Genomic DNA, 136,665 nt, shown 5'->3' on the forward strand with positions numbered 1-136,665 from the left:
TGGAATTATTTTTTTAATGGGAAACAATTTGTGGTATTGTTGTTATTATGGAATTTATAAATAGTGTATAAAAAAAATATTGACTCTCTATGTACTTACTCGATAAAAAAAAATATTTATCGAGTATTTTGCGGAAATAAGAATAAAATGTAATGAATTAAACCAACAGTTCTTGATTTCACGACGTCGTGTATGTGATCCGAGTAACCGGGTCGATCGATGTTCCGTTGTGATGACAAGTGTGTGTAACTATGTTGTGTATTTATATATGTGCGTCCTACGTGGTAGGTATATGAGGAGCAAAATGAGGAAACTCAAATAAAAATGAAAGAAAGAACGTACCATGCTCAAGAACGTTTATGTAAGAAAAAAAAATCAATTTTTTTATGTTTTGTTTTCATGTAAAACATAAATATGTAAGTCAGAGCTTAAGTATAAGTATTTTATTGGCTAAATAATAATTTATCAACATTATGTATGAAGATGTAATTTTTTTTCAATCCTAATTCGTAAAAAATGGAAGAGGATGCCAGTGTATCAATTATTAGAAGTACTCGGTACTGAGTCACTCTGAAGAGTATTTAAACGAATTTAAAATAAAAATAAAAAAAGGACCGAGTACGAGATCGTCGAATGCAAAAGGTCATTTGATTTATTGCATAGTAAAGACGATAAAAACCAGCCTATATATAGGGAATGTATATAGGTAACAAGTTGAAGTAAAAGACAGAAGGTAGAAGGTAGATCTATGTAATGAGAAAGTATCTTAACGGGGTTCGATTAAACGTCGTCTCGGGTAACCATTATGTGAAAATCATCTCGTGTATATATATATATATATATATATATATATATATATATATATATATATATATATATATATATATATATATATATATATATATATATTATACGTGATTGAGGAATAAAGGAGGAAAACACTAAGAGCTTGAAGTTTATGTCGTGAATTAGCAAGTCGACGAGAACTCATGTCGTTAAACTAGTTTTCAATTTGATCCTTAACGTTATTACTGTTGGGAGTAGTAAAAGGTTATAAAAATTAACCTAGGTTATAACTATGAAAGCTCAAAAAACCACGTCGATCTTCTCCAAAAACTTCAAAATCAACTCCAAAATTTTTGGTCTTATCAATTTGTGTTTAAAAGTAAGCTATGGGATTTCAAAACCTGCGTCGAATGCTGCAAACCGCGTAAAAATCGATTTATTTATTAAAAAGTAATTGCAATTTGAATATTTTAAGAATAGTTTTATATTAAACTTCTATCAGACTTTTGAGCTCAAAGAACTCAAAATAACACATAAGTTGAGTATTTGAGCTCGAAGGATTGACAAACGTCATAACTGTAATTTTTAACGCCTAGGTATGGAATAATCGGGAAGTTGCAGGAATAGCCTTCAGGGTCATCCGTTTTCTAATTTTTTTTTTAATTTTATATTTTTAGTTTAAGAAAAAATTTCTCCATACAAAAGAACTCCTAAAAAATTGGGAAAATTAAAGAATTATTTATTTCAACTCACTCTGAAATGTAATTGAAACTTACTTTCGATAGAAGATGAAAAAAATTTGAATATTTTTGGTATTTTCAAAGAAATTTTTGAGAAAAGAAAAAACTCAAAATTGATTTTAAGGAGAACTGAATATTTTAAAACAAGAGTAAAATTTTAAGTAATTTTTTTCTAGTCAATATTCTATAATTTTTATTCTCATCATTAACGAGTTTTCAAAGCATCAATATTTTAGTTTTATGAAACTTTTCAATATTTGACTAAACAAATTTACATTTTGATTTAAAAAAATAAAAAAAAAAAACTTCTTTTCTTAATGCTTGAAATTTCATCACTAAATAAATAAAAATGCGTCAAAGGACAATACTAGCAACAGTAGATACAATACTTTTTTCAGAACAAGCCATTTAATTTCCGTAACATTGAGATTTCTTTGTCTCGAACGGAAGCGTTTTAAGGAAAAAAAATAAATAAAATTATGCCTTTTTTAAACTTTATTTTTTGCAGAAGTTCTTTTTAAATGGAATAAAACAGCTGGCTTTTTCTCAAATTAATCCGACGGAAAGTGCATATTTTAGACCTCGAGTTAATTTATGTTTTATAATATATAATATTTATCTTCCGAGATTTTTTGTTCAAACTAGAGTTTCCTTTTTATAATTTCAAGCCAAGGTTTCCATTACCGATAAATCTCTAATTATTCTTAAGTTGAAATATTAATTTAATTCGACAATTGACAGGGGTAAGATCGAAGCTTTCAGCGAAAACCTTTAGAATGAAAATTTTCTCAAGACACAAAGTACCTCTATTTTCGAGGTTATCATCGGAACGTTCCGTAAGCCGTATCTTGATATGGCTATCAATCAACCTTGATCTTGTCTATTCGCCAGATATGAGCTATACATCCTGCACCGCATCCTGCATAAAAAAAGGACTTTTACCGCCAACACATACATGTCCATACAAACTATGTATTTCAGTGAAGACAGCTGAAAACCCGCTGGAAGGAATAAACAAAACATTGCCGCGATTTTCTTCCAAATCGTTTTGTACCGCAGTACATCTGCCGAAATGTGAAAAGTTTGGAAAAACGCGTGAGTATAAAAAATTGGTTGTTATTTTTATTCCTTGTTCTGGTTCAATGAAAATCTTTCTTATTGGCTTGATTTTTCATTTAAAAACGTTAAAAAATTGTAATCAAAGTATTTACTTTTGATTTGAGTTTTCACAAATTAAAAATGAATGTTCCAAAAATGTTATAGTTTAAATACTTTTATAATTTTAGTTTCAAAAAATTATGAAATAAACTTTGGCCTAAAAAGTTAAAGTATTTTATAAAAATTGGATAAAATTTTTATAAAACAGGACAAACTTCAAATATTCAAATTTTAAGTTTTCACAAAGTAAAAAAAAATTTCTTAAAATTGTCAAGTATTACTCTCATTTTACTTGTTTATAATGGGCATATTTTTACAAGGTTGAGTAGAAGGTAGCTGTCGCTAGCAGCGTCTGTGCCGCCATCTTGTGTGTATACTCTACTTATTGGACCCCAGTACATCCATTTCACTCCTTATTCTCCACTTTTTATTATCAACACATTCTCTTGTAACTCTTTTTATTATCAACATATTCTTAAAATCACATCCTTATTTTTCAAATTTTGCACATTCTATTCTCAATGCAACTGTGAGCTGACTTGTGGTTCCTGTACTGCATTCATCCTATTCCTCACCTCTTTCTAATCGTGTTGGAATAGTGACATTGGAAAAACCACAGAGAAAACCCATGCTATATAGTTCAGCTACTGGAGTGACTCCCGGCAGTTAGTGTTGAAGCTATTCAATAATCGTCGGGGCTCGAACCCTCGCCTCACGATATGATGTACGAACGAACTAATGACTAAGTCCGCTCGGCCATCATGCTGCTTAGAAATTAAAAGTATAAAAAATTGGTTTTGGTTTGAATTTTCAAAAATAATAGGGTTCAAAAATTTACTTGAAATGTGAATTTTCAAAAATCAACAAAAAATTACTCTTAAAAATTTTTAAATTCGATAACAGACTTTTGAATTAAGTTTAATTCAAATTCTATAAAAAAAAAATTCGGAAACGGTTGTTCCTGAAAAACATCCTTGCAACTTCCCGCTAATTCCATACCTAGACGCTTAAAATTGCACTTATAACGTTTTTAACCTTTTCGAGCTCAAAAATACAATTTATGTGTTATTTTGAACGTTCCGAGCTCAAAGAGATACCTTTTCTCTGTTTTTAAGATCTTCGAACTCAAAATTCTGATAGAAGTTTCATAGAACACTATTTTTTGAATTTTCAAACCGCAATAATTTTTGAAAGAATCAAACGATTTTCACGCGGTTGACGGCATTTGACGCAGTTTTCTAAGCTTTATAAAGAATTTTTAAGTTTAGATTAATCGAACACACACACACACACACACACACACACACACACACACACACACACACACACACACACACACACACACACACACACACACATAGTGACAACATCGCGGAAGCAGTCAGGGAAGCTTCCTGTGCCCTTAAAATGTCGAGATCTGAAGAAAACTCTATTTCTGCAAAACGAGATGAAACTAATAACTTTCCGATTTTGGAAAATCTTTAATTCTTTTAGCGGGAAGTTAAAAACTTCGATGAAAAAAAAAATAAGTCCTTTGATACACCGAAGTATTTACAGTATCAATCGCATGATACTTCTTTACCTTCTGCCCTATGCAAAGAGTAGCCGTGTCAACATCAACGGTTAATTCAATTTGTTTGTTCGAGTTACATATTTGAGCATCTGAACAAAATTCGATAAAAATCCATTCAGAAGAACTAAACGAATAAATTTACTAGCCAACACCTTAAACTATAATCACACAATAAATTTAATCTTATTTCACTGATTCAACTTTGGCTAGCACCAACACTCTGATTTACTTAAACTTTTTCTCATCATCGAAGTAAAAGTTGTTAATAAGATTTGACTAATGTGCCGAGTGACCTCGTCCTCCAGGATTACCAGAGAAACCTTTCGAAAAGATAAACTATAGTATTATTACCGTGTTAAAGACACTATTTCATTTATTGTTACCCCAGAAAATGAGGAAAATCTAATTTTTTTCCTAAAACAATTTCCCATTCCTTCCTTTTATTTTTATACTATTCTCGAAAAAAATTCCATGATCCGGCCTGATGTATCCATTTGTTGCGATATATCACAAACTTTTTTGTCCATAATTGGCTACGGCATAAAATTTTGTGTCTATATATAATACAGTAGGCTGGGCCAAAAAAATCAACTATTTTTTTTTTTTCAAACTATATCGATGTATAGATTTTTCGTAAAGGATTGAATTCCCTTCACGAAGCTCTATTAAATTTATTTCCTGATACTGATTCTTAAGTGAATTACAAAATTCCAAATTTAAAAAATCAAAGTGTGAAATCATACTAATTTTCAAGGCATGGTTATGAGAAAACGGTTCATCTGACAAAATATTTTAATCAGTTTTTTTTGTAGAACATTAAATTCTCTTAAAAGACTGTTTTTTCGTCAATTTAATTTACCTCGATGGCTTAGAAGTTATGAGACGAAATCCCACTATTGAAAAAAAAATCAAAAATTTTGATGATAAACCTCTTAATATTAATATTCAAGGCTCAAACTCGTACAACATTTTGTTTTTGTTATCCCAAATAATATTTTTGATATAGTTTAAAAAAACACACGGTTAGCGGCATTCAAGCCAGTTCTTTCAGTCTCATAACGGATTTCTGAGCTTGAATTAATCAATTAAGGAATTTCAGAGTAACTCCGAAAAAAACGATTTTTTTGGTTTTATTTTGTTCACGATATCTCTCGTATAAATCGACCGGTTTTGACCGGCTTGGTGGCAATCGACGTAGTTTTTTCAAATTAAAGCTGATAAGTTTTTGAAATTGATCGGTAGAGCTGTTCGAAAGATATTCCAAAAAATGTCGGAGTTATGTTAAAAAAATTAGAAAAAGGGTTGACCTTGAAGGCTATCCTTGCAACTTCCCGCTACTTTCGTAATTAAGCGCTCAAAATTGCGCTTATTAAGTTTTTAAACACGAAGAGCTCAAAAATATAATTTTGATGTAGTTTTGAGCTTTCCAAGCTCAAAAGTCTGATAGAAGTTTAAGAAAACACAATTTTTTGAATTTTTAAACCGCAATAATTTTTGAATGAATGAACCGATTTTCACGCGGTTGACGGCATTCGAGGCAGTTTTTCAAGCCTCATGGGAAATCTTTAAGGGGCACACCTAGTGTGAAATTTCGAAAAAGTCGATTTTTTTTCATATTTCGGTAGATTACACCTTTAAAAATAACATATTAAAATTTCAAATCGATATCTCAAATAGTTTTTGAGTTATAACATTTTAAAGAGCAGCCGCTTGGTAGCTAGAGTGTCATTAGCTGCGAAACGTACCTGAAGTATTGTTCAGAGTCTACTGTCTCTTCCAGCCCCTATAACACGATTCCAGTTTCTATTGTTGGCTCTCAGGTATACAAAAATATATCATTATAATAATTTCTAGAAATTTCTAGAAATTTTTCGTTTACTGCCACGTAAATTATTTTCGGAGCCAGACACATTTAGTCTCATTGTGATCGTTGTATCGAGCGCATCATAATTTTACACGTGCTATTTTCTTGAAAATGAGTGATCAATCTTCATATTCAAATAAAAAAGGAACTCACAATGTTCCTAAGCATCGATCAATTGCGAAAAAACGCAAGTTTACCGGAAATAGATTTACATTTGAGCAATCTACTGCGAATACCAGTACGTCCGCAGAAAAGTTATTACAAAATAATGACAATAATGTTGTGATTGACCCATCTCATGGATATTGTATTTTGCAATTTTTATCAGTTTTTAGTGCAATTAGTAATTTAGTGGTGTGTAAAACCTGTCAAAAAAAAGTTACTTTCAATCAAGCAAGTTCAAGAGGTCTAGGGTTCAAAATTGCTATTATTTGTGAATGTGGCAATTCGTATATTAATTCTGGACCAATGATTAATAACGCATTTGAAATAAATAAACGTATTGTTGCTGTGATGCGTCTATTGGGCATCGGAATAAATGGGATAAATTTTTTCTGTGGATTAATGGATTTAGCATGCAAATTTTACGACCAAACTTTTGCGGGATGTTTTACGAATTTACAGATTGCAGCCGAAACTGTTTGTAAGCTCAGTATGCAGCAAGCTATAAATGAAGAAAAAGAGCTTACATTAAAGAAAGAAAATTCGGAGACAAATTTGACTGTTAGCGGCGATGGTACCTGGAAAAAACGTGGCCATACTTCCCGTTTTGGAGTAGTTACGCTGGCAGGAAAATACAGCAAGAAAATTCTTGATTCATGCGTAAAATCTACATATTGTCAGAGTTGTGTTTTTGGAAGAAAAAAAAAGATAGCGAACCTGAAGATTATGAGGAATGGCTATCATTACACGATGAAGAATGTGAAGCCAATCATAAAGGATCTGCCTCAAAAATGGAAGTGGATAGTGTAAAAGACATGTTTGGTCGTTCCATTAGTAAATATGGTGTAAAATATACCCGCTATATTGGTGATGGTGATAGCGCTACCCACAAAGGACTTATAGATTTGAATCCTTATGATATTCCTGTTGCTAAATTGGAATGCTATCTACATGTGAAAAAAGAATGGGAACACGTTGCCGAAGTGTAAAGAACATTAATAAGAAATTAGGAGGAAAAAGTAAAACATCACAAAAGTTAACTGTAAATTTTATAAATAAACTCCAAAAATATTATGGTTTAGCAATTATGAGGAATCAAGATAATGTAGATGAAATGTATAAAGCAATCTGGGCAACATTTTATCATTTCTGTTCAACTGACAAAAACCCAAATCATAAAAATTGTCCAGAAGGCGCTGAAAGTTGGTGCGCTTATCGCCGCGCGGAAGCTGAAGGAATCACTAGTACATTTAAACACGATTACCTCCCACTGGATCCAGAAGTACAAGAAGCTATAAAACCTATTTATGAAGACTTATCTCGATATGAATTGCTTGATAGATGTAAAGGTAACAATACTCAAAACAACAATGAAAGCTACAACGGTTTACTTTGGCACTTTTCACCCAAGCATCTTCATAATGGCTTCAAAACTATTGAATTGTCAAATAATTTTGCAACTGCAATATTTAATGACGGTTATTCGTCAATTTTGAAGATATTCAATGTAATGGGAGTGATAGTTGGACCTGCAGCAAGAGATTTTGCGGCTCTTAAGGACGACACGAGAATACGAATCGCTGATTATCGCCAAAGGGCTTCTTCAAAAGAAGGTCGATCATCTCGAAGAAAAGCTTCTTCAGCTGAACAAGCCCTTTTCGAAGAAGAGGAAGGTGTATTATATGGCCCTGGAATAGCAGATTAACTGTAAATATGATTTTAAACCACTTATAACAGTGGAAACGATCATTTTATCTTTAAACGCGTTTTTCTCGAAACAGCATTTTCCGAATTTGCTGCAGTGATTACTCAAAAACAAATGATCCGATCACTATCGAATTTTTTTTACATGTTCTATATATAGTTCTCCGTACAATGACCTATCGATTTTTTGATCTGATCAAAAATCGAATTTTCGCAGGCCACAAACGACCAAAATTTTAGGTAAAATTCGACTATTTTTTTAAAACGCCGCCATATTGTCAATTTTTGATTTTTTTTTATCGTAGGTCATTGTACAGACAATATTATCTAGTTAAACGAGATATTTTTTTTTAGATTTCATCCACGGAGAAGGCCGGAATCACTGCAGCAGTGAAGGACCTTTTTTTTTTCGCGCCGTTAGAGATCGACGATAACTTAAAAAATATTTAATTTTTTTCTTCAAAAATTTCATTATGTATTCTTAAAACATGTATAAATATATTCTTAAAATTTTAAAATAATTGATAAAGTATTTTTTTTAATAAAAATTCCCAAAAATCACGTTTTTTTTAGGCCGTTACACTAGGTGTGCCCCTTAAGTTCACATTGATCGAACTCAGCATTTCGAAGTTATTCCGAAAAAACACTTTTCTCAGTTTTCTTTCGACAACGATAACTCACAAACAAATTAACCGATTTTAACCGGGCTGGTGGCGATCGACGTGGATTTTTAATGTTAAGAGCTGATTAGTTTTTAGAATCGATCGGTGCAGCCGTTTGAAAGTAATTCCAAAAGAACTACATTTGAAAAAAATTTGTTTTGTAGTTTTTTTTTAGATTTCTCAAAATTTACTGGTCCGAATCGGTTCAAAGTGTATTCAAAATTTAAGTTTGGTCAAGCCCTTTCGATTGGCGTCAACCGCGATAGAATCGGTCAAGCCGTTCAAAAGTTATGAGAGGTTTACATCCACACACACACACACACACACACACACACACACACACACGCGCGCGCGCGCGGTGACAACATTGCGGGGGTCATCAGGGAAGCTTCCGATGGCCTTAAAATGTCGAGATCTGATGAAAACTCTATTTTTGCAAAACGGGGTGAAAACAATAACTTCCTGATTTTTGAAAATCTTTTATTTTCTTGGCGGGAAGTTAAAAAGTAGTCGATTTTTTGGCCCATTCTAATATATAGCCTCATATGGCCTGATATACCATATGATTTTTAATACGCCCTAGCATCTTCTTACATAATCTGTTATAAAAATTAACCATGTCGTAAATTAACGTGTAATAAATCCAACTCCAAGAATAGTTGCCCTTACCGCACGTTTTTTTTTCGAGTCTATTCTGACAAGACTTAATATGCCTATATGTAACCAGAGATGTTCATCTATGTATGTGTATAATTTTTTGACCAAAGATAGTGTTGAAAATTTTTGATAGATGGCGTATGATTGCTTAATTTTTTTGCTACAAACAAGTTAAGTTTTAGGTATTGTTGTCTCAAATCAAAACCATTTATTACCTCTCAGTAAGGGTTTATCTGAAATTGGTTTTTAGTTTAATCAACTCCTAGAAAAATTTTTATTCAATACAAAATGTTAATTGATGTACACACAGTCAATAAAATTTGAACTAAGAAATTATTCTTGGTTTATCTAAATTTTACTCGATTCAAGAATTTTTGGTCTTGTTTCATAACGATAAAAATTTTTCTCACGCATTGATAGCTTTTTTTTTTCCAGTGCACTTCCAGTGCAAAAATAAAATATTAAAAAATTTTAATTAATTTTTAAATAATTAATTAATTAATTATACGCTCGTATAAAATCAACTTCGAAATTTGAGTATCAATATATGGTCTATTTCCCAATAACTTTCGTCAAAATTATAACCATAAATTCCATGTGACAAATAAATTATTCTATTATGAATCTCCAGTCACCTTCTAAATTCTAAACCGAAGAACCTATAAAGCTCAAACAGCTAGAAAATATGTCAAAACGATAAACGATTTCATTTTATCCTGTCCGCCAATTCCATCCCGCGCAGCATAGTATTTTTTTATCTCCTATTGTACTCACATTATATAGGTACAATCCAAAATGTTACTCACACGGTATTTCTTAGTGCACCTCAATTCAATATAATAATAATAACAGTAGATACACTTTTATCTTTTATATTTCTTATTGTTGAGCGACCTCACTGACATGAATCGATCGGGTAATCGTTGTCTGGCCACGTTCCCACTGGGCCATCTCTTAGCTGTGTATCGGAAATGTACGTAAAACTTAGTTATCAACCCTTTTTCAAATGGACAAAGATCCATTAGTTCCATGATGGGCATAAATTTACTTTAAATTAACGTCTTTTTGTCTAAGTTCTTACTTTCTCGATCGAGCCCTGGCCAAAAACCTCCCCACCCTTCCACCTTTTTCCCAAGCAAAAAGCTCCGAGCTTCAACCTCCGATAAATCTATTTTTCAAACAATTAAAAAATATTACCCTGGAATAGAATTACCAGGTGACTTTTTCGGAGTACGAGAGGGTCAGGTGATAGTACAAAGTGGTATAGAAGCGCCCGCGCGGGTTTCCACCTAAATATGTCATACACATACACTTGGCTAAGGTAAAAAACGCATGCGCAAATTGTAAACCTAGGTTCTTTGTCTGTTCTATAGCACTTGTAGTGGTTTCTCTTTTCAACCCCCGCCCTCCAGCTGGTAATCCCAGAGCTTGGGGAGGAACTGGTGGATGGAAGTCCCTCGTTCGGTCAATTCCTCACCAGTATGGCGCTACGCGCTCGAACATAAACATTTGTCGCTATGTCGATATAGTAAACATACATTTGTTTAATGTGTACTCGTGATCGTGAATTGCGCGCGAATTTTCAATAAATTATTAACAACAATAACACTTGAAAAAAACTTTTGTTGATGATAATCATCAACAGTTTTTCGTTTTTTCGTTTTACTACAAAATATTGGAATTTCTTCGATTTTATTGTTTGCGTATGAAAGACATCGACAATCTAAGTCAAATGTGGACGTGGTTGTTACAAGCTCGTGCTCATTAGCCTAGAGAATAAGTGTGAAAAAAGTTTCTTATATTTACGATAATAATAACTACTACAATAATAATTTTTAGAAATTTATTATTATTATTATTATTATTATTATTATTATTATTATTATTATTATTATTATTTTAGTTTTGGTTTTGATTTTGATTACATTATTATCATCATTACTTCTACTTTGTAGTTTTTTATCCATGTTTTACGAAATATTAGAAAACAAATCTTGGATACGTAGACATTAGCCATAAGATGTTAAATTTTTAAAAATGCAACGTTTCCTTGGCTTTATTTCCGACTTCTTGTCAAGTATGTCTTATGTAATCATTTATAATTGTATTCTCACAGTATGCCTGAAGAAGTTGAAAATAAAGCCAACGAACGTTGCATTTTCTAAAAATTCAACATCTTATTGCTATTGTTCACGTTCCCAAGATTTGTTGTCTAATATCATTGTTATTATTATTGTTATTGTTATTTGGATAAATTTTTAGTTAAAAGACAACTATTGGAATTTGGGTGTTAAATTAAATTAATCTCGATTAATTAACTCAGGAGTTGATTTTAGCATAGTGAGAACTGGTAATTAACATAAATAAACAGAGATGCCTGGATAATTAATAGAAGATCGTAGAGCTAGTTACGAAGGTTGCTGTTTAGTTGTAGCATTGACCTCCCACAACGCTTAGTAGGACATAGTGCCGGTGGTGTGAACGGTAAGCAAGATGGCATGCCCATTCTCACGTGGATTCACCAGGACCAAATTGGAAAGTGATCGCGAGGGGTGTGATGACGGAGGCTCCAGTGGGAGGAAATTTAGCAATGATTCTATTGGGAAGCTCCCCTGTAGAAGTGAGAGGTTTAAAACTTGCAGACAATCCTCAATTCAAATCACCTCATCGCTACTAGGAGAGGAGATCGACGATCAAGAAGACACTCAGACTCTTAATCTCAAACATCTCAGAGCTGCTGTCCTCATTCTTACTAAGCCATCGGTAATTTTTGATTATTTTTACTATTTGTCAAATGCTTGAGTTGAAATTTGTTTTTGTTAATTAATTAAAATAATGTTACATTTACAATGATAAATAGTATAACTGTTATCGAAATTCTTTTTAAGTTGATCTTTAAAAACGAAAATGATTCTTAGCTTTGTATATTGGCATCTTTATAATTGTAATCAAGATTTTAATCAACTTAAAATAAATAAAATTAGTTTATCAATAATGTAATCATTACGATTTATTTAGTTAAATGAATCAGAAAAAGAATGATTCGTAATGAAAAATTATTATTTTCTCAACTAATAAAATAACGACAAAATATTATCAACTCAAAACATAAACTGAGGAACGATGTATTTTAAGAGATAAATTTAATTTCTTTTGCTTTAATAGTTTGTTTCGGTCAGGCACGTTTAAAAAAGGGTTTTTTCATTGATTTGTCGAAATATAGATTATTGAAAGTATATCTTTAATTTATTTTTATTCTAGCTTATCTAATAATTATAGTATTATTACGAATACTGATAGAAATGCTTACTCATTTTTGGCTTGATACTTAAAATGAACTTTTAAAATTATTATTCCTTTATTAAAAAGTTGATGTGACGTTTTCATTGATATCGCTTTTCGTTGCTATGGTGACCACTTTGGCAACGGTTACTATAGTATCGGTTACCATGGCAACGGTTAAATATAAATGAATAAAATTTGTAAAAATTAATTAAATTAAACAAATTGTCAATAATAACCATTTTGACCAAAGCGCGCTAGATTTTCTAGTTATTCAAATTCTATTTCATTTTTAAAAATTAAGGTTACAAATGAGAAATTAAGCATGTATTATGTACTAAAATTTTTTTCTAAAAACGCTGCATCTTTTGGTATAAATTTTATGTATAATTGCTTAGTAATTTTTCAGTTTGACATTTGTAAAAAACGTCTCTTTATTCATTAGTATAGATTAATAATTTATAAAGTAATTATTATACTTCACTAAAATTCCTTTAATTCAAACGAATGAAAAATCAATAGCTTTTATTTCATAAAAGTACATAAAATATGTAAATGATTTTATAATAAAGCAGTAATCTGAACTTCAAAAAAGTTTCAGAAACTTTAACATAAAATATCTTGAGAAGTTACGGATCAGAAAGAAAAAAAATTTCACTTCAAACTTGCGAAAGAATTTGAACTCAACGAAAAAAAGGTTTTTAAAATATAAATGCAAACTTTTTTTTTTAAATAAATATTTCAGATTATATTTCAAAAATGGATTATTAATAATTATGATTAATATGGAACTAATGAATTTTTAAGAGCTAAAAATTTACTCCTCAACAAAAATATGATTAAATAAATGAAACAATTACGGATTTTAATTAAAGTTTTGAAAGTTATGGCACATTTAAATCTTAAGATTACAAATAATTGAGTTTATCCCGGCTAATTAAATATCTTTGATGAAAGCTTTTAAAAGTTTATATGAGAGCAGAAATATTGAGACGTAGCTAGTTTCTAGTTTATTAAGAATCAGTCACGGTTATTAATCACTATCGTACGTAAATGTGACTGAGCTTCAGCTATTCACCGTATCAACAATTGCTTGCTATTTCATTCGGGTAGTCAATGAGCATAAAGAATTCTTGGTTATTCATCTTTTTACAAAAATAAGCTACTAATTAAAAAAACTTATGATTTATCCCGATTGAAAAAAAAATTTAACAACAAAATTAAATGTGAGAAGTTTCGAAAGAATTTTTAATTAAAATTTAAAAATGACTTTAATGGATGCTAACGACATGCTCTATTTATTTACTTGAAATACTATATGTTTATCTTTTACGTCTTTGTTTATTTTCGTACATATATATTTTCTGAGTAAAAATGAATACTCGGCAGACCGTAAATAAATCGTAAATTTTCTGTTAAATCGACTTTACAATCTCAATAGAACAATTACAAAACTATTACTTTGGTAAAACATGATTTTTATGTTTAATCAATTTTCAATAAAAATATTACAAGTAAAAATCTGGAAACGATTAAACCTACAGACCATCTGTGACGGTTTCCGCACTCATGAATTTATCTAATAGTAATTTATTTTTAGACTCTTGAGCTCAAAATTTGGAATTTATTTTAAAACAACCCATCTTTAAACTGTAATATTTTTCTAACGAGTTGAATGATTTTGATTATCTTGGATACGTTCGATGCAGATTGTCAAGCACAAATTTATATAAGACTTTAGATCGATCAGTTAATATATTTGAAATTGATTTCAGGAAAGTGTAAAAAAAAATTTTTATAATTTTACTTTTTTCATATTTTTAAAACGGCTTAACTGATTGATGCCAAAATCTGATCAGATTCAAGTGCCACGCATCTCGATGGACTAATTCGTTCTCAGGATTATGCATGATACGGATAAATAAATTCTAACTTAAAAAAGTAAATAACACAGTTTAATATTTCAATTTTTTCAAATATTCTATTTTTTAAAGCGGGAAGTTAAAAAAAGTCTCATGTTTTTGTATTCAAACATATTAATATTCACTTATGAAACAAAAAAACCAACTCGTAAAAACTTCCTCGACTTTAGAATCATATTTAAAGTAGGCATCACAAATAGTAGCGTGTAAATAAGCAAACTTTCAGATCGATCCAGGTCAAATTCTACCGAATAAATCTAAATCCGAAAAAGTTGCTGAAAAATGACATGAGTTATTACTGTTTTTACAATGACCACCTAGACTTCCAAATAATATTCGCCATAATTGTCTTAAACTCACAAGCACTATAATAGCTCTGGTTATTTTTAACTTCCCACTAAGAAAATTGAACATTTTCAAAAATTGGGAAGTTATTAGTTTCACCCCGTTTATCGAAAATTAAGTTTTCAGCAGATGTTGAACTTGCAAGATCCTAGGAAGCTTCCCTGAATGTTTCCGCGATAATGTCCATGTGTCTCTCTCTCTCTCTCTCTCTCTCTCTCTCTCTCTCTCTCTCTCTCTCTCTCTCTCTCTCTCTCTCTCTCTCTCTCTCTCTCTCTCTCTCTCTCTCTCTCTCTCTCTCTCTCTCTCTCTCTCTCTCTCTCTCTCTCTCTCTCTCTCTCTCTCTCTCTCTCTCTCTCTCTCTCTCTCTCTCTCTCTCTCTCTCTCTCTCTCTCTCTCTCTCTCTCTCTCTCTCTCTCTCTCTCTCTCTCTCTCTCTCTCTCTCTCTCTCTCTCTCTCTGTGTGTGTGTGTGTGTGTGTGTGTGTGTGTGTGTGTGTGTGTGTGTGTGTGTGTGTGTGTGTGTGTGTGTGTGTGTGTGTGTGTGTGTGTGTGTGTCGAAATCGGTCGATTCGATCGGGAGTTCTTAAAAACGAAAAGTTTTGAAAAAGTGTTTTTTTTTACACAACTTCGACATATCTTTTTTGATTGTTTTTCATAAAATGAAATGATTAGTACAACCTAAAAAACCAAGTTGATTGCCGCCGAGAACATAGAAAGTAATTTATTAGTTCGTGAGTTATCGTTGAAAAAATTAGGAAAAAGTGTTTTTTTTTTTAATTTTTCTGAAATTTTGGGTTTGATCAGTTTGTGTTCAAAATTATATGACAGAATTCAAAAAACTGCGTGGAATGCTACCAACCGCATGAAAATCGGTTTATTCATTCAGAAGTTAATGCGGTTGAAAATCCAAAAAACACAGTGTTATGAAACTTTAATCAAACTTTTGAGCTTGAAGAGCGCACAAGCTTAGGACACCTAATTTTTAAGCTTGGAGAGCTCGGAATAACATATAAATTATATTTTTTGGCTCGAAGAGCTCATAAACGTCATACAAGTGCAATTTTCAGGGTTAGATATGGAATTAGCGGGAAGTTGCAGGGATGACCTATGAGGTCAACCGTTTTCCAAAGTTTTTTATTCACTTACAAAGAGTTGAATTGAAAGAAAATTTTTAATATAACCGCAGATAGTTGAATTCATAATGTAATTCAGAGATAATTAGCGGAACGGAAATCCGTTGAAGATAATTAATAAGCAAATTTTAATAAATTAAACAGTTCTGAAGAAATTACTTTTAAATTTTTGCTTAATTGATTTTCGGGGTCTCATTTGATGGAATTTGTATTGTTATTTGTAAGTCACAAGAGTTTGAGTTTACATATGGTGCTGAATTCATCAAAAATAAGTTTACGATAGTGTATGGCACATTCGTCTTACTAAAGCTCCGATAACATCTCCGCGAACCTTGTAAGGGGAGGAGAAAATCTCGTTGGGTATGGGAGCGATTAAATTACTTGGAAGTGCTAGAGAGTTATTGGGTTTACCTAGATACCGCAATCGATATTTCTCAGCTTTTTTACATTTTTTATCTTTCAAATTAAATGTCATATTTTTTGTAAGATTGAAAGAATTCTTTTTTTTTTTTTGGTTCTAAGTATCTTAATCTTGGTATTTTTTCTTAATTTCTTATTTTTAATTTGTAATTAAGCTTTTTCGAAAAAGTATAAAAGTTTTAGCCTACACTGCAATTATTAAGACTTCTGGAATCGTAACAATGTTCAATATAGAACAAAAAATTAACGGTTTTGTCTAAAAAGTACTTTTAGCAGGATTGAAGTTTAAAAATTTAAACACTAATGTTACACTGCCGGGGAAATTTTTCCGGTTCAAATTGGCGTTATTTATGTACATAAAAAAAAAAAAAAATAAGTGATTCAATAAAAAATTTCCTTAAAAATTTCACTCTTGCTTTGAGATATTAAATCCAAATGAATTAAACAAGATGTAGTTTTAATTTACTCAACTATTGCATGCCTTAAGCGCGAAGAGCGCAGGTATGCTCTACTCTCGCCTAAAAATCATGATTTCGATTACTTGATTTTCATAATTTAAACGAAAAAAATTATGAATAAAAAGCATATTGAGATAGATAATAATAACTACAGAACACGTTAAAAAAAATGTTTTTATCGATAAAATAAGATTTCTCAGGAAAAACTCGTTTTTCTGACGAATTAAATGAATAAGAGCGTGGTATTCACAGGAGCAATGGGCTTGACAACACTACAACTTTGTTAAAAATCATTTTCACGATTTAATTTTTTTTTGTGTTATTCCTTAGGAAATTTGCCAAAACCCTTGTGAAAATTGCGTGTCAAAATAATTCCGTTTCAATACAGTTAATTTTTTTCGACTGTCAGTTCGGTGACTTTTTCTGCGATTTCGGCGGCCATATGTATTATTTTTCATAAAATAGGATTGAAGTAACTATAAAAAAGCAGAAACTATACATACATGATGATATAATTACAAACTGTTTAGTCATCTGTTGAGATTTTTTTTAGCTCGACCTACAAAGGAGATAACACCACTCGCGGGAAAATTGAAACAAAAAAAACGATTAAAAAAAAAAATATAGAAGTCTTTATGAAAAATTTAACAAATCGTAATGTAAACATTCAATTTAAATAATTTGTGTATGACATGAGCGCTTAAGGCATGCTCATTTGGATTTTCCAAACTTTTTTTCTTTCTCCGAAAGATCAAATTTTGATATTTTCCGTGTCACTATAAATAAATCTCAACTACATTTAAGAAGAGATTCAAATAACGATGTGGCTAAAAGTACGGCTCACTGAGACATACGAAGAGTGAAAAGTGTGAATTTATTACATGTATTAGAGATATTGAAAAAAAAAATTATGAAAAATGTCAAATTTGTCGAATTTTGAATTTTTTTAAATTGTTAAAAATGACGTTCAAAGTAAAAATTTTGGCTCAATTTTTTTGTTAAATACCTTGTACTGGTCTTGAAAGATTCTAAAATTTTTAGAAAAGTGTTTATTTTTTCAAAAATGTGCATTTTTGAATTTCCAAAAAAAAATTTTTTTCGTTTCTTGTTACTTGTAATTAAGGTAAAGTTATGCAGGTACATAATATTGTAATTTTGAGCATGAAAAAATTAAATGCATGACGTGAAAATATTAAATCAATTAACTTCAACTTTTTTTTTGTTTTTCATTTTTTGAACATAATCTTAAGGTCAGGCTTAACGCATAAAATAATTCGTTATTTATCTTTTTTTAACTTCATTTCAAGTTGTTGACATCATTTATTGTCCTATCAATATGGAAATAATTAAAAATTTGAAATTGAAAAACATTAATGTGCAGAAATTTGTATGTAAACGAGATATTCGAAAGAACGAAAAAAATTGATATTCTCATCTCATTATTTCTGCTTTTTATTGAAAATTAATATTTGATTAGTTTTTAGAGTTGATTGATAGAGAAATTTAAAAGTTATTCCAAAAAACTAAATTCTAAAAAAATTTGTTTTTTTGAGATTTCTCAAAATCTACCAGTTTGAATTGGTCCTAATAGTATACAAACTCTAAATTTAGTCAAGCTATTTCGATTGGCGTCAACCGCGATAGAATCGGTCAAGCCGTTCAAAAGTTATGAGAGGTTTACATCACACACACACACACACACACACACACACACACACACACACACACACACACACACACACACACACACACACACACACACACAGTGACAACATTGCGGGGGTCATCAGGGAAGCTTCCGGTGGCCTTAAAACGTCGAGATCGGATGAAAACTCTATTTTGCAGAGATGGCTCTTAGATTCAAACGTTTTTCTAATTTTTCTCTATCGTATTTCATTTTTAACATTCTAGTGTTTGATTTAACTCAGCTGTAAATGAAAAGAATTAAGTAGAGAAGCTTTTAAATTACATAGAAAAAAAAAGCTAGAATAGATTAGGATAAGTTGTCAACTTCAGCTGAAAATCATTCCGGCATTTTTTTAGTTTCAACGTCCTCTGTACTCCGTACTGGTAATAAAAAACAATATGAGAGACATATGGCTGTGACAATAAAGATAGATCGCGAAATAATTGCCAGATAATTCAATGTCGATCTTTTTGATACTGCAAACAATTTATGTGGCTTCATATACAATACAAATTCATCTATAGTAAATTGTAAGAAATCAAATTTAATGATTGGTGGAAATTAAATAGATGGTACTTTATTATCTAGTATTTTTAATGGTTCTCAGTCAACAGGTTTCTTGTTTGCAATGTATGTTCTTTTCGGTGAGACATCAAACGCGATGAGAGTCCTGGTGTGGAGAAAGCAAAGTGCACTTTACCCTAAAAAGCCGTTAACTCTCTTGTGAGTCATGATATTTAAGATCAACATATTCTCATTATTGTCGTTTTCAATTGCTATTTTTTTTTTGTTATTACGAAAAAAATCTTTTAAGAAAGCATTTAAGTTAAGAAAAAAATAAATCGGTGAAATTCAGAGAGATTTTAAGTGAACGATAAATCATCATTTTTTGATGGTTGTAAACGTAAAAATATAAGGGTAGTTGAAAAAAATGCCATTCGATAGCCAAAATAGAACTAGATTTCCTCTATTAAGAACCGGTCCCAGATATTGCAGCTGAGCATATTTCTCCTAAACAGAAGAAAATTTCTGAAAAAACTCTCTGCTTCCCGATAGACTAATCCCTACTCACAGCATTATAAATTATAGTTCAGAAATCTATAATTAGTCACGGAAGGTTTCAAAATTGTGTTTTGGAACTAGGGGTTTCACCTAATCTTGAAAATATAACATATGGTTCTTACTTCCCTCTGAGACTAATATTGATTTATTTATGTTTTATTCACATTTTTTATTTTTCTGTAACACTACTATATTATTGATAACACCGGCCGACAAAAGAGGACTTTTTGAAAGTTGTTTTGATATGAGTGATAAATATCACTAATTTATAGTGTTATAAACATAAAATTACCTACATAATTACTCTATCACATCAGATTTTTTTACAAACAAGAAAAATGGTTTTTTCTTAATTTAAAAAAAATAATCAATTATTATATTATAAATACATATATTTGAAAACTTCTACAGAAAATGTCATATAAAATAGTCGCTATGAATCTATTTTGAGTGAGATCTTTTGCGTTTATCTGTAAAATTACGTCTGGGAGTAATTTTTTTATGGGAATCGTCAATAATATCACGTTTTATCGACCAGCAGTAATCAGCCATCATATTCACATTCCATCGCCCTTGGTACCTTGTTTCCATAGTTTTGATGTCTTGGTGAAACCTTTCACCCTGTTCTTCACTATAATCACCAAGATTATCAGGGAAAAAATCCAAATGTGAATCTAAAAAATGGAGTTTTATGCTCATATTACACCCCAATTTTTGATACTTATTTAATAAATTTGCCACAATATTTTTATAGTCAGGATGCTTGTGATTTCCTAGAAAATTGTTGACAACATCTTTGAACGCCAGCCAAGCTTCTGATTCAGTTGTATTTAATGTCTTGTCAAATTTTTCATCGGTCATTAAAGATCTTATTTGTGGCCCATCGAATACTCCTTCTTTTATTTTTGCATCTGATAACCTTGAAAATTTTTACTTAAGTATTTAAAACTATCATTTTCTTTATCCAATGCCTTAACGAATTGTTTCATCATACCGAGTTTAATATGAAGCGGAGGTAATAAAATTTTCTTAGGATCAATTAAATTTTCTCGTATCACATTTTTGGTTCCCGGTTTCAGATTTGTACGAGGATTCCATTGTTTTTGAACGTAATGCTTTGCTCGTGCCATACTGTCCCACTCGCATAAAAAACAAGGATATTTCGTGTATCCTGACTGCTGACCTAAGAGCATAGTTATAATTTTTAGATCTCCACAAAGCTGCCAACCATGTTCTTCATATTTAATTATATCAAGTACTGTTTCTAAGTTTTCATAAGTTTCTTTTAAATGAACAGAATGATCGACTGGAACAGAAGCATACTGATTCGTGTTGTGTAATAGAACACCTTTTAAACTCCTTTTCGAGGAATCTATAAAAGTCTCCATTCTCTAGGAACATATTCGGCTCCTAACTTCCTAATGAGATCAGGAATATTATGACAATAAACTAATGATTCTTCTTGATTGAAAAACGGAAGAAATTCCTCTTCACGTTTCCTGTACCAAGCAAAATGTGTATTAGGAGCTAACAAATTTTTTGCATTAAGTCTAGATCCCAGAAGTTGAGCAGATTCTTTAGTAAGATTTAAATATCTAACTAAATCATTTAATTCACCCTGTGTGAATTTCTGAGGCTGATTTAAAATTGGTTCAAAAACTTCATTAGATTCTTGACGCAGCATATTTTGTTCTGATGATGTTGAGCTAAGATCAGATATTGAACTTGAAAGAGGTACTGGAATATCTGGGCCGTGCGGAAGAGGACGTGTTACTGAGGTTACATTTGCGTAGACTATTTTGTTTTTATTTTTAGCATTGAAACCTTTTACATTGGTACAGCAAAAATAACAGTCATCAAAATGATTGACTTGCTCTCTCCATATCATCGGTCTACCAAAAGGTAGAGATGCTTTTTTGCCGTATGTCCACTGCTTTAATAGTTCAACACAAATAGTACACACAAAGTTCGGAGTCCACGGTCTGAGTTGAATTTTAAAGCCAAAATAAGAATTATAAGTCTTTTCCACAAATTCAGTAATTTTCAATTTCTGTTTCAAAGTCATAAAATTTCCACAAATGTAACAAAATGTATCTGGACTATTACGACACTTTCTTGAAAACATTATATTTTTCCGACAGTTTTAAATCACAAAACAACAATTGAATATTTTAAACACCAATAATGAAATGTAAACAATTTTTTTAAATAAACAAACTGACTTTAGCAAACCGTTTGTAAACAAAGTAACTATAAAGGCTTCTTTCCATGTAACACGTTTCGAATGGTCGCGTCCAGGTTCTAACTAATATATTTTCTCACAAGATGTCACTTAATTCGATAAAAAAAGCGCCATGACTTATTAATTTAATTCATTTTTACTGAGCAATCAAAAATTGCGAATATATTCGTTTTATCAAAAATCTAATGTGATACGATAAAATAAGGTCTGATTTCGGTATCAGCACTATAAAATTAGTGAAAAAAATTTATTATATCTCAGAAAAAAAAAATCATGTCGGCCGGTGTAATTAAGGGGGATAGCCACTGTGACGCTGGAAAAAATAGGCAATTTTCGGGAATTTTTTTTACTAGGATAATAAAGGAATTTGGGGATCGGGTTTTTTTTGTTTTATAAAGTATATGTTGAGGATAATTCTCCTAAATTTTTATTCAAAAATATTTTGTTATCACAAAGTTATAAACATTTTTGTAGAGCACCAAAAAAATTTCCCCCTCCATTGCCGGTACTGTAACTCAAAAACGGATTATCTGAAACAAAAAAACCAAACGGCATTTTAATCTATAGGAATGTCGCTATCGTCGCACGTAGGGGATTTTGAAAATTTTGATTTGAGAAAAAATGGCGCCATATTGAAAATTTTTTCGTCTTTTTTCCTCATTTTTTTGGACTCAAACAGCCTTAAAAATCTTAAAAATTAAAATTTTCAAAATCCCCTACGTGCGACGATAGCCACTAAGTAGACGAATACGGGGAAACAAAAAAATTGAGAATCGGTTCATATTTACGAAAGTTACAGTACCGGAAAGTTTGAAAAAGTCGTTTTGAGAAAAACGCGAGTAAAGTTTTAAGAAGATTCTCGCAACTTTAAAATCTAGTCTTTCACAAAATATTCATACTCACATCAAACTATCAAGTCCTGGGCCATATGAGGGTTCTTCCTCCTTATCTTTAGTATTGACCTTGACTTTTTTTTTTTTTTACTGGCCGTTTCCATGCGGCTTTCAGCAGCTTTAACCCGAGTAGCGTCGCGCTCAGCGCAGTATGAGTAGAGTGTTGGTCCTACTTTAACATCGAGATTCTCTAATATCTTCAGAGTTGCTAGAGCCCCATCATTGAATGTAATTGTTGAAATATATAAAGCTATTTCAACAATAAGGGAATAAGAAGAATTTGTTTTTGGGGCGAGCTGCCACACTAATGCATTGAAGCTTTCATTATTATTTTGTGTAAACCCACCGACACATCGTTCCAATAACTCTGGATTCGATAGATCTTCATAAATCGGTATTAAAGCTTCCGCAATATCTGCAGGAAGTGGTGGTTTTTCAACTAATGAGTCCAAAGTATTTGTTGCCACAGCTTTTTGAAATTGACACCACGAATTTGCACCTTCAGGACAAAGAAAATGCTGCGGATCTTCGGGTGATGAAAACTTGTGATAAAATGTTTGCCAAATAGCATTATACATCTCATCAACATCATTAGAATGACGTCTGATTGCTAAACCATAATACTTTGTAAATTCATTAATTGCTTTGTCCGTTAATCGACCTTTCCCACCTAAACTTTTCTGTGTATTTTCTTCTTTTCCTGTTTTTGTCTTCTTGTTAGTTCGTTGCTTCTTCAAAGCCCTTAGTCGACTGCCCATTCGTTTTTGCACGTGATTAATACATTCTTTTTTTTTTATCTTCACCATGTCCCCATACGGTTTAGCATCACAAATATTTTTATACGTTTTAGTGTCACCATCACCTATATAGTTTACATACTTAACGTTATGTAATAACTCTGATCGCATAAACATCTCTTTTATTCCATCTACCTCCATTTGTCCAGAAGAATTTTCATGGTTTATTGGACAGTCTAGAGCATGGTCTTGCATAAATTGATCGTATTCAGCTGTTCCTTTTTTGAGCTCATTAGCGCACACATCTTACAATAACTGGATTTCATACTTACATCTACGATTTTGCCAGTGAAGTAACCAATTAGAGAAGATATACCAAATGAAGATTTAAACCCTCTTTTCTTCCAACTACCGTCACCGGAGACAGAAATTCCAGGAATGTCATTGGATTTTAAATGCTTGCAGGTTTCTTGGATTTCTTCTTTAGCAGCTTTTTCAACACTAAATCACAACAGTTTCTAGCTGCATTTCTGATTTGTGTGACCAGACGATCGTAAAAGCTATGGAACATTGGTCGTGGTAAATCCATGAAAGCACAAAATCTTTCAGCTCCAGATAACCCAATACCAATTATCCGCATTGCAAAGATGAAACGGCGATTAATTTCATACGCATTCTTGATGAGTGGACATGAATTTATCAAAACTGGATCACATTTTTGCAATTCACAACTAGTTTAAAACCTAATCCTCGAATACTTGTCTCAGTAAAGTTTACATCACCACCACACTTTTTACACGATACACAGCCACTTAGTAAATTAAATATCGAAAAAAATTTATAATTTTGTAGCTAATACTCGAATCAATTGTACAATCAGATTTTTGTGATAATTTCCTCTTGGAAGCACTATCACGTCGTTGAGAGCCAGTATTTTTTCAGTTTCATATCTGTTGAGCGGTCGATTAAATTTTTTCCTGTCGTTTGGCAGTTTTCTTTCGTTTTTAATAACTTTACTTTGTTTACGATCCATTATTTAACAAATTTTTTTGTTAAATAAACAAAAAAATCAGAAGATTTAAAAAAATAAGTAAGTAAACAATAACGAGTACACTAAGAAACTCAATAAATTAAAGAACGAGTGTGTATTCATACAAAACAACTAAACTATGAGGTACAGTATCTCAACAATAAGAAAAAATATACGTTAAAAGTCAAATAATTGTAACGGTTGACAATCGTGAGGGAAAACAATCGCCAACCCGTACGAATCAAAGACGGAGCGAGCAGGCGACGTTTTCGTCGAAGCGCCGCGCGTAAAACGGTCAATCGACGCGCTCTTATAAAAATGACTATAACTCGAAAACTATTCGGAATTTTTCTATAAAATTTGAAATACATAATTTTGAATATATAAACTTCAGTTTAATGAAAAAAAAAAAAAAATTTTTTTTCCGAAATTTTACAGTGGCTATCCCCCTTAAAGTTGATGATGATAAATCATCAGAAAAACACCTACGGTATTCATGCAATCTAAAATTTATCAATAACTCACTAGTAACAATTGTTAATTAAAAATCCGTACAATAATTTTATAAATTGATAACTTATGTTACGTCTGCGATAAAATTATTAAATTTATTTTATTAGTTATAAAATACGTCAAATGAATTAAATTTATTACAGAGCTTATTAAATTTTTCTATTTGATCCCTTTTGCACTCAAGTCAACCGATAAATACAGTGGAGGATTATATATTAATTTATTAATATTTTTCCATAGATAGAAGCAATAAACGAACCTTGTTAAATTTTATAATTTATATTATAACAATAATTCAGAGAAAAAAAAAGAGAAACAGGCTTAAACAAAAATCGGATAAGAGTGGTTAAATGATAATTTATAACAAAAGAATGAATTTATTCAGCCCTTAATGCGCTTACATAGCATACAGCAGCACGTGCGATAAAATATTGTTGTTTGCTGCAAGCGTTATATTTCTATATATAATACCATAACCTCCAACAACACCAGCAGCAACTAACGCTAAGTTAGCTTCAGGCACTTGACATTATGATTTATTTATGTTTGATGACATGAAATGTTTCAAGACTGGGTGTACTGTTCTATATATTATTTTAGACTCATTTATCATTAAAATATTAAATACATACACACATTAACGCTCTTCCATTATTTGCATTAGGAGTTTATGATGAATAATTATAAAGGGACCGTGCATCGAAGCTGTTACGCCCACTTATGATAAAAATTTACCAAATCTGGCCAAAAAGTTTAAACCATGACGTGTGATTTAAGGTTGATTGAATTTCTTTCATTATATTTAAAATACACAGCTTTCATTTTTTTTATCCTTCTAAATTGTTCTTACTTCACATACGACCGATTACTCCTAGCATATTTTATTAATTTTACAAGATTTATTGAATTATTCCATTGCTTGATTTAATATTTTTGCCTGTTTAACTCATAAATTCAACAACAGGGCGCGCTAGTTTTGGCAGAAGTGCTGTCTTTTTCTGATATTTCTACCTTCATAAGCGAAAACCATGAAAAATCATTCTAACGTTTCCCGAATTTCAGTTTCACGTTTTCAATGTCGATCTGGTTTACCGACGTTTTGGATTTTTTTTTTTTTAATACTATTTGTTATGCAATTCAATTATTGCTTCCTATTATGATGATTCTTATAGTTATTATCAAGAACTGGATCTTTTTTTAAAAAATAACCTAAAATTTGTTAAATTTTCAATTAATTATTAATAAAAATCCCTGACAAAGTTTTTCCAAAAAAAAAAAAAAAAAAAAACGATGTCGAGAAATAACGTCGACATAGAAATGTCAAAAGTTATATTATACACTGGCATATTTTTTATTTCGTCTCGTACTCGTCGAAACATGTAATATAAAAAAACCTAAATAAAAAGATAACCGTGGGATGGGAAGTAAAAAAATGTTAAAGATGAAAATGGATAAGATATAATAATAGAAAAAGTAAATATACTATATATTTACCATTTTACTTTTTTGTTCAATAAATCACGGAACTGTCAAACTTAGGTAAAAACTGTTCGGAACTCTTTTTTTTCTAGATAAAAAAAATATTATTGTGATTATTATTTTTTTTTTAATTTTTATTTACAGTCGGTTTTAACTGCTGTGATCATTTCGCCGACTTTAATTGTAAGGAGTGATACGTTTGGGTCATTTAGGTTGCGAAAATCTCACCCAAGCTGGTTTCTAAGACCAGCTTTAGATTCGAACCCACGCCTGGTCGATGAGTCAGTTCAGTAGTGCTCTCCAGGCCATGCGCCTTTGACCACTCGACTAACGTTGCCGGTTGATTTATTAACTTCCCGCTAAGAAAATCGAAAATTTTCAAAAATCGGAAAGTTATTGGTTTTACCCCGTTTTTCGAAAATCGAGTTTTCACCAGATCTCGACGTTTTGAGGTCCTAGGAAGCTTCCCTGACTATTCCCGCGAGGGTGTCACTATGTCTGTGTCTGTGTGTCTGTGTCTGTGTCTGTGTCTGTGTCTGTGTCTGTGTCTGTGTCTGTGTCTGTGTCTGTGTCTGTGTGTCTATGTGTCTGTGTCTGTGTCTGCGCGTCTCTCTCTCTCTCTCTCTCTCTCTCTCTCTCTCTCTCTCTCTCTCTCTCTCTCTCTCTCTCTCTCTCTCTCTGTAAGTACATAAACACGTCAAATTTTTCGCTCTGTCTTTAAAACATTTTTCTGCTGTAAATTGCCCCCGGGCATTTTTTGTTCCAGATTTATTGCAAGCAACAAATTGCGATCTACAAACTGACATATAAATTGTATTAAATTGCCTTTTGTGGATCACATAATAATTGTATATTTATTTTTCAACATTGAAGAGGTTAACTTGATAGTGGTTTTTGTGTGCAGTGGGCTGTTAGCCAAATTAGCATCAATTGATGTCAACCTCCACTTGAAGTTTACCAGTTCAAAATAGCTTAAATATCAGTTTAATATATCATAAAATAACTTAAACATCTGCAAACTGAACTATAAAATTCTCATAAATTGAACCTGTTAACAATTAAAGGACTTATTTCATAACTTTCTGTGTTAAAAGGGTTGGATTTCCCAGTGTTTTTGTGGTTTTGTGGACTGTAGATGGCATAAATTGATGTCAACACTAATTTGTTTTTGTGGGACATCATTATGATTACTGAGGCTAAGTTGACTTGACTTTTATCAAATTCTGGATGTCAATTTGTTCTGGCTTCAAATCTGGTATAGGACATTAAGTGTATAATACAAGGGATTATATTGGTGAAAATTACTCTGAATGGTAAATTGCTTGGTAAATTACTTTGTGGACTGCTACACACAATTTTTCTGATTGGAAATTTACCTTGTAAGTTGCTGCCTGAAATTGTTCCGAGTCGTAAATTGTTTGGTAAATTACTACTTACAATTTTCAAGATTGGTAAATTACCTTATAAGTTGCTACTTGCAACTTCTCTGAATGGTAAATTGTGTGGTAAATTACTACTTACAATTTTCCTGACTGAATATTTACCTATCAAGTGTATTAAATAAATTGGACTTTTCTAGACTGTGTGTGCTGGGAAGGAATGAGTGACACTATCGTGATTAGTTATTTTACCTTGTTTATAACCAGCAAACTGTAACTTGATGTTGAATTGTCTGGTCATTTCACGGATATTTCTCTTTTAAACTTCTGGTTATGCCATTGGTGTCTGATATATGTGCTAAATGCAAGCGACCTGTTAGATCGTCAGTAAATTGTAACACTTGTGAGCAACACTTTCATCCAGGTTGTGCGCGCGAGTATATAAAAACAGGCAAAAATCAGATTGCTGCAGAAATCAACTAAACCATCTTCTAGAAAATCTCGATACAAAATTAAAGAGACCAGTGTCGCTAAAATCTACTAGCTCCAACGCCTCCTCAGTTTCTAGCTTCAAGTCAGCAAGCTCTTCTCCTCTTGAACGCACATTCAAAGCTCGTGGATCAATCTCGTCCTTAAAGTCTCCGATAACACCAGCTTCTCCATTATCTCCAAGTGATAATTCAGTTTTTCTACCATCTATCATCTCACCGACAATGTCAAACTTACCCTTAAATTGGTCCGAAAAATCGGTTGATGAAAAACTGACACTTTTAATGGAGAAACTTTGTCACACAGAACTCTTAAGTAACCAAAAACTTGAGGATTTAAATACGAGATTATGTGAAGTTCAAGACTCGCAAAAAGCTGCTGCGGTTAATTTAGCAGATTTAGCAGTTAATGTTAAAACAAATGCCAAGTCCATTTCTCAAATTAGTTCAGACCTTAAAAATTTAACTAAAACTAGAAAAGCTGATATGGATTCTGTCCATAAAAGACTATGTACCCTTGAGAAGTCAGCTCCTGTTCCATCTACCTCTTCACAGACGTCAAGTAATACCACGGAATTAGTTATTTCAGGTATTCCTGATGCAGTGGCGGGATTTAACACCAGATGACATTACAGCTGCGGTTTTTAAGAATCTAGAGTTACCAAATCTACTTAATAGTGTCTTAAGTTCCCGTAAAGTTGAAATCAAAAATAAGCAGCTACGAAATCAAAATAAGCCTTTATTACACTCTTATATTGTCTCTATGATGTCGACTCCAGTGCGAAATTTCATTATTGATAAGAAACGAAAAACAGGTAATCGCTTAGTTAAAGAGGTTTTTCCTACTCGAGTCGATATGGCTTTTCAGGGATCTGTTTATGTTAACGAATTTTTGTCTCCTGAAACGCATAGATTGCTACTAAAAACTAAGGAACAAGCCAAAGTCAAGAGGTTTAAGTTTGTTTGGGCTAGATATGGGCAAGTCTTTGCAAAAAAGAATGAAGATTCGGTAAGACTTATGATAAATTGTGAAGCTGATCTCACCAAACTAGATTAACAGTCAACTGATTCAACTAATAGCTCAACTAAAAATATATCTTTATCACTAAATGTACTTAGTCTAAATATAAATAGCCTTGTTGGCCATACTGCTCAATTCTTAAATTTGATTAATGATACTCAACCAGACATTATTATCCTTGTTGAAACGTGGTTAAAACCCTTTCATGATAACAGTATTTTTTCACTGAATGGCTACAATATTGTTCGAAGAGATCGAACCCTAAAACATGCAGATACTGGCTGTTACATCCAGGGAGGTGGAGTGGCCTGTCTTGTCCGTGAGTCCTTAATAGTCAAGGTTTTACAAATTTCAACTTCTGATTATTTAAATCAACCAGAATATTTAATAGCCGATGTCACCTTATCCTCTGGATCTCATCTCTTATTATCCTGCATTTACAGAAGACCGAAAGGGCTATTTCTCAACGAATTCTTTGACATTTTTTCAAGATTCGCTCCAAATTTCAACAATATAATCATAGCTGGTGATTTAAATTGTAATTTGTTGGATGATAGTTACACTGCAAGGCACCTGAAAGATTTTATTCTTGAATCGTCACTGTTCTGCGTACCTTACGGAGCTACTTTTCATAAAAATAACTATGATTCTTGGTTAGATGTCATCCTGCTTGACAGTGATAGTAAATTAGTTTCTTTTGCTAAATCCGATTCTCCGTTCATTGATGGCCATGACTATTTATTTTGTAAATATAAATTAAATTGTTCAAAACCAGCATCAAAGAAAATTACCTTTAGAAACCTAAAGAATTGTGATCATCAAGCTCTTTCAAGAACTTTGATGAACACTTTAAAAATTGATAATGCTGTTCTAGAGAATACGGATCCAAATGAGTTGCTGATTTTCTTCAAAGCTGGTGTTCTATCTTCTCTGGATTTGTTTGCACCCGAAATCACTAAGAAGATAGTCCGTCATAGTAATCCCTGGTTTACAAAAGAATTAAAAGTGAAGTGCAAAGAACGTGATAAAATTTATAAAAAAGCCAGGAGAACTCAGGACCTAAATCTGCTTGCTCTTTTTAGAATTAAGAGAAAAACTTAAAAGCTGAGTTGAATCATGCTCGTGAAGAATACTTAAAAACTATTCTTTCAAATCTTTCATATGGTTCATCTATTTGGAGTAAGCTTAAACATCTTGGACTAATTAAGTCTAACCCTTCATCACCGCTAAACTTTTTGATGCTCTTGAATTGAATGAGTATTACGCAAACATAGTAAGAAAACATCCACCTTGCAATAAAAATTTTGTTGATCTGCTGCCGATGGACTATTCAAGACAAGTCAATTGTTTATTCAAGTGGACCATGATTGACATTGTAGATGTTACTAAGGCATTGCATATTACTCTTTCAAAGTCTAAAGGAAAAAGTCCTGATGGATTGGATTTAAGATGGCTACGGGATCACCTTCCACAAATTTCACTGTTTCTTACTGCATTATTTAATAGATCTCTTGATACTGGAATATTCCCTGACATTTGGAAAGTTATTTTTATTATACCTTTGAATAAAACTTCACCGCCTAGATCTCCATCAGATACCCGACCTGTTGCAAATCTATCCCATCTGGCCAAAGTGTTTGAAAGAATCATTGCTAATCAAGTGATAACCTATCTGGAGGATAATGAGTTACTCGACCCTTTTCAATCTAGATTTAGGAAACATCACAACACACAATCAGCATTACTGAGGCTCACTGATGATATTAGGCAGGCGATGGACAAGAATAAACTTACCATAATAGTCTTATTTGATTTGAGTAAGGCTTTTGACTATGTTGACCCCAAGATCATACTGATTGCGTTATTTGAGCTTGGTTTTTCAATGGAAACAATTATCTGGTTTTTCTCCTACTTATCAAATCGCTCTCAGTCAATACTGAATAATCTTGGGACTCCAATTCAGCTCCTTAGAACTTCATCTGGTGTTCCTCAAGGTTCTGTGCTTGGTCCAATCCTGCTTTTAATTGTCATGAATTCTGTTGTCAGATGGCTAGTGTATTGTAACCATGGTCTGTTTGCTGATGACAAATATATTTATCTACATTTCTTTATGTATCAACTACAAGAGGCAGTCAGACAGGTCAACATTGATGCACAATCAGTTGCGGATTGGGCAAGGAAGCATGGCTTGGAGATAAACTTGTCCAAGACCAAAGCAATGATCTTGGGTTCAAATAGCAAGCTGAAACAACTGAGTAACTTTGATCTGCCACCTATTATTATAGATGGTGTCATAATTCCATATGTTGATACTACCAAGTGCTTGGGATTATACATCAGCAGGAACCTAAGTTGGAATCATCATGTCAAGCTAGTGGTTAGCAAAGTTAATTCAGCCTTGCATTCTCTCAAGGTTCGGAAGAACATTTTCTCAACTGACGTCAGGAAATTGTTAGTATCATCCACCATCTTACCACTTCTTGATTACTGTTCCATCGTATTAGTAGATTCAACATCTGAAAATGACTTGAAACTTCAACGTGCAATAAATTGCTCAATTAGGTTCATTTTTAATCTTAGAAAAGATGAGCATATAACACCTTATCAACGAGAATTGGGATGGCTTACTGTGAAATATCGTAGAATGTACTTCATGAGTTGTTACTTCTTTAAGCTACTTCAAGTTGGTAAACCCAAGTACCTACGAGATGCTTTTGTTGAGGAGACCGAAGTCAGACGTTCAGATAGGTTAGCAGCCAAAAACACTCTCTTTTCACGTTTCCGCATTTTGCTACGACCTTCATGGAGCGGTCATTCCAAGTGAGTGTAATACGATTGTGGGAAGAACTGCCTGAAGAGATTGTAAACTCATCTAGTCTTGAAGTGTTCAAAAATAAAATTTTTGACCATTTGTTGAATTTGGATTATTAATTTTGTTATTGTAAAGTGATAAGTTCTCTGATAATTACTGTTAGATTCTAAGTGTTAAATTCTCCAACTTTGTTCTTTTATCAGCTGTTATTAATTGAATAATTTATTGAGTATGTTAGTTGAATCAGATAAAATAAATATAAATTTTTATATTAGATCTTTATTATAGTTTATGTACTTATATAATTTTTCTATTATTATTGTATTTGTAATTCATATTGTATTTAAAATTGCCATTTGGCTTGTGCCTTGGCATTAATAAACTATCAATCAATCAATCAATCAATCAATCAATCTCTCTCTCTCTCTCTCTCTCTCTCTCTCTCTCTCTCTCTCTCTGTGTGTGTGTGTGTGTGTGTGTGTGTGTGTGTGTGTGTGTGTGTGTGTGTGTGTGTGTGTGTGTGTGTGTGTGTGTGTGTGTGTCGACCGGGTATGATTAAATTCAATTTGTAAACCTAAAATTGTAAACCTTATATGTTTTATCAATATACGTTGTTTAAATTAAATTCTGAAATTCATAATTATGTATAAAAATTTCCACAAAAGATAACCACACCGTTTTCCTATGTTCTTTTGGGTGCCCAGTCTTGTGGTTGAAAAATACCAGGACCGAAATAAATTTTAATAATCTATGTCCAAAATTTGGACGTAACAAAAAACGGTTGACCCTAAAGGCCATCTCTGCAACTTCCTGCTAATTCCGTTAATACATGGCCGTTTTTTTTTTTGAGCTCTTCAAGCTCAAAGTGGGCCCCCTTCAAAAATCTTGTCATAAACATTCTTTTCGCACATTTTGAAAGTTTTGAGTTTTGTTTTTTTCCAGACAAATAAAACTTTCGCGCATGATCATGGCAATCCCGACTTGAGCCAAAATTGAGCAACCTAATTTTGGCCATTCAATGGGAAATCCAAACTTAATTAATCATTAAATAATAGAATTTGGAACAGTTAATATTTATTGCTTAATGTCTATTTGATAGCAAATGCTAACATTGAAAATTTGTCATTTAAATAAAACAATTGTACATTGTCAAAATTGATTCGGTCTTAAAAAAAATTAATATATAATAATTTACAGTTAAATTTTTAATACTGATAATTTTAAACATTAAAATTTATAATATGACATTCAAAAGATACAAAACAATTTACACAGTCTAAAGTAATATAAGAACTTGACTTTTCCTTATTTTTTTATTTAGTAAAGATTTGTAAAAAATAGATCATTTTCATCAAACACAATATTAAATGACATAAATTATAAAAATAATATACCATCACACTCAGTCACCATACAGATTTAGCTTATAAGAATGATGTGATGTGCATTACCTTATCCGTCGTACGGCGTAGGGATTAGTGATCGGTCTGGCAAGCGCGCGGTTCGGGATCGAATCTCGGTTAGGGCAAATGCGATTTTCACTTTATTTCTATAATTAGTGAAAGTTAGGTCTAAAATAAGAGTGAAGTCGTCTCAATTTGCGTTAGCTCTACATCAAAATTGAAATAAATTAATTACCGTCAAAAAATTATTTTTTTATCTTTTCAACTAACTACTCATTTTATACAAAATAATTTAACCGTTTCATAGAATTTTATTATTTTATATTAGAGAATTCAATTTATTTGAAAATGGATTCTTAATACCAATTTGGTTTAACATATAACAATTAAATTCTAAATAGATTTTATAATCTACTTCTTTCAGTAAATGCTATAGTGGTGAATAAGCCTGGGCTTGCTTTGGCTTAAAAACTTGGGCCAGTCTTGGTTAACAAACTTGAGCTAGTCCTGGCACCCTGTTATCTCTCCAGACTTTGACTAAGGCTAGGCCAAAACTAGTTTAAAAACCAGAGCCAGAGTTTTACAACATTGCTCTTCCATGCCAAGCCTAGCCTCGTCGTAATCTCCTGACTGGGATACTGAATATGATACACTTAGACAATGTAACATCAGAAAGAATTTTTTTGTGGGTTTATAAAATTGTAATTGTTGAAGATTTTTTTATTTCTTCAAATACATTTAAGATTTAAATTTTATACGATAGATTTTTCCCTGAAATAAAGAAAATAACCTTCATAAATAGCTTTTACATTCTACAATACTTTCTCTCTAAATTTTTTCTTGTATAGAAGAGTATTTAGTGATAATTAATAAAGATTTATGAGAACCTAAATTCGAGTCTGTATGTTCTTAACTAATTGTCATCTGAACATAAACAAATAAGCTCGTATGAATTTTTGAAAACTTTTGAGCATCAATCAAATATCGCGAAATACTTATAAATAAAAAGTCTTGGTTTGAGTAACTCAATGTTAAAAATAAAAATTACCAAGTAAGTTGTTACATTTTAGAAAGTAAAAAAAACAATAAACGTCAGTTTTAATAAATACCGAATTTTAAATACAAAGTATCCAACTAGAGAGCTGTGATTCAATAAATCGGAATTAAAAAACAATGAAAAGTAAATTTTAAATGAAAAATAATAGAAGTTCTGATATATATATATATATATATATATATATATATATATATATATATATATATATATATATATATATATATATATATATACAGGGTGATTCAGAATTAGTGTCCGACCAAGAAAACTTGGATAGAAGAGGCGATTTTAAGCACAATTGCAAGAATAAAATTTTTCGAAATTCTCAATATTTTGGGAGTTATTGAGGATTGAAATAGACCAATCAGAGAGCTCGTTACAGATTTAAAGAAAGAAAAAAAGTACAATAAAATTTACCAAGCGAACTTCATAACGAATGATATTATTGACTTATTTATTTTAAAAATAATATAAGATGTTATTTCTTTTGTTTCGAATAAATAAAAACTTTAATATTTTTATTAGAGAAAATAAAATTATTTCGCACATTTCCTCGGGCTTACTCGAGTAATACAATTATGGTCTTAAAATTAGTATTGCTGGTTCTCCTGCTTATTGTCATGCAAGTTGTCTTGATGATTGTCCTACGGAGTGTTATGTAGAAAATCTTACTAAGTGTTCTGACGTTCAACAAGTATCTTAATTTCATCTAGTAAATCGGTGGGATTTATGGGAAAAATTATTCTCTACAAAAAAGTGATAACATCATTTTACCGTATCGTTAGCCAAAAAAAAAGTTGGAGCTGCGTCTCGGTTGAAAATTGCTATTCACTCCAAAAATTAAGTTTCCATTTCTGAAGTTCCACAAGTATCTCACTTTTATTAAATAAATAGGTAGGAATTATAGGAAAAATTATTCTCTACAAAAAAGTATTAAGATCATTTCACTGTATCTTTAGCCCAAAAAAAGTTGGAGCTGCATCTCGGTCGAAAATTGCTATTTACTCCAAAAATTAAGTTTTCATTGATGAAATTCCACAAGTATCTCACTTTTATTAAATGAATAGATAGGAATTATAGGAAAAATTACTCTACAAAAAAGTATTAAAATCATTTCACTGTATCTTTAGCCCAAAAAAAGTTGGAGCTTATGAGATACTTGTGGAATTTCAGAAATGAAAACTTAATTTTTGGAGTGAATAGCAATTTTCAACCGAGACGCAGCTCCAACTTTTTTTTTGGCTAACGATACGGTAAAATGATGTTATCACTTTTTTGTAGAGAATAATTTTTCCCATAAATCCCACCGATTTACTAGATGAAATTAAGATACTTGTTGAACGTCAGAACACTTAGTAAGATTTTCTACATAACACTCCGTAGGACAATCATCAAGACAACTTGCATGACAATAAGCAGGAGAACCAGCAATACTAATTTTAAGACCATAATTGTATTACTCGAGTAAGCCCGAGGAAATGCGCGAAATAATTTTATTTTCTCTAATAAAAATATTAAAGTTTTTATTTATTCGAAACAAAAGAAATAACATCTTATATTATTTTTAAAATAAATAAGTCAATAATATCATTCGTTATGAAGTTCGCTTGGTAAATTTTATTGTACTTTTTTTCTTTCTTTAAATCTGTAACGAGCTCTCTGATTGGTCTATTTCAATCCTCAATAACTCCCGAAATATTGAGAATTTCGAAAAATTTTATTCTTGCAATTGTGCTTAAAATCGCCTCTTCTATCCAAGTTTTCTTGGTCGGACACTCATTCTGAATCACCCTGTATATATATATATATATATATATATATATATATATATATATATATATATATATATTTATAAAGTTTGCAGTATAAACAGTAAATGCTAATGAATACTCTTTAAATTGTAAAGTACACAAGTGAAATACAATGACTACATAATGAATGAGTGTAGCGAGTTGAGTAGTGCAACTTCGCCATAGAAGGACATATCTATTCATATTTGGTCTCTCGTTTTGATCTGCTGCTGTGCTTAGTTACTCGGTTCCACGGTACAGAGATCTGCAATTTTGCATCCCTTTAAACTTTAGTTGCTGTACCCAGTACCTAGATATCAAGACATTTGCACGATAGCTCTTATACATTAATGCTGACTCCCGAGAAACGAATTCTACGAATTCCTGACCCAGTTGTCAGGTGTGCGTTCTGTAAGTAATAGATTCAACGACATGCCACGATGACGCTCAATCTCGGACGAGTGAATTTATTAAACCAAAAAATCGATTGTCATTACCGTATTGTTGTTAGTAAATAATTCGAGTAATAATAATAGTAATAATTCCAAAACTAAAAAATTAAAAAAAAAAACATTGAATACAAATCCAAATAATTATTTTTATTAACTTCCTGCTAAGAAAATTGAAAATATTCAAAAATCGGGAAGTTGTTGGTTTCACCCCGTTTTTCAAAAATCTAGTTATCATAAGATCTCGATGTTTTGAGGTCTTAAAAAGCTTCCCTGAATGTTTTCGCAATGATTTCCGTATGTCTGCATGTCTGTATGTGCATCTCAAAAAAATCTACAAATAAAAATTTTGTCAAATATGGTTTTTTTGGAATAACTTTTAAATAGCTTTATCGATCAATTCTAAAAACTAATAAGCTCTTTACTTAAAAAAAAGCACGTCGATCGCTGCCAGCCTGGTCAAAATCGGTTCATTTATTCAAAAGTTATTGCGGTTTGAAAATTCTAAATATAGTTTTTTATCAAGCTTCGATTAGATTTTTGAGCTTGGAGAGCTCAAAATAACTCGAAAATTATATTTCAGAACTCGAAGAGCTCAAAAACGTAAGAAGTGAAATTTCAAAAGCTTAAGTATGGAATAAGCGGGAATTTGCAGGGATGGCCTTAAGAGTCAACCGTTTTCCTCCTTTTTTTTTTTGTTTATTTTTGATTTACATGATTGAAATTATATGTGTGGTCTCATAAATCTGACCTATAAAGCATGATACGGGCATATCGTCATAACAGAGAGTATATCAAACCAGATATTTCCTGACTTAGCTCGACATGACCAATTTTATACGATCTATCAGAACTTATAAAAAATTATTTATGTCCATGTCAATGATTTTTTTTTTTTCACGGGCATGCATTAATATATTTGGTGATCATTATAAACGATCAAGTATGAGTATAACAACAGTACTATTAATATATAACCAATGATAAAGTAATTCATACAATTAAACACACAGAACAACTAATAAATAGCGAATGATAGCCACAATAAATGGAATAAAATAAAATAAATAATAAATGGCTCAAGGATATTATGTAGGTATTTTTAAAATTTTAAAAATCCAATGGCGCCGTCTGAGACGAAACAGACATAAATATTGATTTCGATATTTATTATCCTCTCAAAAGTATATTTCGAATTATAAAACCTTATTCGGGAGAATAGAGTCAAAGAAGGTTAATAAATAAAATAAACTGTTAGATATAGCGCAATAATCTGCATTAGAGATAAAGATATAAGTTATACGAATTGGGATCAATAATAGAGTAAAGACAATTAAATGGTTAGATGATTACTATTTTTGATCACGAGTACGGATAATCTCGAAAATTTACGGTATTGTTTTTGTGGTGAAACCCTTTGGAAATTTATTTTTATTATTATATATCTTGTAAATTATAACTTTTTCGTCATAACTAAAACTATTACATTTTTTTTTGTGCTTACTTAATAGCCGTCTTTTTTTTTAGTAGCAAGGTGTAATTAGTTCGAGTCAGCAATATGCAATTTTTAGTACATGAAAGACATGTGTGGTAAAACGGTATTTATATTATGGCAATTAGGTTTTCCCCGATAGTTTTTTTTTTTTTTTTTTTTTTTTTTTACCGAACAAACTCACGAGCTATAAACTCATTTTGTGTTACGCATGTTGACATGAAAGCAAATTAACTTTCTGAATTTTGATTCAAATGAATTACGAGTTTTTGGTTCAACAAATTTTAAAGTTGAAAAAACATTAAAAAATTGTAATGAAGTTTTTCTAAATTAACAACTGAGCACAAAAGTATAAATCATAACATTCATAACAATGACCACTTATTTCATCGTAAATATTCGATTTATAATCATCAGATTGTTCTGGGAACGAAAGAAACTTAACGTTATAAAATAAAACTGAAAAATCAATGTCATTGCACGGGAATTTTTAGTAGCGTATTCAGCTGAACATTGAGTCATTAGTGAGTTGAAATAAAGATCGATAAAAAAAATCGGGATGAATAAAACCAACAAATAACGAGCACCAAAAAAATTTACTTTTCATTAAAATCTAACGATTTGTTCCAATCGGTGGATATTGATCTATTTCGTCTACTGCTGGTGTAATTTGGTATACAATTTAATCTTACGCTTTGTTTGCTGCATTTTTTTTTTTTTTTTTTTTTTTCAGAATGAAGTAATAGCTGTCGCCCTAAGTGCTCTTTTGAGTCAGAGTGAAGTTCCACTTTCAACTTCCACCTCGCTGTAAGTATCATCATTTTTTTATACTTCATTTCCATTATTGGGACATTATTAAAATCCTAATTAATTTCTTATTAAATTTCATAAAAATTTTATTCTTTATTTTTTGCACATTGACGCTCTAATTTGCAAATTATTTTATTCGAAATTTTGTAATATTTTTTTTGATATTTTTAATATCAATAATCCAAATACATATCATTTTGGTAACTTCCATAAATATATTTAATTACATCTGTGACAGATTTTGAATTAATTTTGAGATAAGGAAATTTTGAATTAATTGTCTTTCTGCATAAATAGACAATTTTCGGAAATTGAATAAAATAATGTGTTAATTATAGCGTCTACATATTCTTTTTATGCTTTTAAATAAAAAATCAGTTGGATTTCACAGTCATTTCGGTAAAAACCTCACTCACTGATTGAATCCGTAAACGAAATATCTATGCGCATGTGCGTGAGTATATACACTGGTTGAATCAGTATAATTCCACGGGTTAATTTTTAGGGAGTGTTCAGATCACTTTTGTTTTTTTATTTTGCATAATATCACAATAAAAACTCAAATTTTTACTTTCACAGTTTTTTAATAGCAAAAAAATTATAAAAATCGATAAATTTCTACTTTATTTAATGAGCTCGTATCTTAACTTGTATCTTAATCCTTAAAAAAGAATAAATAATGTGTATGGGGCGGTTATACGAAAAAATTATACAGGGTGTCTCTGAAGTGGCGGGAGTAATTGTTGGGGTCGATAGAGAAAAAAATACTGAATCGAAAGTTCCTGAGCCAAAAATTTTTTTGGGCCATAGAATTTGAGTTATGAATTAAAAACGATAGCCAATCAGAAGCGCGCTATTCGAGAAATGAAAATGAGCGGGGAAGTAGAGGAGACGCGAGAGTGAGATGCTGCAATAGCAGCTTACTCGCTCACACAAAGCCGAGCATGAGAGGGGATTGTGACGCTATGAGCCGAGTACGTAAGTGTGAATGAGTGGATGTATGAGGTCGCAAGCGGACGGCTTAATGTATGAGTGTGTGTCCGTGTATCGCAGCATTATTGGAGGCGTTGTAACGCTGAATTAAAGCTAACCGGGTACTCTAAGACAGAGGAAAAATTTTAATTTTTATTTTTATTCGAAAAAATTTAATAAAAAAATAAAAAGGCCCAAGATTTAACCAGACCCACAGAAACGGAGAGTAAATTTTTAATTCTCATTTATTTTGCTGGGGATTATTTTCAAATACAAAAAAAAAAAAAAGGCTAAGATTCAACTGGAATCCAAAAAGAGATGGATGAAAAAATTTTATTTTTTATTTTTAATCAGCAAAATTATTTTTCTTTAAAAAAGAGCCCAATCTCGACTGGAGCAAGAAAAATGATTGAAAAATTTTATTATTAATTTTCAATCAACAAAATTATTTAAAAAAAAATAGTCCGCAGACTCAACCGGACCCAAACAAACAGATAGATAGTTTTAATTACTTATTTATTTTGATGGGAATTATTTTAAAAACGAAGAAAATCGCCCAAGACTCGACCGGACCCAAAAAAAAAAAAAAAAATAAATTGAAAAATTTTGTTTTCATTTTCAATCAGCCAAATTAATTTCTTTTCGAAACAAGGCCCAATCTCAAACAGACTAAGAGAAACTAATTAAAAAATTTTATTTTTATTATTAATCAAATATTATTTAAAAAAGAAAATAAGCCACAGACTTAACCGGACTTAAACAAACGGATAGAAAATTTTTATTACTTACTTAATTTGCTGGAAATTATCTTTAAAAACGAAAAAAATGCCCAAGACTCCATCAGACCGAAAGGGAGATGAATAAAAAAATTTTACTATTCATTTTTAATCATCATAATTAACTTTTTTATAATAAAAGGCTCAATTTCGACCGGACCCAGAAAAAATGATCCAAAAATTTTATTTTTTATTGTTGATCATCAAAACTAATTAAAAAAACAAATGAGGCCCTAGACTCAACTGGACCCAAACAAACGGATAAATAATTTTTATTACTTATTTATTTTGCAGGAAATTATTTTTGAAAACGATAAAAATGCCCTAGACTCGACCAGACCCGAAATAAAATAAATTGAAAATCTTTGTTTTTCTATTTTTAATCAGCAAAATTATTTTCCTTTGAAAAAGGGCCTGATCTCGACTGGAGCAAGAAAAAATAATTGAAAAGTTTTATAATGAATTTTTAATCAACAAAATTTTTTAAAAAAGAAAATAGGCCCCAGACTTAACTGGACCCAAACAAACGGAAAGAAAACTTTTATTCCTGTTTTTTTGTTGGGAATTATTTTTCGAAACAAAAAAATTGCCCAAGACTCGACCGGACCCGAAAAAGATAAATCGAAAAATTTTATTTCTAAATATTAATTAACTAAATTATTAAGAAAAAAAAAAATAGACCCAAGACGCAGCAGGACCCAAATAAACGGATAGAAATTTTTATTACTTGATCACCAAGATTAATTTTCCTTGAAAAGAAAGGCCCAATCTCAAACAGACTTCGAATAACTGATTGAAAAATTTTATTATCAATTATTAATTAACAACATTATTCTTAAAAAAAAATTAATAGGCCCCAGACTCAATCGGACCCAAACAAACGGATCGAAAACTTTTATTTCCCATTCATTTTGCTAGGAATTATTTTTAAAAACGAAAAAATGCCCAAGACTCGACCAGAGCCAAGAATAGAAGAATGCAAAAAAATTTATTTTCTCTTTTCAATAACAAACAAAAATTTATTGAACAAAAATCAGCCTAATCTTGACAAGACGATAAAAAACTGATTGAAAAATTTATTATCAATTATTAATTGACAAAATTATTTCAAAAAGAAAATAGGCCCCAGACTCAACCGGACCAAAACGAACAGATAGAAAATTTTTATTACTTATTTCTTATGCTCGGAATAATTTTTGAAAACAGAAGGAATTGCCCAAGACTCAACCGGACCCAACCAAACGGATGGAAAACTTTCATTTCTCATTTATTTTGCTGGGAATTATTCTGTAAAATAATTTTTCAATTAATCGTCAGGTAAAATGTCAAAAATAAATTAAAACAAACATTGAACTCAAGTCCCAATAATTTTGATATTTTAATTAAAATTATTTTTTAATTAATTGACAGGTAAAATGTCAAATAAGGAATTGAAAAAAAATCGCTCTCGAGTCCTGATAATTTTGATATTTTTATTAAAATTATTTATCAGTTAATTAACAGGTAAAATGTCAACTAATAAATTAAAAAAAAAAATTGAACTCAAGTCCGAATAATTTTGATATTTTAATTGAAATTATTTATCAGTTAATTGACAGGTAAAATGTAAAAAAATATACTAAAAAAAAAATCGCTCTCGAGTCCTGATAATTTTGATATTATTATTAAAATTATTAATCACTTAATCAACAAGCGAAATGTCAAATGATAAATTAAAAAAAAAAATTGAACTCAAGTCCGAATAATTTTGATATTTTTAATAGAATTATCTATCAGTGAATTAACAGGTAGAATGTCAAATTATAAATTAAGAAAAAATTGAACTCAAGTCCGAATAATTTTGATATTTTTATTAGAATTATCTATCAGTGAATTAACAGGTAGAGTGTCAAATTATAAATTAAGAAAAAATTGAACTCAAGTCCGAATAATTTTGATATTTTTATTAGAATTATCTATCGGTGAATTAACAGGTAGAATGTCAAATTATAAATTAAGAAAAAATTGAACTCAAGTCCGAACAATTTTGATATTTTTATAAAAATTATTTTTTAATTAATTGACAGGTAAATAAATAATAAATTAAAAAAAAAAATTGAACTCAGGTCCTGATAATTTTGATATTTTAATTAAAGTTGTTTATCAATCAATTGACTGTTAAAATCCTGAATAATAAATTAAAAATAAATCGCACTCATGTTCTCATAATTTTGATCTTATAATTGAAATAAATTTCTAATGAATTGACGGGTAAAATCCCAAGTATCAAATTAAGTAGTAATCGCACCCAAGCCCTGATAATTTTGATATTTTAATTTAAATTATTTATCACTTAATTGATAGGTAAAATGTCAAATGATAAATTAACAAAACATTGAATTCAAGTCCTTATAATTTTGATATTTCAATTTAAATATTCTTTTTATTCACTGACAGGTAAAATGTCGAAGAAAATATGAAAAAGAAATGGCATTCACGTTTTAGTAATTTTGATATTTTAGTTTCCCTTTTTCTTAGCAAAGAAATCATTTCAAAAAAATCTACAGGTGTTTCGGCAGTTCAAGGATAACTTTACTTTAATGTTATTAGTTTGCATTCACATCATTACACTTTACTCCTTTTATTAAGCAATTAAGATTCCAGTTGAATCTTAGCCTTTTTTTTTTTTTTGTATTTGAAAATAATCCCCAGCAAAATAAATGAGAATTAAAAATTTACTCTCCGTTTCTGTGGGTCTGGTTAAATCTTGGGCCTTTTTATTTTTTTATTAAATTTTTTCGAATAAAAATAAAAATTAAAATTTTTTCCTCTGTCTTAGAGTACCCGGTTAGCTTTAATTCAGCGTTACAACGCCTCCAATAATGCTGCGATACACGGACACACACTCATACATTAAGCCGTCCGCTTGCGACCTCATACATCCACTCATTCACACTTACGTACTCGGCTCATAGCGTCACAATCCCCTCTCATGCTCGGCTTTGTGTGAGCGAGTAAGCTGCTATTGCAGCATCTCACTCTCGCGTCTCCTCTACTTCCCCGCTCATTTTCATTTCTCGAATAGCGCGCTTCTGATTGGCTATCGTTTTTAATTCATAACTCAAATTCTATGGCCCAAAAAAATTTTTGGCTCAGGAACTTTCGATTCAGTATTTTTTTCTCTATCGACCCCAACAATTACTCCCGCCACTTCAGAGACACCCTGTATATATATATATATATATATATATATATATATATATGTTTATCGAATATGGCTTTTGCGGACATTTTTTAAACAGATAATTTTTTTACATATAAAATCATTTTAATGCGTTATAAATTCATGTATGCGATACTTTTTCTGAAATTGCAAATCACTCTGATAGTAATAAATAAACAATCGCGTGGGGGTGTCGGGGCACCCCATCGTTGAGATTTACTTTATCACCTATACTTGATCGCATGTCTATTGCGTCAGATATCAACTCTTGACGCGTGGGGTACTATCAAAATTTAGTCTTTTGTAGAATGAAAAATAAATTACGGAAAAATTTATACATTTTGTCAATTCAACTAATGACATGAAAATCACTGAATGAAGTATGTATAATGTAAATTGTCTTACAATCACATGATGCATTAAAAAAAATTTTTTTTTGAATGCTTTAAGTAAACAAATATAGTCTGCATAAGCCATAGTGTATGAAGATAGATGTAATTGATACAGTAGATCTAACAGAAAGAATGAAGTCGATTAGAAATCATCGTTCTAGTAATTCCTAATCTTTCCATTACAATTCAACACAGTTTGCTCCTTTGAACGATATGGTTATACGCTTCATATGAAAAGCAAATTTGTACTGTGTATTTAAGAATTCTATATGTTCATTTTGTAACATCTTTTACAAAAATGTCTACAAATTCTAAATATATGTTTTCATAGAACATACATAGAATCTTAAAAATATATTACTTTCCGTACTAATTTTATGTATGGTACTTAATTCTATTATATGAGAATATTTTTATAGAACGTTTCGGCTGTTCGAAAGGAACAATAAATTTCAATAAAAAAATCGTCCTGTTGGAATCCAACCGTAACAAAAAGTTACTTATTCTCACGTCACTGTGCATTATATAATAAATTCCGGTAATTTGAAATTATCAAATTAATCGAATCTATTTTTCGCGATTGACGGTTGAAATAAACTAGTTTTTCTGGTCGTTAATAAATTTCAGTCACCTTTAGTTATTACGGTGACATATGAGTACACATTGTGTTATTAAGATTAAAAGAAAAAGATCATTTTTGCATCCATTATAAGCGATAAGTTAAAGTTATGTTCTTTTTTTGTTTTTCCAGCGAACACTTGAAAGCAATACGTTCTCTTTTATAGATTTAATAAGGAAATTGATTGTCTTGATCCACGATAAAATTGTCGTAGTTTAAATAAATTTTTAGTGAAACAAAAATAAATATTTCGGTTATACTACGTTTTTCTTTTAAGATTAAATTAGGAATCCGACTTTTTGCTGACGCTAAATCACGCCGTCAGTTGATAGAAAAAATAAAATATTAATCTGAGTTATTATTATACAGAATAAAGATATGTTGACATTTCCTATTTTAACAGTATTCTCAAGTAGAACTTAATTATAGAACAGGTACGAATTGATAAATAATATGTTATTTGTCTAAAAATCATGATTTATGAAAACGAAAATCGTAATTATTTTTAATAACTGAGTCGTTGCTCAATACTGATCTAAATAAATTGTTTCGGATTTTTTTTTTTCCTTTAGTTTATCAACTAGTAACGAAAATACATAACTTGTTTATAAATGAAACAAACGTACTATCACGTGGGGTGTTATACATATGATAAAAAAGTCTATAAAAACCATGCAAGATATATGGAAAAGTTTGTATGTACTATAAGTATATACATTTTAGAATGCTTCTCATATCATATGATCCATAACGATGTTTTATAAATAATATAAACGAGGTCCTGATATCATAAATTCTATTCCAGAAATACATTGTATATTGTACATAAAAATGTGGGATAAATATTAAAACAACCTTTTGCAGCTCAAACGTCCTTATCAGTTCCAACAATCATCTTACTGTTCAAGTTAATTCTAAATCCAAATTTTTCTACTTGAGTGTTACTATCCAATAAAATACAAATTTTTGGAATTTTACCTTGGGACAAAATCAATCAAATTTTACCCTCAGAGATATTAAAATTTTAATTGTCTACTCTTCGATGGAAAATTAGTTTTTTATTCACGAATTCGTATATAGTTTAACGAGCACTCATAATTCTGTATGAAAATTTGAGGAATATAAAAAAAAATCACACGGTATTTTTAACAAAATTCACTTTTCTAATGAATACTTAAAATTTGAGTTATTATTTTGGGACGAATCATAAGCTTAAATTTGTCTACAAGAGAAAGTAGAGCATGTAATTGCAAAAATTATTCCATATATTTATTTTTTAGCCCTCTAAATACTGATATTAACTATTTTTCTATAAAAAATGGCCAATTTTTACGTTTCATCCTCATACATATCGTTTTTATTTTTTCAACATGAGTACAAATTTTTTTATAACAAATATTAATATTTTAAGTTCTAATAATACTCTGAGCAAATAACAGAAAATTAAATAATCTTATTTTGGCAATCTTATAAAAGTTACATTAACTTTAAAAGCCGATAGAAAACATTATTATAACACTTAAATAGAAATCATAAATAAAAAGTTATCTCTTAATGCATCATTTTTTATCCCCAGCTTTAAGGATGATTATCATTGACAACACAATTCAACTATAAAATAGAAAAATTATGCTACTTGTGGTGCGTTATTATTATCTTTTTGGACAATTTTCGTAAGATTAAATTTCACAGGTTGGTTGTTGATTACTTTAAGTTTGGTCGTAGATTTTATCTGAGACTTAAATTGATTTGATACCCAGGTTTTAATTGATTGTCTTGAGCGATTTTGCAAACATGGATATTTTTCTTGAAGATCGTCAATTTCATTTAACGGAGGTAAAGTACCAGCATGCAAATATTGCCGAAACGCCGAAGATACAATGTTAAGTTCGTTAGAAGTCCATCGTTTGCGTTGAACTTTACCTGGAAATTGAACGATTTTTAAATTTACATTAAAAAAAAGAACAGTTTGAAACCTATCATGATAGCAAAATCTTAAACATTATAACTTGAATAGAAATCATATTATCTACTGTACCAGGAGTTAACTGCCCGTTCTTTTTTCCAACTTTGAAATCAGCTGTCATACGTACTACTGGAGAATTACTGAGCTCAGAATTTTCATCGAATTCCATATTTCTTATAGGTGACAGTTGTGAATCAATAATATTTTTATCGTCTCCAATTGCTTTTATTTCATGCAAGCAGCCAGGTTTTGGAGAATAAGCAGAAGATTCCCTAGGATTTTCATCTAAATCATCTTCATTTACTTTGTCTGAGATAACAATATAGTCACTAACGTCATCGATAAGATCATCATCTCCTTCTTCTTCATCATCATCAATAGGACCTTGAACTGCTTCCAGAACTTTTGCTACTTGAACAATTGTTTTAGACTTAGTCGGTTGTTGGTAAAAATCACGGTGGATTTTTTCGGAATGACCCATATGATTCATGACATCACCAAGGGCCTTATCATTCAACTCTAATTCCATACATTTAGTAGCAACATGCTTACGAAGACCAGTTCCTCGGAGTAATTCTGGTTTCTCAGCTCCACAAGCGACCGAATATAATCTCATTTCCTTGCAAATATTAACTACTCTGATACGATCATCAACATTATTTGGTAATCCGAATAAGTACTCATTTCTGGGAGGTACATTTGCACTTATTCGATGCCGAATCAATAAACCAATTTCTTTTATTATATCTCCACCAGCAATTACAGCAACAGTACGATTTTTTTTTCCTCTGATCGCAACTCTAAAAAATTTCTGAGCAATTTTTTTACCACTTTCATCTAACAAATTAAACTCTTCGAGATCTTTTTTTATCAATGCACTCGATACGACTAAAATCACTAATAAGAATATTTTGTATATCTCCAACTCTTCTACGATTAAATACTAAAAGAAAAGCGGAAACCAGCTTCAACCCATTCAGCCATTCTAGTAAATTAAATGATTTTTCTAAAATTTTAAAACATCTTTTACGTTCAGTTTTCAAATAATAAATCAGTCGTCCAATATCTTCAGTCATTGGTAGCATAACTATTTTTGTCTCTTAATTTTACTTTGACCCTCCATGGCAATTTTATTAATAGAATCTGGTACTTCATTTTTATAAACTTTCTTAAATCTTATAACTCTATCTAAGCCATCTTTATCATTTTTTTGCCAATTCACTCTCGTAAATTTTTCTTATATGTTTTAAATAAGTAACTAGATTTAAGGCTGAAGAAGGTGCGCCGCAATTATTCTCCATTCGGTTTATTCTTGCGACTATTTCAATTGCTTTCACTATAGTGTCAATATATTCTGGTGCAAGAAGTGAGGCAAGATCCTCTACTTGTGAATTTATTTGTTTAGCTGCAAATAATAAGCGACCCACCAATCGTAATCTGGCTCGTATCATGTTATGCTGGTAATGTGGTGTATATTTTATACACAATTTATTACCGTATAAAATGACAAGCCAATCATATCTGATTAACCGTACAATTACGTCTTCATGAAAAACCGGAAATATAACGAGACTCAGCGTATCACTTGCTGTAGCATGAATACGTCCTTCTACGTAGCGACCAAGAAATTTATACGATTGTGATCCATTTGTTTTTGCGTTTATACAAACTGCATAATGCTTGTACGAATTAGCTTTAGTTACAGTTTTAAGACACTTAGGACAAGTTGTATAGTCATTTGCAGGTTTGTTATCTAATTTTGGACGACGACTGACTAGAAGAAGTCCAGTATTATAATCAGGGTGGGTGTTATGCATCGCACGTCCGTTATCTCGATAAATTTCTATTAATTTCTTCCTTTCTTTTGTACCTGCAAAAATAATTAGAGTGTTTATGACTGCAGAACAATTTTTACGGGTTTCATTTAAAAATAACGGTATATATAGTTAATTTTGATTTAATATCATGGTAATAATCACAGTTAAGATAATCTTATGCATAATCATAAACACATCATGAGTAAAGATTTTAAAAAGCTGTAAGACTCAGACAATTGAAATCTGTTTTGAGTTAAATAGCCAATATATAAGAAATAAGATAAAAATATCTTCAAGAATTACTTTTCAACTATTATAAAAAGAATTTTAGGAGTTATGATAGAAAAAATAAATCTTGGTATTTAATAAAATTCTATTTATAATTACTACTAACCTTTTGGAGTATTCTTAAGTTGTTGTGCCTCTTCGAGATCTTTATGGACCGTTTCAATATGGCGAGGTAACTTGATTACTAATTTGTGACAGTAAATACAAAAATATTTTTTTTTCCACCGTGGCTTGTGCAGAACGTCACCAGTTTCTTTGTTAGTGATAAAAATACTTTCTGCATTTAATTTCGAGTTATCACAAGATCCTTTTGACGGAAGAGGTATCTTAATAGATGATGAATTACTTATTATTATATTTTGTGTACTTGAAGCACACGGCGATGAATTTGTCAGTTTATCTTCGAATCCAATACTTTTATTATTGAAAGTTGCTGGTAATCCAGTGATTTCAGTTGAATCATCTGCCATAGTCGAGGAATGCGTTATTTTTTTAGGGTCATAATCAACATCACTCGAGTTTTTATCAGTCACGTTATATCCCGATAAAACTGAATTGATATTATCTGAGTTATATTCATTAGGGTGGTGTTCTAACTGTGGAATCGATAAATTCTGATTATCATCAATAACGTTGATGCTAGAATCTCGTATAATTTCGACAGTTTCACTGTTCAATTGTGACGACAGAATACTCTCCAATTGATCAGAAATCTGTGATATATTAAAAAGTAACAAATATAATAAGTTATATCTTAGTAATTCATACATGCTAACCACTTAAAGTACACTACCTCATAATTGGAGTTATATTGAGACAAATCTGAATCGTCATAGTTTGCTTCATCAATAATGGGAATTATAACTGCATCTATTAATTCATCTTCCGGAGAAGTGAACTGTGCAGATAAATAATTGTTGTTAACTTCAAAATTAAATTCTTTTTGAAAAATACGATCAAAATTATTCTGTAAAAAAAGAAAAAGTAAACTTTATACGACAAATGATCGTGATATTGGTTTGCATAAGCTAATGAGCCGTTTTTTTGTTAAATATTATTGGAGTAAACATATGGAAAACATATCAAATCGGAATTATTGTAAATACTAAATTCTGAACTCAAGAGTCTTAAAATATTTTAAACAGCATAGAACACATTATTCATTAGTGATGAATACTTAATTATGATAACTTCAAGAATTATGGATTATCAGGCATTCGTGTCGATATTACAATAAAAAGATTTCGGGCAAAAATTAGACCAAGCTAATGCTAAAACTACGTGAATAAAAAAAAATTAAAGATGAAATTATACACTAAATATAAAAGTAGCAACAGAATATGAATAATTATAATAAACTCTTGAACTAGGCGTCCATAATATATTTGAGCTATCACAAACCTCATTCGGTTGTAGAACTTTATTTAAATTATCAACTTCTTTATCAGATTTATATTTAATTTTGATATCCTGATTTTCTACTTGAATATTTGGATTTATACTAGGATTGAATAATGCATCACATAATGACGAGTTATCTAAGACTTGATCAGTCTTAATATCATTCATATCAGTAGTACAGTCGATTGTTATCTGGCCATTTGATTGTAGATTATAATTGGTATTATTTACGATGTTATGGACTACTTCACTACTTTGCAAATTTTGATCATCTAGACCATCAACAAGCGCTGCCATCATCTATAAAGTATTGATACAATTTTTAGTGAAATAAAAGTTAGTTTATTGTACGGCAAATTACTAAATTTGAATGACTTAATCCAAAAAAATTTATTAAATCTATAAATAGAAAATAACTAACCTCATTATTTTGAGGCATATCGTTTAAGCTTACACTTTTATCAAGTTCAGAATTTTTGATAATCGAGATGTTTTGTCTTTGTTCTTCATTATCCAAATCAATGATCATTTTCGGTATTGTATTTGCCATATTCAAAACGGAATCTTGACTAATATCACTTTTAGTCTGCTCAGTGATAGAAATGTTTAGAATGCTTGAAGAAAGTTTTGTACATAGAGGTTCGAATAACGCTGAATCGTCAACTGTACGATTTACAACCTTAAAATTTGTAAAATGTCATTACAGTGAAGTTTATTATAGTATCAACAAATTGATCAGATAATAATCAAAGATAATACAAACCTTTATATAACATTGACTTAGGTTTGATTCTGACTGGAAATTTTGATCGTTTAAATGGAGTTTTTCAACAAATTCAGGATCATTATCATCTTGAAAATTTTTTTCTGTTTTTTCTGCCTGAAATCACATTTTGGATCTCCGGGTGAATGTTCTCTTAAGATCGATCGGACATTTTCATTTCCAGTAAACATTGTAGATTTTAGGTTTCTATCGAAACGTTCAAGCAAAACTATAGGCATCTGCGATTTACAAAGAAAATCCGGATTTAATGAATTTTTGATAATTTCAGAACCACTTTTTTTTCTTTTTTATTTGACTTCTTTGACAACATTTTGTCATTAAGTCGTTTTATTCGTACGAACGGCACATTAAAGGTCAACATTTTGCTTGTATGCATTAGACAATAATAATCTGCAATAAAAAAAGTTGATCGATTAAATATTTACAACATCCAACATATATTTTACTAAGAAAATAATTAATCAAATATTGGATGTCCATCATCACAATTGAACCACGAAAGTTTCAAGCTTATCGTCCAACTTCATGGCAAGTTTTCAATTTAATATTGATTTTTCTCAATTATCTGTAGTAAATCCTTTACATACTTACAAAAATAACTTCTATCGATCCTTTTAATACAAAATAGGTATTAATAACTATAAACTTGTTTCTATAATTAAATCATCATTGTAGATTTAAAAAAACGGATTAATTTCTAATTTAACCAAGACACAATCACTGACACTTGTAATCTATCCATATATTTTTTTTTCTTTAACTATGTTTCTTGTGAGCCAGGTTAGAGTGGTCTTTTTTTTCTATTTTGACCATCAAACATACGGTAGATGTCTCTGCTGCAGAATTCAGCCGTAGTTTTGAATCTCAGCAAAATCATATTTATTTATAATTTACTTATAAAAGCAATAATGCTAGCAACTTTTTCCTGGTTAAATGTCAATATTTATAATATTTCTAATACGAATATTTATTAGTCGCATAGATTTCATCGTTCTAACGCGGGAAATAAATTTGAATTAGCATATCAATTTCTGTTCATTTGCTTAGAATTAAAAATAAATTATCAAAATGTAGTATTTATTTATACACAATTATAGTTATATATTTATTTAAGAACGGGAGCCTATATTGAGACATGACTACTTATAAATTTACAGGAAAATATTTGTTCAGAGCAACTAATAGTACGAAGAAACTTGCTAAATTTCTGAGATACCTTTTATTATTGTATAAAAGTTTTGTGAAAAAAATTATTTAAATCAATTTCATTAAATTGTAAAATTATAAATGTAATTTTATTATCAAAATCAAAATATACCAGAGTTAATTAGGAATTGGAGCAAAATTTCTATATCTACTGTCTCGATAGCTTATACTTTATTTCTCAACTTATTATCACGTAGATAAAGGGTACAGGGTAAACAAATTATTTTAATGTGTATCTTTTTTACTTGATAACTAAAATCAGTTATCAAAATGTACTTACTGTATTGAAACTGTTCGTCTTTATTTACGTAAAAAGAAATTGATAATAATGAAAAATACTTTAATTTCATGATTTTTAATATTTTTCAATAGGTGTTTCAAATTAGGGTTTAGCTTAATGTTTGTGTAATTTTAACGTTAATATGTATCAAATGTGAAATGCATTCTACTTTAACAGATAGCTTTTTGGACGAATGATCGTGTTATTTTCAAACTTAATTAGCAGAAATTTTACACAATGTTTCTCGTTGAATATAGTAGATTGTAATATTACAAAAAAATTTTCATTTTTCATTTCAATAAACGATTTACAAAAGTTTCTGTGACAGAAAAAAATTGAAAGAGAATTTTTTTCAAACAGCAAGTTTGTCTATATATTCTCATATATATTTATATATATTCGTTATAATATTTGAGTTACTTTGAATAACGTATAGGTTAACCCTATTATTCGTTAATCATAGGATAAAACTTTTCACAATGAGAAAGTAATTGTAATTATTTATTATTCGGTGCAATCATAATACAATTTTTTTGCGGAAATAGTTAAATTTCATAGATTGAATTCCATTTGAGTTTATGAGATTCCAGTCAATAAATTGAGATAACACTAATAAAATACCTTTAGCATTGAGGAAACTTTTGAAAAATTTTCATTCACATTGTGATTATATTATATATAATATATAAGATTATATTCTTTTTGTAAATTTAGAACTAGATCTAATAACTGTTATTTTATATTAATTACTATAACGTGATTTATTTACATTCAATTACGATTTTAGAATAATTTTTCCAAAACTATATAGAATAATCTTAGAATCAAGTATAATTTTTTAACAAACCAATTAATTAATTAACACTCGAAGAAAAAAATACGTCAATATGGATATTACAAGCTAAGAGAATATTTTATTCCTGAAAATTTTAATTAAGTATTTTAACCACTAAATTATACGATACTTCGTTATTAGGTATTTCTTACAAAGTTATGTTATATAAATAAATATGATAATTGAACAAATAATTGACTCAAAAATGCGAGAGAATTGAAATAATAGAGTCTCTGTTAGAATAATACAAGTATTAATGGCTTTAAAAGCATTGGTGTTATTATTCATCATTTTCCAGATTCCAACATTTCTCGCAAACTGATAACATATGTTTCTTACACATAGCCAATTTACAAGAATGACAAAAAGTACGAATTTTAATATCTTTTAATCTAGGGCAAATAGAACAGCGTTTTGGCTTATTATCACTATCTGCTGGTTTAACAACGAAAGTTTCTGATGAAGAAAATTTTGCAGCATCCTCTCGTAACTGACGAGGTAAATATCGATTTTTTGCTCTCCCTTCAATAGCTTTAATAACAAGGGATAATCCTAATCGTTTTACAAAATCTCTGCGTGAAATTTCTAATTTATTATTGATAGAGAATATGATAAAACTGTTCAAAATTGCTACATCAATCAAATGAAACCATATTCTTAGAGAAAATCGGCGTGTGTTTTTCTTGAAATCGAATTTTCAAGGAAAATTTTTTCAATCGTTCTGTAGCGTGAACACTATTGATGTAATCATCTTCAATTAATATATTATAATGCATATTAAGAGCTTCCACATTATACAAAGTTGAAATAAATATCCTATTTTGCTTTTCGTTATCAAAACAAGATGTCAGCGCGAGATTATTTTGATAACAACAAAAAGATCTGGCTTGTTTTGAACCAGAAGCACTCAAAAGTTCTGTCGGAATTTCAGGTTCATGACCATTTAATTCACCAGTCGCAGAGATATTATCTTCTACAAGATTATTCATGACGTCAAAACTTGCCAAATTATCCATTAGAAAGACATTACATTTGCATTTTTCCATTATCTGTTTTATATATTTACCAGTACTGTTAGGATAAGCAAAATCCTGTCTTTTTCGTTTATTGACAACGATTTTCATATTCAATATATAATTAAAGCAGCTGTCGACCAGTGTGTAAATTTTTAGACCAATACGTGGTGAATTTTTATTAATAGTCATGAGGGACGGTCCGACACCTTTATACTCAACAATTTGTTCATATAATATTACATCGGAACTCACCCTGAAATTACTCCAACAATTAGATGTGAACAAATCAAATACATTTTTATTGGAGCAAGACAATCTTTTTTTTTTAGTTTGAGATTCATTATTTTCTGAATTAAATCGTAAGCACCGTAACAAAAATTTAAAACGGTTGAGATTCATTGATAACCGAAATATATCAACACCCAGTCCAGCGTGTTCCCATAATTCGTCTAAATTTTCATTCTTTGCTTTTAATAAGCTGATCAACAGAATTAAACCGATAAGTGTTTGGATTTCATCAATCTTTGTCTCTTGACAATCTCTTTCTCGGCTATATTGATGACGAATACTTACGATGTATAAATTTGTATTGTGAACAATTATTTCAAGACTTTCATAATCAACAAATAGATTAAAACAATCTTCTACGCTTTTGGCTTGTAATGATTTATTTGATGGACCAGCTGTTTGTGACATAGATTTTGAACGCTCACAATTCCTTAATTCTCGCAATATTTTGTTCCATCTTGTTGAATTATCTCGTCCTATATAAAAATCATCACCACTGACATTAACATCTTCGTTCACTGCAAAAATCTTTGAATAGTTTTCCTTTTGACTCACTAAATTACTTGTATCATGAGAATCTTGCAAATTAAATGATAATTCACCATCACTTTCTTCAGATTCATCCCATTCCAAGTTATTCGTTGGTTATTTCGTCGATCAAACATTCTCTTAATCCTTTGAAATCAAACATTCGAGCAGCCTTTAAAAAAATTTTCGATAAATGACGACATTGAATAAACTAAAAAATTTTTTTTTTCGAAATGGTATTTGAAAGAAGTTTGTAATCAACTTACCATTTTATCAGAGAATATATTTATAATTTTATTGACCAATTATATTTTAAGCGAAGGATAATTTCTAGGTAAAACGGTCAATGAAATTACAAGCTAGAGGAATGATTTTCACAATTTAACCTCCAAATAACAAATCAATGCAGCGTACATTTTGATATTGGCCAGTGGAAAAATTCTATACAAATGTTAGTGGTATGATCGCCAAACCGAAGAGTTCAGAAAAGTAATAAGTGCAATAAATTAAGTTAACTTTTCTTCTACAGAAAATTGCTTAGAAGTTTACTGTAACTTTTCCAAAGTTACCAGTCAAATTTCACATAGTTATTAGTATGTATGAAACGTTTAACAAACATTTTACTTTACTTTATTATTCGTCCTCGGACAAATTAATACAGGGTGTCTCTGAAGTGGCGGGAGTAATTGTTGGGGTCGATAGAGAAAAAAATACTGAATCGAAAGTTCCTGAGCCAAAAATTTTTTTGGGCCATAGAATTTGAGTTATGAATTAAAAACGATAGCCAATCAGAAGCGCGCTATTCGAGAAATGAAAATGAGCGGGGAAGTAGAGGAGACGCGAGAGTGAGATGCTGCAATAGCAGCTTACTCGCTCACACAAAGCCGAGCATGAGAGGGGATTGTGACGCTATGAGCCGAGTACGTAAGTGTGAATGAGTGGATGTATGAGGTCGCAAGCGGACGGCTTAATGTATGAGTGTGTGTCCGTGTATCGCAGCATTATTGGAGGCGTTGTAACGCTGAATTAAAGCTAACCGGGTACTCTAAGACAGAGGAAAAAATTTTAATTTTTATTTTTATTCGAAAAAATTTAATAAAAAAAAATAAAAAGGCCCAAGATTTAACCAGACCCACAGAAACGGAGAGTAAATTTTTAATTCTCATTTATTTTGCTGGGGATTATTTTCAAATAAAAAAAAAAAAAAAAGGCTAAGATTCAACTGGAATCCAAAAAGAGATGGATGAAAAAATTTTATTTTTTATTTTTAATCAGCAAAATTATTTTTCTTTAAAAAGAGCCCAATCTCGACTGGAGCAAGAAAAATGATTGAAAAATTTTATTATTAATTTTCAATCAACAAAATTATTATAAAAAAATAAATGGGCCCAAGTCTCAACCGGACCCAAACAAACGGATAAAAATTTTTATTACTTACTTAATTTGCTGGAAATTATCTTTAAAAACGAAAAAAATGCCCAAGACTCGATCGGATCCAAAAAAATAACAGTACAAAAATTTTTTCCTTATTTTCAATCAGCAAAATTGTTTCTTTTAAAAAAGGCCCAATCTCGACTGGAGCAAAAAAATGATTAAAAATTTTATTATTAATTTTCAATCAACAAAATTATTTAAAAAAAAAAAAATAGTCCGCAGACTCAACCGGACCCAAACAAACAGATAGATAGTTTTAATTACTTATTTATTTTGATGGGAATTATTTTAAAAAACGAAGAAAATCGCCCAAGACTCGACCGGACCCAAAAAAAAAAAAATAAATTGAAAAATTTTGTTTTCATTTTCAATCAGCCAAATTAATTTCTTTTCGAAACAAGGCCCAATCTCAAACAGACTAAGAGAAACTAATTAAAAAATTTTATTTTTATTATTAATCAAATATTATTTAAAAAAAAGAAAATAAGCCACAGACTTAACCGGACTTAAACAAACGGATAGAAAATTTTTATTACTTACTTAATTTGCTGGAAATTATCTTTAAAAACGAAAAAAATCCCCAAGACTCCATCAGACCGAAAGGGAGATGAATAAAAAAATTTTACTATTCATTTTTAATCATCATAATTAACTTTTTTTTATAATAAAAGGCTCAATTTCGACCGGACCCAGAAAAAATGATCCAAAAATTTTATTTTTATTGTTGATCATCAAAACTAATTAAAAAAACAAATGAGGCCCTAGACTCAACTGCACCCAAACAAACGGATAAATAATTTTTATTACTTATTTATTTTGCAGGAAATTATTTTTGAAAACGATAAAAATGCCCTAGACTCGACCAGACCCGAAATAAAATAAATTGAAAATCTTTGTTTTTCTATTTTTAATCAGCAAAATTATTTTCCTTTGAAAAAGGGCCTGATCTCGACTGGAGCAAAGAAAAAATAATTGAAAAGTTTTATAATGAATTTTTAATCAACAAAAATTTTTTAAAAAAAAGAAAATAGGCCCCAGACTTAACTGGACCCAAACAAACGGAAAGAAAACTTTTATTCCTGTTTTTTTGTTGGGAATTATTTTTCGAAACAAAAAAATTGCCCAAGACTCGACCGGACCCGAAAAAGATAAATCGAAAAATTTTATTTCTAAATATTAATTAACTAAATTATTAAGAAAAAAAAAAATAGACCCAAGACGCAGCAGGACCCAAATAAACGGATAGAAATTTTTATTACTTGATCACCAAGATTAATTTTCCTTGAAAAGAAAGGCCCAATCTCAAACAGACTTCGAATAACTGATTGAAAAATTTTATTATCAATTATTAATTAACAACATTATTCTTAAAAAAAAATTAATAGGCCCCAGACTCAATCGGACCCAAACAAACGGATCGAAAACTTTTATTTCCCATTCATTTTGCTAGGAATTATTTTTAAAAACGAAAAAATGCCCAAGACTCGACCAGAGCCAAGAATAGAAGAATGCAAAAAAATTTATTTTCTCTTTTCAATAACAAACAAAAATTTATTGAACAAAAATCAGCCTAATCTTGACAAGACGATAAAAACTGATTGAAAAATTTATTATCAATTATTAATTGACAAAATTATTTCAAAAAAAGAAAATAGGCCCCAGACTCAACCGGACCAAAACGAACAGATAGAAAATTTTTATTACTTATTTCTTATGCTCGGAATAATTTTTGAAAACAGAAGGAATTGCCCAAGACTCAACCGGACCCAACCAAACGGATGGAAAACTTTCATTTCTCATTTATTTTGCTGGGAATTATTCTGTAAAATAATTTTTCAATTAATCGTCAGGTAAAATGTCAAAAATAAATTAAAACAAACATTGAACTCAAGTCCCAATAATTTTGATATTTTAATTAAAATTATTTTTAATTAATTGACAGGTAAAATGTCAAATAAGGAATTGAAAAAAAATCGCTCTCGAGTCCTGATAATTTTGATATTTTTATTAAAATTATTTATCAGTTAATTAACAGGTAAAATGTCAACTAATAAATTAAAAAAAAATTGAACTCAAGTCCGAATAATTTTGATATTTTAATTGAAATTATTTATCAGTTAATTGACAGGTAAAATGTAAAAAAATATACTAAAAAAAAATCGCTCTCGAGTCCTGATAATTTTGATATTATTATTAAAATTATTAATCACTTAATCAACAAGCGAAATGTCAAATGATAAATTAAAAAAAAAAATTGAACTCAAGTCCGAATAATTTTGATATTTTTAATAGAATTATCTATCAGTGAATTAACAGGTAGAATGTCAAATTATAAATTAAGAAAAAAATTGAACTCAAGTCCGAATAATTTTGATATTTTTATTAGAATTATCTATCGGTGAATTAACAGGTAGAATGTCAAATTATAAATTAAGAAAAAAATTGAACTCAAGTCCGAACAATTTTGATATTTTTATAAAAATTATTTTTAATTAATTGACAGGTAAATAAATAATAAATTAAAAAAAAAAATTGAACTCAGGTCCTGATAATTTTGATATTTTAATTAAAGTTGTTTATCAATCAATTGACTGTTAAAATCCTGAATAATAAATTAAAAATAAATCGCAATCATGTTCTCATAATTTTGATCTTATAATTGAAATAAATTTCTAATGAATTGACGGGTAAAATCCCAAGTATCAAATTAAGTAGTAATCGCACCCAAGCCCTGATAATTTTGATATTTTAATTTAAATTATTTATCACTTAATTGATAGGTAAAATGTCAAATGATAAATTAACAAAACATTGAATTCAAGTCCTTATAATTTTGATATTTCAATTTAAATATTCTTTTTATTCACTGACAGGTAAAATGTCGAAGAAAATATGAAAAAGAAATGGCATTCACGTTTTAGTAATTTTGATATTTTAGTTTCCCTTTTTCTTAGCAAAGAAATCATTTCAAAAAAATCTACAGGTGTTTCGGCAGTTCAAGGATAACTTTACTTTAATGTTATTAGTTTGCATTCACATCATTACACTTTACTCCTTTTATTAAGCAATTAAGATTCCAGTTGAATCTTAGCCTTTTTTTTTTTTGTATTTGAAAATAATCCCCAGCAAAATAAATGAGAATTAAAAATTTACTCTCCGTTTCTGTGAGTCTGGTTAAATCTTGGGCCTTTTTATTTTTTTATTAAATTTTTTCGAATAAAAATAAAAATTAAAATTTTTTCCTCTGTCTTAGAGTACCCGGTTAGCTTTAATTCAGCGTTACAACGCCTCCAATAATGCTGCGATACACGGACACACACTCATACATTAAGCCGTCCGCTTGCGACCTCATACATCCACTCATTCACACTTACGTACTCGGCTCATAGCGTCACAATCCCCTCTCATGCTCGGCTTTGTGTGAGCGAGTAAGCTGCTATTGCAGCATCTCACTCTCGCGTCTCCTCTACTTCCCCGCTCATTTTCATTTCTCGAATAGCGCGCTTCTGATTGGCTATCGTTTTTAATTCATAACTCAAATTCTATGGCCCAAAAAAATTTTTGGCTCAGGAACTTTCGATTCAGTATTTTTTTCTCTATCGACCCCAACAATTACTCCCGCCACTTCAGAGACACCCTGTATATATCACACACAATTTACCATTTTATTTTTAATCATTTAAATCAGTATAATCATTTAACAATATCAACATTAATATTTATGTTATATTTATCTGTTTTATGATATAATGGAGTTTATCCTTCATGATCATTTCAATACATATTAGCTATTTCAGTTATTAATGATTTAGCTATTCTTTCTTAAAAAAAGTATGATTATGAATTCCTACTGTCCCAACAATCAATCGATGAAAATCCATGTATTTGCCTAACATTGTGTAGAATAATACTGTTGAATAATAATTGTATAGAATATTAATATTTAGTAACTTTCTACTTTTATTCTAATCATTCCTCTGAATTTAGTTTACAACCGAATTTATTATTACAATTTATTCATTTTAACAGTTGTTTTAGCAACGGTAACCATTGCAACTGTGACCATGGCAACGGTAACCATGGCAACGGTATCCATGGCAACGGGTGATTAGCGTGGGTGGTTGTGCTGGGGGAGGGGGGGTGAGTTCTATAATTGATGGGTGCCACTTGATGGGTTTCTTAGATTGGCGAATCAAAATGACATTTTCTAAAAAAAAAAAGAGAGAGAGAGATATAGGGAAGGGGGAAGAAGTTACGGGAGGCGAGGGGAAGAATGAGAGGGAGGGGAGGGAGGAGCATACGTGATGGTAGACGAAAAATTCATTATAGCTAGGAATTGCGTAAAATCCGTTCTTAGTAAGCGTCTACATCACGAATGGAGTAAGTATGCTAAATTTCAAGTCAATCGGGCGAATAGTTTCGGAGATCTCGTGATGAGTGAATGAGTGGTATTTCGCTTCTATATATATAGATATATGATCAGGCAAAATCATTTTTTCTCGAGATATGGAGCAAATGATATGATTTTATCAGTATACTTATTATTTTGTTTATGAATTTGGTTGGAAAGGATATAGAGTTAAATTGATCGAGTTCTCTTCGATAAAATGTATCTACCCTATTCGTTAAACTATACAGGAAAATATAAACTATACTAGCATAGACTACACAACAGTACACTAGCGTGATTGGAGCTACGGCATTTACAACTTTGAGAGAGCAGGTCACGCAAAAGCTCACCAATCAATCTCGAAAGCTTTTCTACAATTTCGTTCTGGCTTGTACTCCGGCAAACATTACTCACTTGACCTTTATATATATTTCATACATATCAATAAAGAAATACCATGCTTTTGTTGATTTATTGATTTTCTTTTTACGTTCACATACAAGAGACAAATCATAGTAAAAAAAATTTCTACCCAATTCCTTCGCAATCGAATCTAAATCGGGATCTCCGGATGAAGAATTCTATTGAATCCTTCATATCTCATGCTTCTCCGTATCAATCTTTATTCAAATATAAAATACTTTTTTTCAATATTTTTGTAATAATGCTAATATTTTTAGTTTATATTCAATTTGTTTCTTTTTCTTCTATATTTTCCGCGGCAATCTGTTGCTATTTCACTGAATGATGAACCTGCTATGTCTTGTTTGCTTTTTTTTTGTCTCACCAAAGCTGCAAAGACATTCGACTAGGATCGTTTATTTTTTTCTGTGAAAAAATTTTTAACTTGCAAACGAATGTATAGATTTATATTTTTTTCAAACAAAATTATCCTACTTTTAAGATGGCTAAGTTGCATGACTTATAATCAGTGTCTTTGTCACTAAGATTTGATTGAAAGCCGTAATGAGGAATTCGACTTTGTCAATCCTGAAAATCAATAATAAATACTAGCAACCTATATACAGCCACTATGATGACTATGAGACTACCGAAAATTACAAATTAGGAATAAAATACTTTAGTTGAAAGATTTTTCCATATTTCTAATCACAATATGCATAATTTGAGAACTTTTAAAATGAATTTTGAAAGTAGTATTGCTATGATTAGATTAATTGTTAATAATTTAATGAGAAATGTAACTGGAAAAAATCATAAAACCAACAAATTATTCAAAACTTCTCCAAAAACTTAAACATAAAAAAATAATTATCACAAAAAAATATACAAACTCGTAAAAAGACATGGATTCAAAATAAAAATAATCCCATCATAAAATTTCCCTAACTTTATTAATTATTCAGAATTTAAATTCACTGTCACTGAAAAAGTGATAAGATCATGGAAGGACATAAATTAAGGTTATTCCTGCTTTAATGGTACCATCTTTCACCATAGAAATCTATTTTATACGAAGGATAAGCCCGGCACAAAATTTTACTGATTTTTTCAACTTTCCACTAAAAAAAAATGAAAATTTTTGAAAATTTGGGAAGTCATTAGTTTTACCCCGTTTTTCAAAAATCAAGTTTTCAACAGATGTTAACGTTTTGAGGTCCTAGAAAGCTTTCCTGATGGTTTTTACGGTAGTTCCGTGCGGCTATGTGTGTGTGTGTGTGTGTGTGTGTGTGTGTGTGTGTGTGTGTTTTAGGCTTGAAAACTGCGCCGAATGCCGCCAACGGCGTGAAAATCAGTTGATTCATTCAAGAGTTATTGCGGTTTGAAAATTCAAAAAATAGTGTTTTATCACACTTCCATCAGACTTTTGAGCTTGAAGAACTCAAGAGCATAAAAAAGCTAACTCTTTGAGCTCAGAGAGCTCAAAAACGTCACAAATGCAATTTAAAGCGCCCAGGTATGGAATTAGCGAGAAGTTGCAGGGATGGCCTTCAGGGTCAACCGTTTTCCTAATTTTTAATTATACAGATCAATATTTGACATACAATGAAATTCATTAGTAGAAAACAAAATTAATAAATAAAATAATTCTGTCTCGTGCGAAATTCAAATTTATTTATAACTACTCCGAAAACTTATCGAAATAGATCAACTACATTAGACAAGCATGTAAAACTTTTAACAGGCTTAAATTCAGGTCAAGACCTCTCCCATGATACTAAATTCAATCAAAAAGACCAACTTCAATATTTTATTACACTGGAGCCAAAATTTTTCTTGTTCTCTTAATTATAAAGAATGTATCGGAAGTATACGACTATTCAAGACTTTAAATTATTAAGGGAAAATCAAATGAAATAATTCGATTCGAAATTTACACCGAATATTTTTAAAATGATTTGAATAATTCGAATTTTTACTACTACTCGATTCGATTTAACTTAAAAATGAATTCCATACTTTGAGCTAAAGTCACTGTATAGATCTAAAAACCAAGTATAGTATGAAAAGCACATCAATGACATAAAATTTATTTGTTTGTTTCAGAGATAAATTACTCTACAACGTTGACTGTGAAGAGAACTACAATTTGCTTGAGGATATTTACGAGACCCTAAACTATGATTGCGGTAAGACTCCTATTAGATTGTTTCATTTCTCTTATAATATGTATGCATCATGAAACTTAATATTAATAAAACCTCCCATGTCGCACTGTCTAGTAGGATTTGTATAAAGTTATTCTGGTATTAGTTCCAGGCAACCGGGGACCAAATCCTATTTAACGAGGCTAATGTCCAAAACTTCTCTTTGAAAACCATTATTCACAATTATTCTTCTATAAATAAATCACTCAATTTTTATTTAACTTCCCGCTAAGAAAATTGAAAATTTAAAAAAATCGGAAAATTATTGGTTTTACCACGTTTTGCAAAAATCGAGTTTTCATCAGATCTCGACGTTTGAAGGTCACAGGAAGTTTTCCTGACTATCCCCACAAGAGTGTCACTATGTCTCTCTGTGTGTGTGTGTGTGTGTGTGTGTGTGTGTGTTTAAGCATGTAAACCTCCTATAACTTTCCAACGGTTTAACCGATTTCATCGCGGTTGGCGCCATTCGAAAGGGCTTGACCAAACTTAGATTTGGGATACGATTCAAACTGATTCCAACCGAAAGATTTCAAGAAATCTCAAAAAAACCGTGAAAAAATGTGAGAAAAATTTTTTTTTCAACTGGCTTTTTTAGAATAACTTTTAAACCGCTCGATCGACCATCTCTAAAAGTTAACCAGCTCTTAACCTTAAAAAACCCCGTTAATTGTCGCTAATCAGGTGAAAATCGGTTAATTCGTTCGAGAGATATCGTGAACAAAAGAAAACCAAGAAAAGTGTTTTTTCAGAAGTACTCCGAAGTTTTCGGTTTGATCAATTCAAACTTAAAAATTCTTTATGGGGCATAAAAAACTGCGTTGAATGCCGCTAACCGCTTGAAAATGGGTTCATTCATTCAAAAGTTATTGCAGTTCGAAAATTCAAAAAATAGTGTTTTATCAAACTTCTATCAGACTTTTGAGCTCGAAAAGCTCAAAATAACACATAAGTTATAGTTTTGAGCTCGAAGAGCTCAAAAACATCATAAAAGTGCAATTTTTAGCGCTTAGATAAGGAATTAGCGGGAAGTCGCAGGTATGGCCTTTAGGGTCAACCGTTTTCCAGATTTTTTTTTTTTTAATGATATGAGTATTTTGAGCATATATATCAATAAAAAATAATCTTAATTCCAGAAAATGGCTCTTTTCAAATTTTCACATTTGCTTTAATTACGAAGGTATGTTTCTACAAAAGTACATTATTAATAAAAAAAATTAGGATGACGATTGACCCTAAAGGCCATCCCTGCAACTTCCCGCTCATTTTGTAATTAAGCTATCAAAATAACACATTACGTTTTTGAGCTCATCGAGCTCAAAAATATGATTTTTGTGTGATTTTGAGCTCTTCGAGCTCAAAACTCTAATAGCAGTTTGATAAAACACAATTTTTTGAATTTTCAAACGGGAATAATTTTCGAATGAATCTACAGATTTTCACGCGGTTGGCGGCAATCGATGTAGTTTTTTTAGCTCTATAGAAAAAGTAGCTGTTTTATGCTTTTAAGTTCTTCGAGCTCAAAAGTCTTATCAAAAGGTGAAGAAACACGATTTTTTTAATTTTCAAACTGCTATAACTTTTGAATGAATCAACCGATTTTCACGCGGTTGGTGGCGATTGATGTAGTTTTTTAAGCTCTATAAAATGTGAGACAAAAAATTGATCTGATAAAAAAATGTCGAAGTTATTACAAAAAAACACTTTTTTCGACAACAATATCTCACGAATGCATCAACCGATTTCGACGTTTTTGGTGGCGATCGATGAGGGTTCTTAAGGTTAAGAGCTGAATAGTTTTTGAAGTCGATCGGTTTAGCCAATTCAGAGATATTTGAAAAAAATGAAAAAAGAACAGCTTTTTTTCACTTTTTTTTGCATTTTCTCGAAATCTATCGGTCCGAATCGGTTCAAATTTTTAGGTAATCTAAGTTTGGTGAAGTCCTTTCGAATGGCATCAACCGCGATGAAATCGGTCAAGCCATTCAAAAGTTATAAAAGGGTCACACACACACACACATACGGACATCATCGCGAAAATATTCAGAGAAGCTTCCTAGGACCTCAAAACGTCAAGATCTGATGAGAACTTGATTTTCGAAAAACGGGGTGAAACCAATAACTTCCCGATTTTTGAAAATTTTCAATTTTCTTAGCGGGAAGATAAAAATTATACGTATTAGAAATTTGAATAGCGTGCTTCGCGCGCGCCTTAATTTTGATCAATCATAAATCATGGCCCGGTTGTTGCGAGTTTCGACTTATGATTAACTTGAAGACTTTCATGTATTTTTATTTAGAGGATAAGAAGTTGAAAAACTCAATCATATCAATTTAAGAATTTGTTATTATCTGTCTGTTCAAATTAATATGAGTAATTTGAGTATCTGCAATCTACAAAACGATTACTGGACTATTAAAAACTTTAGTCAGCAGCCAAGTACAAATACTTTGTTATAAGTGCTTACAGTTGTTTATAATTACTTAACCTATTTGTACTTAGACCAAAAGTTTTAAGTAATTTGTATACTTGGCTCTAACTAAGTACTTGGTACTTTTTAAAATCAAACTCACTCACAATAGTCTACCGATCGATTGACACTCCTTTCAGTATTCAGCTTCGGTGGATATTACAATTTTATGATAACCTTTTAATCTGCAGCAAGTAATTATTAATAATTAAATCTGCAGCAAGTAAAGTAAGGATGAAATAAGAACGAAGATACTAACTTTTTTCAACTTCAATCGACCAGAATTTTTTTTGTGTTTCAATAATTAAAATTCTAGTAAGCCCTTGCGACTTTCAAATCATTCTGAAATCAGTCTGAAAAAATTCTGGAAAAGTTATGGAATCATGATGGTTCCAAAGTGGTTTTGTGCCTATTTTCCAACATGAAACCAGAGTGAACCCAGACTAAAGCCAGAGTGGAATCAAAGTGAACTCAGAATTAAATTAAAGTGGAACCAGAGTGAACCCAGACTAAAGTCAGAGTGGAATCGAATAAAAAACAACCGTTACGCTCGGGAATCGAATCTGGGACCTGACGCTTGAAAGACTAATTCTTTACCAGTTTACCGATGAGAAATTACTTGAATATCAGGGTTTTTAACAACTACAAGTAATGCAAATCGAATACATGATCAATGCGTAATGAACAAAATTGTTTATTTCGTTTGTAAATTATTAATTATCAATATACACTGATAGAAAGATTTATTAACTATTAATAAATTAATTTATTCGAAGACAATTATTTAATTGGTTAAATTTTAATAATTTAAAATTAAAATAATTTAAAATTTAGCTCGATCAAATATTAAAAACAAATACATGTAATGACATATAGTTATATATAAATTATATGTAATTATATGTAGTTATATAAAAATTATATATAATCTTAAAAACGAATGTATGTAGTGATGTACAGTTATATATAAATTATTTGCAATTATATATAGCTTTATATAATTACATATAATCTTAAAAACAAACATATGTAAAGACATATAGTTATATATAAATTATATGAAATTATATATAGATTATATATGGTTCTATAGAATTATATATAATTTTTTTTCCCGGGATCAAACGGATCCCTATGTGAATTTCTAGTATTTTCAAAATAAAATCTTTTTAAGTCATACAAAAATTCATAACATTTAAAAATTTTTAAATAGGGAACCAATTAATAATGTATAATACTAAATTCACCTGTTGACTTCATAATTTAATATAATAAAGATAAAAATAGACCTTTAACTAATTGAAAGTATTTTCAAATTACAAAATTTGTTATCTCTTATTTTGTAGAATGAAATGATTGTTAATTATGTAGTTGAAAAATGCTATATGATTATCAATTCATTAACCATTTGTCGTCTAACTGTTAATATAATTAGGTAAATTATGAAAACTCAATGCACTACACTCGTGTTAAAGTTATCATAAATATACTAAGGACAAAATTGAGAATTATTCGAATTTACACTGAAAAGCGCTAAACCCACGTTGAAAACATTTTCAAGACATTCTGAAAACACTCTAGTTTCATTTTGAATTCACTCTGAGATTACTCTGAATTCACTCTGGGATCACTGAATTCACTCTGGGATCACTCTGGATTCACTGTGATTTGACTCTGGAAAAAAGGCACAAAACCACTCTGGATCCACACTGGTTTCAATATGATTTCACTCTGACTCTGAATACAGAGTGATTCCAGAGTGAGGTGAAGGTTGCAAGGGAGGATATTGATATGAGACTTCTAATACTTCTCTTTGAGTCGTGCAATTAATTTCCAATTCTCAATCATTTGAATCAATAAATTGTAAAGAAATAATTGTAAAAGCGGGTCAAATAAAATAGAGCAAAGTGAAATATTAAGAACTAGTAAAGTTGGAGACCAAAAGTAAGCCAATATTTTTGATAGAACTTTTTCTGGGAAACATGTTCTTAAATCTCGCCCACATTGATTTTGAATCTCTTTTTCAAAATGAAATTTTTCCATCATATCTGCACAAAATTTACAATTTCTGCCCTGTTTTGCGGAAAGAAAGTGCAACTTTTACCTTATGGAATAACATATACAAACGAATGAACAACTTGACATTTGCACTAACGTTCCCACAAAAACAAGAGCACAAAGTTTAAACTTTTGGTTATAAATATGATAAAAAATATTATACCCGCCAGCTAGAAAAAGAGGATATACCAATCCACGTGTGTGTCACCCTCGCCGTCGGCTCTGAAGACAATTTCACACACGGGTGAAATTGTCCACATCTCGCTGGACGTCTCGCCGGACATCTCACTGAATGTCTCGCAGGACGTCTCGCTGGACGTTTCGCCAAACATCTTGCTGGCCGTCTCGCTGGACGTTTCGCTAACCGTCTCGCTGGACATCTCGCTAGCTGTTTTGCAGGACGTCTCGCTGGCCGTCTCGCTGAGTGTCTCGCAAATATGCTATGACGTACATCAAGCGCTTAACGAAGTCCTGAGTGAGACCGAGCAAGCAAAATCAGAGATTTTTCAATAATTATTTTATGTATTGCCTATATCTATATTTTTGTCTGTTTGAAATTGCTTTTATTTCAGTAAGACAATTTTATTAGTCTAAAAATTTTTTTTTAATCTTGGTTGAAGTTTATATATTTAAAAATACGTAATTTATTTTATCAATTCTCCGGAAGTTATATTTTTAATAATTGCATCATCTTGAATCGATAATGTTTTCTGTGAAAAGGAAAAGATAAAAAAAAAAAAAAATATAGAAATACGTTCTAGGTTGTAATTGCGTGTTTTGTTTCTTTTCTGTGAGAAATCGAACTTTTCAAATTAAATAAATATCGTTTAACTCGAAGTCTGCTGTGGCAGTGTTGCTAAACTTATTTATTATTCTTTTTTATTTTCTTTAATTCCTAAAGCTTGTCTGTGATTGGTAAATTTACATTTTGAATAACTCAAAAACTATTGAGAATAGAGAAAAGCGACTAAGAAACTTTATTCTTAAAATCGTCTCCTCTATCTACAGTTTTCCGCTGTGAAGGTCATTCTGAATTACCCTGTATAAGGGGATTGGATTGTTCTATAAGTAATAAGATATAATAATTTTCATTGATTTGTGTCTTACCCATGAAAAAAATTAGGAAAATGGTTGATCCTGAAGGCCATCCCTGTAACTTACCGCTAATTCCAAAACTAGGCACTTAAAATTGTATTTATGACGCCTTTAAGCTCTTCGAGTTCAAAAAACAATTTCTGTGTTATTTTGAGTTCTCCGACACACACACGTACGCACACACACACACACACACACACGCGCGCGCGCGCGCGCGCGCACACGCAAAGGTAGAACTCTATTCGTTCGGGAAACAATTGACGCTGTCGAAGCCTGGCTCGAATAACACTACCTGAAACTCGCCAAGCATGAAACAGAGATGATCGTCCTGACTCGACAAAAATGGTTTCCAAATCCTTTCGCCGTGGACACGCGCGGAACAACATTCACGTCAAGAAGGGCACTGCGTTCTTTGGGAGCAGTAATAGACGAGGAACTGTCTTTCCGAGAACACCTCGAAAACGCATGCACGAAAGCAAACAAGACAGTATCCAACCTGTTCAGAATCACGGCCAACACGATGGGATCACGAAACAAAAAGCAAACTTGAAAACGAAATTTTCTTTTTGTGCTTCAAAAACTGCATCGAATCCACTCTTATAATCTAGATGAAAAATATATAAATATATCATATAAGCAAACTATTCGTAAGGTGATTGATCAAATATATCATAAGCATGAAAATATATATATATATACACTACTCACAAAAATTAAGGGAGCAGAAAAAAAATCCAAATTTTTGGGGGATTTTCAACAGGCTGTAACTTATACAAAAATGGTCGTACAGCAAAAAAAAAAGCAAATTGTAGCTCTAAGTATTTTGTTTTTGGATCTGAGTTTGAAAATTTTTTTTTTTTAATATTTTTCGAGTAATCATAAGAAAACCACCGAAAAAAAAATTTTCGAAATTTTTTTGGTGTTTTTTTTAATCTACGGACGTGGAAAAAATTTTTTCGACTCAACCTCCATATGGACCGGATAGCTTGTTTATTCAGATTTAATTTCGTTTTTTTAAAATCTCGATACGAGCATTTCTCGCTGAGATATCGATGTTTGAATGGAAAAAGATCATTTTGTCTTTGATTACCAATATCTCAGCAACCAATGATTGCACAGAAATTTTGAGGTTTGTTTTAAAAACTTAAATAAATTCTCTACAAGGATTGGCAATTGAATTTTGAAAAAAAAATTTTTTTTCAATCATTACATGAATTTGAAAAAGCATCCAAAAAGGGCTTTTGTCGTTTTTGGAAAATCAAGCGCCCAATCAAAAATATTGCGGAAACCACTGACGTTAAGTATGCCTCTTACTGCTCAATATACCCACAAAAACCCTACAAAGTTTCAATTCCATCCAGCCAACCGTTTTTTTTTCCCACTTGATCGAATTTTTGAAAAAATTAAAGGAGCAAGAATTTCGCTCTGAAAATGTCATAATTTTTATCAAAATGAAAAAAATTTTTTTCATTTTTCTCTCAATTCTGTATTAGTGACTTGAAAAATTTAAGGAAAAAAAAAAAAAAAAAAAATCGAAAATTTTTGAGAAAAAAATTTTTTTAATTTTTTTCAATTGGCCCAAATCAAAAAAATGTAGCGACTCACTTTCTCACCGATTTTACTCTTCCGCACTTTAAGTTTCCTAGTCACAAATTAATTGAATAAATTAAAAGTTGATACCCCCAAGGCAAGTCGAATATTCGTTCTACGAATATTGGGACAATAATTTTTTCGTGCGAATTCCAACAGTGTCTAAAAAAAAACAGTTTTTCTTAAAACTAACCTGCTTTCTTGGTAATCGAGCCAATCAACAGTTTTTCTCAAAACTGCCGTATTTTTTAATTTTTAGAAAAGCAAATTAACTGAGTTTTTGCAAACTTTAGTTTTCTTTTTATTTTTTTTCATAATGCCTAGGCGGCATTTATCCGCGCCACAAGTCGCTCAGATCGTGACTCTAGTGGAAGAAGGGTACAATTACCGACAAGTCGGGGATCGTATGGACGTTAGTTCATCTGTCGTATCTCGCGCATACAATCGGTATTTGGAAACCGGTAGTTATCAACGACGAGTTGGCCAAGGTCGTCGTCGCGCAACAAATCCTCGTGATGACCGAGCGATCGTTCGGCGCGTTCGTCAAGAACCTTTCGTTCCTGCGAACGTTATCGCCCGAAATTTTCCGAACCGTCGACAACAACAACAACAACAACAGCAACAACAACGACGACGACGACGACAACAACAACCGCGGAACATTTCAGTTCAAACGGTTCGAAATCGTCTCCGTGAGACTGGAGTGCGATCAAGAAGTGCCGCCCGAGTACCGATGTTATCACCCATACATCGCCGAAACCGTCTGGCTTACGCTCGTCAACATGTTCATTGGACCGTAAGGCAATGGAACAATGTTTTGTTTTCTGATGAGTGTCGGGTGTGCCTGTTTAGAAATGACCGAAGACCCCGAGTTTGGCGCCGTCAGGGAGAGCGTTTTTCACGTAACTTCACTCGACCGGTAGCTGCTTACAACGGAGGGTCGGTGATGGTTTGGGGAGGAGTTTCGAGATTTTCACGAACTCCTTTGGTAATCGTCCACGAAAATCTAAACGCTACGCGTTACATTAATCAGATCTTACGACATGTTGTCTTGCCTCTACGGCAGCAAACTAGAGGTTTTATTTTTATGCAAGACAATGCCCGGCCTCACACAGCAAACGTCACCCGTCGGTTTTTCCAAAGACACGACATAACGTTGTTAAGGCATCCAGCGGTAAGCCCTGATCTTAACCCTATCGAGCACGTCTGGGATATCCTGAAGCGCCGATTGCGCCAGAATTATCCCAATTTACGAACGTTAGCTCGTAACGAAAATTTTTTTCATTTTTGATAAAAATTATGACATTTTCAGAGCGAAATTCTTGCTCCTTTAATTTTTTCAAAAATTCGATCAAGTGGGAAAAAAAAACGGTTGGCTGGATTGAATTGAAACTTTGTAGGGTTTTTGTGGGTATATTGAGCAGTAAGAGGCACACTTAACGTCAGTGGTTTCCGCAATAGTTTTGATTGGGCGCTTGATTTTCCAAAAAACGACAAAAAGCCCTTTTTTGGATGCTTTTTCAAATTCATGTAATGATTGAAAAAAAATTTTTTTTTCAAAATTCAATTGCCAATCCTTGTAGAGAATTTATTCAAGTTTTTAAAACAAACCTCAAAATTTCTGTGCAATCATTGGTTGCTGAGATATTGGTAATCAAAGACAAAATGATCTTTTTCCATTCAAACATCGATATCTCAGTGAGAAATGCTCGTATCGAGATTTTAAAAAAACGAAATTAAATCTGAATAAACAAGCTATCCGGTCCATATGGAGGTTGAGTCGAAAAAAATTTTTTCCACGTCCGTAGATTAAAAAAAAACCAAAAAAATTTCGAAAATTTTTTTCGGTGGTTTTCTTATGATTACTCGAAAAATATTTTCAAAAAAAAATTTTCACCTCAGATCCAAAAACAAAACACTTAGAGCTACAATTTGCTTTTTTTTTGCTGTACGACCATTTTTGTATAAGTTACAGCCTGTTGAAAATCTCCCAAAAATTTGGATTTTTTTTCTGCTCCCTTAATTTTTGTGAGAAGTGTATATATATATATATATATATATATATATATATATATATATATATATATATATATATATATATATATATATATATATATATATATATATATATATATATATATATATATATATATATATATATATATATATATATATATATATATATATATATATATATATATATATATATATATATATATATATATATATATAATTCCTAGTGCTTTTTTAATAAAGAAAATCTCACGACACAAAATGTGATAAACGATGCTATGAGTTTGAAGTGCTCAAATATTCACCAAAAAACCGAGTTTTTCAAAAATCACTATAATTTTAAGTGTAGGAAAAAAAAACTTTGGTAATCTCACACAAGTATACTAGTTTCTTTAGTGGAGGGAAAAATATCCTGAGAGAAAAAATACTTTTTTTTCAGTGTGGTTTAAATTTTCAGAAATTACATGAGATCGTAAATGGCCAGATCAGAAAATCATTTACTGATAATGTCAAAAAAATTCTATAACAGTTACCTAGGTTAACTTCAGCTTTACAATGATAATAAAAAAAGTCAACCGTTTAATTATAAATATTTTATCACAAAATGAACGAAAAAAATCTCTAAAATTAAACGAAAATTTCATTTAATATTATACAAAAATAAATTTATTTAGCAAAAACGTAAATTCTCTTTTATACCCCGAGTCCTCTGTGCAAAAAAGCAAATTATTTCATTCTTATAAACATAATAGCAAAGTGGATTCTTTTTCTTATAAGCGTTTATGTTTTTTACTTGTGCCTGTGCTCAAGAAAAAGATCCGTACAGTCGATATTGTATTACTTACAAGGGTCTCTCAAAAGCTTTTTTTATAGACAAAAAATGGTAAAGAAAAGCTCTGATAAGCGACATAAATAATATTAACAGAAGTATACAAAGTGGATGACCAACCAAAAATGATAAGAAAACAAATTAATCTATCGATTTGAAAAAAAAAAAAAAAAAACAAAAAAATTAAAAGGGTGAAATAAAATAGCGTGTTATTGTTACGTTAGAGCGTTTCATTATTTTTATAATTTCAATTTATTTTTTTATCTTCCTGTTGCTGTTTATTTAGTTTTTTCGGTCGTCCTCGTCTTTTTCGTCACAAAGAACACTCGGGTAAAATAAAAACTAAAATTCTTTGTGCATGACCAAAGAAAAGTTCATTATCCAAACTGAGCAAAAAAGTAGTATCTCGGTCGCTTTATTCTATGCTTTTCACTTTAATATTTTTTTTCCTTTTCTGTTATTTTTTTGTATCTTATCTTCGGGCATTTTAGCCACAACCTTCCAACACTTTTTTTATAGGTTGCGAACGTAAAAAATATTTTGAATAAATTTACTTACGAAATTATGTTTAATTATTTACACAAGAATAATGTTGAGCTATTCGGAAAATCCTGAGAAAATGGGACTTTTTAGTAAAATATCACTAATTTTTTTAGCCTACAATCATGGAAAAATTTGTTGATACAAATTTATTCAGTGAAATTTATTTTATAACCTTATAACTTGAATGAATAAACAATTTCAACAGACACGGTAGAGTCATAACTAAAAAAATCCAACAAAAAATTTGAAAAACGGTTAATTTTGCAGGCCATCCCTGGAACTCACCGTTATGTACGAGTTCAAAACTCTCGAAAAATTATATCTTGGAACTGAAAATAGATATTTATGTCATAAAGCCGTGAAGTAACGGTTTTCTGACAGCGACGATATTTCGATATGAGCTTAAGGTTTGTGGCGGGAAGGTTCAAAATGAGCGTAATTTTAACGTCCGAAGCGTATCCGAGGACAGAAATTCACGCTCGTTTTCGAACATTTGCGTCTCAAACATTAAAGCGAATATCGAAAAAAAGGCGTAGTCAAAATCGCCACTCAACGGCCGAATGACATACAATTTTTTTGTTATTATCGCTCCATAAATTCAACTTTTGAGGGATAGGAGGCAAACAATGACATATTTAAATTTTATAAAGTTTCACAAGGGCAAAAAAACTGAATTTCACATTAATTATCTTTTTATTGAAATTTATTGATGCCGTAGTTGTTACTTTATTACCATTAAGTCCGCTTCATAATAAACTGTCAGCAGAGAAATAATTAGCGTCACTCAATAGTAACTGTTGAAAACTTACTCAAAATCATTGATCGGTACACTAGAATGTGACTTTTTTTTACAATCTCTCTCAATTTCGTCTGGGTGTACTCGAAAAGTTTGTAAAAAAAAGGAGGGGGTAAAACTTCACGGCCTAGGCCGTGAAAAAAAGACGTTATGGTAGAGTCTCTAAACGGACGTCATCCAGCGCTCAAAAGTTCAACTTTTGGAACGAGTAAAAGAAGAATAACATTTTTATGTTATATAGTCGCTTTTTATGCATTCCCCAGTGTGTTAAAGCTTCACACACTTTAGTTTAACTTTAAAACATGTAAATGTATTACTATAATAGTATATTACACACCGAAGGAAGTAAAGTAAGAAATTACATGTGATCTGAGACTTTCTTATTTACTTTTCCAGGAGTATATGCTATTTTTTTGCTCGACGAAGGCAGAAAGTGGCAACTTCGTTTAGCGTAACGGGCCCAAGGTTAACGCTCTCTACCCGTCGAGCAGGAAAATGCTCGGCTTCACGTAGGGCATCATGGCGCGCAGTGCCAGAATCTCAACTTTCTGCCCTTGTAGTGCAATATACTATTTTGCTTGCATAACTGCATTTTTTGCCATTTTTGGCATTTTGTTGTAATGTTTTGTAATTTACTCAAAATATTGGGGGTTTATGAGCCAAACCGAACGAAAATTCAGATTCAGCGCAACTAATTACATAACCCTAGGTAAGTCTACTCAAAGGTACAAGCCACTTTTTTTTTGTGCCGGTGTAATTATTAATGTAATATTGCAAGCGTTACATTCAGACCTAAAGATACTGATTAAATGTTAATCAATATTTGTGAACTTTAAGAAAAAGTAGGATCTTTCTCCAAAAAATTTTTGTTAAATATCACAAAAAGGTACTGTAATTAATAAATTTTTTATAAATAAATAATTTTATTTACAATTGATAAATTCTTCTCTCAGTGTATGAATATTGCTCATTTTACTACAAAATTTAAAATCCATATTTTAACCATAAAAGTTTATTAATAAATCATTTAGTCTTCCGGTTATTTGAAATCTTATCACACAATTTTCACTATGTCAAATTACTCAAGAGACATTTACGTAGAACGTGACGTGCATTGAATATGCGTTTTTTTTCTAAACATATATATTCAAAAAAAAAAATGATATGGAAATACCAGATGGATAAGATGAAGCTTTAAAACTTCGACCCTCAACATGGTTACTATTCGAAAGATGTAATTTTATGTTAGTGAAAATTTATGGTAATATTAATTGTCAGCCTAACGCTATAGTAATGTTGGTATTTCAAAATTTTTAACTCTGAATTAATATTTTATGTTATAACTTACAATCAAAAACATGTAGCTCTGTTAAGATTAGAAAAAATAAACCCTTAATATACCAGGAATAACTATAATTATAATTTATCTTTAACAAATAAATAAAAATGTAAATATTAGTTTGAGATACAAACGTCGGCATCACTCGTTAGGAATATGTAGTATTTATAAAGTATATATAGTATATATAGTATATATATATATATATATATATATATATATATATATATATATATATATATATATATATATATATATATATATATATATATATATATATATATATATATATATATATATATATTAGGGTGGGTCAAAAAAATCGAATAATTTATTTTTGACTTTATACTCTGAAAAATAGGTTCGTAGACACCTAAAAAGAATTCTCTCCAAGTATAAGCTCTTAATTATAACGGGAAGGTCCTCCGCTTTGCGGGTTTCTATTTTTTTCGAATAATCAGATAAAAAAATTTATATCTCGCTTCCAACTGCTTGGAAAAATATTCCGTGGCATAGATTTTGTGAGAAATTGAATGCTTTACAAAAAGGTCTCTTATGACTTTTTCAAAAACTCAACCGATTAAAAGATATTCATAGTTGAAGTTTGGCTATTTTAAGGAAAATATTCGTTTTTATTATGAATTTTATAAGTCGATGAAAAAAATTATTTCGGATTGCGGAACTCATGATTTTGTAGGAAATTTACTGCTCTACAAAAATGGTCTCTTATGATTTTTGATTAAGTGAAGCCGTTACGAGATATTCATCGTCAAACATTAACGAATATCAATATTTCCAGTTTTTGATCAATAATTCGATAAATTTTAATTTAAACTATGAGTTTCAGGAAAATTTACATAAATTTAAATTTCTATCATAAAAGTCACTCCTACAGGAGTTATTTGTTCAAAAATTCACTAAGAAGTTTTTGTTCTAATGATATTTTTGTAAGCTTTATTTGTAATAATTTAAAATGTCAATTGCATTGGCATTTCATATTATTACGGTTGTTTAGTATGTATTTTCAAATTTTATTCTACCAATTATACATAAATTTTTTTGTGAGAGAGGCTTTTGTTCTGAATTACATTACTTCTTCTGTTGGTACTCTAACGCTAGCGCCACCTATGTTGTTTTTCTTAACTATCTTCGTTGTCTACTTTTTTATCAGTACATTTTCAGTGCTCCAAAAACTCATCATTTCGTATACATGATAATAACAATTTTTTCGAAATAAGTCATTTTCTCATTATATAAATTCATTTATTATCAATAATTCTACAATGAATAAAAGAAATACGTTTAATCGGTATACCTGTGCAAAAACTCACTGACCGTAAGTTACCAAAAGTGAAAGAGGTTATGAGAGTGTTTTTCTATCAACTTAAAGTTTTAAAGTTTTCAATCAAACAAAGTGCAAAAATTCAGCTGACAAGGTTATTGAATTGTGGAAAATAAATCAGATCCCTACGAGTGAAGCTCCTAATGTAGTCAAAAAAATTCTCCGTTTTCATAGTGAGTGGTTGAAATTACAAAAAGATTTTAATAAGAAAAGTGATAAGGTAAAGGAAAAGGAGTTTCAGACTGATCTTGAACAATTATTCGACATTGTAAGTAAAAATTTCCTAAAAGGGGTGGATGATAACATTAGGAAGTTGTATTTGGATCAAAAATTCTGTACACACAAAGAGATTCTTTCGAATATTGTACCTGCGTCAAACTCAACTACAGATATGATGGAAATCGATGAAAGCAGTAAGTATCTGAGATAAATAATTGTTATAAATTCAGGTAGGAGTGTAAAACTTCCTTTATATTTATTATAAACAATGAGAATATCATTTTTCTACTTTACTTGCATTATAAATATCAGTATTCCTACGTATGACATTTGACTCGACGGTTTCTGGTACTCATGTTTAATTGCTTCTCATCATAATGAATAAGTGTTGGAAATTTTGTCTGTTTAATTTAAAAATGAACTCTTATTACAGACTTGAATCAGCCGTCTACCAGTCATGGGATTGTTTTAAGTGGAAAATCAGAATCATTCTCGACGCATACATTAAGTGGAACTACAAATTCTGGATCTGATTTGGAGTATGAACCCCCAATTCCGACAAAACGAGCAAAAATAAATGTCTTAACTCCTGAAGTCGTTTCTGCACTTGACAGAGCTAATGTCAGCAGTAGAAACGCGATGTTCATTATTGCTCCGGTTTTATCAGCTGTTGGTATAAAAATTGAAGATACAACGCTCAGCTATAGGTCCATCCAACGAGCTCGTATGGTTCAAAGAAAAGACATTGCTCAAGGATTAAAAGACAATTTTAAAACACACGATAAATACGTAGTGCATTGGGATGGTAAAATGCTAAATGATCTAATTGAATCCAAATCTGTGGAACGACTACCGGTTCTTTTAACTGCGTATGGTACTGAACAATTACTTGGAGTTCCAATAATGAATTCTGGGACGGCAGTTAATCAAACATCCGCCATTTTATCAACATTGAGTGAATGGGGTATTATTAAGTATGTCAAGGCGATGTGTTTTGACACTACGGCTGTTAATACAGGTAATCAATCAATTACAAAAATATTTTATTGTTGTCATTCTAGTTTAATTTCTATTTCTTACTGAATTTTACTATCAAAATGTATTAATCGTTTACTCGTTTGGATTTGAAATATAACCATTGATTTTTCTTAAATACTAAATTTAACGATAGTCATTTATTATTGTTCTACAGGAATTCACAACGGTACATGTAAGGAAATTGAAAAGATTTTGGGAAGAGAGTTGATCTGGTTATCATGTCGTCATCACATTTTTGAGATCGTATTAAGGGGCGCATTTGAAGTATTTTGGCCTGTGTCATCTGGGCCAAATGTACAGATGTTTGGAAGGTTTAAAAATTTTGGGATGATATAGATATAACTAATTATAAATCTGGTGTTGAAGATGCTGTTGTTGCTGATATCATTTCGAATAAAAAAGATGAAATCTCTAGTTTTATTACGAAATCTTTACAGGTATGATTTAACTGTGATTTAAATTATAAAAATTTCGTTATTTTTGACAAATTTTTTATTTTTGATAGTTACTACAACCCCGAGATGATTATAAAGAATTATTGGAATTATCATTGATTTTCCTTGGAGAAATGCCTCAAGAAAAGATTTCTTTCAAACGTCCTGGTGCTGTTCATCATGCTAGATGGATGGCTAAGGCCATTTATAGTTTGAAAATGTATCTATTCAGAGATGAATTCAAACTCTCTCAGAAAGAATTGCATGGTCTTCGTCATTTCTGTATTTTTATAGTCACATTGTATTTAAAAGCTTGGTTTTCATCAACTTCTGCAACAACTGCTGCTTATCATGACTTGCAGTTTATGAAAAATTTATTGGAGTACAAACATATCAATCCTTTGATTTCTTCAGCTACGTGTGAAAAAATGATTTCGCACTTATGGTATTTGAGCGATGAACTTGCCATTTTATCACTGTTTGACGATGGCGTTCCATTAGAAGTAAAAAAGTATTGTTGAAGCTGTTAATACTCGTGAAGGTACAGATTCTAAAGCTAAAAGATTTGTAATTGCTAAAAAGATTTGAATTCATTAGCGCAGAGAACTCTGAGTGACTTTGTGTCTAAAAAGTCATTAAATCTTTTCAAAATCTTCGATCTACCGTATGACTTTCTTGATGTCGATGTTGAATTATGGCCTACTAATGAGAGTTATCTCGAAAATAAAGAATACTTTCAACAACTAAAAGTTGTCAATGATTCAGCAGAGCGAGCTGTTGCATTAGTCAGTGAATATAATCAATGCTTGACAAAAATGAAGAACAATTCCAGTACTTATTGCAAGTTGTCAAAGAACATCAAAAACATTCCCAAATTGTAATAAAAGAAATTATTTATAGTAATAGCGTACTGTTATGTTAAAAATATAGACAATTATATTGCAATTGATAATTCAATAAAAAATTTATCTATAAAAAAGTTAAATACTGGTTGTTTCTCACTTGATTCAATACTTTTCATATTAAATTTGACAAAGAAATATGTCATTCACTTCAAATTAAACTAATCATTGGCTATATGTCGAAAAAAACGCTCTAATTTCTTGTTTTAATGCAATCAAACAAGCTCAAGACTGAAAACAATATTAAAAAATTGTTTATAACATTTCTTTATCGATCGAAACTCAAATTTATGTAAATTTTCCTGAAACTCATAGTTTAAATTAAAATTTATCGAATTATTGATCAAAAACTGGAAATATTGATATTCGTTAATGTTTGACGATGAATATCTCGTAACGGCTTCACTTAATCAAAAATCATAAGAGACCATTTTTGTAGAGCAGTAAATTTCCTACAAAATCATGAGTTCCGCAATCCGAAATAATTTTTTTCATCGACTTATAAAATTCATAATAAAAACGAATATTTTCCTTAAAATAGCCAAACTTCAACTATGAATATCTTTTAATCGGTTGAGTTTTTGAAAAAGTCATAAGAGACCTTTTTGTAAAGCATTCAATTTCTCACAAAATCTATGCCACGGAATATTTTTCCAAGCAGTTGGAAGCGAGATATAAATTTTTTTATCTGATTATTCGAAAAAAATAGAAACCCGCAAAGCGGAGGACCTTCCCGTTATAATTAAGAGCTTATACTTGAAGAGAATTCTTTTTAGGTGTCTACGAACCTATTTTTCAGAGTATAAAGTCAAAAATAAATTATTCGATTTTTTTGACCCACCCTAATATATATATACACTACTGGAAAAAATTAAGGGATCAAAAAAAAATTCCAAATTTTTCGGTAGTTTTCAACAGGCCGTAATTTTGAGAGAAATGGTCGTACAGGAAATAAAAAAAAAAGGAAATTGTAGCTCCAAGTGTCTAGTTTTTGGATTAGAACTTCAAAATTTTGTAGCCTCCGCGGTTTCTGAGTAATCGTAGAAAAACCAGCAACAAAAAAATTCTCAAAATTTTTTTAGTTTTTTTTTTGGTCTACGGGCGTGGAAAAAATTTTTTTAGCTTAACCACTATAAGGATCGGATACTTTGTTCATTTAGCTTTAATTTCTTTTTTTAAACACCCTGATACGTCCACTCCTCGCTGAGATATCGGTCTTTAAATGGAAAAGAATCTTTTTGTCTTTGATTATCGATATCTCAGCAACCAATGATCGCACAGAAAGTTAAAGGTGGGTTTCAAGAACTTGAATGAATTCCCCTTAACGACTGTCCATTGTTTTTTCGAAAAAAAATTTTTTCTTTCCGTCACATGAATTTGAAAATGCAACAAAAAAAGGGCTTTTAGTGGTTTTTTGGAAAATCAAGCGCTGGATCGAAAATATTGAGGAAACCACTAATGTTAAGTGTGCCTTTTACAGTTCAATATGTCCACAAAAACCCTACAAAGAATCAAATTAATCCAGCCAGCCGTTTTTTTGTTTCACTTGATCGAATTTTTGAAAAAATTAAAGGATCACGTTTTTTGCTCTGAAAAGCTCATAATTTTTATAAATGAGAAAAAAAATTGTTTTTTCGAGCTTTTTCCACATTTTTGTTCCAGAAAGTGCTTAAATTGAAAAAAAAAAAAATTTTTTTTGAAATTTTTTCTCTTGAAAAGTTTAAGAAAACAATTACCGCCGGCATTAGCGTTATCCAAAGCGTACCACGTGGAGGTCGCGCGGTCGGATTTACGCTTCTGTGTGTGTGTGTGTGTGTGTGTGTGTGTGTGTGTGTGTGTGTGTGTGTGTGTGTGTGTGTGTGTGTGTGTAAGGTATTTCAGGAGAATTGAGACCCGGTGGCTCGTCAGTTCCACCGTATTTAATGACTCCAAACTCATTCTCTGAAGGTTTTTGTTGGTTCAATACCGGGTATTACCACCCCTGTTTTCAATAACGGCTCTCAAACGTTCAGCCATGTTTATGCAGACGGTAATTTGAGGCTGCGGAATGGTATTCCAAATGTGCTGAAGCGCGCGCTCCAAAGCAGCTAAGTTCTGCAAATTTGGATACTCTCTGCGCAACCGACGGCCCATTATGTCCCAAACGTGCTCTATGGGGTTGAGATCTGGACTCATTGCTGGGTGTCGCAACAATGTGATGTCATGCCGCTCAAAGAAGCGCCGGGTAATGTTGGCTGTGTGTGGACGTGCATTATCTTGCATCAATATGAACGACCTCAGATGTTGTCGTCTGCGCAGAACAATGGGCCTTAAAATTTGGTCGATGTAACGTCTAGCTGTCAAATTTTCGCGTACAATTACCAAAGGTGTTCTCCAATTTCGTGAAACGCCGCCCCACACCATAACTGATCCACCGCCGTAGGCAACGACTGGACGGACAAAGTTCTGGCGAAAACGTTCTCCACGACGGCGCCAAACGAGAGGACGTCGATCGTTGCCATACAGATTAAAACGAGACTCATCAGTGAATAAAACATTTGTCCATTCCCTCAAGTTCCAATTTCGATGATCGTAAGCATACGCTAAACGAGCTCGACGATGTCTTGCTGTCAACAGGGGTACACGATTAGGATGTCGTGCGTGTAACCCAGTTTCACGAAGACGGTTGATGATTGTACGAGAGCAAATGTTTCGCACTTGATGCCGTCGTCGCTGTTGCTGTTGTTGTTGCTGTTGTCTGCGATTGGGGAAGTTTCGAGCGACAATATTCGCATTGACGAAAGGTTGTCGTCGAACTTCTCTAACAATTGTTCGATCATCGCGGGCATTAGTGACTCGATGGTGACCTTGTCCGGGGCGACGATGATATTGATTCGTCTCTTGGTATCTGGTATAAGCTCGAGATACGACAGATTGACTTACACCCATCCGGATAGCAACTGCATGTTGAGTGTAACCTTCGTCGATAAGAGTCACTAACCGAGCGACTTCCACCTCCGATAAATGTCGTCTAACCATGATTAAGAATCAAAAGTCAGAAATTTTCAATTTTGACCAAAAAATTAAAAAAATTTTTTTAGCGCAGAGGGATTAGTTTTGAAAAAACTGTTGAATGAAGCGATTTGCTAAGGATTCACAAAAAGAAAAGAAAAAAAAACTCCGAAAAGCGTATGAAAAAATCGAAATTCGATTGGGGGTATTAACTTTTTTATTAATTTAATTAAAAGGAGATCAGTAGAATCAAGGAATGCAGCGGTGGAAAGGTGATAAAAATCATTGGGCGATGGTTTTTTGAGTTTCTTAACTTGTTAAAAAAAAATTTTTCCAAAAAAATTTTTTTTTTTTTAATTTTTTTCGAAAAAATTTTTTTTTGAAAATTTAAGCACTTTTGGAACGAAAATGTGGAAAAAGCTCGAAAAAACCATTTTTTTCTCATTTTTAAAAATTATGAGCTTTTCAGAGCAAAAAACGTGATCCTTTAATTTTTCAAAAATTCGATCAAGTGAAACAAAAAAACGGCTGGCTGGATTAATTTGATTCTTTGTAGGGTTTTTGTGGACATATTGAACTGTAAAAGGCACACTTAACATTAGTGGTTTCCTCAATATTTTCGATCCAGCGCTTGATTTTCCAAAAAACCACTAAAAGCCCTTTTTTGTTGCATTTTCAAATTCATGTGACGGAAAGAAAAAATTTTTTTCGAAAAAACAATGGACAGTCGTTAAGGGAATTCATTCAAGTTCTTGAAACCCACCTTTAACTTTCTGTGCGATCATTGGTTGCTGAGATATCGATAATCAAAGACAAAAAGATTCTTTTCCATTTAAAGACCGATATCTCAGCGAGGAGTGGACGTATCAGGGTGTTTAAAAAAGAAATTAAAGCTAAATGAACAAAGTATCCGATTCTTATGGTGGTTAAGCTAAAAAGTTTTTTCCACGCCCGTAGACCAAAAAAAAACTAAAAAAATTTTGAGAATTTTTTTGTTGCTGGTTTTTCTACGATTACTCAGAAACCGCGGAGGCTACAAAATTTTGAAGTTCTAATCCAAAAACTAGACACTTGGAGCTACAATTTCTTTTTTTTATTTCCTGTACGACCATTTCTCTCAAAGTTACGGCCCGTTGAAAACTACCGAAAAATTTGGAATTTTTTTTTGATCCCTTAATTTTTTCCAGTAGTGTATATATATATATATATATATATATATATATATATATATATATATATATATATATATATATATATATATATATATATATATAGTCGAACAGTGTTGGCATCGTATGTTAAGTTGTGACAGTGCTGAAGTTTAATTTAGTTGATGAGTAAAATACAAAAACAAGTAGAGGTATACATTATATGTACATATAAATAGTTGAGACGAAGAGACATTGATAAAGACGCGGAGATATAAATTCTATTTAAATTGCTGCATCTGCTTGTTAATTTACAGCTGAATTAATTATTCAGGAGCTTAGTTTGGGCATTTCCGCTGAAAATTCAAAATTTGGCCAGAAGTGCCAAATTGAATCTCCTATTAAAAATTCTGTGAAAATCAAATAAATTCTTTTACCCCGAAATATTTCAGGAAATGCTTAAACACAGCTGCTGTTAAAAGCGGAATTCAAAATTCCAATTTTAAAGAGTTCTTCACGGAAATTACATTTTGGCACATCCTAACGATTATATATGATTTCAGATATGATTATATATAATTATATGTGATCATATATTATTAGACAAAAACTTTTTTCATCGGGTATTTGAAAATAACAAAGGTAGTTCTCCAATTACAGAACTAGAGCGCACAGTGCGGCATTGTGCGCAGCATCGAGTGTTCCAACAACAGCAACGCTTCGCACTGTTGAACACTCAAAAAACCTTTTCGTCACAGATGTGACGCGTAAGTGCTACCAACAAGTCAACATAAAATTTAACGTATTTTTTTGTATTGAGTTAGTATAATTAATGTTTATTTTATTATCTATCAAATTTTATTATTTTTGACAGTTGTAAGTATATTTTATTGTCGTTGATAAATAGTTATTATTGCAATACTATTAAATGTATACAATGAAATAAATTATATTTAACTATCATATTTTTATTTTTATTATTCAATTATTGATGAGTGCTTTAAACGAATTTATGTTCTTTTTATTTTATCTTTAAAAAATGGAATTATTTTTTAGATTTTTATATTTGTAAGCATTGTGGTGATGTGATTGAGGATTTTAAATTAGCTACTTAATATAAATGTTTTCGTGGTCACAAGCAAATTTATGAAACTGAAACAGATAGTCGAGTCTTATTTGTGATACCAGAAGGAAATGAACAACGTAAATATTGATTATAATTAAAATTTAAAATCGATGGAAACAAATAAATAGTTAATGTTTTTAATTAATTCTTTTACTTCAGTCTTTTTTTTTTTTTTTTGTTAAAAAAATCGAATGTTTAGAAAGAAATTTCAGAAGGTCTCAAAGATTTAAATATACAGGTAAATAAATATTTAGATTGCCAAACTTACGAATTTTTCTTCAAAACTTAATGCAATACCAATGCGATCTACTGCTACACAGAGAAAAAAACAAAGGGATTTTTCCTATTTTTGCATAGGAAGAATTTCTATGTCACATAGAAATTTTTCCAATCTTAACATAGGAATTTTTCCAATGTTGACATAGGAATATTTCCAATGTTAACATAGGAATTTTTCCAATGTTAACATAGGAATTTTTCCAATGGTAACATGGGAATTTTTTTTATTAACATGATAAAAATATCCATGTGACATAGGAAAAATTCATTTATCACTAAAATTTATGTAACTTATTTTAATAATTACAAATTCACATAACACTTTTCTCATTTAAGCAATGTCAGATAATTTAAAAGTAAAACCGTGAGGTACAGTCGGTTTGTGATGAAAAAATTCGAGGAAATTTTTTTCGAATTTTGCTTTACATTTCAAAGAAATTAAAAATCCAGCAGATTATTGATGGTGTAGCTTAATGTATATGGAGCATTCCACGCCAAATCGACGACTTTTGACTCTGACTCCTTTTGATTCGGCTGAAAGTCTTTCCTCTTTTTCTACCTTATCAAAGACGTCTCTCATAATTTTTTCAAATTTTTTTACCCAACCAAAAAAAGTTATGGATTTTTCAACGAAACCGCTTTTTTATTTTTAAATTTCCGTAACTTTTTCAAAATTTGATTTATCGGGACGTTTTTTTTTTTTCAAAATTTCTTTTATCGAATGTTCATTTTGGGAAAAAATAGAAAAAAATTATTCAATCCTATCTTCATCGTTATTATCTGATTAAGTGCCATCTTCGCAAATAAGATTAAGTTAAAGAACATTTTCTTGCTTAGCTAAGCTAAATGTCTTTATTAGTTTAAGAATTATTGCATTTGAAACATCATAATTATGTATATTAGAAAATGTCTGAGTTTTATATGAAAGAAAAAAAAAGAAATTGAAAATGGTTATCATCGAGAAATTTGGAGTTTTTTCGGAAAATCTAAAAAATAACGATGAAGATAGGTTTGAATGATTATTTTTTTCCATTTTCGGCCAAAATGAACATATAATAAAATAAATTTAGAAAAAAAAAAACGTCCCGATAAGTCAATTTTTGAAAAAGTTGTGGCAATTTAAAAATAAAAAAAGCGGTTTTGTTGAAAAATTCATAGCTTTTTTTTGGTTGGATAAAGGGGTCAGGATCAAAAGTGGTCAATTTTACGGGGAATGCCCCATATATATAAAGCCACACCGTCCATAATCTGCGGGATTTGTAATTTTTTTAAAATGTAAAGCAAAATTTGAAAAAAAATTTCCTCGAATTTTTTCATCACAAACCGACTGTATATTACAGTTTTACTTTTAAATTATCTGACATTGCTTGAATGAGAAAAGTATTATGTAAATTTGTAATTATTAAATTAAGTTATATAAATTTTAGTGATAAATAAATTTTTCCTATGTCACATGGATATTTCTATCATGTTAATTAAAAAAAAATTCCCATGTTACCATTGGAAAAATTCCTATATTACCATTGAAAAAATTCCTATGTGAAAACACTGGAAATATTCCTATGTTAACATTGGAAAAATTCCTATGTCAACATAGCAATTTTTCCTATGCAAAAATAGGAAAAATCCCTATGTTTTTATCTCCGTGTACATTTCTTATCTAATCTGTTTCAATTAACCATGTGCTAATGCGGCACCGTGCGGCAGTGAGTCGCACTGTGCTCCCGTAGTTGGAAAACTACCAAAATTACTTAACCTTGAAGAGTCGGGAGTAAAACTAACATGAGTATCATTTATTCCGTATGAATGATAACAATATTATACAATTAAAAAGAAAAAAAAAATACTTTATTTAAAAAAGATTTTCTCTTCAACCAAGAATATGAAATTCATAAAGCAAAACGAAACTATTTGCTGTTAAAATATTGTCTTTAGATGTGAACGAAAAGAAAAGAATAGATCTCATTCCTATGTAAAATGGTAACCATTACTATGTTAAATAATAACGCAAATTTTTGTGAGAATCCTGTGTAAATTTGCTGTGAAAAATTTTAGAAATTGTGATAAAAATATGAAAAATCACTCTTTCGATACAGAAATTAACTGTGAAAATACTGTTTTTTTTTTTTTTTTTTTTTTTTTAATAAGAATTTCAATTTGTTATTAACAAAAATCCTGAACAAAATAAAAAAATAAACTATAGGTTACATAAAAAATCGGAAAAAAAATTCTTAAAGAGAAGAAAATTCCTGAAAAAACATCTTGACTTCTTAAACTCTAGCTCCAAAAATAACAATTTTTATTTAATATTAAAAATAGGGTTCGCGAGACTTTTGTCACACGGCCGCGGCAGCAGTCGCGTAAAACTATATTTTCTGAGATTTTTTTCAGCAAATTTACACACGATTCTTACAAAAATTTCCGTTACTATGTAATATAGTAATAGTTACCATTCTAGCATAGGAATAAGATCTATTCTTTTCTCTCTGTGTGGGATTCGATTATATCTCACGAAGATAATATTATTCTGATTCAAAGATGTATCCAAGAATTTATATCTTCAATAATCAAAGGAATCATTGACTTTGAAATTTTTTAAAATAAGAAGAGTGAGTAGAAATTTTTTTTCTCGGTACTGTGAGTATCTAATACTACTTTAGAAAAAATTATATTTCACGTGATTTCAAGGCTGAGGAAGTTTGTAAATATAATATCCAAGAGGTTGGTTGGCAAAAACGATGAACACAGCGTAAGATCGAAAAATAAAATTATTAAAAGGACGACGTCAATATCGATCCTTGGCATACTACGGATACATTTTTAATGTCATCTAATGTAAATAAGATAGATATGTAATTTAAAATCTCTTGAGTGCATAAGTGTATGTATGGATAAACAGAGATAGTAAGTAAATATATGTATTAAGAATGGACCGAAAACGTTTGGCGAAGAGCACGTAATCTAAAAGGCAGTGATATGACTCTAGATACTCGTGGCTAGCAACCAACCCACATAAGCTTAGTGAGATGTAGAAGATGTCAAGAGCAGAGATAGGATGAACTAAAAAGAAACAGAAAATAAAAATATAAAAAGTTTAAGGTAGAAAGAAAGTAATACGACTATACAGCAAAGAAAGTAAGCATTCGGGGGTTCTTTGTAAAACATACACGTATTTAGAGCCCTCTTTCTCTTATTTGTGAACTTCAATACCCATTTACGCTCACATTTTCATACTTAGACAGTCGACAGATACATACACTATATATATACATAGACTTTAAGGTAAAAGCCAATTTCATTCCCTGCGACTACACAAGGAAATACTCCATTTCTTTTTATTGACACGGGCGTATTAACAGCGACTTTAGAAAAAAGGCGCCGTGCGAAAGTCATTCGTTGCACATTTACCCCAACCACCCACCCTGCCAAACAGGGCATCTTGAATTAATAGCCAACACTTAATTTTCCAGTTAAATTGTTGCACTCAAATGAATAATTATTCACGAGCTATATTATACAACGACCTATATACCTACTATTTGTTGACTATAAATATCAACTATTTTATTTTCATAAGAAAAAGACTGTTTAATTATTATTGTTTCCCTATTAAATTGTTTACAATTAAAGTTTATGCTAAAACTTCTACATTTTTGAAAATTAATGAATTCGTTATCGATACCCTTTTTCATCGCAAAAGTTTCGCTTGAGGTTGCCGGCCACGGAAAAAAAATTTTTGGGAAAATTTACAATGCAACTATTGTAAAGCTGGACTATACTTTCATTATTATTAATTGTCCCTATATTTTAGAACAAAATTTACTATTCATTTACGAATTTCTACGACTTACTATCGGAATTTCACCAAATAATTATTGTATTAAATTCGATTAGAAAAAATATGATATTACTATTGCAAAAAGTAAAAGATTATAATTTTCAGTGCTGCCTCTGTATCTTTCCAATAGAAGTATAACGAATTTTAAATAGTTGAATGGGAATAGTTTTCAATTAGTATGAGTGATAGCCGTGCACAACGCTAGAGTTTATGTAAATGATGATAGACATCAATAGTAGTTTACCTTAAATAATGTAAAGGAAGAGTCTCTAGCTACCACCTGAGTTCTGGGTTCAATATCCAGATAGGACCAAAATTCCAAATTCTTCTTTCAGTCACTTCAAAAGTAGTAATTAGTCCAACCTCCTATCTCTCTCCCGCCCAAAAATTTCTTTAAAAAAAATCGACTATCAATTTTAACAATAGTTGAATTGTAAAGTTCACTAACACATCTTGTATAATTTGCTCTATAGTATTCGACGTTTTAAGTCTCTTCCCCTTCGAGCTCAAAAAAACAATTTCTGTATTATTTTGAGCTCTCCGAGCTCAAAGAGATAGCTTTTCTATGTTTTTGAGCTTTTCGAGCTCAAAAGTCTGATAGAAGTTTGATTAAACACTATTTTTTGAATGTTCAAACTGCAATAACTTTTGAAGAAATGAACCGATTTTCAAGCAATCGGCAGCATTCAACGCAGTTTTTTAAGCTTCATGGAGAATTTTTGAGTTTGGATTGATCGAACTAAAAAATTGCGGAGTACTTCCGAAAAAACACTTTTTTCGGTTTTCTTTCGTTCACGAAATCTCTCGAACGAATTAACCGACTTTGACCGGATTAGCGGCAATCGACGTAGTTTTTCAAGGTTAAGAGCTGATTAGTTTTTGGAGATGATCGATCAAACCGTTTAAAAGTTCTTCCAAAAAAGCCACTTAAAAAAAAATTTTTCTCACATTTTTTCACGGTTTTTTTGAGATTTCTCGAAATTTTTCGATCGGAATCAGTCTGAATCGTATCCCAAATCTAAGTTTGGTCAAGCCCTTTCGAATGACGCCAACCGTGATGAAATCGGTCAAACCGTTCGATAGTTATAGGAGATTTACATACTTGAACACACACACACACACACACACACACACACACACACACACTCGTGGGGATAGTCAGAAAAGCTTTCTGTGACCTTCACACGTCGAGATCTGATGAAAACTCAATTTTTGCAAAACGGGGTATAACAAATAATTTTCCGATATTTTAAAATTTTCAATTTTCTTAGCGGGAAATTAAAAATTACGATAGTAAAATGGTAAAAATCTCTTCAATTTTCTTTTCGTGTGTGGGTCAAACGTACTTTAGATTTGCACACCTCGGAGGTGACGGCAAACTTTTTAAGGTATATACGCTTGGTATTATGTCGGAACAAAATAGTCTTGATTAGGTATTTTAAAGGAAATTTTTTTGTTTCTATCAGTCAACATTTTGCATCTGAAGCAATAAAATATTATTACTTTCTTCGTTAAAAATGTTAATGGTTAGTAAATATTATTTTTTTTAAGAAAACTTTGGTATGTCTGTATGTATCGATTAAAACCAGTTTCGTCAACAGTAAATTTTTTTCTGGAAAAATACATTCTTTTAATGTAACATTTTAGTCATTAGAAAATTAAAACTTTATTTATTCAAGACACCGTTGTTTTATTTTGTTTTCATGTCCCTGTTTTCTTCCGTTGCAATTTTACTATATAAAAAATTCAAAGGATCTTATTTTACTTAATTTTTTTCTCTAATTAGTTGCTTGTATTCAAAAATGAAATATATAAATATAAAAATAAAAATTGCATTACTTTATCACTACTAAAAATTCTTTACTACATCATAACTTTCTTGAAAAAATTTTCATCTTTTCTTAACGAGCTCTGCTTCACTAAAATCAAGTTTATGGTCCAATATACTCACTATATTATTGAAAATATCTTTATAAATACACTACCTATACTAATAACCTCTTAATATTAACTTAACACTAAAATTTTATTTATTAGTAGTACACATCAAAAATTTTATTATTTTTACGGGCTATTATCTAATTAAAACAACTCCTGCAGTGGTTGTAATGAAATAATCAGCTCTTCCTACACTTAGACAGCTAATTAACTAAACTTTAACACACATAACCGAATTCTCATAATATTTAAAAGTTATCAATTGTTTCATTAAGATACTCTTTTTATTTCTTAGTATAATTTATAGAAATTATAAACAATCATAAGCCCGAATAAAATTATAAGAGACGGGTTTATTAATTGACTATTTTTCGCAAACTTTTTGAAGGCATTATTATAAAGCATAATTCGAAGGTAGAAGTTTTGTTACCGCTTGAAGTTTAATGAGAAGCCCAGACCAGCTATACTATCGATTTCTATAGTTTGTTAGCGATACTGGCTAGCTTGCTCCCCTGGTTTAATAATTTAATTCTATTATGTTATGTCAGTTTATATTTAAATTTGTGCTAATTATCAGAATTGTTGAACATATTTTGATATACCACCAGTTATAAACTTGAAGCTTAACTTCTATCAGTTCTAAAGTATAAATTTAAAAATACTTAATAATTTGTATCATATTACACATCAAATTTTATGTACGACTGCAAAATTTATTGTGGTTAGTCATTGTACTGATTCAGATTTTTGAATTCTCCAAATTTTTTATATGTATTCAATATAAATATTATCATGATATACTACCCTATTACTCAAAGATGTTTCTTTGTAATACGACTAAGTTTCTTTTAAATCTTTCCAAGCTCAGAAGTCCAAATACTGTGTTAAAGTAGCTCATGCTTTTCATTATTTGCAAAAAATATGCGAATAATCATTATTATTATTATTATTATTTAAAATTTGCCACTAATTACAGTAAATATCTAATTTATATAAATGAATATTATTTTGACAGATATCGAAGTGAACGTGATTTTGGATCACTTGGGTCAGGAATTAATTTCAACAGCCTGCGTAGGTCTACTCGAACGTGCATTTCGATGTCTCGGAAATGACCTGAAAGCATTTCTAACGACACTCGACGGCGTGAATGATGTGGTACAACATCAATCTGGGACAAATACAGAAGCTGAATTTGTGTGTATTGCTGCTCCGGATGCAGTCGAGCTTCATTTTACGACTGATCATCCCTCTATTGCTTACTTACTCGTCGGTAGCCTCAAAGGCATTGCTCGCCAATTTTATAATGACAAAGCTGATGTTTATATTCTACCTGATCCGTACAACACAAAATTTTTTAGGTACGTATAAAAAAAAAAAAAAACAAAAAGTATTTGCCGTAGTTATTATCATACTTTATCATTGCTTGTAATTTTTTAATTGAGTTCTTCTGCCATGAAAAAAACTCACAACTCAATAGGAAGCTTTTTATTAGCAACCACACTTTATACTATTGCGTTAGCATAATAATTATAACTACAGGACAATTAATACAATAATTTTTTGTATTATAATAGACGTACCATTATAAATGATTGCGCCTATCTTCCTTGACAGGATATTTTATTTCTCGAGAATTTATCAATGTATATTTCTTGTTTAAAGTGTTAGGCGAATAAATGTCAGTCATAAAGAAAAAATTACGATGTAAAGTTTGATTTCAGCTACGCTATTAATACATTATTTTCTATACAGCGGCAGGATGGCCGAGCGGGATAAGTCATTATATGATTAGTTCGTTCGTACATCATGTCGTGAGGCGAGGGTTCGAGCCCCGACGGTTGATTGAATAGTTCCAACGCCAACCGTCGGGGGGTCGCTCCGGTAGCCGACTTGTACTGGCATGGGTTTTCTCTGTGGTTTCCCCATGTCACTATTCCAACAGTTATTAGAAAGAAGTGAGGAATAGGGTAAATGCAGTACAGGACGCACAAGTCGGTCCACAGCCGCAAAAAAATACGCAGTTATTATAAAAATTCGAATGCAGGAAAAAGTTTGAACGCAGTAAAAGTGATCCGAATATTGTAATAGTGCAGTTCTGATACTGTTGTACAATGTAAAAAATCATTAATAATACATTATTTTCTATATATTTTATTTTAAGTAATTTGTTAATTCAACATTTATCATTTTTTAAATATTTTCTCGTCTCCTTTTTTTTTTCACTTTATGTTTAAAAAAAAAAAAAACGTCATACAAGTCTAAAAATGAGTCTATTTACGCACCTCCAACCCTTTCTCTCTCACAACACGTGAAAATTTTCAACATTATTTAAAAAAAAAATTAACATTACAATTTTACGGATCAAACAAACCGTAAATTTCATTAATCTCACCGCCATAAAAATAACAGTTCACTACACCTTTAAAATCCATTTTTATTGACTTTTTAACTATTGATACTGCGCTAAAAACAAGTGGAATCACCACAGGTACTAAATTCAAGCCAGATATTATTCTAGAATCACCATTTTCCAGCAAGGAATCAAAGAAACTTTCAAAAGGGTAAATAAACAAGGAAATAATCTACTTTGCATTTGAGTCTAAAATTGTTTGTTACTCTTATTAATATAATTATTGTTATTAGTATTGTAAAATACAAGATATTAATATTTAGACATATATTTACTGTGTTTAAAAAAATTTAAACATTTAGCTTTCATAATTTGAATACTGATTGTTAAAAAATAACTTATTCTAATTTAGAAACAATATTCAAATGTCTTCAACGAATCTTTAGCTTTAACAATAATAACTAGAAACCTACAGCCACTATATAAACTCTCGAGAGTTACGAATTATGAATAAAAAAAACTTTGGCTTAAGGATTTGTTAAGATTTTTAATCACAATATATACATAGTTTGGGTACATTTTAAATAAATTTTGAAAATAATATTGCTATGATAGGATCAATTTTAATTGGTAATTAACAATAATTTAATAGGAAATATAACTAGATAAAATTGTAGATCCAACAAATTATTGAGCGTGTTCAGCCGAACTAAGTCCTGAGTAAACTTAGTAAGATATGTATAGTATAGTAGATAGATATATGTATAGCAGTGAATGCTTTGACTATACTTAGGCTAACTAATTTTACTCAGGACTTAGTTCGGCTGAACACTCTCATTAAGAACCCCCCCCCCTCCAAATCATAATGTAAAAGAATTGACTATCCCCAAAAAATGTATGAAATCGGGAAAATTAGATACAAATTCAGGTCAAGATATTCCTGATGATATACAATTTAATCAACAAGAACCTCTTTTAACATAAAAATTATCCCATCAAAAAGTTTTCCTTATTCTCTTAATTATTTAGATGATAAATTGACTTACGCCGAAAAGAATATTAGGCCATGAAAATACATAAATTCAGGTTGTTATTTTTTTATGATACTAAATTTCACTACAGGAATCCATTTTATACTAAGAATATGCCTGATACACAATTTTACTTATTTTTTTAATTACATAGATATTATTTATTAGGTATAGGTTATTAGTAATGTACATAACTAAATTTTATCTAGCACAAATATTAATCTATAAATGAAATGTTTATAATTATTCCGAAAACTTGTCAAAATAGATCAAATATCTTAGAAAAGTATATAAAATCTTTGATAGATACAAATTCAGATCAAAACGTTCCCCATTTGTTACAAAATATGACCAAAAAGACCCATTTCAGTACTTTAATAAACCGGAGACAAAATTTTCGTTATTTTCTTAATTATACAGATTATATTGGAAGTATGCGACTGTTCAAAACGTTGGATTATTCGAGGAAAATCGAGTGGAATAATTCGATTCGAAATTCACACTGAGGAATATTAGAAGAATTAGTATAGTTCGAAAGTTTAGTATTTTAAAACCCAAAATAAGTGTGCAAAATTACACTACCACTTTTTATAGTAATTGAAAAATCAATTTTTTTGTATACTAGAAATTTGAATAGCGCAGTACACGCGCGCCTAAATTTTAACCAATATGAATCGTGGCCCATTTTTTGCGAGTTTCGACCTTTGACTAACTTCGACTTTTTCGTATTTTAATTTAGAGGATTATATGGAAATATAATTATTGCATTTGCCCTAATGACAAAACTTTCGAAAAATTTCGCTTTTTTCTGACTCAGTTCATCGAGCTGATTCAGAATACACATATAGTTCAGAAGTTTATGTATACATTAGGGTGTGCCAAAATGTAACTTCCGTGAAGGAACCTTTTAAAATTGGAATTTTGAGTTCAACTTTTAACAGGGGCTGTGTTTGGGCATTTTCACACACACACACACACACACGCGCGCGCGCGCGTGCACACACAACATCGCGGGGGTCATCAGGGAAGCTTCCTGTGGCCTTAAAACGTCGAGATCTGATGAAAATTCGATTTTTGCAAAAAGGAGTGAAAACGATAACTTCACGATTTTTGAAAATCTTTGATTTTCTTAGCGGGAAGTTAAAAATATATGACCACGGTGGGATTCGAACTCGAGTCGCTAGGTATTTTTAACTATATTATTATTACTATCATTATTATATTATTTTACATTATTATTATTTCGGGCCTGGTTTGATTGTAACTGTGTCAGGATGGGTCAAAACTCCTATCATTACGATAAAAACAGGCCTATAAAGCAACCAAGAGTAGTAGGTCTGTTTTAATCGTAAAAATTTTTTGAAGCAGACTTGCCAAAAAATACGATTAGAACAGAGCTGAAATTTCGGCTTGGGGCTTTTCGTCTGTAAGTATATAATGAAATTTTACTATTGCATTCATTTTTACGATAATGCAAGTTTTTCATAACTTTGGAAAAAGGGATTCTATAAATTCTATAAATATGATTGAAATATTCAAATACAATTGTATTGTCAGTGTTGTAATTTCATGTAAAAAAATCATCTACTTCCATTTCGGCTGCCGAATGACAATTTTTCCATTCGAATTCAAAATATCCAAAATAACACATGCGAATCCATAAATAATTGTCAAATATTCTTAACGAATCGCCAAGTTTAAAAGCTGAAATAATTCAAAATAGTAAGTCAAAAAATGTTTAGATCAAGTAAGTCATCAGTTAGTTCTCATTTTAATCGGCAAATTCATTTTTACTACAATTGTATCCAAAAATGCGTCGGGTTGACAAAGAAAAAGGATTAAAACGATGAATAGTATAAAATACGATGGCTTTAAAAGCATTGTAAGAATATCATTGAGTTCGATATATTGATACTAGATACGGTTTTTTTTTTCTATTTATAAATTTAAATTTCATTTGTAATTAAATTTTATTTTGTATCAGCGTCATAACTTTCCAAGTAAAAATGCTACGAGTATATGTTAAAATATGTGCTTTTTTCTACACAATATTGAGTATTGAGTATAGACGTGGTCTGAACGCGTATACTGCGGACTAGTAATTTCAAATTTGAATTTTATCAATTCAAATCATATATATTTCATCAGTTAATACCCCCACTATAGATATGTATGGATGTGTATAGGCATATCGATTGTAAATACGTGCCCGTGTTTTTTCATTGGCAAATGGTATTTTGTCATACATACTATTTTATACACTAGTCACAAAAATTAAGGGATATAAAAAAAATTCCAAATTTTTTGGTGATTTTCAGCGAGCTGTAACTCCGAGGAAAATGATCGCACAGAAAAAAAAAAAAAGCAAATTGTAGCTCCAAGTGTCTAGTTTTTAGATATGACCATGAAAATTTTTTGTCATCGTCAGGTCTGGAGAAATCGTAAGAAAACTACTGAAAAAAAATTTTTCGAAATTTTATTTCGTCTTAAAAAAGGTCTACGGGCTTCAAAAAAATTTTTTCGATTGTTTCGTTTAAAAGCTCTTTTAGTAAATTTAATACCCTTTAATTTGACGTAATCAAAAAGCCTGTACGATAATTTGCCGCGGAGTTATCGTCAATCAAAGCAAAAAAGTTTTTTTTGACTTTGGAAATCAATAACTCTGGAAATAATGACCGTATAGGAAATCGAAGGAGGGTTTTGAAAACTACACAATATTCTCTATAAGAAAACGTAAACCGCTTTTGAAGAAAAAAATTTTTTTGAATTGAAAACTCGGACTGAAAAAAAGACAAAAATTCGCATAATTAAGGATATTTGGATAACTTGGTATAACTTTGGATAAAATGGATGAACGAGGATATCGTTGGTAATTTTTTAACTTCAAAGTGTCCCCTAAAATCCCTAAGAAATTCAAAGCGCTGCGATTTTTTGTTCATAGTGCCCAGAAGCTTCAAATTCTGTGTTTTCGCAAAAATCACCATTATGAGCAATTTTGTGATTTTTATTCATTTTTCCATTGAAAAAAATTTTTTTTTTCAAAATTCTTTATTTTTTCGATCAAAGAGATTGATTTTTCAAGAAATTTGAAAAAAAAAAAAAAATTTTCAATTTTTTTCGAAAAATTCTGAAGACGATAAAAAAAAAAATTAAAAAAAAAAATTTTTGATAAAAAAATTTCGAAAAAATTTTCGAAAAAATTGAAAATTTTTTTTTTTTTTTCAAATTTCTTGAAAAATCAATCTCTTTGATCGAAAAATAAAGAATTTTGAAAAAAAATTTTTTTCAATGGAAAAATGAATAAAAATCACAAAATTGCTCATAATGGTGATTTTTGCGAAAACACAGAATTTGAAGCTTCTGGGCACTATGAACAAAAAATCGCAGCGCTTTGAATTTCTTAGGGATTTTAGGGGACACTTTGAAGTTAAAAATTACCAACGATATCCTCGTTCATCCATTTTATCCAAAGTTATACCAAGTTATCCAAATATCCTTAATTATGCGAATTTTTGTCTTTTTTTTCAGTCCGAGTTTTCAATTCAAAAAAATTTTTTCTTCAAAAGCGGTTTACGTTTTCTTATAGAGAATATTGTGTAGTTTTCAAAACCCTCCTTCGATTTCCTATACGGTCATTATTTCCAGAGTTATTGATTTCCAAAGTCAAAAAAACTTTTTGCTTTGATTGACGATAACTCCGCGGCAAATTATCGTACAGGCTTTTTGATTACGTCAAATTAAAGGGTATTAAATTTACTAAAAGAGCTTTTAAACGAAACAATCGAAAAATTTTTTTGAAGCCCGTAGACCTTTTTTAAGACGAAATAAAATTTCGAAAAATTTTTTTTCAGTAGTTTTCTTACGATTTCTCCAGACCTGACGATGACAAAAAATTTTCATGGTCATATCTAAAAACTAGACACTTGGAGCTACAATTTGCTTTTTTTTTTTTTCTGTGCGATCATTTTCCTCGGAGTTACAGCTCGCTGAAAATCACCAAAAAATTTGGAATTTTTTTTATATCCCTTAATTTTTGTGACTAGTGTATTTATCATATACATTTATATATGTAGACTTAAATATCTAAAATAATACTATACGGGAAATATATAAATCAAAATGCTTGGGTAATAAAAATAACTTGAATAAAATAAAAAATAATAGGGAAAATACGACAAGCTTTTGAAGGGTAAACATTTATGTAATACAAAATGTATCAATTCATATCTCGGTATATTTATTTAATGTAAACAATACAGTGTACCTTCGACGGTGAAACAGTAATTAAAATAATCATTTGCATACTTATTTTCTTAATTTATTCATTTCACACTGAAAAAGTATACTTTTCTGAAAAAAAAGTTTTTGCAAAAAATAAAATTTCCTATAAAACAGATTTTACATGATTTTTCTGTATCTGCAATATTTAACTCAGAATTTCAACCCTTCGTTACTCGCGCTATACGGTGATTCCCCGCACAACACCATTCAACCTAATAGAGTTGGCGTGAATACGAGTGAGACACTAGAGAAAGCGCGAGTAACGGAAGGTTAACTTTAAACTTTTCAAAACTAGGAATAATGTTGATGATTCCATTTTTTAATTTAAACCTTAAATTTCAGGGAGAAGAAGAAAGATGCAAAAAAATTAGAAAAACGGTTGACCCTAAAGGCCACCCCTGCAATTTCCCGCTAATTCCATACTCAAGCGCTCAAAATTTCACTTATTACGTTTGTAAGCTCTTAGAGCTCAAAAATATAATTTTCGTGTTATTTTTAACTCTCCGAGCTCAACCATCTGATAAAAGTTTAATAAAACATTATTTTTTTCATTTTCAAATCGTAATAACTTTTGAATGAACCAACCAATTTTCAGGCGGTTGGCGGCATTCGATGCAGTTTTTTAAGCTTCATGAAGAATCTTTAAGTTTGAATTGATCAAATTAGGAATTCTGAAGTTATTCCGAAAAAACACCACTTTTTTTTTGTTTTCTTTCGACAACGATAACTCACGAACGAATCAACCGATTTCGACAGGACTGGCGGCGATCGACGTGGTTTTTAAATTCTAAGAGCTGATTAGTTTTTGGAATCCATTGGTAGAGCCGTTTAAAAGATATTCGAAAAAACCACATTTGAAAAAAAATTTTTTTGGTTTGTTTGAGATTTCTCCAATTCTACAAGTTCGAATCAGTCCAAATTGTATTCAAAAACTAAGTTTAGGCAAACCCTTTCGAATGACGCCAACAGCGATAGAATCGGTTAAGCTTTTCAAAAGTTATAAGAGGGTTACATACATACATACATACATACATGCATACATACATACAAATATTTAACTCAGAATTTTGATTTCAAATTCAAAAAGTGAATTTCACAGTTTTCGACGTTATGTTCAAATGTTGTGAATTTTTTATGGCAGGTATCGAATCACTCCAGAGCGCTATGAGTACATGGGCACAGCACTTCACGATTCTAGTGAAGTCGTAGCTCTAGAAACCCGAAGATTGTCCGAAAAAGCAGTTGATCTACGGATGGGAGTAGCCAGTTTTTGCAAAGCATTTCCCTGGCATTTTGTTGTGGATCGACAGCTTGAAATAGTGCAACTTGGGGTCGGATTCATGCGCATCTTCGGTCACAATCTCAATAGACTTGGTCGTGAAATATCGACGTATTTTGTATTCACGCGACCTCGTGGTGTTACACTTACATTTCATGAGATTTTAAAACGTGCGAATACACCCTTTGTATTGGCGTTGCAGAAGCCACCGGGTGCTGATAAATTTCCGGCTGAGGTGAGTCGATACCGTTTATGGAGATTACAGATAATGATGATGCTAGATTATAATCATTATTCTGGCACGCCTGGTAATGTTTTGTTAAAAGCGTCGCTATTTATTTTTAACCTATTACTTTTTATTGTTGTACTTTATTATTATTATAATTTATTTGCAATTTATTATTTCTCTTTTATCAAGAATTTTTCTCTAATATTTGAATCAGATTTATGATTTAGAAGAAATGTTCTCTGAAATCTTCATTAAGGGATTATACGCCCCTATAAAATAAAAAAAAAAAAAAATTTTTTTTTTATTTAATTTTTGTAATGTATATATTAATATTCTTAAGTATATACATAGAAAATTGCATGTTAAACCAGCACTTAGATCTCTTAAAAAAAAAAAAAAAAAAAAAAACCATGAAATAATTATCTATTCCTGTACCCAGGGACTGGAATTGAAGGGTCAAATGGTGTACTGTTCAGAATCAGATTCAATTTTGTTCGTCAGTTCGCCGTTTCTCAATGGCCTGGATGGTCTCACAGGACGAGGTCTATTTATTTCGGACATTCCGCTTCATGACGCCACAAGGGACGTCATTTTAGTCGGCGAACAAGCTAGGGCTCAGGTGACTATCGTAATTCCTATCATTCAAATCATATTATATAAATTTATCCATCTATAAATATATAAATTTACATTTTATCACGGTTGTCACATTATTACAGACATGTATATCGTAATAAATAGCTATATACAAAACACTTTTCTGTCCATATCCGTACAATTGAAAGTGTCTTTTTTATTGAATAAAAAACTTTAATAAAATAGATTTTTATTGAATATCATATGAATAGGGATTTATTTATACAGACTTATTATCTCACATCTTTATATATAGATATATATATTTCTCTCTTTTTGTCCTCTACCAGGACGGGTTGAGACGACGTATGGACAAATTGAAAAGTTCTATTGAGGAGGCTAACCGTGCTGTCGACGCTGAGAGAGAAAAAAATGTTAGTTTACTACATCTTATATTTCCACCTGATATTGCTAAACGACTTTGGCTTGGTATGTAATTATTTTTTCTTTTATTCGTATTATCTGATATATAACATGTATTTTATTTTTATTTCATTTTTATACTAATCCTCGAGAGCCATTTTTCATCTCTAAAAACCATTTCCACTTTTTTCTCTGCATAGCAGATTGATGAAAAATTTATTGAAGCCGACTTGAGCTTCAATTTGATTAAAAAATTTACTCGAGTATTAATAAAAAAAATTTGTTTTTTTTTTTTTTGACATTTTGCTAAGGATTAATAATTTTTGAATAATTGTTGGTCTGATAAATTTTTAAAAGTCTAAAAAATAAAATTGTCAAGTACTTTTTTTTCATTAGATCAAATATTTTTAAGTAAAAAAAAAAAAAATACTGGAAAATTAATGTACTAAATAAACTAAAAATACTGGTCCAGCATGGTCATTTACGGTCGACAAGTTATTTTTCTTCATTCGTTCGCACCTTGTGTAATTTAGCTTCTCGAATGACAAAGACCCTTCTCTGTTTTGCGACAGTCTGACGCTTCGAGAGATTAGCAAAAAGAAAACTAACCCATATCTTGGCAATGAATTAATTTTTCATTCAACAAAAACCGTTTTTTCGTTAATTTAGACTAGCTATCAGATTTAAAAATAAAGAATGAACATAAAATTTACTTCGATCAAAAACACGTTCAAGTCTTTGACTTAGACAAAGAAGAAATCAATCTCGGGATATTTATAGCTTTATTAATTATTTAAATTCGGAAATCATTCCCCTGGTTCTTATTTAAATTCGGAAATCATTCCCCTTGTGCTTATTCTAATGTCGAACATTGAGCATTGAGCATAGACTGGGCGTTCAATATCAACAGTATTATCGGAAATTTCAATACTCCCTTTTGGATTTGTTCGCCACTAAATATTTCCCCGAGATTATCAAAGAGTCGGAGATTATGGAAATAATCGTTAGTCACTTGAGAATACCAAGTACTCTCCAAAAAACAATAACTGTTGAATTGCAAAAATAAAAATAATAAAATAATGAAAATGAATAAGATAAAAGCAAAAAACTAAAGTTTTTAATTACATCATGTTGCTTTTTTTATCTTGAATTTTTTGTTTCATTGTGCAAAAAAAGAAATAATGACATTGAATAAAATAGAAATTTCATAGTGGATAAAATAAATAAGATGTGGTGACATTATTTTTTATCATAGGCGAAACGATCGAGGCAAAGACCTACCCGGATGTTACGATGCTCTTCAGTGATATAGTAGGATTCACCGCAATATGCTCCACCGCCACACCAATGATGGTTATCAATATGCTACAGAATCTATACGAACGTTTTGATCAGTATTGTGGTCAATTGGATGTCTATAAGGTATAATAGTAGTAATCTACCATTATATTAATCAACTATCCTGTATGCTTTCAAGGAATAAGAAAATTGATATTAAAAGTAACGTTAACTATTACTGTAATCACCTCAACTTTATTTCTTAATTACTTTGGTAACATACTAAAAGCATTAAAGATTTATTTTCCGGTCTTTAATCACAGAATTTTTAGTTTAATAAACTCGGTGAATTTCCTTGCATACCTTAACTAAGGAGCGCGAGCTCTATTATCATAAAGGATTTTCCGGGTCATCTTAAAACATTTGCATTCGGAGATTATTGTTATTGTTATTACGCTAATTTTAACCGGGTTTTAAATTAAAGTTCAAGACCATCAATTAATTTGGTATTTTCGTCCTTGCTTGAAAATATTAATTTAAGATAAGATTTTAAGTTGATAATTTTTATGTATAATATTAATTTTAAAACTCTGATAAACAATTTCTTCTTCGAAAATTTTAAGTTATTAAAAAATTTTTATGTAAGATTCAATGTATGTACCTATGTATAGATATATCATCATTTTGTTATAAGAATCATTTTTTAATTAATGATAATGAAATCATAAACATGATTGTATCATACGTCTAATGAATCTTTAAATATTTATTAGTAATTTACTCGTTAAAAAAAAAAAAAAAAAAAATATAAGATTATGCGATAAAAATAGTTGAAAACTAAATATAATTCGTTTTTCGAAATAAAATTCGAAAATGTTGAAGTATCTACGCATTTCAGTGTTATTTAAAATTACAACTATATATTTTCAAGGTCACATTTAATCATCAAAAAACTTTAAATTAAAGTAAAATGTGAGTATAGTTAATTATAAAATTCTTAGAAAAACATGTTAACATTTAATTTAAAAAAAACAATTACCTAACGCTGAATATTTCTAATTTTAAATTATAAAAGTCTTCAAGAAAAATGAATCTTACATAGCATCTAATTTAAAAGCTCTTCTATAAATAAATATGTGCTTAGAATCTAAAAAAATTGTTGGTAGAAGCACAGAATCTTCAGTCTTCAAGAAGTAACTTCTTTACACACCCGATGAAATATTTAACCATTCAAAATAATTAAAAGTCGTAAGTCTCGGTACCGAAAAATGAAAATGATATTACATAGTTTATGACATTAAAAAAACATGTGACGAAAGAATTTAATTTACGGTTTAAGCGGTAAAGCAAGATGATATTAAATTCTTAAACTCTCACAAACTATATAAATTACCAGGCAACCAGCAAGCGTTGACGGGTGAAAACAGCCAAAAGGATATAATACTGCTATAAAATTAAAGAACTCTTGAAGAGTAAATGTTACGCTTGGTTATTAGCAGGCTTATTATAATTTCCATCTCTCACGATCCTGAGAAAAAAAAATACTAAATTTGTTATATTAACCTATTGCTTTCATTTAAATAACATTTCTGAGTTGATGTGCTATTTTTAAAAATAATTACACCAATAATTATCGTCATAATCGCAACAGAGATTTCCAAGTTATAAAACATCAATATTTCACTGTTTGCTGTCGGTATCGGTTTCTGATCCAACATAAAAATCATTAATGTTCTTCTGTTGTTAATATAGAAGTTTCTTTTTTATTCTAGATGACCCGCATTGATGAGTAGAATGATAGATGATGACTTAGTAATTAATGCCAACCACGTTGGAAGATTAATTATTAATTCTAATGTAATAATTCTAGGTCGAAACAATAGGGGATGCTTACTGTGTCGCTTGCGGTTTACACAGAAATACGAGCACACATGCGCAACAAATAGCCTGGATGGGTTTAAAAATGATCCAGACATGTTCCAAACATTTGACACATGAAGGAAAACCAATTAAGGTACGTATTCCATAGATAGATACTCATAAAATAGAGTCCAGATATCTTTTGAGAATCTAATGGAATAGAACGGAAAAGCGCTGACTGCTCATTAAAATTTATTCTAAAGCCAGACAATTATTAAATACTTAAACTTTTAATGGACCTAAAATGCACAAGATTAGCGTGGAGTGTGCCTTTTTAAATAAATTGGATAAGATATGATAGAAGTAAGAGCCATTTCAGTTATATTAATATATAATTCGACTATCATTTCAATAATGTAACAATAAAGCTCATAAATTGAATTCGCTGTATAAATAAGTAATCGGCTTAGCGTAAATTTATACGGGATTATCAGGAACTTAAACAAGAATACCTCTTGTTTAACTTCAACTTACATTCTATTTATTTATAATTTAACTTGAGATTCACGCGCTACTAAATATTCACTTTTTTCGTTTATTTGTAGTATTAAATATTTAAGAAGGAGTTGAGATAATTGTTATTTGTGCTTGGTTATTATGTTAAACTTGGTAAATATTTCAATTATTCTGAGAGTAAGATCATTTCAAATGAGCAGTGTGTGAGGTTCAGAGTTCAAATCCTGCGGAGAGTTCTGTATGACTCATAATGCGAAGTATTAGATAGTGATCGAGGATCGAAAAAATTTTATTGCCTCCTCTCTCTAACTGTTTTAGATAAATTTCATTGAAATATATCTATTGCATTGGTCCTCATATCAAAAATAAGTCAGAATTTTATTATAATATGATCCAATTAGTCGAGTATGGCTCAAAAATATTATTGGTTCGAAAGTTTATTTATTTATTTATACTAGCTGTTACCCGCCCGCTCCACTGGGCACTTTATAGAATTGTATTTTTAGATCTAGACTTGAGATTCAATTGGAGTATTATTTTGACTTGCACAGGTTCCATATTCTATCGAATCGGAAGTAGAATTTATTGAAATCCGTATTGAGATGATCTCTACATGACAAATAAAAGATCGCTAGCAAATTTGCACCTTTTTGAAGCTATATCTTGAAAATTAAGATTTTTTATTATTAATACCCACTCCTGCGATCTTTATCGGAGGTGATTCGGTGTAAAATTTGTTCTTAGATCATTTTCGTATCACATGTAGACGACTCCTATTAAATTTGGAGTCTATAGGAACTATAGCTTCGGAATTAAGAATTTTCATTGTTAATACCCACTCTCACAACCCTCTGTGAGGTGGGATATCGTAAAATTCGTTTATAGATTATTTCTACATCTCTTACAGAAGATTCTTACCAAATTTGAAGTCGATAGAAGCTATAGTTTGAAAACGGGAATTTTTCAGTGTTAACGCCCCCGCAACCCCCCTTGTGGGTGGAATTTCGTAAAATCCGTTCTTAGCTGACCTCTACTCGGCGAAAAGAATATTCCTGCTAAATTTCAAGTCTCTAGGTCTTACAGTTCCAGAGATATCGTGATGAGTGACTATATCTATAGAAAGTCACTTATATATATATATGTATGTATACAGAGAAAATTTTATATTAACCCTAACAATACTTGTTTTGTAGATTTTACTATCAAGATGGTTACATTTATCATCACAAGTGGTTTAAGTTACTAATTGTATTATAAACTATTCAGTAAAAGTAAGCACTGAATGAATCAGCAACATTACCAATAATATAATAATAATATATATCATTAAAAAAATAACCAAATTTTGGGGCCAGTGTACTTATATGATAAATCGGGTTTTTATGGTTAAATTTGGTATCGTTAAAAAAGTCTCGACCTGGAGTTGTGCCTTTTCAAGGTTTCGTATCATTCTCACTTATAGTCAATGTATGATGATAAGTATTTAGGCTGCATTCAAAAATACTCTATCTCTAGATACATAAAAATGACCGCAGATCTCGTGAACTATCGACATTTTTAAAGATATAAACTCACCCCAACATTACACTCGTCGAGACCTTTCATTTAAATACCCACATCAATTTTTTCATATATTTATATTTTATTATATATATGTACATATGAAAAATATATTAAAAATGCATGTGGGTACCCAAATGAAAGCTCTTGATGGGTGTAACAGTTATTAGTAGTTAAAAAAGTACAGTGCAATTTAACAAAAGTCCTTATTTGATAAAGCAAAATTTTATTGATTTATAGTTCACAAGTCACGGCAATCACATAGTGACAGCAAGGTTGTTTGCAATAGTAATAACAGTAACAATGTGGTGGTGGACATAAACTGAAAATTAAAATTATTTTTTTTTTTTATTCTAGTTAATATTAAAAATGACTTTTTATTTAATATTAATATCAATTTGATAAAATATAAACTCTGATGGTAATAATTATCATCAAATATTGTAGAAATTATTATTTGATTTTAAAAGTTATTATCAAGATATTTAATAAAATTATCTGAGATAGTTGAAGATGCAGTTTTATAGTAATATAACAGATTACAAAAATTAATATATTGGTGCACCATGGTAACTTTAATAATTTATGTCGTATTTATAATAATGAAAGGTAGTATTTATTACTATTGCAGTATCTTAAGGTAGTACAGTTATGAAAGGAATATTTTAAGAAATCCTCGAAACTTTGAATATAAGTCATTAAATGCATAATACATAGGCTGTTAAAATTTGAAGACTGGTAGCTCTTCAAAATTTTCAAAACAGTGAAAATCACGTTTTCGGACACTTCGTTGATGTATAACTTTTGATTGAAAAGAGATAACTAATTTTTTAAAAATTCATGTGATAGCTCATAAAATTTTTATTTATTTTATAAAAATTAAGAATAAAAAAAGTTTGGAAAATCCAAAAGTGCACGACTCATAATGCTCATTTAATTATGAAATATAAAAAAAAATAAGAAAAATAGCTATCTAATTATTTGTCAATAAATAACGAAAATAACGAAAAAAAAAAAACACTTGAGTCGTGCAAAATAAAAAGAAAAAAAAAATTTTTTTAAATAACAGCTGTACTAGAAAAGTGATGCACAGGCGCCCCTGGCGGAATAAAATGTACATAATATCTATAGATATGGATATATCACCATTCATGTTAATTTTACATGGATATATATAGATATACAGTCTTGTAGTTTTCGTTTTTCATTAATTGCAATTAAACGACACTGAATTAATTAATCATTCGCATTCAATGACCTACAATCGTCGATTAGAATTAAAAAAAAAAAAATTTAACTCAAATAATGGATTTTTTCACAAGTTACAGTGTTTCCGGGTTTCACACATGACGGACAGGAAAATTTTTTGACCTATTTTGGTGTTTTTTTCAAATTCTATTGTAGTAAATCAATTTTTAAAAAGTATGGAATTAATCTCCATTAAATTATCTCGACAATAGTATGCAAAATATTTTGATTCCGTGAACTAACAAGGCTATAATAATAAAAATAGCCGCCAAAATGAGGCGAAAAAAATTTTTCGATCGTAAAGCACACTCTGATGCTTCACATCATGAGTCGTGCAATTTGATTTTCAACAAATTATAATCGTGAAAATAAAGAGAATTTTACATCAAATTTGATCTATACCTTGCAGTTCAGGTGAAGCCGAATGGCATTTTATTTGTTTTTATACTCTTGTTGGTACGAGGACATCTATCACAATTTGTATACGATCAAACATATAATTTAATCAAGATTAATTCTTGAATTTTCAAAGATTTACTTAGTGCAATAGGAACGAGTAAGTCATTAAAACAAACTAAAAATGTGTTCCCGTCAATTAGCAGAAAAATGTTCATAGCTTGAAAACACGATAACTTAATAAAAAATTAATCATTTATGTCTTTTTCTTTAAAGAATTATTTTGTCCCTTTGAGAATTTAGTATCTTGAATGGTTGTATAATTAGGTATTGTTTAATCATAATTAAAGAAAAACTAAACAGGTTTGTTCTTTGTTATTATACATAAAATATGTATGGTAAGTTTTGTTCCTAATGCGCTTGTCCGTTATAATAACAGCTGAAACTGAGTTGAGTAAGCGAAATACCGCAAAAATTTGGAAATAATCTTCTTCAATAATTGAGGATAATAAATTTTATCCGTTCCCATTTTGCTCTATTTATTAGCAATACTTCTAGACTCTCCAGTCTTTTTTTTTTATTTAAAACGTGAGTTCGAATCTCGGTTGGAACCAAAGTCAACAATTATTTTCAGGCGTACAGATCTCAGAGCATTAATAAAATGAAGTTTTATGAAAATGAATAATTTAGTACCCTGGGCAAGGCTACTATTTCATAAGTCTCATGACACTAATGTGTCGAGGGAGAAATAATCGACGTCGGCGATAGTGCGATCAACGATTGATTTTCATACTATACCTATTGCTAAAGGCTTGATATAAATAAATTAACCAGGTATTTTATAATTCAGTATATGCCACTATCTATTTCAATTATCACAGCCGCCCGATTTTAATATTAAATCCGTTTATAATATAAGATACTGGCATTTGTTGAGAAAATCGATTAACTGAACTGTAATAATATACGGGAAAAAGAGCTTTTAATTTTGTTTTAAAAACAAACCAGGTCGACATATTTCGCCTGAAGGGCCTAGCTTCTCAGCTTCCTATGCTGCTTATACACTGAAAAAAAAAATTCTTGACTGGAGTGTAAATTTTCTTGGCTCAAGAAAATATCAAGAAAATTTCTTGAATTAAGTCAAAGTCTCTTGAGACAAGATAAATTTCTTGAGCCAAGAAAATTTTTTCTTGCTCCAAAATAACTTTTATTTTTCTTAAAATTTTCTTGGCGCAAGAAATATGTTTTTTGTGTGTAGATTAATTAAGGTTTATCATACATACATAAGATGTATAGGTGTGATGTCGGTTAATTAATATGTCTTACCAAACTGCTTGATTTTACATCAAAGAAAGTGGCTATTAGATATTATATATTAGCTTGTAATGATTAGGTAGATTATTAGAAATTATTAATTATTAGCCCCTTTAAAATTTATCACTAAAATTTAAAAATTTTTCATTATAAAAAAAAAAGTTCTTTAAAATTAATTAACATATTTTTGAACCATTTCTTTATAAATATAATTGCTAATTTTTGATATTCAATATTCTTAAAAAATTTCGTAGTGAAAAATCACCGAAGGCTGGAATCGAACCTAGGTTTTTCGCGTTAAAGTTCGACGATTTAGACTTTTTGACAAAACTTTTCACGTTACTCAAAATAAGCAGACAAAAATTATTAAAATCATCTGAAATTTATAAATTTCTATTTTGAATCCATATCTGTGCAAAAATTTTGCTTACATAAAAAATTGAGTTTAGAAAATTTTTTTATTGCGATTCTGAATCAAAAACTTTTATAAAAAATGGTATTTTAATATTTATCAATTAATTTGTAAAAAAAACTACTTAATGAAAAATAAAAGTTTTCAAATAATTAAAATTATTAATAATTTTATGACAGATGAGAATTGGAATTCATACTGGCATGGTGTTAGCTGGAGTAGTTGGTAAAAAGATGCCAAGATATTGTCTCTTTGGACACAACGTCACGATTGCTAACAAATTCGAATCAACTAGTGAGCCGTTGCGGGTCAATGTTAGTCCAACAACTTATGAGTAAGTCTTATTTTTCTATTTTTATTAAATTAAAAAAATTTTATGTCACTGATGGTTATTGATAAGAATATAAAGATATAAATAATGTGATGATTAATGTGCAATAAATGTTTTCAGACATCTCATAAAAACACCAGGATTTATCCTAGAAAAAAGATCTCGAGATAATCTTCCGAAAGAAATTCCATCAAGTGAACCAGGCACTTGTCATTTTCTCAATGGTTATCGCCATCCAGGCGTCGATGAAAGTAACCCACTGGATGCTCATATTCAAGCAGCCGTTACCGAGTATGATATTACTTGTGGCATGTAGATATAATAATAATCACAAAAATAATAATAATAATAATAATAATAATAATAATAATAATAATAATAATAATTTAAGGAGGAATTTAAGAGCGTCATCAGGAACGCCGAGGAAAAACTACTCCTTGGCGAACTGATGGACAAGTCCATGCACAGCGTGTTCTTTAAACACGTGCGTGATCATGGCTTGTCCACCCAGCTGACGTTTTCCTTCTTAAAGTCAGCTGGCCTGATGTCCGAGACTGAAGGGTTCATATTTGCCTGCCAAGATGGTGTCATTAACACTCTTGAGTACCGTAGCAAGGTGCTCCAGGTGCAGCTTCCGGACACTTCCTGTAGGAGGTGTAAACAACATCCGGAGACGCTTATGCACCTTTTGTCGGCATGTCCTGTGCTGGCGAGAGGTGCATATATCCAGCGTCACAATGCTGCCCTGAGAGTACTGTACTACTATCTTCGTCATTGCTACGGTATTGACGTGACACCAGTGCTGCCTTATCTGCCAGGAGATATTCCCCAGGTTGTTGAGAATGACAGTTGCAAAATTTATTGGAACATGCCATTTGCAACAACCCGGCGGATAGATCACAACAAACCTGATATTGTGCTCTTCGACAAGGCCACTCGTGACATTTATGTCATTGAGTTCTCGGCCCCGGCTGAATACAACATCTCAGCCAAAGAAGAGCACAAAAGACAAATATATCAGGATCTCCTGTTTGAAATTGGCAAACTTTACCCAGGTTACCGTGTCAAGCTTGTCGTCCTGATTGTTGGCGTCCTAGGAGGGATGAAACAGTCTTTTGTATCCTCACTTGCCAAAGTTCCAGCTTGCTCATCAAAAGCTGAGTTCTTGGCAGTTAGGATGCAGAAGGCTGTTATACTTGGTTCTCTCCGTCTCTTAAGGGAAATGACTTTGGCCTGCTGTGATCACTAACCGCCTTGTTGTGCGGAGTGGTCCAGCAGTAACGGATGGAGCTCAGGCTGGGCCCTCGGAGAATCGGACTCCGGGGATAACCCCCCTGAGCATTGAATAATAATAATAATAATAATAATAATAATAATAATAATAATAATATAATTAAAATAATATAATAAAGAATTAAATAAAGTATACATTAAAGAAAATATTAATAATAATAACTTTCGTGTCGTTTTATTTACCAAAAGCACCAAAAGAATTTCTGTTTCTCAATCTGTGAAATTCTATTCCGTAGACTTGATTAGAAATCGTTTTCATATATTCATGCTTAGGAAAAAAAAAAGTTAGACTTTTCATTTAGATAACTTATTTTTCTAACTAATTTTGAATAAAATATTATGTAACTAATTACTCAGTAGTTATATTAACGATACAAAAGCACGAAAACATTTTCTATAATTATAATTTGAAAAATCTGACAAAAGGTTGAACGGCAGGCCATCCCTGAAACTTTCCACTTTTTTCAAGCTTGAAACGTTCGAAAATTTTTGAATAGATTGATTTTTGAGCTTTATATATTAAAGTGTCAAAAAAAATAGAATATTTTTTTTTTTATTTTATAAACGTTAAGAAATCGTCAGAGTATCTCTAGAAAAAGATCCTTTGAAAATATGAGCTCTTAATATTAATATTTAGAGGTGACGTTTTGTAATTTTCTATTTCCCATTTAAATAACACAGTAAAATGTTATTTTAAAGTTCGGAATTTTGTAACGTGATAACAAGCTACTTTATAGGTAAAACCAAACTCAACTTTATGGAAAATTAAATGCTCTACAAGAAAAGTCTGATTGATATTTTGCGTAAGTCAAGCCATTTCAAAGATATTGAGCCTCAGACTTCAAACTGTGAAAAATTACGCTTTATTTTTTTCTTGAACACAAAAAAATCAATTTATATGTATTAATAACCTATTATTATTAACTTGAGGACAAAAATATGCATATATTTAATAGAATGAATATCCAAAATCTTTAATAATTTGAAAAATTCTCATTTTTATTCATTTTCAGCGAAAAACATTTACTTATGAATCATTCCAAGTCAAATCGACCAATAGTTGAAATCGACCCCTTTCAATTTAGACAAATTTTGGTCTGGAAATTTCTTTTGTCATGCAACAAAATTCTGCGAAAGGAAAAAATAATGCAACAATTTTTTTTAAGAGATATGCAAATTCAATATTTTGCGATTTTTCTAGTTTTTCAAATTTGTTTTTGTAATATCTCGAACGCTATTATAAAACAGGAATGACCTTTCGTTTGTTTGAACGGAGACACTTGGGGGTATTGAAAAAAAAAAAAAAAAAAACATTTTGCAGTAAAATTTTGAAAAATGCCAAATTTGTCAAATTTTGAATTTTTTAACATTGTTAAAAATGACGATTGACATTAAAATTTCGACACAAGAAATTTCACTTATTCCAACAAAATTAATTCTCTTGCTTTAAGAAATACGTATCTTAGTCCACGGAAATTTATTTAAGTCAAAAAAATCTTATTTTAAGAAAATTCAGCCTCTTGTTCCAAAATATTTAGTTCTTGATAGAAGTAAATTTTCTTGTCTTGAGATAATTTCTCTCTTGCTCCAAAACATTAAATATCTCGACAGAATTAAATTTTCATTAATGTTTTCATTGATTAACATGTCAAATGAGATGATCAAATAATATTGAATCATTTTTTTTCATTCAATATGTATAATTGAACGCTAAAATAATATAAAATGGGTATCGAATATTCAAGAGAAAAATTTTCTCAAGGTGAGAAAATGATTTTTTTAGTTAAAATAGGTGACACTGCATCCCTAAAGAATTTAAAAATCTTAATCAAATATGAAAATTTATTGTCTCAAGTATTTATGATAATTTGAATTAAGAAAAAATTACTTCCACCGAGAATAGAATTTTAAGAAAAATTTTTACTTCGACCAACACAACTTCAGTCTTCCTTCAGGCACCCGAAAATTTTCTTGAGCCAAGAATTTTGTTCTCCAATCAAAAAAAAGAGTGTGTGTACTCATGTACACGCGTTAGAAGTTATACTTCTTTGGCGTATAGAAAAAAAATAACTAAAATTCAGTGGTGATTAACGATAAATATTATACTAAAATTAATTAAAAAGATTACATTTAAATGAAAAACGTTTTATTAATATATGAATCTAAATATGAATAAAGGTAAATATGAATCTAAATCAATATCAATTTGTTCACTAGTAGAATGATTAATTATTAACTGGTCGGAAGAGTTACAATATCTATTGGGTATGTTTGATTGAAGTAATTCCTGATCCATGATTACATCTTGGTTCAGAATATTGTATTCTTGATCCGGTACAATATCTTCAGTAGGCAATACATCAATAATGGAAGCTTCAGCTAACTGTTGATTATTTTCTCATTGACGAGAGCGTGAATCTTGATATTTTTCTACTGATGAAATATTGTTCAATGTTGAACGATATTCATACGGCACAGGAGAATTTTCCATGTGGACTTCAACTTGCACAGTAATGCAGTTGTGAGTGTTGTGTACTGAAGTGGACGAAATTGAATCTGGAAGTGAGTGAAAATTATGATTAATGTACTCATCAACATTATAAGTTGCATTGTATCGTAATATTTTTAATTATCAATATGATGTTAAATTTAATTATTTTATTAAATAATTAAATGTAACATAATTGAACTAAATCCAGAAACGTAGAATTGAATAATTTAATTAAAATTTTATTTTATAAAGATTAAATTATTTCATAGTTAACGATAATTTAAATAAATAATTTAATTTTAATTAACTAATTAAATAAAACTATATAATCTCATTATATATGTCTAATTATAACTCTGATTTTCCAATTATTTAAATTTTTACCTGTGCCGATAGGCTGAGGTTCAAACGTCATTTGCAAACTTGATGTTGATGGAGTATGAATAACGTCGTTCTCAGATTGGAATTGTTGTTTGAGCAATTTTTGTCGTTGTCTATACTGTCGACACTTTTCAGAGTTAGTTTTTTTTTTTTACTACCCCCTGATTTGCAGATTTTTTTCGTGCATAATATTTTTTACAGTATTGTGCATTTTTTTGAGTAATATCTTCAGACATCTCGGAAACTTAAACAGAAATTGAAATTTAACGATGTAGTACTATTAGTTTCAGAGAAACCTGCAAAAGATCATAGGTAGATAGATATGAATTCGTATAGAAAATTATTTATAATGTTTTTAATAAGTTGATTTAAATTTTAAATTTATTTATTAAAATTCATTTAAGTTTATTTATTAGAATTTATTTTCGATTATATCAACTACTACTTGAATAAATTGAAAATATATGTTTATATAAATATCTCATGTTAAGCTGAGTGCTCGTAATTTTTAGAGTTACTTAATAAAATTTGTTTGTTATAATAAGAATATAAAAAAAATAATTAAAACATCAATAAATCAAATTTAACGAATAGTTAAGATCAAAAACAGTATGAACACTCAGTATTTAGGGTTTATATAAACATGTATAGAAAATAAATTAATTTTTTTTATTTATACTTAAAACTTATTAATGTATCAGAAATAAAACAAAACATAAAAAAATTATTTTTTAAATAATAATAACGTAATAATTTTTGATTAATGATATAAATAAATTATACATACCGACAATCAACCTTAAATCTATAAATGCACTCAAAATAGTTTATTTAAATCAGTTTTATCACTAATATTCAATTTATATATATATATATATATATATATATATATATATATATATATATATATATATATATATATATATATGTATGTATGTATACTAATAAATTATTAGTATATACTATCACCGTCGCGTATAAAATTGATTTAATAAAAACACCAAAATAACGTTTATTTATTCACACTGTTTGATTATACTGTAACGAAACACGTGTTCTAACTTATGGATGCACGATTCAAAATCGATTCTTACTAGAATCGATCTTTTCCTGTTGTCGATTCGATTATTTAGATCGATTCTTCAGAGCAAGTTGAATCGACATATCGATTCTTCAGAGTCGGAATCGATCGTCTAAAAATAAAATGGCGACGATGACCGGGAATTTTGAAAGAAAGTATTTTTTAAGTAATTTAAAAACTTGATTCTAAAATTGAGATAAAATTTTTTTTAAATATTATAACAAATTAATTGTAGCAGTTAAAATGAGAAAAAATCCCACTTATAGAAATTATTCAAATCAACAAGTGTAATTTTTTAACTCATTTACTATATAAATAAAATACAAATATGGTGAAATATCTAATAAATTCTGTGTCATTGAAAATTTTTATAATCGTATTAGAAAAAAAAATTTATCGATAGTCCTTCTCAAGAAGATGAAAACGCAATTGAGTTTTGAACCGAGAAAAAAAAATCTGCACCAGTTTTATCATCGATAGCCTTAGAACACCTCACGATTCCTGCAACTTCTATCCCGTGTGAAAGACTTTTTTCTATTGCTAGTCATATTGGAAATGCTATCAGAAATCGATTAAGTGCTGACCATTTACAGCAAATATTGTTCCTTAAATCCCTACCAACAGCGGAATGGTATTTCTAATAAGAAAAACTTAATTTTACTTTCTTTTAATAATTTTATTATTCTTTTTAAAACTAGAAAAAAATATTTATTTTTTTATTAAAATATACATTTAACTAATAATACTTTTTATTTGATTAATATTTAATAGCAGTATTAATATTTAATTAAATCAATTTAATTAATAATTAATTAACTCATTTAAATATTAGAAAGCATTTAGTAAAAAAATTATAATTCACTGTTATTAAGTGCAATAAAATATTATTTTCAATCTAGAAGAAATGTCTATTTTAATAATTGAAAATGCATTAGTATAAGCCATATTAATTTTTAAATTAGTTCATTATAATGATATGGAATTCTTTAAACTTGAAAATTACGCCTTCATTCAAACGATCGATTATCAGTGGATCGATTCTTTCGATAAAATTTATCGCGATTCTCGAGATCGATTTTTCTTTTGGAATCGTACATCCCTATTCTAACTTAGAACTTCTAATTACAAAAATACTAGAATATACAACTTGAACATAGCTATCGACTTTCATGCCACCTAGAACTAATTTCATACTGTTAAATTTGGGAGTCGGTGTGCGCGCGCATCGTAAAAATTCACCCTCATCAATTTTCTCCAACGCGCCAAAAGAAGTATAACTTCAAAAATTTTTCTTTCTGTGTAGTACAGGGCCTCTAAACTTAATTTTTCCATGAAATTCGCGTTTTTTCCTATTTTTTTCCTGAAGGACAAGAGCTACAGAAAAAAAGCGAACAATCAACTTGTATAAATTTTAATTTTCTACAAAAAAGGTCCTAAGCACCAAATTGCTGAAATCAATATTTTCTGAAATATTAAATGATGAAGTTTTTGTAATTTCAAATTTTTATCGAAAATCGCTTCAAATTATAAAAAATATCTTTTTTTCATTGTCCATCACTATTTCCTTAACTTATTATTTATTTTTAAACATGGATTGGTAAAAAGATTTTCGATAAAAATCTGAAATTACAAAAACATTATTATTAAATATCTCCAGAAATATTGATTTTAGCGATTTGATACTTAAGATCTTTTTTGGAGGAAATTTAATTTTATACAATTTTGTTATTTACATTTTTTCTGTAACTCTTGTCATTCACGAGATAAATGCGATAAAACGCGAATTTCAGGGAAAAATTAAATTTAGAGGCCCTGTACTACCTCGCCGGTTTGAGTTATGGCTTAATCGGTACTACAAAAGTACTACAAAAGTACAATATACTTTTGTAGAGGATTCAATTCTAAAAACAAACCGTCCATGGTCGAAACGATGCTATAAAATGCCACTGAGCTATAGAAATTTAAAGATAAAAAGATGCGAGTTTCTGTGTTTTTTTAATGAGAAATCTTTACACCCCTTGGTCGAGGACTTAATATTAATATGAAGGGCCCAAGCTTTCAGGGAATTATTTTTGGGTACTTGCAACAAAATTTCATGGTGAGACCGAAAAAAAAAAAAATAGTTGAAAAAAAAAGTACCCTAGTATATATACATAGCATTTTATTATAAAAATAATTAATTACTTTAAATATACTTCATTGAGTGAAACGTTCTTAATAAAATTAAAAGTAAGAATTTCTTAATTAATTTTTAATTATTGATGTAAAAATTTTTAAACTATTTAATTTTTTTCTGTGAATAATTATATAGTTCACTGAAAACGTTTAGAGTTATTTCTCAGCGTTTGAATTTGAGTAGGTGCGCGCGCGTGCTGCGCATGCGCAATACAGCTTTTAACGCCAAGTAATAGGGCGGATCAACAAAAACACTACCTTGCAGAGAAAATTAATTAACTTTTAAATAATTAAAGATTTATAGCACATAAGAGTCTACTGACGTAAGAATCAATGACTTGTTTCATCCATTAGTCTTAACTACATATACTACTACGAAGGATTTACTCATCTGTATATTTGCAGTTGATCATATATTTGCTTAAAACTACAATTTTGACCGGTTTGTCTTAAAAAAATATACTCGCAATGAACTTTTTTGTTGGATTTTTTTGGATGTCGTAGTTTTAGCATATTTTGGATCACTCTGTAAGAGAAATTTCTTCTTAGCGATTTTTACAAGGTAAGAACTTTATTCCGACTGGACTAATAGATATTATCCTGTTTAAACAAAGTTAGGCAATGTGACTACAACGATTGAAGTGTTCTTTTATTACAGTCTGGATATTTTTGTCGATACTCTTTTACTACTTGTAGTAGAACTTGAAATTGTTCTTCATCTTTAGTTTGACATGCGTTATATTCTTCCACTAATGCAACGCCAAGTTCTGCTATGTCATTGACAACTTTTAATTTTTCGATATATTCTAAATTTTGATTCAACTTGCAGAAGTTAAAGTAAACCAAGCTTTGATGTAAAATAAAACAACAAAAATACATTTATAAATTTCTCGTAGATTTTTCGTTTCCTGTGCTGCTAATCGAAATTCACCTCTAAATAAGAAGATTTGAAAACTGTTGATAGCTTTTGCCATCCACCTTGCATGGTGCATAGCACCAGGACGCTTAAAAGGAATTTTATAATTTGGAGTATCATCGAGAATTATCGAGGATAATTCTCGGTGTACCTTATAATCATTCCATGGATGAAAAATCTAATAACACATAAATTATAAATTGTAATAATGATTTTTATAACGTCTCAAGTACATTTACGAAAGTTTTAAGCTGTATCTTGACTGACAATCACGTTATATAATATAAACTATGTTTCAAAATTTCCATAGAATGATGAATTGATTATTTCGTCAAACTTTCAAGTATTAAAATTTAACTCGAGTGATAAAGAAGAAGTCTGGAGACAGAATGTAATCGAATGATTATTACAAATAGATTTTGTAATGAATTTTTAGCAACGTTACATCTCAGGTTACCCTACGACACTGATAGAAGGATTTGTTTATAGTTAAAAATATTTGTTAATATTTAATAAATCATTTATTAGAGACCACTTATTAGTATTAAATAAATATTTCTTAATATTTAAAATGATTTACTTGTATTTAATAAATCTGATATTGATTTATTAAATATTAATAAATCTCTTTAAATACTAAGAAATATTTATTTAATACTAAAAAGTGGTCTCTAATAAATGATTTATTAAATATTAACAAATATTTTGAACTATAAACAAATCCTTCTATCAGTGGAGAACATCAACGCAGTCCAAATCCCACAACGTAGACTGTTTAGCCTACTGGGCTGCGTTGACGTTCTAGAGATCTGTTATCTCGTGGTATTTCCGTTACGAAATACCTCGGATAATAATTAATTGATTTAAGTAATTATTTACTAATTTTTAAAATAAATTTATAAAATTTTAAATAAATTTAAAACTTACGAGAACATAACAATCATAGAATTTTCCAAAATTAAAAAAAAAGTATTAAAAGAAAATCAAAAAAATTTTTATAAACCTCACCATATTCACTAAAAATTGACTACACTACAATTCGTCCCAGATGACTGATTAGTAGAAGTCCAATGTTTGCCATCCATCAACGGTACATGAGTCATCATTCAAACTAATTGTATTCCTGAGAAATACACAAAATCAATAATTAATTGAAGAAAATTAATTTTAAAGATGGAATAATCAAATACACAAAACAAACCCACTCACTTTATCCAAAAACAAAATTTCATTCTAATTAGAAAAAATCAATCAAATTAACTCAATTTTTATTTTAAAAATAACGTAAAGGATTGTTTTAATAATTTATTACATTGTTTTTGTATAAAAAAAAATGTTAACAACTCATTATATTGAATAATTGCTACGGCGAGAATTCAACACCCGCGACAGAAATGACTATTGATGCTATTTTAGAAAGTTAGCCAGCATACCTACCTTAACAACCAGACTTTTTAAAGATAGCTGGCAAAAGCGCGAAACGAACTATTATTTGAATTTAAGAAGACCTCGCTTTTAACAATCCGGTAGTAAATAAAATACAATAACATTATTCAAAAGAAATTAAATGTTGAAAGAGTTAAAAAATTACAATCATTTTTGTAAATAAATAATGAATAAAAAAAAATTTTTCTGTCTATCAACTATTATGAATTTTATAAGATATTTAATTAATTAATTTTTATCTAATATTTTTTGTTTTCAGCATTGGTTATTATCAAAAATAAAAACAAAAAAAACTATCATTCATAATGATTGTTCAATTTTCTGTAACAAAAATTTTATGAAACCAAATACATCAACATTTTTTTTATTAAAAATGAAAATATCTATAATTGTAATAATAATGATGAATAATAAATCTTCAAAAATTCTGTCAATCATTTTTCTATAAATATCATATTAATTATTTAAAAAAAAAAAAAATAATAAAATAAAATCAAATGATTGGTTACAATCGGTTGTCTGTTTTGTTTTCAGTGTCACTAGAAATTTAAATAGCGCGCCACGCGCGGCCTTAATTTCGACCAATAAGGAATCAGGTCTCATTTTTTGCGAGTTTCGACTATTGAATAACTTCACACTCTCATGTAATTTTATTTCAAGGATAAAAAATTTGTCAGCAATATATCAGCAAGTTCGACTTTCACTCACATGATTTTCAACCAATCGACAACTTACTCATTAACAACTAAGAATAATCAATGTCATTGGACAATTTGTGTGAATTATTGGACGCACACCTAGACTTTGCATAATTATCGTCAATAAATATCAAATCAATAATCATCTACCACAATTAAATAATTTTATTACCAGATTCCACAGCTGTTTGTCTCATGTCGGGCGTCATCACATCTATTTGATCTATTTCCCCACGAAGGCTAGATAGAAGGAGGACGACCGTAATGTTAAAGTCGGGGTACAGAAAGCAGATACAGACGGCAGAGTGCGCTGTTGTTGCAAAGGTACTCACAGATTTAAACTGTAAAAAAACCTAATGGAGCGAAATTATTTCTGAAAAATAATTTAATTATTTTATAAAATGAAGAAATTTATTGGTTAAATGAATGTAATAAATCTTAATTGATGGATAAAATAATTTTATTCATTTTTCATGATGTTAGCATAAAATTGAACTCGAAAATCATGAAACTTTTTTTTTTAAAAAGTAAATTTAAAAAAACGTGTTAAAAATAATACTCTACAAAACTACACAAGTAAATTGTTAAAATTTATAAGCGCAATTTATAATAATAATTATTGTGATGATAATTTTCTAAAGAAAATTCTAAAAAACATCATTTATTATTAGATATTTATTATAAAAAAATTCAGTGTTAAATATAAAATACAATATATCGATGAAAACCTCAATCACAGATATTTGAATTAAAAATTATTATAATTACTTTGTTTTTCAATATTAAGTATAATGTTACGTCGCGATCAATTTAACCACTAAAACCGTTGTATTTGGGAAATGCAAGTCATTGGTAAATGTGCATAGCTCTGTTCATGCGGCCATTAAAAAAATACATTAAATAATAATATAAAAATTGTACACTCGTCTTGCCTCAACGACGCCTGAGTCATTAGAGTATAGACATACAGAGGATATTTTTCCCGAAAAATATTTAAAAGATAAAAATAGGTAATGGGTCCTGAAGGCCTAAACAAATATAGAAAACGGAAAAATATCCTCGACTGCACGTGTACTTAGATTAAGTAAAAATTCGAAGTATTTTTCTGGAAACAGAAAAATAATTTACGACTAGGACTAAGATAATTTTTAAATAATATAATAGAATATTTTTTTTTTTTTGAACAAATAAGATAAAATAATTTTAAGCGATAAAATAACTAAGATAAACTAAGTAAATTTTAAACCGTAAAATAAAAGTTTTAAACAATAACTATTAATAAAAAAATTTATAAATGAAGTTTTTAACATGCAAACAACTAATCTTGAATAATAAATTTAAATAATAGTTTCACATAAAATAAATTATATACAACAATAAAATCTATAAACAAAATATTATTTAACTAAATTACTAGGAATAAATTTTAGAAACTTGGACGATGTTAATCAGTTAAAACACAAATTAATAAAAGTAAAAGCTAATATAAAATCAAATTTCAAAAATGAAGAATATTAATAGATCCTTTTAGTAAATAATAATTAATAAATTGTCCTAATAAATAATACAATTTCCTAGTAAATATTAAATAATAAATAAAGAAATAGCCGTGCCTGTAAGTGGATGTGTAGGTGCGCATACCCATCCAGTTACATGAGGGCGGACCCTATAAGTTTCCACTGAGAGAAGGGATCTAGAAAGGGAAAAGCCCTTTTCCGATTCGACAACGATTTTCCTCCTCTCTCAAGGCCCTGGAATAGGACCCCGAAAAGGGAGTTGGACACTTTTAGTTAATATTTTTTTAGTCACACTTACTATCGTCCTGAGCCCGACAGGGTAGTATTGACTCTTCCAGTCAAGTAATTTTTTTTTCTCACCGCTAGTGCAGGCCTTCCCACTCAGCGTAGTGAAATCCAGAAATCATTTTCTCAGTTAAAATCAGTTTAAGTGAAATTATATAGCGAAATAAAATTAAACCAAAAGAAATTACGCAACGGAAAAGGAACCAGGTATTGTACATTTCTTTTCTTTTATGTATCTTCTTAAAGTGTTTTAATGGTTCCGTCGCGTATCGCACCTCTTAAACTAAAATCCGATTGTAATTAATTGCAAACGACCTATGTAAAGTTTGATATCTATAATATATGTATCAAAGTTAATCATTATCTTTTCATTTTAAAAATCAAAACCAATCAAGCTCCTCCCGATCCCAATCTAGAGGTTTTGTATGAAACTTGGATTGAAAATAAATAGTAATTAAAATTACGCTAGGACGTAACAATAAAATAAATAAATAAATGCTTTTTAAGAGTTAAAATCTATAAAACAAAAAATGAAGTAGAATTTTACTTTTTGGCACATTTACACATTCGTTTGGTCATTATTTGACGATTATTTATGTTTCTATTAAAGAAATCTGTTAAAAAATGTCCTCTCATAACGATGAAATTATTAATTATTTTAATCATAAACTGTTTACAATGTTTTTCGCACCCAACAACAGGTAAATCATTTATGGTCGAAATTTTTTGTAAAATTTGAAACATAGTATTAGCAGTAAAGTTTTTGGTGCCTACTACTGTTAATACTTGATTTTCTAATTGTCTAATTAACAAAAATAAAGTTTCACTCGGAAAAATTAAGTTTCCATCACTCATTTCTTCTATCATTCTATCACGATCGGTTGGATTTGTAGAAGTTAACATTTCCGTACAATCTAAACACTTAGTGAAACGACTTACTTTTCTTGCCATGAATCCAGCGATATATGCGACGACATAATTACTAGTGTTATATCCGGCATACCGTATATAATACAGGGCCTCCCATTCCCGCCGAAAAGTGCAGCGCTTGCATATTTAGGGAACCACTAACGGGACTGCGCGACAACTCACTCGTGGCTGAAGAATACACATTATCGCGCATTGTCACCTCATCAAAAGAACCAATTGTTTAATTAGTAGCCCCTCTTTCAAATCGCGACCGAGGTGATAAAAACCGCGAACACTATAATTCACGGGCTTATTTTACAAGGTAACAGTTCTGCCTTAAAGCCCGGGTGAGTCCTATACCCCGACACGTATAGGCAGACTTCAATTATTAAATTAATTAGTCATCCTTTCCCTAATTATTCATTTCGATTTCCTTAACGGTATTTCTGAGTTCTGTGATAGTGATTCTTCGAGCCACGATTCGTTTTGACGATAATCGAGATTCCCGCAGTCCTAGTGACCAGGTCCCCTCTCAAATTATTTTCTTCTTCTGTGAATTTATAATCGGCGAACTTTTGTTTGCCGGAGTCGTTACTCCGGTTACGAACTCATATACTTTCAATACAACGTTATATTGTTATTAGTTAATAAGTGATAAGTGTAAATTAAGACGTGTTTGCCCATAGGGCCAGTTAATCAGAATATATAAACTAAAAACCCGAATCGAAGTGTCCCATCATTTATAAATTAAGAAGCTATTCATCCTTCAACTTTCGATCTTCAATCTCCAGTCAGAAGGAGGAAGGGAGAAGCCAAGTAGCGGAAGTCAAAGGTATAAAGTCCAATCGAAGGACGAATCATCATTCAATTCGTAATAGTAAGTGGAGGATATTATCACTATTTCCGAGGTCGATTGTCTATTCCAAGGGGCCCTCTCCGGGGTTTTCACCTTCGCGAACCCATAAATTAAAAACCTAACGATCCTTTCGTTAGGGAAATTCATCTGTTATCCGAACCTCCGATAGTCCAGCTACCAAATTCTAAGATTATATTTTTCGGACATAACAGACCTGAATTTCTGGTGGCAGCCATGGGATCCGACTGGTGATCCCTCGTATTAGACAAACCACCCAGTTCGAAATTTAGTAGAAAACAGGGTATTTCCTTCTTAACTCCTCCAAAAAATTTCCAAAATTTTTCCGAAATCAAGAACCACACCCAAAATTTTATTTTCGTTCTCTTGATATAAATTTTCATTTATTTTACATTCCGTTAGCTACGCAAAAACTAAATTTAACTTCGATTCGTCATTTGATACATCCGGCGTAATTCAACTCCCATTCTATTTTTAAATTCTTATACAAATTGAATAATAAAATTAAAAAAAAAAAAAAAAAAATTTTTTTTTGCTGACGTTTGAAATTAGCCATCAGCTAAACTGTTCAGATTTCTTTTGTTTTAATTTTGCTGACTAATAAAATTTTTTTTCCAACTTTATTATTTTATTAAGATATTCGACCCTATTCAAATCTCTTTTTTTTTCCCTTTTCCTTATTCCTATTTTTAATTGCTAATAATAAATTATTTTTCATTATTTCGAAAATTATTTTTTTTTTATCTCTCCTTTCTATTTTCAACTTTACTTTGACTTTAAATCCGATTTCAATTAAATATTTGTTGGTCATCTTGTATGCGAACCTGTATTATACTGACTGCTCAGATTGTGCTGTTTACAAGCACGTCTTTATAGACTACTCACTACCAGCCTGGTGTGCTGTAATTCTAGCACCTTGCCGCTGATAAGGGGTTTTCTAAGCAGACTGGTGTATCATACTCGCACAAGTCAATGACGCTCAACTTTATTTAATCGTTTGCTTCTTCCGTATTTTGTTTTTATTTCTTCCTTTACCTTTTCATGTCTATTCTTCCGTATTCGACATCCCGTAACCCTACACCTACGATAACTAATCTTACTCTCCGGTTATTGTACTCTCCAGCTGTGACCCACTTACCTAATGACCGATAAAATACATCGCGACTTAATTCAAATTAAAATTACATATTTCTTTCTTTAAAAAAAAAAAAAAAAAAAAAAAAATTTCTTTTTTTTTTTATCCTCGCGCTCTCTTAACTTACTCTCTATTCTTAGACCTAATGGTAAACAAAAGCCGTCGTTGCGGGTATAAATTCCAAATTCGGAAATCATACGCCGATCTGGTTAGCGGAAAAATTTATCATAGACCCTTGATAGAGACAAAGTATTGGGAAGACCCCTCCTTCACAAATCAAAGTTCCTTTCCAATCCCAGAAATTAAGAAAGGAATACCTAAAATACTTAGCAACGAGGCGGTTCCCCAAAGTTTAAAAGAACTATTAAAGACCCGGAGAGCGGAACCTACGGTTACCCAACCGGACTCGGGAGTAAATACTCCATCTCCATCCCCAGAGTTAGTCATAACCGACGTACGATCTTTCGATACTCCTCGAATTTATTAAATTCGGTTCGATCATGGTCGACCATAATAATGGGGAGGAAGTCGCTGCAGCCCCGGGAACAAGGCTGTATACAACTATACGAGAAGAACCCGAGAAGGATCATTACCTCATCACGCGAGAAATAGAAGAAAATTTACCAACATTTACGGGAGATAGCGATGTTAGTTTCGAAGAATTTGACCGTAGACTCAAAGACTGGCTGCATATGATACCCGATAACAATCAACAACCTTTTATCGGACGTATTTTACGGAAATTGCAGGGTCGTGCTCGCCATGTTGTCGAAGACATGGAAATTCGTTCGGTCCAGGAACTTTTGAGCGTACTTCGGAGCCACTTTAAACTCGGGAATCCACTCAAAGTTTCTTTAAGCAAATTAACCACCGCTCGTAGAGGTAATTACGAAGCCGTAGAGAGCTACTATTATCGATTACGCTCAATCCTCCGAAAAATACAAGCCGCGGTACCAGAAGCTGACCGGGCAGCCACGATGAACCAAGCCCACCAACTCGCGCTGGATGCATTTTTCGAATCATTGCCGGATTATCTGAAATGCTTAGCGTCTACCGGTCAATACACCACTCTAACTGCTTTGTTCGAAGCGATCGAAAAACAAGCAATAAAATACGATAATAATATGCGTCTACAAAACCCTAGGCCGATCCAACGCGATTCTAATTCGGTCCCAACAAAACCTCACGGTATCCATAATAGATCAAACGGAAATCCAGGATATTTCCAAAATCAACAACGTTACCAACAACAAGTCATCCCTAGTCAGGGTCATCCGTGGACAAAACCACCAGAAACCGAGTTATACGTGAAACCGAAACCGATCGCGTTCGTTTACAGCGTTCCAGAATATTCTGAATATTACACACCGGCCGAAGACCCATACTTTAACCAGCCGGAAGTTCCGGAACAACCGTATTATGGATTACCACCATGCGGAGACCCCGATTGTGAGGATTCAGACTGCGAATCACCACAAGCTATGGCGTTCACCGCAAACGGCCTACCTCAAGCACCGAATAACTACCAGAGAAGGGCCTTCCAGCCTACTCCAGCCCAAAACCAACATCGCACTCCGTATAGGGCATACGGAAATCGCCCTTACCAAAACCCTCACCAACAAGGAGGCTATTACCAACCGTACAGGCCCCAAAATTTCGCAACATATTCCAATCAGATACCCAAAACTCTCCCCGCGAACCCCGTGACTGAAGCGATTCACCCTCAGTCAACAGAAGAGGACCAGGAACCCGCACCGGTGCGTTTGGAGAGACACATTAAAAGTTCGGAGTTCTGTAGCTGCCCAGGATGCCCCAAGAAAAACCTACGTCCAGGTGAAGACCCTCTAGAACCGGCTTTAAACTCGACGGGCGCTCGCCAAACCGAGGGCATGGCGAGTCAGCCCCCACGCCCTCGACCAATGACAGCAGCATCATACCGACAGAAGAACCAGTAAAGGGCATTGCTCTTGTTACCGGTAAGGGACCCGTCATCGTAACCAAAAGCCCAAAGTTCACCGATAATCAAATAGAAATGCTCATCGACACAGGAGCCAACTATAATTTCATTAGCATCGACGCTCTAGCAAATGAAACCACCTTCCTATGTAAGGACATGGGACAGGTGGGGGGAATCGGAACAAACCAACAGCCGATTATCGGAATCGTCACAATTGAACTCTTCGACAAAGTAATATCATTCCGCGTCGTACCGCAGCGATTAGGCGGTTACCTAGCGATCCTCGGTAACGACTTTTTAATTAAAGAACAAGCAAACATCTCATTCTATTGGTATACAATGGTCTTAAGAAGGCGACCGACACGACCTATACCTTTTTCCATCAAAAGAGGAGCCTGCGATTCTCAACTCCTGGCGGTAGGAAGCGGTCCAAAAATAGACGTGGAATGCCCGGCCCTGTTAGGAAAATACCAACGATTTATCATAGATACGGGGGGGGATGTATCTATCATAAATAAGACAGCCCTTCTCCCGAACGTATATATAGACACCAGCCGCCGTGTCATAGCTCGCGGAATTAGTGGCGACCCAGTCGAAACTTTAGGCACAGTGGATTTAAAAATCCTCGGAGTCCCGGTCACTTGTCAAGTCAGCGAAGAAGATCTACCGGTTCCGGGCGTGGGAATCCTAGGTAACGACTGGTTAGACAAAGAAAAGGCCGAAATATCATATTACGAGCAAACATTAACTGTACTCGTTCGGCCCAGAGATCCGATTCCATTCAGCCTAGACATAGCGAAGTCACCGATCTTCACGATCCCTCCCCGCACTAGGATGGTGGTACCGATTCCGATCGAACCGAACGCTCCACTACAGGGATACCTCCCGCGCATTCCTACACCGGAAGGAGTATTCTTAGGCGACGCCATCGTCCTGGCCGACCAAAGTTACGCGAACTGTATGGCATTTAATACCACAGACGAATCGGTCACCATAGACTTAGACCCACAAATGCTAGAAGATTATGACTTCCAAACAAATAACTCATTCTCCAGTTCCGACGACGCCGTCGACGAAGGCCCTCCAGTCGACACATCGACTCAGGAAAAGCGAACCAACGAGATTTTAAAGAAAATTCCATCTCAACATCTAGACGATAAACAAAAAATCAAATACTAGAAATAGTCAGCGAATTTACCGACATATTTCACCTACCGGGAGACAATCTAGGATGTTCTAACCGGGCCACGTGTAAAATACCGACTAAGACAGATAAACCGGTACACGTTAAACAATATAGGTTTCCAAAACAACATCAAGAGGAAATTCAGCGACAAGTAGAAAACCTATTGCAACAAGGTATAATTAGAAATTCAAAATCTCCCTACTGCTCCCCCGTATGGGTAGTACCGAAAAAGGCTGACCCCATCACTGGAGCCAAAAAATGGAGAATGGTAATAGATTTTCGCGACTTAAACAAAATCTCAATCGGAGACGCGTACCCTCTCCCGTCAATTATCGGCCTCCTAGACCAATTAGGAGACGCTAAATTTTTCAGCGTTTTCGATCTCGCCAGTGGCTTTCACCAGGTCCCAATGGACCCAGAAGATGCTCATAAAACAGCATTTTCGACACCCTTCGGCCACTTCGAATACGTCAGGATGCCTTTCGGGCTAGAAGGCGCTCCCGCCACATTTCAGCGAATGATGAACACCGCTTTAGGGTGGCTACCGTGGATTCTGATTTATTTAGATGACATCATCCTCCACGCACGAACTCTGGAAGAACACAGCGGCAGACTACGCAAACTTTTCCAGGTCCTAAGAGAAGCAGGGCTCACACTACAACCAGACAAATGTAAATTTCTCTGTGCGGAAGTAGATTATCTGGGACACGTTATTTCTAGAGACGGCGTAAAACCGGACCCTAAGAAAATACAAGCCCTACGTGAAGCCACTAACCCAAGAAATCAAACCGAGATGCGAAAATTTCTCGGCCTAGCAAATTATTATCGCCGCTTTATTTATAATTACGCTGTACGAGCAAAACCACTCACGGATTTAACTAAGAAAACTAAAACTTTTAAATGGTCAGCAGAAGCGGAATCTGCCATGCGAGACATTAAAAATGCCTTATGCGCAGATTCTACACTAGCTTACCCGAACTTAGAAAAACCTTTCATCCTAGCCGTTAGTTCTTCAGACGTAGGAATTTCAGGTATTCTAAGCCAGGAACTCGACAATCAAATACCTAACTTATCTTCACCAAAATCCGAAAATCTAGTTGATAACCCGAAAGGGACAAGTAACGATAAAATCGTCGCCTGTACCTCGCGGATACTAAGAGACGCTGAATTGCGATACACCCCGGACGAAAAGGAATGTCTCGCTCTAGTATACTCAGTCCAACAATTCCGACCTTATCTATACGGAAATAAATTCACGGTGCAAACTAAGAAGGCTTGCGTCGCTTGGCTTAGAGACACCCGAGACCTCACTGAACGTCAGCGAAAATGGCGCTCTAAATTAAACGAGTTCACGTTCACGGTCGTTATAAAAACAAACGTAGGTGACCAGTATGCCGACGCCCTGTCATTCAATCCAAGAGGAAGAACAGATGGAACCGAAGTACAAGAACCTCTAGACCATATAGAAAACCCACAAAACCCTGTAAGTAATCATAGTATAGAAACGTTATTACTACCAGCAAATGGCACAGATCCAAGGGCACCCGCAAAGAAAAGAGGTCGACCACTCGGGTCTCGAAATAAAAGATTTCAAAGCCTCCCGGAAGTCCGAGACACCATAGCCTCTCGTTTACGATCAGAACTTCGCCGCGGTTCACAAAATCCCCCGTTGTCTATCGTGAACCGGAATCTACTGATAACAGAACGGAAGAAGACACTCCAAACGATTCAGACGATGTTTTCTCACCTCCCAGCGAAAAAGATATGAAATCCGATCGAGTAGAACCATCAAAAATTCCCGTTCGCGAACTGGCACCGGCCACTTATTTTGATTCTGGCGATGACGGAGATGAAGACGAAGAAGAGAGGGAGGGGGAAGCCGGTAACACCGTCAATTCAGAACACGACTGCCCAGAAACTTCTCGGAACATCGACAGCTCACGCACAAGTGTCAATGAGTCTATAAAAAATTTCGAAAGAATCGCACAAAAATTCGGTAACGTTAAAGGAGTAGCCCCAGCTTGGATTCGAGGTACTACAGGACCAACGTACCCTCTTGCCGCAGATCCCTCATGGGTCCCATTTACTAAGAGACTGCCCGATAACAACGTCATCCGAGAAGTCAGGAAATCAATAAATAAATCATACCAGCAGCTGAAAGCCTCGGACGACGAAGAGAACCGAACAATAACAACCCCAGCCAACCGTGACCGTGATACAGATGACACAGAAACCGAGAATGAAGTGGAAGAATTAATGAACGAAGAAAACAACAGCGGAAACGACAACACTTCAACAGCGAGCGAACCCGATGACACCGTCATCCCTGCAGAACTCGACAAATCAGCACTGCCCGGCTCTATCTCGCCTCTAGAGGAAAGTATCCGGTTAACTCCCGAAACTCCCACCTTGATTCGAACAATGCTAGATAACCTCGAAACACAAGGCATACAATGGGACCCATCCTCTGGTAAAATGATAGACATCTCCACACACCAGGGATCAACACCATACCGGCCGTTTACAGATGAAACAGTAATAGCTCAACGTCGAAACCGATTCTCCGAATTACCGACATTTAACGACAATGAGAATCCGGAGGCTTGTTCCAGCGTGATAGGAAATAACGACGCGTCACCAAATCTATCGGCCCCGAAGGCGAAAAGGAAAGTAACCTTCGGAGATCAGTTATCATCAGACCGACCCGTTTCACTTATCAAAACCCCGCATCGCAAGTCAAAATCACCAAAGGAATCCTCTTCCGATAATACACCCGAAGATTCGACAGACGTAACAACAATAAACAAAACTTCTCGAACGCCCTTAAACAGCATAACAACTTCGTCGGTCATTAAACAACAATATAATCGACATTTACCACCATCAGAACCGTCAAGTTCGGAAGAAAATTTACAAAAATTAAACACAACACCTGCCGAAATTCCTTACGATGAATCCGGGCCTGTAACAACAATAAAATTTTTATCCAGCAGAGATGGACTTACATACGTACGCAATCACCTAGCACACTTCATGACAACAGATTGCGAAATCGCGTCCCCCGCAGCTCGGCTACTACGCGACCTTAAATTTATCAATCCGCAAGATTTAAAAGCTGCTAAACCTAAACCGAGCGACATATTAGTTACTCGAGTCGGTAAATACTGCGTATTTTCAATTTTCGTAGGCACTCACCACCGAGGAAAAATTACTTCAGACCAAATTGTCGCGGGCCTAAACAATCTTCGTCTAGCTCTAGAAAAATATAAGATCCACTCCCTTAGGATGGCGAGGAAAGGGGATATCTACGGCAACGTGGGCATCCAGCCTCTTCTAATGAAGACGCTTTGGGATTGCCCCGTCGAAATTACCTTATGCGAAGGGGAAATTGTCGTACCCCCAATAGAACTCCGACCAAAAATCATAGAAGAAAAACACGGAAGCCTCGTCGGAGGCCACAAAGGAGTCCTCAAAACATACTGGCGAATCAGAGAAAACTTTCATTGGCCAGGAATGAAGGAGCAAACCTACGAGCACATAAAGAAATGCAACACCTGTCAACTAAAAAAATTAACTAGAATTAAAACGCGCCAACCAATGGTCATCACCGACACTCCTCATGACGCGTTTGACAAAATCTCTATCGACACAGTAGGTCCACTACCGATGACCTCCAAAGGAAACGTCCACATTTTAACCATTCAAGACAATTTCACTAAGCATTGTGCAGCAATTCCACTTCCGGATATCCGAACAGTTACGATAGCAGAAGCCTTAATAAACCAGTACATCAGCTTATATGGCTGCCCTCGAATAATACTATCAGATAGAGGCACATCGTTTACAAGCAAATTGCTCGCGAAACTATCCGAGATCTTAAAAATCCGGAGGGTAACAACATCCGGGTACTATCCGCAAGCGAATGGCTCTCTCGAACGTAGCCATCAAGCACTAGTAGACTATTTACGTGTCTTTATAACATCTTTCGAAGACTGGGACGAGTATCTCCCCATGGCGATGTTTAACTACAATACCTCTGTACACGTAAGCACAAAATTCACTCCTCACGAACTGGTCTTCGGGAAAAAGGCTCGCGCCCCCACGGAATTTCCTGATTACGAAAAAATCGAAACCTATCCAGAATACCTGGTGGACTTAATGAATCGTCTCAACGAAACCAAAACAATAGCTCGTGAGACCTTAGTAAGTTCGAAAGAAAGGACTAAAGAACGGTTCGACAAAAGAGGACACCCCGTAGATTTTAAAATAGGAGATTTCGTATATTTTCAAAACGAAACCCGAAAAATAAACTAGATGCCTATTACCTGGGACCCAATGAGATCGTGGGAATAACTGATAAGGGTTGCCTGATCATCGAAACCGTAAACGGGAAAAACATCATTAAACATCCTAGTAAACTAAAATTAGCCTCCAAATAAGAACAATACGGTCTGTTGCAGATTCGTAATAATCACCGGCCATCAACATGCTGATAATTTGTTTCTTTCATCTATTATTGAGCACTGCCAGCTCCGACGCAACTGACCTAGACGCAATCGAATTACAACCGGTGAAATATAATCCTGGACTCGTATATGATCCCTACAAAAGGTCACATATGGTCGAGAGGGAATGGAACATTATATCCACCATCGATATAGGAGCCATCACAAATCAAGATTATCAAAATTGGAAAACTCCTGTTCCCAAAATGATCGCGTCTAGTGGCTGTAACATAAGTTTCACCGTAATAGAATGTTCCCATATATTACAAGAACACCTACTATCAGACCTAAACGACGAAAAAAATGCAATCCTACGAAGAATTGAATCTACGTTAGAAACTACTGAAGACGAAACCTCTTATCAGCGTAACCGTAGAACGCCGTGGTTCGGATTCGTCGGTAAAATCGCGCGCGAGGTATTCGGCCTGATGGATTTCGACGACCATGAACACCTGTCACAAGAAATCGATCGATTATACCAAGATCAAAGAGAAATAACAGTTCTCGTAAACAACTCGACCCATATTATACGAGCAGAAGTAAATAAAATAATCGCTGATGAAACAAAACTACAGAATAAATTACAAAGGGTATCCGAGTCAATGTCCCGCTTTCAAATGAAACTGGAGGAGGAAGAATTCCGGATAAAACTGCGAATACACCTCATGCTCTTGTCAGAAAAATGGATACAACATCTCAATCGCTGGATCCGTTATCTACAAAGAGTAGAGTCAGCTATTGAAACAGCCAGACGAGGTCATATATCCAATGACATTCTAACTTCAGATCAGCTGTTAAAAGCAACAGCTGACATCACAAAACGCTTCCCGGAATTAAACCCACCTCAACCAAAAGACCACGTAAACATTCAAGGATTAGTAGACGTAGCAAAAATCGTGATCGGACGCACGGGACAAAAACTTGTAATATTTATCACACTACCACTATTCCACCCGGTTACATATCAAATATACAGCCTAAAATCAACTACCACGGCTCACAAGATCGGCGGAGTCACCAGAGGCTTGACAATCAGACCCAAGAAAAATTTTCTTGGCATCGACGCACTCCAGTCACAATACTTCATAGTGGACGAAGAATTTATTAAGGCATGTAGACCCATCGCAAACGACCTGGCTTGCCAGCCAAATGTCCCTATGAGAAGTATAAATGAAGACAGCGACTGCGAAGTGTTACTTTTAACGAACCCATTATCCAAAATACTAAACTCGTGTGACATCCGGATACTACAAAAATGCGACGATGATATGATCAAATTAAACGAACCAAATTCATGGGCATATTCTATTTGCAAACCCCAAAAATTCGTAGGAACCTGCGGTACGAGCGTACGGAAAGAATACTTATTAAGTGACACGGGCGCGTTTAAATTAAAACCAGGGTGCGTATTAGGCAATGGGAAAATATCAGTAGCAGGGACTGCAGAGGAACAAATACCAACAAGCACTCACGTGTTTCCAGCTGTGAACATCGAACCTTTAGTTGCAAATTTAACAAACCAACTAAACTCCCCGAACAAACTTACAAATATCCCATTAGACATAATACCCAACGACGATCCTCACTCCCAATGGGGAGATAGCCTAGAAGGTACAAACAATCGCCTGACCCAAATCGGGTTACACCATCGAGAAGAAGGACAACATCGTTACGTCACAGCAACAAACTCTGGAATAATAATCGCAATAATAGGACTTACCACCCTCATTACTGGATTATACTATCGCCAACTGATACAAAATTGTTTGAAGAAAAATAATCCAAGATACTGTTGTAACAGAAGTCGCAAAAATCTAAAGAACGGTATCGACAACATCATTTTCAATCCAGCTGAAGACACCGTGACGACTTATTGGACTAATTCAGGGAACAAGAATATAAATCCAACCCCCGCTGCCCGCAACAAACAGGAAAGCAATATACAAGACAGAAAGGAGAAAACATTAGATTTAAAATTGCCATCCACGGCTCCTCAACATCCACCAAGCACCCCTAGAAAGACAGAATCAGCCAAGGGCACCAAACCAAAAGGAGTTCGCCTGGCAAATTACGAAGGAGAGTAAAAACATATATACACTACTTATCTATTTTACTCATACTTAAATGCATACCTTTACAGTTTATTCTGATAAATCTTATTAATATCTTAGATATCTAAAATTAATCCCGAGGGGAGGAAAGAAAATATCCAAATCTTTGGAAAATTTTTTTTTTTTCCCTCTCACCATATCTCTAAAAAATTTCCAAAATCTACAAAATTCTTCTTTTCTTAAATTTTATCTCTAAAAATTTTAAAAATTCATCAAAACAAGTTTTTTTTTTTTTTCTTTTCCTTTCCTTCTCTCTATCTTCTCCTACTCCTTTACATAACGTAAGGACGATATAACCATATCGAATTAAAACATTTATATAAAATAATCAGGGATATGCATCATATTTTAAACATTATATTTAAAACACCAGGGAAATAAATTTATATCAATATTCTTATAAATTAGACTTAATATATGTAACGGGCAAAACACGTACTTAATATTTCAATAACGAAATTTATGTAACTCAAAAAGATTATCAAAACAAAATCGTAAGCAAGCATGAACTTTTCGCCAAAATGAGACGCCCGAGTTCACGAAAGAAAAGATGCTGTTAGCACCCTTCCTTTCGGGGGGGATGCTGTTATATCCGGCATACCGTATATAATACAGGGC

The 136,665-nt window shown here is 31.3% G+C and overlaps 4 protein-coding genes across 5 annotated transcripts; 2 read left to right on the top strand and 2 right to left on the bottom strand.

Annotated features, from left to right (window-relative positions):
* Positions 1–7,065: 7,065 nt before the first annotated feature.
* Positions 7,066–8,575, top strand: LOC141528311 (uncharacterized). The gene is made up of 2 exons (XM_074244295.1): positions 7,066–8,227; positions 8,342–8,575. Exon 1 carries the CDS (start codon positions 7,224–7,226, stop codon positions 7,986–7,988), a length of 765 nt encoding a protein of 254 aa, XP_074100396.1. The 5' UTR covers positions 7,066–7,223; the 3' UTR covers positions 7,989–8,227; positions 8,342–8,575.
* A 2,281-nt stretch (positions 8,576–10,856) lies between these two features.
* On the top strand, positions 10,857–111,655 carry Gycalpha99b (guanylate cyclase 1 soluble subunit alpha 2). Of its 2 annotated transcripts, XM_074244091.1 has the most exons (13): positions 10,857–11,088; positions 11,569–12,069; positions 39,132–39,205; positions 63,911–63,993; positions 93,016–93,361; positions 100,807–101,179; positions 101,613–101,792; positions 102,100–102,238; positions 103,428–103,594; positions 105,321–105,464; positions 110,936–111,090; positions 111,208–111,378; positions 111,479–111,655. In XM_074244091.1, the coding sequence occupies exons 2-13, from the start codon at positions 11,800–11,802 to the stop codon at positions 111,534–111,536; spliced, it is 2,160 nt and encodes a 719-aa protein (XP_074100192.1). In that variant the 5' UTR covers positions 10,857–11,088; positions 11,569–11,799; the 3' UTR covers positions 111,537–111,655. The 2 variants fall into 2 exon arrangements, with proteins under 2 accessions (XP_074100192.1, XP_074100194.1); XM_074244093.1 differs by having other exon boundaries at positions 111,208–111,613.
* On the bottom strand, positions 22,150–23,554 carry LOC141528402 (uncharacterized). Its single transcript, XM_074244450.1, has 2 exons — positions 22,759–23,554; positions 22,150–22,385 (listed from the first exon to the last, which is right to left on the bottom strand). Exon 1 carries the CDS (start codon positions 23,552–23,554, stop codon positions 22,760–22,762), a length of 795 nt encoding a protein of 264 aa, XP_074100551.1. The 3' UTR covers positions 22,150–22,385; position 22,759.
* Positions 46,566–51,511, bottom strand: LOC141528403 (uncharacterized). The gene is made up of 8 exons (XM_074244451.1): positions 51,405–51,511; positions 51,063–51,320; positions 50,642–50,941; positions 50,034–50,207; positions 49,347–49,953; positions 48,350–49,005; positions 47,208–48,078; positions 46,566–47,092 (listed from the first exon to the last, which is right to left on the bottom strand). Exons 2-8 carry the CDS (start codon positions 51,189–51,191, stop codon positions 46,797–46,799), a joined length of 3,033 nt encoding a protein of 1,010 aa, XP_074100552.1. The 5' UTR covers positions 51,192–51,320; positions 51,405–51,511; the 3' UTR covers positions 46,566–46,796.
* Positions 111,656–136,665: the final 25,010 nt, after the last annotated feature.

The sequence above is a fragment of the Cotesia typhae genome, unplaced genomic scaffold, assembly GCF_013202065.1.
Source record: "Cotesia typhae breed Kobodo isofemale line unplaced genomic scaffold, CoteBio_Ctyphae contig_43, whole genome shotgun sequence".
NCBI classification, from domain to species: Eukaryota; Metazoa; Arthropoda; class Insecta; order Hymenoptera; family Braconidae; genus Cotesia; species Cotesia typhae.

Bases quoted from the DNA above. Each gene is read 5' to 3' on its own strand.
- LOC141528311 (XM_074244295.1), top strand. From the start codon at position 7,224: ATGCTATCTACATGTGAAAAAAGAATGGGAACACGTTGCCGAAGTGTA.
- Gycalpha99b (XM_074244091.1), top strand. From the start codon at position 11,800: ATGGCATGCCCATTCTCACGTGGATTCACCAGGACCAAATTGGAAAGT. The intron at 101,180-101,612 runs GTGAGTCGATAC...TCCTGTACCCAG, and splicing joins CTGATAAATTTCCGGCTGAG to GGACTGGAATTGAAGGGTCA. The intron at 111,091-111,207 runs GTAAGTCTTATT...AAATGTTTTCAG, and splicing joins GTTAGTCCAACAACTTATGA to ACATCTCATAAAAACACCAG.
- LOC141528402 (XM_074244450.1), bottom strand. From the start codon at position 23,554: ATGGTGAAGATAAAAAAAAAAGAATGTATTAATCACGTGCAAAAACGA.
- LOC141528403 (XM_074244451.1), bottom strand. From the start codon at position 51,191: ATGGCAAATACAATACCGAAAATGATCATTGATTTGGATAATGAAGAA. The intron at 49,954-50,033 runs GTAGTGTACTTT...AATATATCACAG, and splicing joins AATATAACTCCAATTATGAG to ATTTCTGATCAATTGGAGAG. The intron at 49,006-49,346 runs GTTAGTAGTAAT...TTATTTTTGCAG, and splicing joins ACTTAAGAATACTCCAAAAG to GTACAAAAGAAAGGAAGAAA.